Source organism: Rhinolophus sinicus, chromosome 1, assembly GCF_057876585.1.
Source record: "Rhinolophus sinicus isolate RSI-liver-muscle chromosome 1, RSI-T2T, whole genome shotgun sequence".
NCBI classification, from domain to species: Eukaryota; Metazoa; Chordata; class Mammalia; order Chiroptera; family Rhinolophidae; genus Rhinolophus; species Rhinolophus sinicus.
The window spans coordinates 43592105-43736283 of record NC_142501.1 but is presented as its reverse complement, the minus strand read 5'-3'; the positions used below and the strand labels follow the sequence as shown (position 1 = coordinate 43736283).

General features: G+C 37.2%; 1 protein-coding gene and 1 long non-coding RNA gene across 5 annotated transcripts; one reads left to right on the top strand and one right to left on the bottom strand.

The window, feature by feature from the left end:
• Nucleotides 1-26194: 26194 nt before the first annotated feature.
• LOC109449695 (uncharacterized) lies at nucleotides 26195-51349 on the bottom strand. 4 transcript variants are annotated; one of them, XR_012494019.2, is made up of 4 exons: nucleotides 50774-51207; nucleotides 44821-44856; nucleotides 43967-44058; nucleotides 27069-27360 (listed from the first exon to the last, which is right to left on the bottom strand). It is a non-coding gene; the product is annotated as an uncharacterized LOC109449695 (long non-coding RNA). The 4 variants fall into 4 exon arrangements; XR_012494020.2 differs by lacking the exons at nucleotides 43967-44058; nucleotides 44821-44856 and adding an exon at nucleotides 26195-26477 and having other exon boundaries at nucleotides 27100-27360; nucleotides 50774-51314; XR_016021397.1 differs by lacking the exon at nucleotides 44821-44856 and having other exon boundaries at nucleotides 50774-51349.
• PKP2 (plakophilin 2) lies at nucleotides 51325-129274 on the top strand. The gene is made up of 13 exons (XM_019736575.3): nucleotides 51325-51687; nucleotides 64637-64749; nucleotides 65117-65814; nucleotides 72340-72475; nucleotides 86507-86714; nucleotides 94796-94973; nucleotides 109340-109457; nucleotides 110343-110507; nucleotides 111428-111601; nucleotides 117922-118075; nucleotides 122975-123164; nucleotides 126575-126662; nucleotides 126810-129274. Exons 1-13 carry the CDS (start codon nucleotides 51465-51467, stop codon nucleotides 126876-126878), a joined length of 2514 nt encoding a protein of 837 aa, XP_019592134.2. The 5' UTR covers nucleotides 51325-51464; the 3' UTR covers nucleotides 126879-129274.
• The last annotated feature ends 14905 nt before the right edge of the window (nucleotides 129275-144179 follow it).

The following is a 144179-nucleotide window of genomic DNA, read 5'->3' as shown; positions in this document are numbered from 1 at the left end:
ATTTCATCACACAGAATATCAAAAAGATGTGTACTCAAAGGTTGAGATTTAGTCATATTAATAATTTATAAACAAAACATACATGAAAATTAATTTTCTAATTATTCTTATCTTCCACAACATTGCCTTGATCCAAAAGTCTGTTTTCACAATGACCTATTTTTCTCCAAAAAAAATTTTTATTTAATTATGAATCAGAAAGCAGAGAGATTCCCTTTTCAACAAAAAATAATTTGCTATGTTTTTATTTTATCTTCAAAGACTCCATCTGTGTCTGATCATTAGTGATAACCAAATATCACCAAATAGCCTGACATTTTTAATATCTTTTCCACTTCATGTAACATTAATCTTTGGAAGCTTGAAGTTGTTTCATCATACTTTATGATGGTTAACCTATCCAAAGAATTCCTCTGTTTTACAAAAAATATATTGCATATCTACTGGAAAGATCATTAACCTAACCACAGCTGAAATACAGTATTTTATGTATAGTATTGTGTGTACCTTTAAAGTGACGATTTGTTAAATACATGATTTACTATAAGTTACAAAACCCAAGAAGGTAACTAAATAACTACAAACCCAAAATATACTCAGTATATACTCAGTACTTACAAAATTTTGGTTATGTCCCATTATTTAACAGAAATAGGCCATAAATAGAAATTGCCTGCCACTCTCCTCTTCCCCACTAATCTCTAACCGCAATGGCCATCCTTTTTGCCATTTCTCAAACATGCCAAGCTTGTTCCTGTCCAAAAGATTTTGTACTAATTTCCTTTTGTACTAGTTACATATTTCTGCATAACAAAATACCTCAAAATTTTAGTACTTAGAACAATAAGCATTTATTATCCTATGGTTTCTAGGGGTCAGAATTTCAAAAGAGGCTTAGCTAGGACCTCTTGTTCAAGGTCTCTCATGAGTTTGCAGTAAGATACCATCATCTGAAGCTTGAGTCGGGGCTGCATTGTCCACTTCCAAGTAGACATGTGGCTGACAACTTGGTAGTGGCTGTTGGCAGGAGAACTTAGTCCTTCATCGTGTGGCCGCTGTCCTTAGAGTTGCTTGAGCATTCTCATGGTATGGCAGCTGGCTTTCCCCAGAAAATGTTGCAGGAGATCAAGGTGAGACGGCAATGTCTTTTATGTGCTAACCTCAGAAGTTGCACACCATAATTTCCACTGTATTCTACTGGTCACATAGACCAATCCTGATACAGTGTGAGAGAGAACAACACAAGGGCATAAATACCAGGAAGCAAGGGTCTTTGGGAGTCATCTTGGAAACTGGCTACCACACTCTTTCAGATCTTTTTACTTTTTCTTAGCTCATGTATCTCAGGTCTCTGCTGAATGTGATCTCCTCAAAAAGATCTTTCTACCTGTCTAAAATAGATTCCCCTTTGTCCTATGGCCTTCTGTTCCCTTATTGTGACATTACTATGACCTACATTGCTTTTATGAGTATAGCACTTACCAATCCCTGAAATTACATTATTTATTCACTTACATGATTAATTTCTTTTATCATCTATCCCCCAAGCTTCATGATGGGAGAAACTTTATCTCGTTCACAATGTAGGCCAATCACCAGCATAGCGCCTGGCACACAGTAGCTATTCAGTAAATATTTTTTGAACGAATGAATGGTTTTTGAAGCAGTGGTAATGAATTTACACTCAGCTCTTCATTCTCTTTCACACAGTTTTGCAACCCCACACAGAGAGAAATATTAACCCAGAGGATGACAAATCATGAGACTAGACTAGAGCTCCATAATATTACCTTTAAGTGAATTACAGTGTTTGTTCGTAATTAGGTTTTTATTATTTAAAATGAATGGTTTTTACCTTTCTAAGGGAAATGTCCAGGATTTATGAAATATTTTATTGTATGTTTTCTAAGAAAAAGTAAATGGTTTTAAATACTCAAATATCATAAGAAAGAAAGCTATCAGGAGAGAGTACTTGGAAATAAATGTAGATGAATGAGGATGTTAATTTTGGATGGAGTTTAATCTCATTAAATACCATTACTTAAGTATTTAATACTTCTGGTTCTTGTAGCTTTTTATTATTCAGCACTTGATGTACATGTATATCATCTATCACTTTGTCACTGAACTGAGTGAAGAAAGAAGTATGCTTGTATGAATAGACAAAAGATGGTTCTCTCTACTGATCTTGTTTTCCTACCCACAATTCTCTAGGAGGTAAAATTGCAACTTGCCCCCCTCCCCCCGGTAATAAGAATATAATCAAAGTTAAAACCTAATACTGAAATTTCATCTAAGATGCTGTAGTCTATATTCTGCACACAAAACAAAAAAAAAAGAAGAAAGGATGATCAGCAATGTTCTGTCAAATACTCATTTCTGCAAAGTCACTTGCACCTATGCAATTAGATTATAATGTAGATAATCTGCTCAGACTAATAGCTCTCATTGCAAATGTAATTAATTCAGGTTTAATCCATCTTAATTGAGTAGGAGAGCAGAAATAGGTAGGTCAGTCAGTAAATGAACCTCTAACTCTAAGATCAAAGTAAGCAGAGGATGTTAACTCTAAAGTGGATTGCTAAATAATTTTTTGGCACAGGGTAATAGAATTATTAAAATGGATAAAATACTGGAAACTATCAAATTGATACTCCTAGCGAAAGCAAAGGTTCCTTCACGACACCCAACCTCTATTTGAACTATAACTGTAATGGAGGTCTCCTCCTCTCAAGATATTTTCAGAAAACAAGAGTTCAAGTATGCTTTTTATGTTGAGCCAAAGTATGTCTCTGTGAAGCTTGCATATTCGGAGCCTAGGTCTATTCTATGAAACATGACAAAATAAGGCTCTTTCTACCACTTGTCCTTTAAATTTGTGGTTCTCACATTGGGGTGCTCATTGAGTTGTCTGGGGAGCTTAACTACTGATGGCTAAATCTCACGAAAAAAATTTTGATTCATCTTGTCTGGGTGTGACTTGGGCAGCTGAAAAGCCCCCATGTAATTCTCACATGCAGGCAGGGTTGAGAACCACTGTGTTTGAAAAGAGCTATCTTGTTCCCAGCACTTTTAATCTTCTATTCCCAAAACTAATTCTTCCTTTTTCCTTCTACTATCCTTCAGATGACATCATTTCCAGATTCCCTCGTCATCTTAGTCCCCTGCAAATGCTCTACTTAATTAAAGTCGATCTTTAAATGCACAATCTAGCAGTTCTCCAGTGGTGTGACCAATGCAGAATACACTTGTCGTTCTGATTTCTTATTCTTTGCAGATAGAATTGCATTGGTGTCTGAATAACTGTGTGACACTGGTAGCACAGGGTGATGAGCCTACAGTCAACCAAAGCTCTTTATTCCTTTTTACATAAACTGATGCTAAACCCTGAATCCCCAATCCTGAATATAAAAAGTTGATTTTGTGAATTTCCTGATTACCTTTTATCCCAAATAAATTTCACCTTGTTAGTTTACTTTAATTTGTTCTGTTTTATTTAGTTTTAAATGTATCATTATTCAGTTATTTAATACATTAGCCCAGGGTCAGGATTAGGGTGGTGCCTCAAAGACAGAATTTAAGAGGCACCAAAACTCTCAGAAATCAAGACAAATAAATGTCTTCATCTTTGTTGAGGTATAACTGACAAATAAAATTATAATACATTTAAAGTGTGCAACAGGATGATTTCATAGGTGTATACACTGTGAGGACTCCTACAATTGGGTTAATTAACACATCCACCTCACATATTTACATTTTTTCTTTTTTTCTCTTGGTGAGAACACTTGGGTTCTATGCTCAACAAATTTTAATTACAATATTGTAATTAAAATACAATGCAATATACAATACTGTATTACCAACTATAGCCACCATGGTACACATTAGATTCTAAGACCTTATTCATCATATAAGTGAAAGTTTGTACCCTTTTATCAGTCTCTCCCTATTTCCCTGACCCTCAGCACTTGGCAACCACCATTTTCTGCTTCTATGAGTTCAATTATTGTTTTTTCAGATTCCATATATAAATGATACCATGCAGTATTTGTCATAGATAAACACACACACACACACACACACACACACACACACACACACACACTGCCGGTGCCAAAAAACTGTGTACACATTTTAAGAAAGGAAAACTGTATTAATTGTAATACTCAATATATACCGATGAATACAAGTCAGGTTTGACTTCTGCAATTACAAGAGGTGCTCAAAGTGGTTACCATTAGCATCCAGACATTTCTGATTATGGCAAACTGCTGCTGGAGCATAGATAACATCTCTTAAAATGTGTATACATTTTTTTGGCACCCCAGTTATATACAAATATATGTGTGTGTGTGTGTGTGTGTGTGTGTGTGTGTGGTGTGTGTGTATATAGATATATATAGATAGATATAGATAGATAGATGATACAGATAGATATAGATATAGATATAGATATAGATATAGATATAGATATAGATATAGATATAGATATAGATATAGATATAGATGATATAGGTATAGGTATAGATATAGATATAGATATATCTCACATTTTCTTTATCCATTCATCTATTAATGGACACTTAAATTATTTCCATACCTTGGCTATTCCATACTATGAATAATACTGCAGTGAACATGGAAGTACAAATGCCTCTTCAAAATAGCATAATATTTTATGCAATATTTTTAAAAACAAAAACCTATGCAGAAAAAAATCCATGATATACAAAATATCAAAATTTTAAGTAAAGATGGAATATTTTTGTTTCACCTTGCATTATTATGCAATGGGAACAGTCACTTCCAAGCATCCTACAGTTGCTAGGCCAGGGTGGCCCATCCCACCACATCCCTCATCTGGTGGGTTTATGAGGGCTGATGATGACATGTGAACAGACTAGCCAAGTTCAAGCTTTATATATACAGTTGTGTTGTTGACTATAGAGTTGTTATTACCTTTTCCATTTGGTTCACAATATGGGAGGCTATGTTGATAAGTGCATAGGGCATACATGTTTCTTTTCATCTCAGGCTCCAACAAGGTGTCCCCCAGCACTGCTATAACCATTTGTCCCCATCCCCAGATTTATGTTATCTGTAAACCTGCTTTTTGAACCTGTGTCTAAGGCACTGATAACTATTTTGATCAGGGGAAATTCAAGTATAAATGTTAGTTCTCTAAGTGAGATTGTTCCAACTTGAAAATTGTTCAAGCAACTAAAAATTCACTTACCTGTAGTCATTTGTTTCATATTTCTCCACCTTCGTATTTTTATACCTAAGAGCCACTCATTATTTACTAAATTGAATTATACTCTTATTAACTTTAATATCTAATAAACTAGAATATCTCATTTCTCATAAAGGCAAAATACCAGAAAACGTACAGTATTTTATTGAAAACATGTCATTTTTATTGCCTTTATACTTTTCATCTACCCAGAAAAAAATCACTAATTCTTTTATTTTATTTACTTGGAACAATTACCTCTACAAATGATTATTTTCCTTCAGAGAGCCACAAAGAATAAAGGGGTGGAAATTGTAAAGCATTACAGTTTTATGAAGTATAAGAAAGACTTTTCTAACAACTGGAGATACTCAAACTTAAATGTGAGCTAGTGATTTCCTTGTCACTAGAAGTGTTTAAGCAAAAGAGGTACACCACTTTCTGTGAATGTGATAGCAGGGATTCAAATGTGTAAGAGGAGCTTCTGTTTAATTATTCTGGAGATCCTGTTCAACACTAGAACACCATGATAAGATCCCCATAAGATTATCAAGTTGCATCTGAGTAAAATTAGTGGTTCTTTCAGCTTAGTGTTACATGTGACTATGAATCAGAAAGACATTTAGAAAAGAAAAATATAATTATTGTCATGATTTCAAACCTCAGGGCTAAACGGGCATTCTGAATAGCCCCAATCTCCTTCTAAAGAATCTATCACACATCATTTTTTCTACGCCCTGTGGAACCTATTCTATTTTCTGCCTGCATTGCCATTCTGAACAGCACATTTTGTGGATTTACTACTTACTTGTAAAGTAAAACATCATGTTATTCTATTTGTGCTAAAATTGCCTCGTTTTCACCTCTGAGGGAAAATTAAAAGTCATTTTTATTGTCTCCATACTTCTTTGAACAAACTGAATTTAAAGGTACTAATAAAATCTTGATGATATATCTTACAAAAGTATGTTTACAATGGCCCAAGGAAAGAATAAACTTCTTTTTCCATTAGAGATGAAATATATATATATATTTGGCTTCTCTACAAGAGTGGTCCTCAATCTGGCTATTCATTAGAATCACCTAGAAAGTCTTTAACATGCTGATGGCCAGGCCCCCCACCTCAGGCCAATTAAATTAGAATCTCCTAAGGGAAAAGAAGCCAGGGTAAGAGTATTTGTTACAGTTTTCAATTGTTTCCAAAGTGCACCAAGATTTGAGAACTGCTATTTGTGTATTGTACTCTCTTTCTCTTGCACAGGTGGTACTTAAAAACCGTCAGGGGTTCTCTGCATGTGACTGACTCCACAGCAGTAACTGAGACACAGATACAGTCAGAACATTTTAAGTGTCCCAAGAGGACAGAGTGGTAATCGCTGACTTCCAAAAGGAGTTTTCTCCCTGCATATGGAAAAGTGAAAGATAAGGAAATATTACTTTTTAAAAAACTAGATGGAAAACATCCTAATTCACAATTTGGGCTTCGTTTTATTTTGTTTTGCTTTTACTATAAGACAGTTGAGCAATAAGTAAACCATAATTTGGGCCACTCCTAGTGTGTCACAGTGCACTGCCTGACTGAGAGGAGGTCATATCATAGCACCAATACTGATTAGTTATAAAAAATATTAATAATAATACGTTTTACATCTCACATGATTTTAATTTTAAGAACTCAGTTATTGTTCAGTCATTCAGATCATTTATTTAAAAGTAAGCATGTGGTCTAATCTATCTATAGAAGAAACAATCTAAAAGCCTGACAGTAGGGGATTGGTTCAACACATCATGGATAAAGAAATAGAGATATATTAAAGTAGACTAATAATGTGTGTGGAAAAAATGAGGTTGAAAAGTAGTATGAATACTATAATTCCATTTTTATCAGTACAGAAAGTGCCAAAAAAAATGTATACACATTTTAAGAAAGGAAAAAAAACTCTATTAAAATTGTAATACTCAATACATACCAACAAAAGATGAATACAAGTCATGTGTATACATTTTTTGGCACCCCCAGTATACATACTTACAGACTAACTATATTATCTTTCATATATATAGAATCCATATGTCAAAAATTACATGTATAATTTTTCCATTTGTGTGCTATTTATCTCTGGGCTTAGAATTACTAGTGATTTTTAAATTTCTGTTTCAATTTTTCTTTTATTTTCATTTTATACTTTTGCATAATTAACAGTGAATTAATTATGTTATAAAGAAATAATAAAAGATTTTATGAATTCATATGACTTGAAATACCACCCATTTTTCTTATGCTGTTGTTAAGATACACAAACCTATTATAATACACTTCCTTTAAAGAAACACAAAATCAAACCTGTCTTAAATCAAATATCCAAGTTTCTCTCCTACCCTAACTATTTTTTCCGCCTTTTCCTCATTCTTTTTAGGAATGAGAGTATATGCCATTTTTCAGACAAAGCAAATATTTTGTTGAATTATAAAACATGAGAGTGACAATATGGAAATGTCTGGATTGTATTTAGGCGTACTCTGTAATTCTATAAATCATATCGCAAGTCATCACTAAGATAATTGAGGAAAGGAATGTTGGGGAAGAGAAGAGAAAAATTCTAAGTTCATAGTCCAACTCAACCTCTCAATATTTTAGTCTATCCTTCAAAACTAGCCCAAATCTCATATACTCTTGAAGCCATCCAAGGAGTCCATTCATCACTCCCTCCTCTGAATTCTTACAGACTTCTGTCTATACAACACATTGAGGTCAATTCAATATCAAGTTATACTGTTAGTTCACCTTTCATTTGTGTAAAGCTGCCCTTTCCTATGAGAACATAAGCAAAGGAAGGATAAGACTGTCCTACATGAGCCCAACACAATCATATACACACAACTCTTCAGTACCTACTTTTCACATTCATGAGGGGACAGTGTTTCCACAATGGAGCTTGCACGGTTGCACTCAAATTGTGAGAAATCCAGGTTTCTGACATCTGTTAGCACCTCCTGCTAAATCAGTAAATTCTTTCAATTATCTGTCATAAATTATTCCATAGCATGCTTGACAATTCCAATTTGTATATTCCACTGTTGTTTACAATACCTGTCTTCATCTGATCGTAAGCACATTTCTTAACTAAGCAAGAAATGCTTTATCTGTTATAGTCTATAGGGTAGTCAAAACTTTTTACACAGGATGAATTTAGGGCAGACCTTCCCAATGGTTGCTTTGGGGAACATGAATGAGTTTATTAACATACTCTTTTTTTAAACAAAAAAAGAATTGTATGGTGAAATAAGAATGAAAAATGCTGCATATGGGTACTTTATCCAACTCTTGGAAAGTCACCCTGTGCATTAATATACTGAGGGTCCTATGAATTCTTGCAGTGATTAAACCCCCTTAATTTGATTTAATCCAGCATTTCTCAGTGAAATCATTTGTTGCATAACATTCACTAACATCCTGCAGAACATACTTTGGGAAATGCTGATTTTGAGATTCAGAATTCCATTTCCTCTTTCTTAAAGAGGAAATATCACAATATCACACTGTATCATCGAGTTATCACCATAAAGATTGTTAGGATTAATTAAGAGGAATCTTAACATTGTAAACCTTTGTTGTGTCCAAACTTCTGCTTAAACAAATTGTCATGCAGAAGATCATCTTTCAGTGTCTGGAGAACCAAATAAACAATCCATATATTTTAAGGTTCTTAGAAACAAGGACAATTATTTCATTTACCTGTTAATCTCCCCAGTGCACAGGAAGGCTATCAACATTCTATTCGCTCGTATGTTTTCCCAGAGATTCATTCTTTTTCTCTGGTTCAACTATTAGATCACAAAGATAATACTTCAAAATATTTTACCTAGTAATGAATCTATTAACACCAATGGAAGCTTTGGATTATGCACAGTGAAACTGCTTGACAAAAATGAACGATGGAAGAGAACATCCACCCTGATAAAGAACAAAACCTCCTAGCTATGCTTAAAATATTAAAATCTGGATTGCAGCAGCTTCTGTTCCTCTGTGAAAACAGAAAGATGGTGAAAGCGTAGAGCTGGAATAGGGTTCTGGATGCCATAGTAACGGCATCTTCAGTGAAGACATTATGTACCACCCGGTGCTCTCCTGACTAAATTGCAATATTATGTCTCACTATTCACCAAGGTGGGACAAAGTCTAGACATAAAACAGAACAATCACATTAAAGCAACAGTTTACCTACAGGTTGGGGTAGGAAGTATCAATCTTTTTTATTTTCCTAATAATGTCCTTTGTGCTACCAGGTGTTAGCACCATAGCAAGACTTATGAGCAGAGAAAAAATTCAAAGTACTCTAAAAGTAAGACAGAGAACTATAAATTTGTAAATCACAAACCTGCATAGAAGACCCTACTAAAATCGGGTTATTTCAGTAAGAAACTCTTGGCAAACTTTTAGTCTATTTAATCCACAGAAGTGCTAAGGCAAAGGCTGAATAACCACTTCAGGCAACATGGAAGAGGGCTGGATAAGACCCTGGACTAGATGATATACCATGTTTCCCCAAAAATAAGACCTAGCTGGAACATCGGTTCTAATGCATCTTTTGGAGCAGAACTTAATATAAGACATGCTCTTATTTTACTATAGTATAAGACCCAGTCTTATACAATATAATATTAGACCAGGACTTATATTAACTTTTGCTCCAAAAGATGCATTAGAGCTGACGGTCTAGCTAGGTTTTATTTTCAAGGAAACAGTACTAGGACCTTCCCCACATTCAAATGCAAGGCTTCTGTGATATAGGCACAATGTTTCACAACATTAGAATGGAACAACCGACTTGAGTTGAGAAAACTCCGAGTTTTCCACCTGAGTAGGGAAAAACCCAGTTCTCCTCCAATGTGTCTCCTCAACTCTCACACTACTACCAGACTCACAGCACTTCTGACACGCACGGGCGGGGAGCTCCCCCACCAAGCAATTCTCTGTGATACCATCTGGGTAGCCTATAATTTAACTCAATTCTGATACTATCCACCTGGAGATAATGTCAGATCCCACAGGTTAAGGGCTCAGTCCCACAAGACTGTCCCCATCCAACTTCACATGCCAATCACAATTCCAGGTTGTCACCTGTGCTTCTGACCGACTGGCTATACATCAGAGGTTCCCAATAGCCCCTTCTCAGGTTTGATTAATTTGCTAGAGCAGTTCACAGAACTCAGAAAACGTACTTATGTTCACCGTTTATTAAAGTATATGATAAAGGATACAAATGAACAGCCAGATGAAGAGATACACAGGGCAAAGTTTGGGAGAGTCCCAAGTCTAATTATGGCTTGTTCTTTCTGGTGACCAGCAGCCCTCATCCAGGAGCTACCAGGATCCCACCCAGAGTCACCTCATTAGAACAAAAGACATTTCTATCACTCAGGAAATTACAAGGGTTACAGAACTCCTGTGTCAGAAACCAGGGTCAAAGACCAAAGAAAAGAAGTTTCAAGTCCTCTCATCACTTAGGAAATTATAAGGATTTTAAGAGCTCTGTGGCAGCAATCACAGGCAGAGACCAATATAGTTTTCTATTATCTCACACTACTAAATAAAGGTAATTGGAATTTGCCATCTTCCCATGAGAAAGACATCCTTTATGGTTTTGCAAACCTATTCCAATAGGAAAGGTTTTATCTAACCGTAAGCTCTAATTCATTCCTAGTCATGTCAATATTCATTCAACAAGCATCTATTAATTGAGAATTTGTTCCATGTGTAGCATTACAAGGGCTGTGAAGGATATGCTATCGTTATTCTTCATCAAATATTTCTGGCTTTCTGTTTTCAGAAATACATGGTGATTGTTCTTCCTGCCCTTCTATAAAGTTAAGAATGGACATGTAACTTGTTTTGGCCAATGGCATGCGAGTAGAAGGAACGTTTTACTTCCAAGCAAAAGTTTTAAGAACCAACGCATTTGCCATGTTCTCCCCCCACTGCTTCCACAATCCTAGAAGCACGTTTCCAATGAGTCTCCATAACCCTGGGTTAAGTCATTCCCTTGGGCAGAGCCTTCCTGCTGACCCAGGTTGGATATGAAATCCAAGATAGAGATAAACATCTATTTTATGTGACTGAGATTCCTTGTTACCACAGTATAATCTAACTTTTCCTATCTAGGAAGAAAAAAGATATTCGCTTTTTAGAGCATTCATTATGTACACAGCACATTACATATATCACATTTAGTCCTTACCACAATTACATGATAAAAGAATCTTTACTTTCTTTTAACAGAGAAGAAAATTATGTATCAGAGGGATTAATTAATTGCCCAAGATCAAATCGCTGGAAAATGGCAGAGACATAAATTAAACCAGGTTCTGAAACCATGCTTTCTACCACCCATGCAGCCTGCTCTTGCGGAAGTTAAATTCTAATCAGATTAAAATTTTTAAAAGATGAAACACAATAATTCTTAGACGAAATAAGTATGTAGTGTACAAACAGATAATGTAAACAAAAAAATTTTGCAGAAATCAAATTTTAAAAGATATATTAAGACCATATTTCATTAGTAATAGATAGATGAACCTTGAGCCAAATCTATAAGATTTAGCAGAATTTTGATGAGTAGAAAGAATGAGGATAGCAATAGAGGCTAAGGGCACTGTACAGGCAAACATGGACAGGAAGGAAACATTAGAAGACATGTGCAGTAGAGGATTCTTACAGAAAAGAGTGAAAAAGAGGCAATAAGTGGACCATGAATAGTCTTTTTATGGTTTTTTTTCCTATGGAACTAATTTTAAAATATAGTGGTAAACCATAAAATGTCATCAGCTCTAGAGGAACACATTGAGAAATACATTTAAGATGATTGTAAACTTATCTGAAAATGTTACAATGTATTCCAGAACCATCATGTTTTACCTTAGAATTGGAATTTACCGTTCTGTCACATCTTAAATTTGATTAATTTTCTTCAGTAAACACCACATTATCAAGGGACATGATCATAGACCAACAAGGTAGGAAAAGGTTACTATTCAGACAGCAAGATCCAAGGAATAACCCCCGTCCTCCAGTGGGAGCAGGCGGTCATGTTCAGAGCACCCTCTCAATCAACCCTAATCCCAAAGTTGAAATTTCACAATGTGTATTCAGGGTAAGTAGTATAACACTTAATTATTTGAAACGGAAGAAAAGTGAGTTAGAACATTTGAAGGAAAAAATTAAGTTTATAAGTATGCCTTAATGGATGGTAGGTATTGAATAAATCGACTTTGAGTTATGAGAAACTCCAAAGGCAGGGAGGCAGCAATGTAGAGAGCATGTTTAATTTGCAACAAAGATTACGGGAGGTAAGAGTAGAAGAGAAAGTAGAAAAGTACCTGGCAAATATGTTTGTGAAAAAAATCAGCCGAATAACCAACCAATAAATTGATGTTCAGAATTAGAATCTGATCACAAATGGTCTTCTGAGCGGAAGATGTCCCCCTGCTACTCGGGAGGCACCCGAGGAGTAATATAATTTAATTAATTCATTTTCATTTATTACATTTGAATAGTGATTTGTTTCTTTTTATATTCCCTAAAGTGCTAAAAATTGGTGAAAGTACTGAGAAACAATTGTTTGGGCATCTTTTATTTTTTAATTTAATGAATACTTTAGACAATGCCAAAATATTTTGAATGGAAATAGTTTTTTATTATACATATACAACAGCATTTCCTATTTTAAACTTAGAAAACGTAATTTTTAAAAAGGTCCTATTCATAATAGTAAATAATAATAATAATGATAATCACGGCTACAAAATACCTCTGATTAAATCTAACAAAAGATGTGTAAAATTGACACTGGTAGGTGAATTTTATCCCAAGGAAGCTTTCTAAAATTAAGTTTATTGGGGTAACATTGGTTAATAACATTATATAAATTTCAGATGTACAACTTTATAGAACGACATTTGTGTACTCTGGTGTGTGTTCACCACCTAAAGTCCAGTCTCCTTCTATCACCATGTGTTTAAACCACTTTACCCTCTTCATCCTCCCCCAACCCGCTTCCCATCTGATAACCACATACTGTTGTCTGTATCTATAAGTCTGTTTTTTAATTTGTGTATATGTTTATTTTTCTTGTTCATTTGTTGCTTTTTGTTTTATCCCACATATGAGTGTAATCATATGGTTCCTGTCCTTTTCAGTCTGACTTATTTCACTTAGCATAATACTCTTAATATCCATCCATGTTGTCCCAATTGGCAACATTTTAACTTTATTATGGTTGTGTAGTATTCCATGTATATAGGTACCACATCTTCTTCACCTAATCATCTGTTGAAGGATGCTTGGGTTTTTCCATGTCTTGGCTATTGTAAATAAGGCTGCAATGAACATAGGGGTAACATACATCTTTACAAATAAGTATTTTCCAATTTTTCAGGTAAATACTCAGAAGAGGGATTGCTGGGTCATATGGTAACTCTATTCTTAATTTTTTGAAAAACAGCCATACTGTTTTCCATAGTGGCTGTGCCAATTTATGTTTCCACCAGCAGCATGAGAGGGTTCCCTTTTCTCCACGTCCTCTCCAACATTTATTTCTCATTTTATTGGTAATAGTCATTCTAACAGGTATAACAAGTAAGATGTGGTATTTTATTGTGGTTTTGGTTTACATTTCCCTTATAGCTAGTGATATTAAGCATCTTTTCATATATCTGTTGGCTTTCTCTATGTCTTCCTTGGAAAATTGTCTATGCAGGTCCTCTCCCTATTTTTTAATCAGACTGTTTGGTTTTGTTGTTGTTGAGTTGAATGAGTTCTTCATATATTTCAGCTATTAGCCCCTTATTGGAGGTATCACTTGCAGATATCTTCTACCCCAAGATACAGAGATATAGAAATAATTAATATAGCATTTTGATATGTGTCCTTAAAAATGCTTTTAAATAAAATGGAATTATGCATACTATTATGAAATATGCTTTTTTGGTTTGACATGATTTTAAGGCTATTTTTCCAGGTCAATGAGCATTTAAAAATCATATTAATGGTTAAATGGTATTTCTTTATATGGATATACCATAACTTATAGAACCTATTTCTTAGCTTAATTATAACATTTTCAAGTATTTTTATGTCAAAAGCAATGATGTAAGAATATTGTCAGATTATTTCTGTTGGATACAATTCTAGAAGAAAAATTATGGATCAAAAAATATGTGTACATGTTTTAATGTATCTGCTACTAAAAAAGCTATTTAAATTCTGATAATTTCCCATTTTACACACCTTTATCTAAATTGAAAATCATCATTTTATATTTTTGCCAAGCGAAAATTGGTATATGTTAAGTGTCATGGTTATCTTAAATTGCATAGCCTTAATTTCTAATGCATTTCAACAATTTTATACACGTACTCACAATATGAATTTTTTAAATTGCTTATTTACATCCTTTACCCATTTTGCTATTGATATGTTTGAGTACTTTTGAAAGATAAATCTAGTTAGGATATGCTAAATAGATTGAGGCATGTGTGTTGCCTGAATGCAACTGAAGGGTGAGATTTCAGAACCATAAATCTTCATTTCATTTGTATTGCTATAAAGCTGTGACTTGTTTTGTTTGAGCCCAGAGTAATATTGTGGTCAAAAGAACAAGATAGCCAAAGTAATTTCAATTTTTAATCCAATGTAGTTGATAATTATGATCCAAGTAGCCAAAAGCAATTTCAATTTTTAACCAAAGTCCTTTATTTCTATTTCTTGAACACTGTGAAGGAATATGGATAATAGTGCTTAATAATATTTGTTGAAAATTCTCTTATTCCTCTCCCATCCATGCTCCCATTTTAGTGCCTTCTGAGCCTATTTCTCTCTTTGAAGCCATCTGAAAACCTGTCCTAGTCCAGGCAATTTTTGTTCCTGTTCCCTCCCTTTGTCTCACAGCTATTTATCATGTGTTGGGAAATAAAATTAAAAACAAAATTTCCTGTCAACTCAGATAACCTCTCCACAAAGGTAGAAGAGAAAGAAAACAGTTTTATCATCAAATAAGCATGAAACCAGAAAGTGACGGATATTACAGGCAATCCACTAAGAAATTGCAGACAGATATCTCAGCCTTTTATATAGCCAAGCAGATTCAACCCATTGCATAATGTTCTCAAAATAGAATTTAGTCCTCAAGTAAGGGGACTTGAGAACACCATTTGTCACACCTAGTCCATACTATATTCAATTGGTAATTGGGGCTGCCATCTGTGTTCAATCATTAGCTTTCAGAGGAGAAACAAACTTTTCATATCTTTATGGCAGGATGTAATTTTGGAGTGCGGCACCCATGGAAGCTAAGTTCCTACTGTCCCACAGAAACTGAGAGATAGGGACACTATTTTCTTTAATGATTACATTTCAAAGAGATGGCTCCCAGGTTCTTAAGAAACACATCTGGCAAAGAGGCTTATTTAGGTTTTTAAAAGGTTTATATATCTTCCAAGGGGACAATTTCAAGTTTGCTAAAGGAAATGCTCTTTAAGAAAAGATGTATGGGGGGGGACAAGGGGGAGAGTTTTCTGTTTCTTTTTGTACCAGGGAAAATAAAATATGTAATTTGTTTTTTCTTTTTTGTTGTGTATCTACACTTACATATGCAAATAGGCTTAACTTCACCCAGCCTGGTAGCACCAAACACTTCTACTGAGGGCAGGAAAGACTAGGCCACAATCCTCTAATGAGAGGGCAGAGCCTGGGGAATGAATGCTTCCCTGTCCCTGAGGAAATGTCCCTGAGGTGACTGAAACGTTTAGTCAGTACTCTCAAGTTCCAGTCCTACTTCTACACTTAATTTGCTGAGTGCTCTGGAAGCTAAGTAATTTAACTTTTGCAAATCTGTTTCCTCATCAAAAAACGGAGAGGGTTGTTATTTACGTAGCTCCTTCCGACTATGAAATTTTGGTTTTCGCAAGCTGGGCGTAAACAGAAAATAAATGGTAATGGACTACTCAAACAGATGCCCTAGTAAAAGCTGAACTCACAAATTTCCAGAAAATTGAAACATAATTTCAAATAATGCAGAAAAGCTGATGAGAAGGTAGAGAAGCAGAAGCGGCCAGGAGTCCTCATCAAGAACATTGTGTAGCAATTCACACAGAACAGGCCTGAAGCAAAGGGCGCAGGCATTCCTGTGAAATTATTACCAAATCTCTGTACACTGAGTTCTGCTAAATTACATCCCTGACCTTCAGCCATATCCTGAAATATCATCAATTCAATCACCTTGCATATGACAATAATAACATCTAAATTATAAAATTATTTTAAATGTCAAAATTTATGGTCAAATTATACAGATTAAGGGCTCTTCTGCTCTTTATTTCCTAATTTGTCAATAAATCTAAACAATGTATATGTTGAATAAATGTAAGTAGGTGTCTCATTTATCTATTGCACAATAATGCTGCGTAGCAAACAACCACAAAACCTCAGTTACAACAACAGATATTTATTTAGATCTCAAGTCTGTGGATTTCAGCTGATCTGGCTGAGTTTATGCATGGGCACCTATGCCACTAAGGATCAGATGATATAGGACTCCTCCACTGAGACAACTGGGAGGACACAGCTTTGCTCCAGCAGTCTCTCACCATCCAGAGGCTAAGCTGGGCATCTTCCTCAAGATGAGGCAAGAGCAACAAGTGAAGGTTCCTTTTCAGCCTCTGCTTGGTCACTTTGCCAAGTCTTTGGGTGACCGACTTGTCCTGGTTTGCCTGGTCTGTCCCACATCCAGGACACCCCTCAGTTCCAGGCAAACCAGGGCAATTGGTCACCCTACAACATCCCGTTGAATAAAGCAAGTAACATGGCCCAGAGTCAGAGTGGATGGCCCTACAAAGTTACATGGCAAAGCAGGTGGATAAAGGAAGTCATTAATACAATCAGTCTAACACACAAGGTTTCAATGTCTTACGACCTAAGTTTCCTATTCTTGGGTTTCCAACAAAACAATCCACAGGGATGGTTTAATGTCCCAGGCCTGTGATTCCACTTCAGTTCCTAGAAAATGTCCTTGACAAACAGCAACTCAGGCTTGACCTCTTAAATGACTAATGTGTGGCCTTTGAATTGCAAAATCAAGGAAGTACAAAACTCTTGATACTATAACTGTGTGACCCAGTAAAATGGTTTCTAACCTACAGGCCTCAAACCTACAGAGATAGAACCTTTGACAGTTCCTCCTACACAACACAGATCAAATGTGTCCTAGGTTAACCTATTAATAATTGTCTCATTAACAAGAGAAGTGTTAGAGCTCTGCAGACACCTCCAAATTAAAGAACTTCACATTTCATTGGTACAGCCTTTATGGAAAACAGTATGGAGGCTCCTCAAAAAATTAAGAATAGAATTACCATATGATCCAGCAATCCCTCTCCTGGGTATCTACCCAAAAAAATCTGAAAACATTTATCCATAAATATATATGTGCTCCGATGTTCAATGCAGCTCTATTTACGATGGCCGAGACATGGAAACAACCAAAGCTTCCTTCAATAGATGACTGGATAAAGAAGATGTGGTATATATACACAATGGAATACTACTCTGCCATAAGAAAAGATGAAATACTGCCACTTATGACAATGTAGATGGCTCTTGAGATTATTATGCTAAGTGAAATAACTCAGACAGAAAAAGTTGAGAACCATATGACTTCACTCATATGTGGGATATAAAACTTAAGGCAACAAAGGAACAAGACAAATAAAGAAACAAAAACTCATAAACACAGACAACAGTTTAGTGGTTACCAGAGGTAAGGAGGGAATGGGGATAGTAGAAGAAGGTAAAAGGGATCAAATATGTGGTGATGGAAGAACTGACTAGGTGGTGAACACATAATGCAATATATAGATGATACATTATAGAATTGTACACTTGAAACCTATCTTGTTTTTTGGCCATAGTCACCCCAATACATTTCAATTTAAAAAAATTGAGAATTTACATTTGACCTAGCCTACAGAACTAGCAAAGGTGTATAAGACCCTCCCTCCTCCAAAAGATAAGTTCCTCTACCCTTACCATCAAAGCACATGAATTTTCATGTGCAGTATGTAGCCTTAGGCAAATATTACTTGTCAGTATTGCAGAGAAAAAAGAACATTCTGTATTTCAAAAAATTTAATACTCATTTTTGATCCATCTAGTTATTATTTCATCAAATGGAAAGAAGACTAATCAGCTCTGTATTTGAGCAATTTTTTTTATTTTTCGTATTTTTGCTAAAGCCTCTATTGTCCACAAGGATCTCTAGAACTTCTTTTAGAGAAGATAGTATCATTAGTCATCTAATTTGGTCTGGGTAACATTTTGTTATTTAATTTTCATAATAACCTCATACAATGTACTATTATCTATCATTTATTTTTCTATTTCAGAAAGTTGGGAATGAGAAAATTGTGATCTTGCTCCTCAGGGTTATTCTGATCCTGCCTTCAAATGTCCTTAAGTATTTAGTGATTTCTCTAGGAAAGAAGATAATGTGTTCTATGGAATAATTCTCAATGACTATGTTTCTCAAACATAAGCAAGACCTACCTGAGACACCTGTAAGAGTAGATGAGAAAATGTGCAAACCTCTACTCAGCTCAGGGATTTTGTCACCTCAGATTCCATGGTCATCTCCCATAATCCTCAAGCTTCTATAGCAATAAAAACTAGCTCCTCATACATCTGACAATTCATATATTATTGGGACTGAGTATATTGTTCACTTAGTTAACCATCTCCATATTCAATACTGACAATATTTATTAAATATGCTATTCATTTGTTCCAAAGAAAAAAATATATTCTATCCTTTCCACAATAAAAAGTCAGAAAGAGAAATCAGTAAAATATAATAAAATTATAGAAATAGATTATTTATATATTATCTATATATTATATATAAAAATATGTACTTTACATATTTTCATTATGTAAAATATATGAAAATTACATATTTTACCATTCTCTATATAATTATGCATTGTATTATTATTATTTTATTATACAGAGGGTGCCAAAAAATGTATACACATTTTAAGAAAAAAACTCTATTAAAATTGTGATACTCAATATATACCAATAACAAAAGATAAATATAAGTCATATTTGACTTCTGCAATTACAAGAGGTGCTCAAAGTGGTTACCATCAGCATAATTTTAATACAGTATTTTCCTTGCTTAAAATGTGTATACATTTTTTTGGCACCCTCTGTATATATAATTATATATAAAACTTATGACAAGTATGACACCTCAAATCAGTGGGGAAAGGATAGATAAGTCAGTAAGGGGTATTAGAAAACTAAACTTAGGCAAAAAAGTTCTACAATGATTAAAGATTTAAATGTCAATATGAAAAATAAGCAGTACGAGGTAAAAATAGAGGAAAGTGTCTTCAAATATCAGTGTGGGGAAGGATTTAATCATATAAAATCATAACACAGAAACCATATGAGATAGGCAAAATAAAAGCAGCAATGTTGTTTCTAAAATGTTACTGTTAAAAACAGATGTTACCAAAAATGAAGGAGGACTCTGAAGTTTTTAATCACATTATCCGCCTTGCCTTGCCTGGCATAGCTGTCTGACTGCATTGGTGATGAGAGGATGTGTCAGCATAGAAGCATCCATACATAGGAAATGACTGATAATGTGCTAGGAACCATGCCAGGCCCTGGGGATGCTGAGACGTTTCCATTCTACAATGAAAGAACTTAAGCCTCTTGTGACTCAGATAGATTTCTGCTGATAATACGGGGAGCGTGGTAGCAACGAGTTCTGGACGGACAGGCAGACTCAAAAGGTTACCAGTCCTAAAATTGTGTTTTACTTCAGGGAGAAAGACATATATCAGTGGTCCTGGAAATAACAAGAGGCAGAATAATGACCGAAAGATAGATCTGCTTAGATTTCACTCTGCTCTTGTGTGTGCTAGAGATATTCCTGTGATCCTGACAAATGACTTGTTTTCCCTTAACCTCAGCTGCCTCATTTATAAAAAAAAAAAAAGGTCTCAAATGAGGTAATCTGTAAGGTCACTTTTGTTGCCACATTATACCAGCCTGGCAAGCAGCTTCCAAATCAGATGTCCAGGCCATAGATCACACTATGTATGAATCATATGGGCCAGAACTGCTTCAGTTCTGCTCCGAAAGTTTTTCCTGAGCTGAACCGTTTCTAGAATCGACCATATATATATATATATATATATATATATATATATATATATATATATATATATATATATGTCTCACCTTTTGGGGGTCTAGGAACTCATGAAAAATTCTCATAAAGTTTCATGGATCTTTTGTGCTGTCAGTTTTGCATTCTCATAAAGAGATTTGCTTTTTTGCATAAGTCCCTAGAAATGTTTCTTTCACAAATTTGTAAGTATACAGTTTCTTGAAGAATCTTGATAAAGAAGACGAGGCTGTTGCTTTCTTAAGTGCACATGCTGTGTAAAATGGAAAGAGCAACGGCCTCAGAGTGAAAAGGGCTTCATCTTTGTTTCAGCAAAGTCACTAGACAGTATAGCTTTAGTATCTTATGCAAAGCAAACACTCAGTAAATGCCTATAGAATGGAATCAGAGCTGCTAGACCATTATTGGAAGGATTTTGATGCTGTAATACTACCACCTAGTGGGAAGTCCGATCAGAAAAAAAATTCAAAGTATTCCTAAAAGCGTTCTTTTGAACACCTCTGAATGAAATATGAGGGTCCATTTTCAAACAGCAGCCGAATGATAAGGCAACATTCCTTGTCGTACAATCATTGGAGTCACAATATATGCTATGAGTAGGTGATACATAAAAAAACACATTTGTGGTCAAGTAATTTTGGATAACCCAGAGAAAAACAAAAATAAAAAGCTTTTTTTAATGTGCGGCTTCTCAAGGCATTTATTCATAATATGCTAATTTGCAACTTGACTCTCCAAGAAAAATAATTTTCAATATATTCTCAATTCTATGGTGCACTTTCATTCACCTTGTAATGTTTTTGGAGTTGAGGATTTGACTTATAATCGATGTGTCTATTTAATGTAGCTATAGACTTTTCTCCAAAAGTTATTAAATCAATGGCAAGACTTACAATTACACCTATATTTTATTGAGTATGTATATAGTAATATGCAGATTTCACATTGGAATGATTATCATGAGAAATTGGTCTTACCTTGGCACACTTACTACGCAATCACTTTCACCTTTGTGATCTTTTTAGTGGCTTGAAGCTTAGCAATTAGAGCAGCTAGAAAAAGTAAATCTGGCTAAAAATACTAAATTTAGTAGGAGCATAGAAATATGTCCTATAGAAGAATGTGAAGCTATAGGGACTCAATATAATTTTTTAAATCTCAAATAGTGCACCAAGGCACCCCAGGGCACTGCAGGAAACTTACAGGGCTACTGCAAGATATTTTAAATTATCAAGTGAAGTGTATCTTGACACCTGTCAGATACTGCATTAACTATTAGCCCAAAGTAGTTCAGTTTCACCATTAGTTCACACTATATTCCTTTCATTAATGTCATCTTTGTGAAGCTGAGTTTTCTATGGTAACTGCCAAAAAAAAACAAGTATTATTTGTAAATTAATGGAACAAGTTTCTTGTGTGTGTGTGTGTGTGTGTGGTTTTTTTTTTGCCTGTTGTGCCATGAAAAATTTTTGAGACACAAAGAGGACCATGACCTGAGAAAGTTTATGAATCTCTGAAGTAATCCATTTACCACTTAACAAATATTTGAGAATTTACTAGCTATAAGACATTGTTCTGTGTACTGGCAATAACAGCAATAAAACGAAATAAAGTCCCTACTCTTCTGGAACTTACATTTAAGAGAAGAAAGACATACAAAAACAAACAAATATGCATATCAATATGGTATGAAGAGCAATTTAATGCAGTCCAATTCTGCTTTGATTTCGTTAATCCCATCTAAAAACCTTTCATGGATTCCCACCATCTAGCAATTTAAAATCCTTAGTCTGGACTTCAAGTCCTTCGACACTATATCATCTTCCTATTAGTACAGAAACTAAAAGGAAGGAACTGAATCTCATTCAATTTTATATTCCTTTCAGGACCAACATAGTTCCTTGTCTATGGAAATCACTCAGTAAATAATTGTTGAATAAATGAAAGTCACTAGATAATAGCGTTGTACGACAAACAAGACCTCAATTCCCAACCTCACTTCAGGCAGCAGAAATGAACCCGTGGTTTTCAGCAGTCTTGTGTGAAAACAATGTGTAGGTCAGGTCCTCAACTCTCCACTCTTGCTCTTGTGGCCATGTCCTTTGTCACAGTGCTCAACACTGACTCACCTTGCGTGGCTCATCTCCATATCCCCATACCCAGAGAAGTGTCTTTGAAATGTTTGTTCCTGCTTAAACATTTTATACCAAAGTTAGCATTAGTTATAAATAGTCACTGTAAATAAATTGGAAAATAGATGAAGTGTGAGGCTAGACATAATAGTGAAATAACTATCAGAATTGACAGAAAAAAAAAAAAACCTTCAGAGTACTTTAAAACAATACCTCAGAGAGGAAGTAGCTCTTGGATTAGGGACATCTCCCCTGAAAGATGAACAAGCAACGGTTTGTAAGGACAAGTTAAAAGAAACAACTTTCTGTGAAATAGTCTAATTGACGCAGAATTTAAATAATTACTGGAAACGTTCAAGTGACCAACTGTCTTGGTTTGCCTGAGATTAAGGCTTTTCCCAAGATGTGGGACTTGCTTGCAGTACTAACACCGGAACTGTCCGGGGAAAACAGGATGGTTGGTCACCTAAAATAAATCCATAAAGCAGCTTGAGGAGGTAATGTGAGAAATGTCGTTAAGTAAATATTCTACATGAGAAAGATATTTACCCTCTCTGGGCCTCACTTCACTTGTCTGTAAATTAGGCTTCATAATAGTTCCTACCTCCTATGGTGGTTGCAAAGATTCAACAAACTGATACACACAAGTGCTTAGCACCTGGCAAATCACTCAATAAATTCCAGTTCTTGTCATTATTATTTTTGCTATGATTTTATGAGGCACTCATGAATGTATGACACAGGAAATGTAATGAGACAACTGTAACAAACTCTATGATTTTTGTCTATATATATAGATATATATATCTATATATATCATAATTTTAACTATTCAACACTTAGCTTTCCATCACTTTCCACTGGACATGGACATTCTTTGAAGAAAATCTCCCGATTCTGATTATTAAAGATAAAATAAAAATCTAACAATTGAAAAATTAAGTACCCTGGTATCTGTCTACTATCATTTAATATAGGCCCTTACTGGTCTCCACCGCCAGGCTAAAAAATTAAAGAATTAAAAGCCCCAATGATAGTTCATCTTAAGATTAAGATGAGTGGAAAATTAATTGTTCCCAGAAAGAGATTTTGAGCTAGAGAAAAATCACTTGCCTAATAACACATTGGAAACCATCATAAATAAGTCCAGCATTCTGCTTTTGTCTAAAAAAATGGCATTCCTTTTGGTGATTCCTACACAAGGATTCTGTGCATAGAAATCATGACAGATCATGTTTATGTACTGATTGATTATTATAGATCTCACTATCAACACTACCACTAGTATATAAGATGTAAGTCAGGGGCCTTGTCTCACTTACTCTCTGTGGTATTGTAGAGCCTATAATGACGACTAACCCACAGTCACTACTCAGGTAAAGAAGATACCAATGTAAACTTGGATTAACACCAGATTTTTTTTCCCAATGCTGAAATGCACATCAGAAAGAACATAGCCAGAAGTAAGACATTAAACAAACTTTTGTAACATTTCTACCACAGGAAGTGTCTGCCAGGTCTTGCCATGAATTTGTCCTTTTAATAAGCCATTTTAAAAATTAGTGCTTAAATTCCCTAAAGACAAGTTAAAAATAAGTAATTTTAAATCGTTTAAAAAATTACTTTTCAAAGTAATTTTAAGTTCAGAAGTACATGTTTGACTTTATTCAACAGATAAGATCTTCTTCCTTAATACTTATTACCCCTCCATGCTTATTTATTACCGCTCCACGCTTTTCCAGCATATAACTCCAGGTATAACTCCCCAGAAATGATAAAGATCAGTTTCCTAGACTCTCCCATTCTTTCTCAAAGCAGCCATGTGAGACCTTGTATTAGTTCAGTAGGGCTACCATAGTAAGTACCACAAATTGTCTGGCATAAACGATAGAAATTTATTTCCACACAGTTCTGAAGGCTGGAAGTTCAGGATCAAGGTCTTGACAGGGTTGTTTCTTCTGTCATCTCTCTCCTTGGCTTGCAGATGGCCGTCTTCTCCCTGTGTCTTCACATCATCTTCCCTCTGTGTATGTCTATATCCTAATCTCATCTTCTTATGAAGAAACCAGTCATATTGGATTAGGGTCCACCCTGATGACCTCATTTTACCTCTTTAAAAATCATATCTTCAAATACAGTCATATTCTGACATAACTGGGGGTAGGATTTCAACATATGAATTTTGGGGGACACAGTTCAGCTCATAGACCTATATTTAAGACTATATTTATGTTTCCCTATGATACACATTTATACATTAATTTTAGAATAGGAACTATAGTGCTTTATCAAATTTCTTCAGTAAGTAATATATGCAAGGTAACTACAACTTTGACTGAAGGTTCTAATTATTAGCAGGGATAGAGATGGTTTTGCTAATTAATTGATTACTTTTTCCATTTGGATTTGCTGCTTATCATGCTTTTATTTATCAGAATGGATACTTACTTGGAAATACACTAATTTTCCCTGTGAAATCATTATCAGAAAATAATGGCCACCAATAGCAGTGGAGGAGACAGGAACATCTGGCTTACTGCACTTGGTAAAAATGAAGTATTTAAAAGGCTTAATATAGTCACTTATCATTTTGTCATCTAGGCATTTCCATTTCCCAGTGAGATTCAACCCTCAATTGCATCTTAAATTTATGCAGTATCTATTACCTATGCCATTTGATGTGGCGCAACCTTTTCACAAAGTACCTGCTGGGGATTAATTTCTTCTTGCATAATTTCCACATTGATTTCCAAGACACCAATGGCCTGAATAAAAAATCAGAGTGCATATTAATCTCCTGCTCCCTTGAATTCTCTTCTTCAGGAATTATTTCCATGTGTTAACCTTGGTATGAACAATTTTCAACACCTAACCTACCAAAGGAAATCATGGAGACAGAGTTCACAGGCAGGTTTGAGCTGGCAGGAACCTCACTCACTTAATTGTCTCAATGGAGTCAATGAGCCACTTGTTTCAGCCTTTTATTGGGAAGTTTCTCGGTGAGATACAACAATCTAGTCTATGGTTGTGGTTTTTAATTTCCTGTGTGACTGTGTGATAAACATACCTTAGGCTTAGAGTATGGAATCTAGTGGGAGAAAAAGTCCAAGAAAATTTCTTTTCAATATCAGAAGCCGTGGCTGCACAAAGAATGTAACTAAAACCCTTATGTTGGTGTTTTGTACTCTAACTTCCATGATAATCAGTGGTCCCAAGATCACATTAAATTGGAGCCCCAGTTACCATGAAGGAGACAATTATAAACTGTCAGGTGACTTCAGTACTTCAGGTATATTAGCAGGTAAGAAAAAGGTTATTTTTAATGTCTCCATTCTGTTTAAATAACCAGAAAGTAACTACTGGGGAATAAAAGGTCATGAGCTAAAGACCATGACCTGAACTTTGCCACTATAAATAGCCGGTGCATATAAAAAGTTCTCCAGGACACACTCCACTCTGCAGCTATAGATATTTTCCAAGTACAAAGAGCAGAGTGGAATGCAACATCATACATATTTCAAGAATTAGTTTATTCATAAGCAAAGCACTTACATGCAGAAAAATACAATCTGTCATTGTGGGTAGGAAGAGGAGGGCAGAGATAGAATTGTATTTATTTTTTCAAAATTATATAAACCCCAAAACTTGTATTAAAATCTGAAAAAATACAAACTTAGATTACTGAGAAATGGCCTCTATTCAACACACACACACACATACACACACACTCACACACACACAGTTTTTGTGTTTACAGATCTTTGCCTTGACATTCCTGAAGCTTGTAGGGAGAGTCGAATCTCAGGCTCTATTTATTACATGATGACAGACTACCACCACCACTCCTCTCTTCCACACCTAGACAGACAAAGCAGCAGCTGTTAGGTGTGAAGTCCTCCTACTTCTCTCTCCCTCTAAACTAGGAGGGCCAGGCTTATGTCTTTCAGCCCAGCCATGGGTCACAGCTCACAGCAGATCATGTTTTACCTTTCTCCCTCCCTCCCTCCCTCCCTCCCTCCCTCCCTCCCTCCCTCCCTCCCTCCCTCCCTCTCTCTCTCTCTGCCTTTGTAAGTAAGCACCCTCAACACTTTGCCTGGAAATCCCCTGAACTGTATCTTGTGTTTCTTACATTACCTCAGATGACAGTGTTGCTAAACATTCTGCCATTACACAAGGATCTCCTACATCCAGTTTCCAAAAACATTTTTATCAATTCCCTTGAAGCCCTCACTGGCAACCTTCTGAAAGGCCATCAGGCTTCTACTAATAGTCTCTTCAGGACACATTAGACTCTCACTTACACTCTCCTCAGAATCCTTCCAGCTGCCACCCACTGCCACGTCCCAAAACCTCTCCCACATTTTTAAGTTTTGCTATGACAGCACTCTACTCCGAGGTACCAAAATATTTAATAGTTATCTAATGCTGCATAAGAAATGATTCCAAAACTTAAAACAACAATCAACATTTATTATCTTACACAATTTCCATGGGTCAGAACACTGGACTTGGATTAGCTAGGTGGTCCTGGCTCAGAGTCCAGATAGCAAACGGAGCTACAATCATCTGAAAGCTTGATGGTACTGGCAGATCTACTTCAAAGTAGACTCAATTACATTGCTGACAATTTGGGGATAGTTGTTGGCAAGTGGCCTCAGCTCTTCATCATGTTGGTCTTTTGATACATCTACTTGAGTGTCCTCATGTCCAGAGACTAGATTTACTCTCCTGTCTGAAACAACTGAAAAACAAGATAAAATATACGAAACAACAGTGTTTAGACACTGGACATCAAACAATGCAACACAGTTATCCCTGAGAGGAGGAAAGCAAACAAAGCAAACACTATAATTGCCCAGCTTCCTCCCTGAAGAGTTTCCAGGCATAACTCAGGGAAAAGGAATCCAGGAGAAGTCTGGGGATCTCCTAGAGTTGAAGAAACAGAGCTGGGAGCCCAGCGAGGCCAAGACTCCTAGCATTAATGGAGAGAGGGCCAGAAAAGAGGGACCAGTGGAGTTCAAAATATGCTACCCCAAAATATAACACCGCCGCATATTGGATATTTTAAGCTGAAAGAGTTGGAGAAAACAGCAAAACCAAAAGGTCACTCTGACCTTTCCCCTCTCATTCTCTCCTGAAATAAGCCATAAAACCCTTATGTGGGAGGTGCCTTGCTAGACCTGGAGGAAAGAAACATCCTTATCTCTGAAGACAAAGGGACATAGAAAAGAATCCTAATGAACAAGCCTTGCTAAGTTTCCCCGTTTACTACAATTACCTCATCTTCCTTAACCTATCTTATTCCTCTACGACTGTTCACCCTTCATCAAACCTAGCAAAAAAGTACATGGTGTTGCTGTGGGTCTTCTTTTCCTGATGAAGGCTCCTATGTCATGTAAAACTTACATTAAGTAAATGTGTGTACTTTTCTCCTGTTAATCTTTTTTTGTCAGTGTAGTTTCACACCCAGCCAGCGACCCTAAGAGAGTCAAGGAAAACTTTTTCCTCCCCTACTACAGCCACATAGAGAAAGAACTCCAGAGATCTTAAGAAGGACTTCCTCAAGTCTTCAGCTGAGTTCTGTTCAGCACATGCATATGAGAAAACTACTTGAGGTCAGGGAACAAACAACCAGAAAAGATCAGAGGGAATAATCTTCAGAGCTCACACACGGCTGGAAAATGCTTATGTTTCCACCCAGAAGAGTGCTCAAAACGCCTCAGTGTGGGGCAAATGAGCTCTAGACTAAGGGGTACTCTCATCCTGCCCAACAAAGGCTGAAAATGAGCCTCAAAATTAAACTGTTCCAAATAACTGTATCCAAGAATAATGTTCAGGAAAATTAATAGAAAATACAAAGTACCCAGTACTCAACAGTAAAATTCACAATCTCTGGCATCCAATAAAAATTACTAGATATGCAAAGAAGAAGGCAAATAGCACCAATAATACCAATAATAAGGAAATCAATCAGTAGAAAGACTCAGAAAGATACAGGTGATAAAAATAGTAGACGAGGACATCAAAATATACATTCTCTATAATATATTCCTTATGTACAAGGACATAGAGAAAATATTGAGCACATTAAGTACAGAAATAAAAGGTATAAAAAAATTTTGTAAGAGATGAAATATAATGTCTTAAGTAAAAACTATATTGGTTAGGATTTATAGCTGATTAGACACTGTCAAAAAAACCATTAGTAAACTTGAGGCATATCAATAGTAAACTTGAGGCATATCAATAGAAACTATCCAAAATGAATCACTGAGAAAAATGACTGAAAAAAGAAAAACACTGGAACAGCATATCAATGAGCTGCAGGACAACTTCAAACAACCTAATTTACATGTAATTTAAGTTTCTAAAGAAGGGGGGAGACAAAAAAATTATTTAAATAATGGTAAGATTTTTCCAAATATGGTGAAATCTTAAGCTTATACATCCAAGAAGCTCAACAAATCCCAAGAACAAGAAACATGAAGAAAGGGCCGGCCTGGTGGCTCAGGCGGTTACAGCTCCATGCTCCTAACTCCCAAGGCTGCCGGTTCGATTCCCACATGGGCCAGTGGGCTCTCAACCACAAGGTTGCCAGTTCGATTCCTTGAGTCCCACAAGGGATGTGGGCTCCGCCCCCTGCAACTAAGATTGAACATGGCACCTTGACCTGAGCTGCCGCTGAGCTCCCGGATGGCTCAGTTGGTTGGAGTGCATCCTCTCAACCACAGGGTTGCTGGTTCGACTCCCGCAAGGGATGGTGGCTGTGCCCCCTGCAACTAGAAAACGGCAAGTGGACCTGGAGCTGAGCTGCACCCTCCACAACTAAGACTGAAAGGACAACAACTTGAAGCTGAATGGCACCCTCCACAACTAAGATTGAAAGGACAACAACTTGACTTGGAAAAAAGTCCTGGAAGTACACACTGTTCTGCAATAAAAGTCCTGTTCCCCTTCCCCAATAAAATCTTTAAACAAACAAACAAAAAAACAGAAAAACAAAAAACATTAGCATTCTTATGTAGACAGTCATGAATAAATCACGTTAGTGGTCTTTAAAAAAAAAAGAAAGAAAGAAACATGAAGAAAATTATACCAAGGCACTCCATAATGCTTAAAATAAATAAATAAGCAATCCTAGGACACAGCTCTTACCACTACTTAACACCACATTTCACTTATTTATACAATTAATGGTTTACTATCTCTTTCACCCCACTTGAAAGATGAGCTTTATGACAAAAAGAAATGTATCATTTTTATGTATATATTTCAATATATAAAACATCTAGAACCGTGCCTAACATATATTAGACAATAAATATGTGTATGTACATGTGAGTTTAATTACTTTTTACTTTATCATGCCTAAGGAAACAAAGTTTAGACTGCTTCATCAGCTGTACTATTATGCTGTTACTCAGGAGCACATGCATGATACGGGCCACTGGGCTAGCTTTACAGGTGTTCTACACCAATTCTGTGAAGCCCAGCAACATGACTCAACAGAATTTAACCATTAACACTAAGCATTTTAAAAAGGACAGGAGACAACAACAACAACAAAATTAAAAATGGGCAAAGGACTTGAATAGACACTTCTCTAAAGCAGATGTACAAATGGTCAACAAACAAACACATGAAAAGATGTTCAACATCACTAATCATTAGAGAAATGCTTTCAAAACCGCAATGAAAGTCCACCTCACACCGATTAGGATGACTATTGTAAAAAAATAAAGCAGAAAATGACAAGTGTTGACAAGAATGTAAAAAAATTGGAACTCTTGTGCATTGTTTGTGGGAATATAAAATGGTGCAGCCACTATATAAAGCAGCATGTCTGTTCTTCAAAAAATTAAAAATAGAATAACTGTATTATCCAGCAATTCTACTTCTGGGTATAAATACAAAAGAATTGAAAGCAGGGTCTTAAAAAGGTATTTGTACATCCATGTTCATAGCAGCATTATTCACAATCGCCAAAAGGTGAAAGCAAGCCTAGTATCCATCATTAGGTGAATGGATAAGCAAAATGTGGAATATATACACAATGGAATGTTATTCGGTCTTAAAAAGGAAGGAAAGTCTGACACATGCTACAACATGGATGAACCTTGAGGACATTATGCTAAGTGAAATAAGCCAATCACAAAAAAGACAAATATTTTTGTATGATTCCACTTATGTGAAGTACCCAGAGTAGTCAAAGACAGAAAGTAAAATGGTGACTGCCAAGGGCTGAGGCGGTGGGGGGTAATGGGAAGTTGTTGTTTAATGGGTATAGAGTTTTGGTTTTGCAAGATGAAAAGTGTTCTGGAGATTGGTTATACAATAATGTGAATATACTTAATGCCATTGAACAGTTCACTTTAAAAAGATGGTAAATTTTATGTTTTTTGTATTTTACCACAATTAAAAAATAAAAAATGAAATTAAAATAACCTAAACATTTGAAAAAATAAAATTAGATTATTCTGAGTGAATGCACAAAAAGGAAAGGAGAGAAATGGCACTGTATCACCAATCCACCACATTCTTCACCCCTGACTCCATGGCTTTGCTCCTCTTGTCACTGCCTGACCCTACCGCTATCTTCGCATGTCAAATTCTGTCTTTCAAAATCTATCTCAAACATCATTACCTCACGATTTACTGATTTGTCTAAATAAAAATCCTTCCCACTTCTGAATTTCTACAGTCATTTATCTGTACTTTATTGATCTTCTACAGTGCATTTTCCTTATACTCATGTTTCATCTCCCCCCAAAATTTAGAAATTCTTTAAGTGTATAGGGATTCTGTTTTCCCCCATTTTTAATTACATTTATTAGGATAACATTGCTTAATAACAGTATATAAGTTTCAGGTGTACAACTTTATAACACAACATTTGTATATTCTATTGTGTGCTCACCACCCAAAGTCTAGTCTTCTTCTGTCACTTACATTTGACCTCCTTTACCCTCTTTATCCTCCCTTTACCTCCCTCCACCTCTAATGACCACCATTATGTTGTCTGTATCTATGAATTTGTTAGTTTTATTGTTCGTTTGTTGCTTGTTGTTTTATATCCCATATATGAAAGGAATCATATGGTTCTCATCCTTTTCCATCTGACTTATTTCACTTAGCATGAAGCTCTCAAGATCTATCCATGTTGCCACAAATGGCAATATTTCATCCTTTTTATGCATGAGTAATATTCCATTGTATACATGTACAACATCTTTATCCAATCATCTGTCAAAGGACATCTGGGTTGTTTCCACATCTTGGCTATTGTGAAAAATGCTGCAATGAACAAAGGGTACATATATCTTCACAAATAAGTGTTTTAAAATTTTTCAGATGGATACCCAGAAGAGGGATTTCTGGATGATATGGTAGGTCTAGTCTTAGTTTTTTTAGGAATCTCCACATTGTTTCCCACAGAGGCCGTACCAACTTACATTCCCACCAGCAGTGTACAAGGGTTCTCTTTTTTCCACATCCTCTTCAACACTTGTTATTTCTTGTCTTATTGGTAATAGTAATTCTAACCAGTGTGAGGTTTGATTTGCTATTTCCTTCTTTGCAACTACTTTGAAATTTTACTTATCTTAGGAAGTTTTTCCTAAAATAATTATCATATCATATGCTACTGTATATTCCATACATGACTTTTAACTCATTATGGTTTTGATTTGTATCTCCATTATAGCTAGTGAAGCTGAGGATCTTTTCACATATCTGTTGGTCATTTGTATGTCTTTTTGGGAGAAGTGTCCACTCAGGTCCTCCACCCATTTTTCTAATTGTATTGTTTGTTTTTCATTGTTGATTTGTATGAGTTCTTTACATATTTTGTATATCAGTCCCTTATGAGAGGTATAATTTGCAACTATCTTCTCCCATTCCTGACCTATTTCTTAAAATGAATTTTATCTCTTTATCCTCCCGGCCTTTGACTTCCCTTATTCTTATCATATATGCTAAATTTGACAGTCAGCATTGTCCTTTATCCAACATTTAATAAGTGTTTATTGTAATCTTGGATGGCAGGCATTTGCTAGACTTTGGGGACCTTCTCCATGTCTCTTTACTCTTAGCCCCCAATAATTATTCTTCCTCCAGCTGCACTATTTCAAATATTCCTTAATAAACAACTCCCCTGAATTAACTGCTTTGGATCTCACCTTTCTCCTACCTAGCAACCCTGCCCTCATAGACAGGCCTTCTATCAGGGGTTCTGTTAGGATGCTTTCAGATGCAAGTAATCAAAAAAGGAAGGGAAAACTGACTAATGGAGACTTAAACCACAAAGATATGATTTATGGTTAACAAAAATCTAGAGGCAGGTAGTTCCGAGCAGTTTAGACGCTCAAAGTGCCAGGGCTCCAGGTTAGAGTATCTAAGATTCTCTTGGCCTTTACAGCAAGGACACAAGACAGCTCTCGTAGTTCCAGACAGTACTTCCTCCCAACGGTGTACTTAGCAAAGAAGTCAAAGGACTTTCAGAAAGTAGCTTCCCACCAAGTGTTCTCTCTATGATCGATGTTTGTCCCATAGTCTCCGGCGATGTCCCTTATATTCCATTGCCACAATGAGAACCAAGACCACCCTCTCCTCACTGGCAAAGAAGAATGAGATTAATGTGACTGGCTCAGTCAGTTATGGTTTTCCTCTTGCACAAGGAGGAGGGTGGTTAACTTTCCTGAGCCCATTGCTGCTGCCTGTCCAAAATCTCAACAAAGGAAGTTTCAGTTAGCATGGAGGAAGAGAGGCAATCACTGTTGGGTAAATAAATAGCTGTAAGGGCTACAAAGCCACCCAGTCCTCCAGGAGCAGAAAACAGCAGCAAGGCAGCCAGAGTTATATCTGCCTCACTTTTTATCCATAACTTCATAACTTCATCACACAGGGTGCTCAGTAATATTTCAAGATAGAATAAAAGGCTTAAAGATGACTTGAAGAGGATGGCAAAAATAAGAACAATATTTTAGTGCATGCGTGTGTGTGCGTGTGTGTGTGTGTGTGTGTGTGTGTGTGTGTGTGTAGAAATATTAGGGTTGGATATAGGAAATCTGATCCCTGAAATACTGAATTTTAAAAAATTGAGCAAAAGCACATAACACATACAAAGGTATCTAATAATTACTACATATAACTCTAAAAGTCGTGTATAGAATATACAGTAGCATATGATGTGATAATTATTTTGAGAAAGACTTCCTACGGAAAGTTAATTTTCAAAGTAGTCTGAAAGAAGGAACTAACAAATAAGGAAATGGGTTAGAAGAGCACCCAGGAATGGGACTGAATCAGAATTGAAAATATCCGATAAAGACTGTATTTTTATCTCTTCCTATTTCTTTTCCTTAATGTCATTATCTTCCTCTCCTAGCCACTTCTTATCATTCTCTGCCAAACTTATTTCATAAACAGTCACCCCACACTGCCTCCATCTCATCTCTTAGTAATTGCTCAACCCTGGGCAATGTAGCTTTTCCCCTCATCATTCTGCTAGACAAGTGTAGAAAAGGAAATGCTTTTGGATGTTACCTAGTCTAAAACCCATCTCTTCTTCTCCTCATCTACCCCAAAACATGGAGCCTTATTCCAGCGATGAGATGCACAGAAGAGCCTTCCTCTGGAAGAAAGAAGATACTGGAAGAAATTCTGAGTTATTCCTCTAAAAAATATAGATGGCCCTTGGTACATCCCAGGCTGTCAGCGATGTTCTTCTCCTTCATCTCCAGTATTAATTTTGCTTATCAGGATTTAGCCCATTAGGCTTTCACATACCCTAAGTAAAAGTGATTAGTAAAGCATATTAGCTCAGAAGATCTTTATGGAAAACAATACTAAAGATAGAAGAATATGAGACACAAGCCCGAGACCAAAAGAAATGTAGAGTATTAGATCGTGCTCCTAGAGACTGCGCAAATCCCTTAAATTCTTGGGTCTCACTTTTTCCACATTTAAAAATGGAAGGAAAAGGGGGAAGTTAAAAGATAGCTCAAGAATTTTTCAGCCAAAAGATTTATAATTTTATGAAATTCTTTTCTCAAAAAAAAAAAATCTCCAATGACCCTTTTAATTGTTACACATAGTATTCGTTTGTCTTTTCTCATTTTCCTTTGCCTCTGCAGCATTTGGCACTCTTGACCATGTATTCTTCTTTCCCTTGATTTATATGAAAGGTTGTGATTTCCTTAAAAGCAACACTTAAAATAACTGCATATGGTTGTGTAGGATGAGCATTGCCGAAACCACCACATCCAAAGGGCACCATTTCAATCAAACACATCATAACTATGTCCTTGTTATAAAACTTTTCTACTGATGACAGTAAACTATCTTGTCCAAAAAATATCACTATGACAGTTGTTGTTGTTTTTTTTAAGATAACTGTTTGTGATTCACAGAAAGGATCTCCTAGGCTGGCAGTAGCACAGTAGTCAATGCCAGTGTAGATAGGGACAGAACGGGTTCAGTCTTAACCCAGCTACTAGGACTTGAAATTTTACTGTCATCTTGGACTATTTCCTTTCCTCAACAAATGACTAGATGTATTCAACTGGCTTTATTTTTTGAGCATTCAATCTTTTTAAATTAAGAGACACAGAGACAGACAGAGAGACAGAGAGAGAGAGACAGAGAGAGAGAGAGAGAGAGAGAGAGAGAGAGAGAGAGAGAGCCACAGTAGATCACACAAGCCAACCCTCCTTTTCTCCAGCCACAGTAGTTGCCAGTCTCCCTACCTCCACCAATATGTCTTATAGACCACTACCAATTATATGATATGATCATCTCTTTTGTTTTCTTGACAGCATTTTCTTTATTGCTGAAGAAAATGTAAGAGTCATCATGTTCTGGTCCAGTCTACTCTTCTGGCTTTATCACCTACTTACTCAGTGTTACATACCCCTGCGTTGGAGGGAAATATAGAAAGATTTGCCTGCAATATAAATGTTTATGCTATTTCTGTGTCCAATTTTGTTCAATCCATTTTTAACATCTGATTGGGTAAAATAAAAGTGAAAACTCTATCTTCTTATTTGGGGCCTTTAGATAATTTCATAGGGATTTATAAAGTTCCCAATATTTCAATCCAGGCACATTCTGAGTTTAAGGCAAAGCAAAGTATTCTTTCTCATCTTAGAATGATTTATTATTACTCAGAAGCTAAAGAAAAATACTAATTAATCCCTCCCTATTATTCGCATAAGAATGTGACATGCAGAGGGGTGCCTCATCACTTAGTCATTCACAAATTTTAGGACATTTAGCTCAAAAATAGATGATAACTCAGACAAGTCTAAATTTGTCTCTCTGTTTTAGTGTTTCTCCCTGTTTTAGTGTTTCTGGTCATTAAATTGTCTACAGCAGCAAGTCCATGACCCACCATATCAGCTTCCTGCTGGTTTTAGTTTTTACATAAATTATCCTTCTGTCTAATTTCTAAATGTATCAGCCTTCTACTTGTGACTTAAAATGAGTGAGCTTCAAGGAGTTGAAACGAAGGACCCATTCTTTTCCCCACTTAGAAGACGGCTAAATCTAGAGTTCTAAAATGAAACATATTTCCATTTAGTTTCAGATGTTAGAAGCGTACGATAGACATAATGAATAAAAGAAAAAATAAGAAAGATGACATTTGAAAAACACAGGAAGGAAAATAAAGAGCTCCTCCTGTGAACTGGTGACTTCGTTTCCCAGTTCTCGCACTAGCATAGGTAGGCTGGCATTAGTGGCTAATCTAGCTTCATTGGCATGGCTTTAACCAAATCTTTGGTTCCACATACAGACTCATGATCCCCGGCACCAAGAGTAATCCCGTTTCCTCTGTTTTTTTTTCTTTATAATTGAATGTTCTTCCACTGCCAGTGTGTTGAAGCACCACAGTCCAGAACAACTAAATGTCTACATGCCAATTAATTGCCTAACTTCCTCTTCTCTCTTTTGTTTGTTATTCGGGTGTGTCTCTGTTTAGCAATTGTATTTTTAAACGGTGTATATCAAATTTTTATAAACTTAGTCATAATATAAATACTGTGAGGTCACTGTTTAAAGGAAATCTATGGTGAATGCTAATAGAAGGTAAAAATCCTGACCGCCACCTCTCAATTTCTAACCTATAAAATTCTGGTTTCCACTTACTAAGTTGCATCAGGTGGGATGCATAAATAACCATTTTTGGTCTTTGAAGTAAAAAAGTGTTCCAAATCTACTTTTACTTTGTTGTTGTTGTTGTGTTGTTTAATCAAGACATTTTGAGTGTTGTTATTCTTTGGATACCTAAGTCTTAGTTCACTATGGATGGTTATGAAAGGAGCTTTGACCGTCGTCATAGACTCATTGAGTTTTCGTGGCATCGGCCTGATGGATTCTCACTTTAGTCAAGTTCACAGTGCTCTCTCATTTATGAGTCAATTGTTTTAAAACCGCTGCCAGTCTCATCAACTGTATCATCGTTTTTGCATGTAGAGTTTAGTTTAGGCTTTCCTGCACTTCACTAAAACCACCTGGCTCTGTAAACTAAACAAAGATGTTTACATTGGATAGCACTCAAAGCATCACATGTCAGGGTCAAATTTTGTTGTTTTGTCATTCTCTTAGCATTTCTGGTGAGTGAGGTATGCAGGAACTAAAGAATACATTCTCAAACTGAGGTGTGGGCAGGGAGGTGGGGAACAACACCCGGTTTAAGTTAATTCATTTAAATATCCAAGTCAAAGTCCCAAATGAAAAAGAAAATGCCCTATACCAACCACTTGATGTCACTGCAGTAGCTCATCCCCAGCTTTGGAGAAGGATAGAAATTGGCTCCATAAGTCACCAGAAAAGAAAAATGAGACAAATATAGTTTTAATATTTCTTCACGGACATTTTTCAAAAGGTAATCAGTGTTCCTGTTTTAAATTGAGTTATTCCACAATGTTGTGTTTTGTTTTTTTTTTGCTCTGCAAAGAGAAGGGAATTACAGGAAGGGGCTAGGCAGATACTACTGTACTGGACAAAGGTAAATATTTCATTCCCATGTCTGCAGTTCTCAAACGTAGCTGTGTATCAAAATTTATCTGGGGATCTTTTTAAAACACAGATCACTGGATTCTACCCAAGAACTACAGAATCAGAATCTCTGGGGTGGGGCATAGACATTTATGTTTTTATAAGTTTCTCAAAGTGATTCTGAATATCAGTAAGGTTTGGAAATTTCTGTTCCACTTTGTCCTACACCTCTCGTGATTTATAATATTAGAGAATGTACGCTGACCTGATAGTCTATGTAACTGAATAATTTTACATTTTCACAACCTCAAATGCCACTCAAAATGAACTTTTTGGATGCACTTGATCTCTCGCTCAACCCTTCTTTCTTTCATCTCCTTTCCTTTGTAGCGCTTCTGTATTTTTCTCTTCTTTAAATGTTATACAGTATACATTCCCTTAATAGCAATGATTATATATTTTGCTTTATTTATATATCTATTTTCAACTGAAGGAAAGCTGAGCTTATTCCATCTCCTTTTGCTTAGTCTTCCCTTTTATGAAAAGCACTATCTTAGTTCCAGAATTATGCCTAATAATAAAAACAAACTCCCTTACTAAATTTACACATTATATGTAAAATATGTATTTTTTTAAATAACTCCCTTTACTGGCCAATTACTCTCCTAATCCGGTATAAAATAGTTCATATACATATGTACATTCTCTCACAAAATCCTATGTAAATAGTAACCTTAATGTGTCTTTACAACGAAAAAAGTGAAGCCAAAATATTGCCTCCTCCTCCCCCACACCCTAATCTTCAAGTCAGAAATCTGAACACAAATACCTCTTTAGGTTTTTGCTCTTTCCTTTAGATGCTGATTTGTCTTATCAGAAATATGATCACCTTGCTACTGACCAATTTATTAAGTGTCCAGTGTGTGGACTTCAAGGAAAATTAGACTACAAGTTCAATATAAAAAGCCCCACATAATGATATAATATGCAGTCTTCTTGATGAGTCATTATCATTTCTGGTTACCAGGGAAGAGAGAACAATGGCAAACCCCGGAACTGAGAGCCAACTGCTCTGTCACAATCCTACACACTTAGAATAGTTCCCAAAATTCTGCTGAGTGAGGCACAGAAGAATCTATACCCTGGAAAAAGCACCCAATGAGTGGCACTACCTTTGGCTGATACATTCAAAATTATAATGTCTTCTTGTGTTCTTTCAATAACACTCAGTGCATTTCAGCTCTTCTGTAGGAAATGTCAATAATCTCAAGTTTCTTGCTTGCTTTTAGACTTCAAAGGAAATTTGTGACCAAACACAGACTCATCCAACCAATCATTTATGTAAGACATACTGATTTAATTTTAGTATACTGCCTCATTCTGCCTTCCTACTGACACAACAACTGGGAAGAATATCAAAGCAAAAATTGCATAGCTAAGTCTGATAACAGCCAAAATAATGATTATACTAGCACCAGATACTTCAAACACTGCCAACAGAAAGAAAACAGATACCACTCATTTTGCTTTCTTGGGTAAAATTGAAAAAGAAATTCTGAATCCACGTTGAGTGCCAAGTCCTGTGTCTAGTGACCACCCAGCTCTGATTTTTTTAATTTTTTAAGGTGAAGTTCACATAACATAAAAGTAATCAATTTAAAGTGAACAATTCAGTGATATATATCATCTATTATGTCACGGTTATATAACCACCACCTCTATCTACTTTCAAAACATTTCTATCACCCCAAAAGGAAACCTGGTACCCACAAAGCAGCTGCTTCCCATTCCCCTTTCCCCCAACTCCTGGTAACCACCAATTTGCTTTCTGTTTCTGTGAATTTATCTATTCCGGATATTTCATATAGAAGTAATCATACAATATGTGACCTTTTGTGTCTGGCTTATTTCACTTAATGTTTTCAAGGTTCATCCATGTTGTAGTATGTGTCAGTACTTCATTCCTCTTTATGACTAATATTTCTTCACGTGGATATATCATGATTTGTTTAATCTCTTCATTTGTTGATGGACATTTGGGTTATTTTTCTCATTTGAATAGTGTTGCTATGAGCATGTGTATATATATCTGTTTGAGTACCAGTTTTTAATTCTTTCTGGTGTATACCTAAGAGTGGAATCGCTCAGTAATACAGTAATTTTATGTTGAACTATTTGAGAAACAGCTGTGATACTTTATGTAGCACATCTCTTGTCATCAGCCTCCAATGAGATTAGAGGAAAAAAAAATTATAGGAGTAGGTAGAACAACTTCAATTAAACCAGCAGTTCTCAAACATTTTGGTCTCTGTAACTCTTTACACTCTCAAACATTTTTAAAGAATCCAAAGAGTTTGAATTGTGTAGGGCATGTCTATTAATATTTATTGAACTAGAAATTAAAATAGAATTTTTAAAAACAATGGAGCCATTATATATTAACATAAATATTTCTTGGAAAGGTAACTGTATTTTCCAAAATTAAAATATTTAATAACAATTAGGGTGGAATTTTTATATATTTGCAACTAACGTAAGACAGCTGGATTCTCATTCCTACTTCTGCATTCAAACTGTTGTGATAAGTTATTTTACTGAAGTACAGGAAGAAACGCCAGCCTCACACAAATCTGTAGTTGGGAAAGGGTGGAGTGATTCAACAGCCTTTTCAGATATTTATGAGCATTTTCTTTGATACTACATGAAAACTTAAGGAACGATAGAATCTTAAAGGTTAGTTGTGATGTGGAATCTGACATGATATTAATGAATTTGTCTTCCTTGGTTACATTAAAATCCATCTGTTTATTAAGCACTTTGAATAGCTCTTTCATCCATGCATGATTGTAGCATTATAAATGTTGGCTCACCGAGTTCTGTAGCTCCTCCAAATGTTGATACACATCTCATTATACAATAACAAAAATGATCATGTTTATTAGCATCACCATCAAGCTCATCAGAAAAGCGTGAGAAGCTTTCAAGGTCAGGATTGTGACAGATATATGTTTTCCAAAATTCTAATTTTTATTTAGCTTTTTGAGTCTTGTCATTTGCAACAAATACCATGTTTCCCCGAAAAAAGACCGTGTCTTATATTAATTTTTGCTCCAAAAGACGCATTAGGGCTTATGTTCAGGGGATGTCATCCTGAAAAATCATGCTAGGGCTTATTTTCCGGTTAGGTCTTATTTGGAGGGAAACACAGTACTTGTAGTTTGTGTCCTTGAACTGACAGGCTTAGTTCACTCATTTTAAAAACAAACAAACAAAAAAAGCTTGCCAATTACCCGAGTCTGAATAATGATATTTTGTCAGTCCTTACAAGTGAAAAATATCTCATGAAAAAAGGGACTAGTTTCACTCACAATTCAAACAGCCGCGCAAATGCTTTCCCTCAAAACAACTCTGATTCTTCTGTATGCAGCAGAAGTTCTTTATGTGTGTTTCCAAATGAGTCATACAGAAATTTTGAAAGACACATACTCAAAGATCAAGCTTTAATAAAATTAATCATTGTAACTGCTCCATCAAGGACATTCCTAAGTGAAAGTGGATTTTCTTTGTTATGCAAGTGTGTGGCAGTAAAGATAAAGAGCTGCTAGTGCAATGCTGGACCACAGCCTGGCCAACAGTTTCTCCTACCACACCACTGGTTTCCACCCTCAGTGTAAATGTCAACACAGTGGAAAGGGCAGGTAAAGTTTCAATAGTATTATTATGAAAACAGTTTTACTTTCCAGAACTCTCCGAAAGGGTCTCCGGGAACCCTAAGGGCCTGCAGAGTATGCTTTAAAAAACACTGCTGTAAATTAAGAAGCTGACCAGAGAAAATTTATACAGGAATCGCTTTTTAAGGACAGGAATATAAATTTGGGCTTCCCAAACAAATCAGTTAAAAAGTGTCCCAAGGGTTGCTTGTGTTAAGAGCCAAAGGCGACAGAGAAAAGAAAAGCAGCAGTCTTAACCTCCTAGGCAACCAGACTTCTTAGGGGTCTTTTTAAACCTCCTATATAACAAATGCTTCTGCTACCATTTCTTCCTCTGCCTGAGAAAACACTTGCTCGAGAGCCCTGAATTCGGCTATGATCCCTATTACTCCTGAACCACCACTGTGGGATCTTAGTTTATCAACTCATCTCCCTGTTCCCTTCCATTGCAGAGACTGTAAGTAAGTAGATCAGTAGCTGAGATGCATACCTCAGGGCACTGTCACTCCCCCAAAACTTTCTGTGACTCTCCACTGACTAACTGCAGTTTTCTCATAGGGTCCCCAGAGACATTTTTGCCTCTAAAAATTATCCATATATTACTAAAATTTGATACGTGCTGTTGTATAAAGTACAAAATCAACTGTTAACATTCAAAGCCTTAGAATTTGGTCCTCAACTGAATTTCTTGCACTATGGCCCATTGATCCTTTTTCCCTATGGTTCTCAAACCTGGCTGTTCATCAGAATCACAGTGAAAGCATTTTTCAAGCTACAGATTCCAGACAAGATCCATGAGATCCTGATTTAATTGCTCTGCAATGGAGCCCCAAGAATCTGTGTAATTTTTAAACTTGCTTCTTTGATTCTGATATTCAACTGGGTCTATAGACAGGAGCCGGAATTATTCTAATCTGACTAGTTTCTTATTAGCCTTCGAACTATCACACTTTTCTTCTACCTCCACATTTCTGCTGCCTACCTTCTTATACCCTCTACCCACTTTCCACCTAATCAAATTCTACCCACCCTAAAGACTGAACTCCATTAATACCCAACCACAGTCTCTACAAATACCCTCCCTGACTGCACCACCAGGAAAGTGATCTCTTATTCCTAGGACTTCGGGAATACTGTTCATCTTTCCAATTAATTTGGCACATCATCCATACCGCCTACATTACTCTTGCTTTGAATAATTTTTGACATGCTATTGTCATTTAACTTTGACATATTTTTGTTCTACCCCCCTGTCTACATTCTGCAATGGAAAGGCCTTCAGAGCAAAAATGTGCCTTCATCTTTTGGATACCAAGCTCCTAGCTACTGTCTTGCATATTGCTGGCTTTAAAAACAATATGTTACTTTGATGATACATATCTAAAACATGAAAGATAGTATTTAACAGTCACATAGCACTTCATGATTTATGTATGAAGAATTTTCATATGTTATTTTACTTGTCGTATTAATCCTATTAAATGTGGTACTATTTGTTATCCCCATCTTAAGGCAGAACTAAGGCTTAGGGAAGTCAGACAACCTGACCAAGGTTAAATAACTATTCAGTGACAGAGTAGGGAAAATCATTCAGGTGCATCTAATTCTAGAGGCTGACCTCTTAATCATTATGCTATATCTCTTTACATATCATGCATTTAGTATTCATTTTTTTATATCCTAATTTTTAAGTGCCTTATATATGCAAGCAAACATAAAACAGGCATCTATATTCAGGATATTCGGCTAAGCTCCTAAAAAATGTCATCTCATTTAATTATCACAAGCAAAAGCAAATGATTCTAAGGAGTCTGAGGGGTGGGACAAGGAGAAAACCACGAGGACAGATGAAGTCAACTTTGCAAAGGAGAGGAAGTATGAATTGGACCTTAAAAGACGGGTAGAAATAAAGTAGGCCGCCACTGAAAATAAGAGGAAATAAGCACCAACAATTTAGGGGCTGATAAAAATTTTAGCCTGGCTACTTCTAAATGTTTGTGCTGGAGAGTTCCATACAGTGAGATAAAGTCAGCTTGGTAGGGTAAGGCTGATGGGGAAGATGTTAGAAGCCAGGATAATTAATGCTGTCTTGATCCCTTAGACACTGATTGTTACCAAGGTCATTTCCTCACTTAAGTACTTTCCTGAATAGCATATTTGAAATCTGATTTATTGAGTCAGTAATTGCCTTGTTATTCATGGCCCGAAAGCTAAATATTTCTGCTCAAATCTAGAACATCTAAATATTAGTAGGGTCAATGAAAATACCCCGCAAATTATTCTGAGCCATTTTCTTAGAAGCTGTTGCCACAGTCACAACTTCAGAGAGACTTCTTTCTTACCTCCTCTACTTTATCAAAGAGCCATCACTAGGATTCCTATTTGACTTTGGTTCTATGGCCAGAACAGTTCTTCAAAAGGATTCCTGCTATTTGAGTTATAAGACTTTAAGCTCAAAAAGCGCAAACCTGAACATGTTCTAAATTTGAAATTGTTTAGTTCAATGCAATAGTGATATTCAGGAATTTCAGTTACTGCAAGAAAACTTGGGTTATAAAGATAATACAGGTGGGCTCAGGGATGCAGAAGTATGTGTCCTGTCTAGACCTGTCCCTGAAACCATGAAAATCCAGGGCTTACCAAATGGCCTTTGCTGATTGGAGGATTTAGAGGGTGGTTCTGGGATATTTGCCAGAACTCAGCAATAAGCTCTGGGTTTGAGGTTCCAGGATCTACAACAAATTTTGAAAACAGGCAATTGTTTAACCTTACCTTCAATTAGCATATTGTTACTCAGAGCATTAAGTTTAAAAATAATAATGAAACAAAATAAGTAAATCAGCCTCAGAATCCCATCTTTTATTATAAACCACGTACTTGTAAATAAACACTAAAGATTTGTCCCCACATTTAAACTCTATTAAAGAAGAGAGAACTAAAATTAAAATATATTTCTATCACACATTTATTTAACAAGCTCTGTGAGCTTACTATATGTATGGATTCTAAGAACTACAGATGAATTGGTGAACAAGTTTCTGCTTGCATGTATCTTACATTCTAGCAGAGAAGTAACACATATGACATATATACCTCTATAAATAAGAAAACTATCAGGTTACAGTAAGTACTTTGCAGAAAGTGACAGGTTTGCTACTTCAGACTGGCTAGCCAGGGAAATTCTTTCTGATGAAAAGATATTTAAACAAGTCTGAGGGGCAGCCGGTTAGCCTCGTTGGTTAGAGTGCGGTGCTCTTAACAACAAGGATCCCCACACGGGTTGATGTGAGCTGCACCCTCCGCACCTAGATTGAAACAACTACTTGACTTGGAGCTGATGGGTCCTGGAAAAACACACTTAAGCAAATCTGAATGACAGGAAAATGCCAGTCCCATGAAGGTGTGGGAAAACCATCTTCCAGAAGAGAAAAGAATGAATGCATAGGTATATTTCATTAAAAATAATAATAATAAAAGACACCACCCAACCTCACCTGGACAATTTTTAAATTGGGGTCCATGCTGCAAACCTAATAAAAGAGAACAGAACGTAATTGCTATGGTCTGAATGTTTGTATCCCCTCCAAATTCACATGTTGAAACCTAATGTCCATGTGATGGTATTAGGAGGTGGGGGCCTTTGGGAGGTGCTTAGGTCATGGGAGGGGAGCCCTCATGAATGGGTACAGCAGTGGTTTATAAAAGACACTCCAGAGAGATCCCTCCCCATCTGCCTTGTGGGGACACAGCAGAAAGATGCCTTCTGTGACCCAGGAAGTAGGTCCTCACCAGACAATGCATCTGCTGATTTCGGTCTCCAGAACTTATCAAAATAAATGTTTGTTGTTATTAAGCCACCCAGTTGGTGGTGTTTTGTATAGCAGCCTGAACAGACTAAAACAAAAGTGGAATAACAATGTAAAATAATGGGGTTGGACTAACAATTGTCTACCCTTCCTGATTCATGTCGTTTCTTGGCAATTGATTTTCTTTTGGACTATAGCAACTATATTCCAAGTGAATAGCATACTTTCATTTTTACTATTGTAAAGGTATCATGTGTTTTTCCCTTATAATAAGTAGGAATGCCACAATAATAAATTTTACTTTTAATCCCTTTTAAGGTTTAATTGTACATTTTTATTAATTTTTTAAATTATTAATGAGTATACTCTGAATAAAATCCAAGATGATAATTGTTTAAGCACCAGTGACCTCACCGAGCTGAACAAACTGGAACTCCAGGAAAGGACCGACAGGGAATCCTTCACATCCAGTGAAACAGGTCTGAGTTAACTGCACTTAATTTCTAAAGATATCCAAGGTTCCTCTGAATAGAGTTCAAACTTCACTGGTATAACAGGCAAAGAGCTACAAGTATCCACTAATTCTGGGTAAATCAAGATTGCTTTCCTTTGGCTTAGTTCCTCTAGCCATCAAAAGGTAGAAACAATCCTGCCAACATCCGAGAGAAATGTAAATTCTGGATGATAATAATAATAATAATGATGATGATGATAGCAGCTACCATTGATTGAGCATTAAGGATGTCAGAGAGTTTGCAAAGATGGTCACAGCATCTCCTCCCATTCCTCCATGCATACTGCTTGTAATAAAATTTTATGGTCTCTCCTTTAAGAAGTTGCATCTCTTGCCCCACCCTTTGAATCTGGGCTGGTTTTGTGACTGGCTTTAACCAATGGAATGTGATCAAAGTGACATTGAGCAAATGTCAGACCCTAGGCCCACTGCTTCTGCTCTTGCTCTCTTAGAACACTGCTCCAGATCACCCTGTAAAGAAGCCCCAACTAGATGAGGGCACAGGAAAGAGAGGCTTCTCCATCCTAGCTGTTCCAGCCAGCCATACCACCGAAAGCCTCCGACAGATGAGATGGCTGTCTATCTCAGACCATCCAGTCCCAGCCAAGCCACCAGTTGACCTCAGTCATATAAGTGAACCCAAGCCAGACCCATAGAAGAACTATGGATTCAACGATTACATCATGAGAAAGAAATCATTGTTGTTTTAAGCCCTTAAATGTTGGGATGGGGTTTTTCTGCAATTACAGATAATTGATACAAAGTTCTTTATATTTAGGATCTAAATGAATCTTCTTAACAATCCTGTGAGGGCAGTGCTATTGATGACACCACATTACATTACAAATAAAGAACTTGAAGCTCGGGGAATGTAAGTAACTTGCCCAAGGTCACATAGTAAAGCAATAAATCAAACCCAGCTCTGGACTCAAGCACACATTTATATCACTCTACCATTCTATGATGATGTTTGTGAAGGAAATAAAGGGGTGGATGGGGGCTTTTAAAATCCAAGTCAGATTATTATTATTTTTCTATATGGAATGTAATAGTTCCATTTCGAGAATTTCAAGGAAATGATAGCGTGCATAAAAAAAGGAGATAAATTAAAAATTTAGATAATTTATTTGTGAAGGAATATACACATGTATCAATCAATATCTTGTATTCAAATAATGTTCAAACAACTTAAAAAGTATATAGTGCAATAAGTTAAATAACTCAAACAATACGTGACACTGAAGTGCAAGATCCTCTACAAAGTTATAAAAAGAATTCTACTGAATTTCTCTACTACCTTCATAACTAAAAATCACTAAACATTATGCTCCCCTAGAGACTCAAGTCACTTCAGAGATTTTGTTTCAGGCCAGGCCACCTCCTTCCAGATCCTTTTGTTCAACTGCACCTGGGCCCACTCAGAGGCAAACAAATTATTCAAAACGCAGATAGGTGAGAGGTTATACTCAATTAACTATTTATTGAGCACCTGCTAGTTATCTCATTGCTAGGTTCTTGGCAGAGACAAAGAAGAGAGGACCATGGTCTCTAATGAAGGTAGGAATGCATGATGGAAATTCACCAAGTTGTCCCCTCCCTTCAGAAGCCTCTCTGGCCATCAGATGATGAAAGATCTGACAACCATTAATGTAGCAGCTGTGATCATCCATCCACTAGGTAACGATTTTAACTGATGTACCCAGCTCACACATGCCCATGAACTATGCCTATTGCCTTGAAAGCCTCAGCAACCATGAACAGATTGCTCACTGCCAGCCCTCATGGTCGCTCACCTGGTTTCCACTTCCTACACCATATTTGGGATCTTTTAAAAAGAAGAATTTTCAGACCTACAGACTCACAATATATCCAAAATGGCAGACACAAAGAACGTCTGCATTCAAGGTAAACACATTAACCCGCACTGCTGTTGAAAGTCACCGTTGGAGAGTGGTGTTCAGTCCCTCCGTATTCAGAGCTTCCTTTGCAGTACTGATTCACTTTCGTTATATGTGGCTAATGATAAAACTGCTACCCATTGCCTTGGCAACACATCCATTTGCTTAAAAAGGAAATAAAACCTGAGGTTTATTTTAAAGTTTCTATCTGTCAGGTCTCTTACACTAATTTAGGAAATACTTTTTTTTTTTTTAACAGCAATAGACAATAGCGTACAAATAGTAACAGGAAATATTTCATGAGAGAAGACACTCATGAAAATGGTAGAGTTTACTTTTTAAATATAAATCAAAGAGTTTTGGTGCCACTAATGTTCTTTACTGTTCTCCATTAAAATATTATATCTGCCCTAAAATTTATACTATATTTAATCTTCTAGTACCTTCCTCAATTGTTTGCATGTTGAAATTTCCCATACTGGAATTTATATATGGTCAGAGGAAATAAAATTAGTCTCAGGAAGCCCTAACCTTAGATTTGAAAACTATAAAAGGTTAGTGTTTTAGAGCTATAGTGTGTAAGTCAGATAAAAATGCAAGCATAACACTCAAGAATTTCTGAATCCTTATTGTGAGTTCCCAGCAGAAGGAACTGGAGCCTCGTAATTTGGTTATCTGTTATTTACATTCTACTTCTACATTCCTGTGGTTCTACTATTTTTTTTCTTTTATCAGATTCTGTTGGTAAATTAAAACAAAAGGAAGAGATTTTCAAAACTGGGCCTAAACATTTAAAAGTAGCAGATTGTAGTACAGCCAAACACCACAAAAGTATTCATAGCATTTTATTTCTTCAATTTGTTGGCTAGAAGCTACCTTTATCAGTTCTCTCAGGGCTTGCTCACCATTTAGGAAGTCGACTAGGCAGCTTTCCCAGGAAACATGGCAGGGCCTGCACTCTGTTGGAATAGAAGCACATCTAGACTATGTTTTGGGGCACAATGCCAAAATCTGCATACTTCTTCACCCTGTAATTAACTAATACTATTACAACAGGATTCTCACCTCCAAGGGTACCCTTTTAATGAGTTTATGTTGATCTTACTTTCAAAGGAATTGTTCTCCTGAATCATTGAATTCTGCAAGTACTCAAAAATTATCTCAGTTTAGTTTGTTTTTATATTTATAGGGAAAATTACATAGCTAATTTGTAGAATATCTAGAATATATAATGATATCTACCTGACTTTTTAAAAGATGGTAAGTTACCAAAAGTGTGAAAACCTAAATAATTATTATTCACAGTGGTTGAGCACTCATTATATACTGTGGACTATTTTAAGTGCCTTTATGCATCATTCATTCATTCAACATATACGTATTTTCTACTATGTGTACTATTTTAGAACCTGGAGAACAGCAATAAATAAAACAGAATCCCTCCTTTTATGGAGCTTATGCTCCAGTAGGGAAACAATCAACAATTAAATAAGTAAAGCATAAAGTATGTGTAATGAAAATAAGTGCTGTGGAGAAAAATTAAGCAGAGACAGGAGATAGTGACTGTGTGTGTCCATAAGTATCTATTGAAATACGCTGAGATGAGCAGAGACCTGCAGGAGGTGAGAAAATCCAAAATTGGATCTCAGGGGAAAGTTTGTTAAAGAGCACTGAACAATTATTTTGTTGAGTGTTTCTCATAACCACTTACCATTTAATCCTCACAGCAGCACCTCATGGTAGGTACTTGTGTTGCTCCCATTTTACAGGTAAGAGAATTGAGGCTTAAAAATGTAAAGAAACTTGCTTAAAGCCACACTACTTATAAAGGGCAAGTTAAGATTTAACCCTGATCTGCCTCACTCACAAACTATGCTTTTACCATCTACCTCCTGTCAAATCACCCAACTACCCAATAACAAGATTTCTACATGCTCAATATTGGTACCTACCTAATAGGATAATCAATTAAAACATCACACTTAAAAAGAAAAAAAAAAATCAATTTCAGAGTAAAAAAGTAAATGAAATTTGACTCAATCCAATAAACAAATGAGAAAAATGCCTCTCCACTCCCCTAAAGAGGGATCTAGATGGAGGCAGAGCCCTTGTAAGTTATGGCTCTCCAGGCACAAAAAAACAAAGGGTGCCCTAGCTGACCCAGTGGGGGCCGGTACGGAAATCATCTTTCAAAGGAGCACTCTCAGAGCTGCCCAAAGAGGAGACGGAGAGAGGAAGAAGGAGGAAACAGGAACAGAGTTTGTTGTTGGACATCTCTATCATTACTTCCCCTTCTGTTCACCCCTCTCTTTTCAATTGAATCTCAGCATCAGGGTTGGATGTTTTCACCTGGCTACCTAATCGAGCTCTTCACAAAGTATGATCTACCTCAAACTGGTCCTGCTGGAATGGGAAGAATTGCTTCCAAGACTGACCATCCGCTATATTAAGTACTATATTCCATAAGGACTTGGCCATGTGGCTGGCTGAGAAAGGGTGGCTTCTTCCTTGTCCAGGGGTGGGGCCCCTTGATTTCCTCTTTGTTCCCTGGAAGCTCATTGACCTGTACATTAAGTGTGTGCATAAAGAAAGAAGGGTGTGCCTAGGAAAATGGGGTAGCAGAAAGCTGTGTTCTCCAACCACTCCAGACCTGAATAAGTGGAGTTTTGCAGTAATTGAATGATTGAAGGAAAGAGAACATACAAACCAAAGCAATCAAAAGGAAGATTATCTTCCTTAATACCAGGGACAGATGTTTTTCTTTCTGCCTCTCAAGACGAGGAAAATCAGGACAAGTGGCTTATGTTGTAAATTTGAAGGTTAAGGATCCTTTCTATTGAGCGTAGCTCTCAAGGTCTCAGTAGTCAATTACAAGTGAAACATAATTGACAGCGCGATAAATATAAGTTGTGGAAGATGGATTGAAAGTTAGAGGCCCTTTCCTGGCCCCCTACAGCCTGTCATAACGAGGACTTAGTCAAACCCCTTAGCAGGACTATTAAAAAGTATCACCTATTAACAGTGCTCTTCCCTAGCACCTCTTACTGGAGTTTCTCTACGTGGGTGTGTTTGTAAGAGAGGTGTCGGTGAGCATACAGAGTACTGGGTACAAAGTGTGTTTGTAAGAGAAAACAAGCTCTCAATGAGGAAGAACATATGTTTCTGAGACTACATCTGTGCAAAATACATAGTCCCTGAAGTTGTACCAAGAAGAAGAAAAAAAACCTACCGTATTTTAAAAAGTCTTATTTCACACATGTCATCTTCTTGGCATATTTCCCTTTACTGCTTTTTCCGCCTGACCAATTAGTCCCTTCTCAGCCTCAGGTCCAGGAAAATCACGAAATGTTTCGAACAGTCTGACAGAGCCTGACTAACCAGATATATTACTCACTCGGGGATCCCAGAGGCAAACCTCAGTCTAGGAAGATAAGTTGACTCTTCAGGGCGCACCTGCCCGGAGGGCGGCCCCTCCGCAATCAAACGGAAATCACACCGTTTCCGAGGGCTGGGCAGACGCCGAGCAAGGCAACTAAAGTTGGGCGCCGCCCTGGCAGGCAGTATCCTGGATGACTCCAGAGGGTGCTCGACCCGGGCGGACCGCGCCTTCCCCACCTACCCGGGGGCGGGTCCAACTGGCCAGGTATCTGCGCTAGCGGCGGCCTGCTCCGCCCCCGCTCCCAGGCATAGTGCGCCTGCCTGGCTGGAGCCGCGCCTCCTCCCCGGGGGAGGCTGGACTCAGGGGCTCCGTTGGCCGCGCTCCCCCGGGCTCAAGCCTCTCACCCGCGCGGGGGGCGGGGCCGCAGGCGGGGCCGGGACGGCGGGGCGGGGCGGGGATCGCACCAGTGCCCCCGGCTCCGCCGCAGCTTTTCCTGCAGGTCTCGCGGCTGGCAAGCGGCTCGGTCGCCTTCTCCGGTCCCATGGCAGCCCCCGGCTCCCCCGCTGAGTGCGGCTACATCCGGACGGTCCTGGGCCAGCAGATTCTGGGGCAGCTGGACAGCTCCAGCCTGGCTCTGCCCTCCGAGGCCAAGCTGAAGCTGGCGGGGAGCAGCGGCCGCAGCGGCCAGGCGGCCAAGAGCCTGCGGATCCAAGAGCAGGTGCAACAGACCCTGGCCCGGAAGGGCCGCAGTTTCTTGGCCAACGGTGAGTGGAGCCCCGCCGCCCCCCTGCACCACCTCGATCCTACCCTTTACTCCTTCGCCACCCCTCCCTCACCCGGAGAGCCCCGTGGCTTCGATTCGCTGCTTCCCGTGGGTGCAGGACCTGGTGTTCAGCCCACCTGTTGCTCGTCGTCCCTTTGTATGAGCCGCCGCGCCTCCAGACTCAGACCCGCTTACTTGGGGAAAGCACTTTTCTAAAATAACCTCTTACTCAGCTCTGTCATATATGTATCCGTGTATATTAAATGTACGTATATATCTAAGTGAAAGAATTCAGTCCAAGATTTTCACCCGTTCCTAAACTTGCTCTCTTCGGCCCCCTTGTCGCAACCCCCCCTGGCCCCCCTTACAGGGGTCTTAATCTGGAGACCCCGGGAATGTTATAAACACTTTGAAATTTTCTGTAGAAATTCGGTATGATCATTTTTCTAGATGAAAATACCCCTACCTTTTATTAGATTTTTTAGAGTCTGTGACCCCAATAAATATTTTGGGGGAAAAAAAAAAAACCCTGAAAGTACTGGCCTCCTACGAACTGTATATTGGGATTGCGATGCCTCGCCCAGGTACTTCGGGGCGTTCCACACCGTGTACCGAGCGAGCGGTTGATCTAGGAAGTGAAAAAATTGGGTAGGAGGCTTTGGGCCTGGGAACAGTCACACCACCCCGCCGAGGAAGAGGGGAAGCAGGAAGGGTGTTTTGGCCCCGCCGGCTGCAACATCCCCTCGGCGAAGCTGCGCCCGCGGTCGCACTCGTGGACACAGCGCTGGTCTCTCCAAAAAATTAAACTTGGAGGTGAAAGAGGTTTTAAGGAAAAGGGGGTTTAAAAACACACTATATCAGTAATCGATAGCTAGGGGAGCTGGAAGGGGAAGATGGGAAATCAGTGCTGAAAATTAGAGAACATGATATGTCATTTTCTCCCCTGCTAAGTCAGATGATCAGAGCCACACCGTGCCTCTTATTAATTTATTTTTTCATTACAAAAGTATGATAGGCTTATTACAGAAAAGAGAAGAGGAAAGAAATTGAACAATTAATTTAGTTGGGATATCAGTTTGTTGAACTGTTTCTCTAGGAAGTTGAACTGTTTCTCTAGGAAGTAATTGGACAACAGCATATGGAGAACCCATGACGAAAAAGAAAAAAAGACCAGATTAGAGATTGAAAAGAGCAGACCTGGGAGGGAGGTTTTATTGTTTTCAACTTGTGTAAAAGAATCCTAAAGGATCAGGCAGTCAATGTTTATATACTTGAAAAGTAAAGAGATGTTTAATGATTATAGTTAAATAATGTAATTGAGTGCCTACTATGTGCCAAGAACTGTGGTTTGCCTTCATTATGTTATTTATGTATCCAAAAACACTTGTGAGGTAAGTCTTTTTTTTATCCCCATTTTACAGATGAGGAAACTAAGCAGTTATGTAACATTCAAGTTCCCACGTATAATAAGGAGCAGAACTGATATTTAAAGTCCCAAGCCTGAATTTTTAAACCACCCATTAGTTATTATATATTGTTAAGCTTCTTGGTTATTAGTACAAAGTAGGATTTTTATTGGACCCTAAGCCTCTTTATGGCCCCATCCTATTTTCCTCTAAATAAAATTGAGGTGGTTCTGAGCGAGTGGGAGGTCTAGATAACACAGAACTACCACAATGCATGGAAAAAAAGGGATCCACATTTACTGTTTAGGAGTCTGATGACTCCAGAACAAGTGTGGCCACTTTTTCACCAGTGGAGTCATTCCACCTCTTTACTCTGTGCAGGCTGGTGCTAAACTGAAACCAAACTAGATTCTTCTGCTTGGGGGATGCAAGGAATGCACATTAGATATTCTTTCTTAACCCCTAAGAATGGCTAGCTAGAAACAGCAACCAGCCATTCATTCAACAGCAACTTGAATGAACCAGTTCATTCAACAGCAACTTGAATGAACAGAAGGAAAGGGAGTATTGCTGAGCATTTATTATGCACCTAACACTGTTCAAGAATACGTTTGCATTTCGTTATATCCTTAAAACAATTACATGAGATAGATACAAAGATCCATTTCACATATGAAGAATGTGTTGGTCTCTCAACATTTACTGGACACTTAGTCCAAAACCCACACGTGATTTAGCCTCTCTATAATATGGTGAATTCATGTTGCTTGGTGAATTCAAGGACTATCAAATGAGTCGGTGTGTGCAGGGCACTGCAGGTGCTGAATTAAACATAGACTGCTTGCTTTAAAGCAAGAAGTTTTAAGTCTGAAGAAGGAAGCCTCCCTCTAAAAGACGCATTATCAAACACAAACTGCTAAGCGACCCAAAAGAACAGCTAATACATTGTGGCGTTTAGGAGGATGAGTTAGACCACTAGCTGAAGAGAATTTTGAAAAGCTTCTTGGAGGAATAGGGATTTTAGACCCGCCAAGTCTAACAGGATTGGACATAGGGAAGTGGTTGGCGAAGACCGTTCTAGGAGGGAATAACAGGAATATTTCATAGTTCACAGAATTGATATGGTAGAGCACAGGGCATTGTCATGGTGCTTCTGCTCAAATGTTTAGGGCAACTGGTTGAGTGGCTCTTCCAACTAAAGAACAAAGTGCTTGAAATATTTTGATTACAACAGTAGCTTCCCAGCAAGCTGAAATGCATTCAGCAGCCTACACAGAAGTGCAAGTCAGGCAGAGAGATAAGGCAGCAAACAACACCTACTTACTTTAAAGCCTCAGATTTCTGAGACTCAAAAAACTAATCTGCTTCAAAGGAATTTAACATTAACACTCCATGGAACAATTACCAGGGGCAGTTGGTTTATGCTGTTTAATTAAAGTTCTTTGAAAAGGTCTAGGGGCTCTTGATGGCTGTGAGCATTGTTTTTACTATTTCTGTATTACTATCATGTCTCTAAAGTTGAAACAGACAATTGTTGAAACAGTGCTGGCCTGGAAAGAATCCTGTATCAACACAAGAAATTGTGGGAAGAAACGACCCTGGTGTTAACTGCTGTTAGCTCCAGGGCCCTGGAGAATTCTGAATTGTTGACATACCTGTAAGATTAAGACAGCAGATAGTCTGCTGAAAACAGAAATGAGATAAATGGCATTGATTTGTTGAGAAATACTCTGCAAGGATCTTTAACCTGTCAATTTCTTTCTAATGCCTTAATATAGGTCGGTGGTTTTTATTGTAAATCACTCTTTTATTTTAAACTGTGCTGAACGTTTTAAAGTTGGCTGTAACTCTTGGGTGTGGGGGCAGGGAGTCAGAAGTGGATAGCAGCATCCTACAGAAATGAGACTGTATTGTAGGGAATTTAAAAAATTCTTTCATAAAAGTCACAGAGAACACATCTAAAAATTAGCAAGTACTAGCAAAGGGAAAATTTTGAGTGTCCACATCCTCGTTATTACAGTTCCTTTGAAAGTACTACTGCTTGCTACACTGTTCTCCAACCCCAGGTGCCTGCGTAGGAAGAAAGTCATGTTGTAAATTGTTGTATGTAATACTTGTAAAACACAATGAACAATATCCTAATAAAATTTTCCAACTTCCTTGAAAAGCCACCATAAAAACTTGAGGCATGCCATTTACTTAGATGATTTCCCTGGCCAAGATGTTTTGAATTCTGTGATCAGAGGGGAATCTAGAGAAAAGACTGAAAAGGCAGCAAAAAAGGGCAATTAATAAGTGTTACGGGGGGAGGGGAGGGGAGTTAGATGTTCAAATCCTGTATGAGATCTGTTTGTCAAAGAGGAATTCCGGGAATGAAGCAATTCTGGAAGCTAGGTGACTAGTCGTTCAGAAAGTACAGAAACTAGGAGGGATCAAGAGACGAGGGAGAAAAGAGTTCCCTGGTGGGGTGGCAGGGACATGGTCATGTTGGTCTGAATGTAATGTGTCAGTAGTGCCACCTAATTTAATGTACCTCCATGTGCGCCTAATATAGTCCATAGACCATTTTTTGTCCAGTGTCTAGCAGATTGATTGCAGTGAGTACAAAAAATGTGTCTTTTTTAAAGAAATTCTTCTGATTATAATTAGTCAAAGGAAATAGAATTTTAACACAATGGTGATTACAAACAATAAACTCCCAAGCCTTAGAAATGGTGAGAATACATAATTTATGGATAAGGTCTTGAGGGAGGGCATGGTAGGTATGCATCAGAATCAGTGAACAGTAACAGTGTGTGATTATGAAAGTTCTTTGCTCTATGTGTCACAGATAAGATACAGGAAATTACCTTAAAGAGAAGAAGTCTGTTCACTTAGGCTTTTTAAAGGGCTCCATTAATGTTATCTATGCCCTGTGCTGGTGGTCCCAATCACGGGAACAGGGTAGCTCAGTTGAATTAGATATTCTAGGTATTTGTCGTTCACATTGGCTCATTCTCCTACAATGTTTCTTTGGATATCAGCTTTAAATTGTTTCCCATGTATTAAAATAAGGCGATAGATATTTACATTATTTTATCTTCAAGTACTTAACATTGATTTTATATTCAAATTAAACTTCTGGTCTGATCAATAAAAATTATTAAAAGCTTTGCTTTTTATTTTATGAGAAAACAAACATATTATTGGCAACCTATCTATGATAGTAATGAAATATAATAACAAATATGTTGCTGAAACCTCTGGAATTTAAAAATCAGACTTGATTAATATGGCCTATGATAAGATCATTTGGTTCCATCTCAAATGACAGTGAAGAATTTTAAATTATAGAATTCTGAGATAAATGTTTTCCCAGCTATTTTATACATGTCCACAAATGTCTGAGGACATAACACTATACTTCTCCTGGGGAAGTAAATGGCAAAAGGCGGTGTTGCAAGTAGGAATAGACAAAATTAGGAGAAAATGTAATCTTTGTGTTAGAGGGAGCCTTCTTACTCCCCTGACTTATTAGGGTAAGAATCATAACAGAATTTCAGGTCCTCTTACAATAGAAATATTAAGGAATCTATTGTGTATCTTTGTAATACTGTTAGTGATGATTGAATATTGGACATAAAAACACTTGTTATGTTCTTAAGTTCTTAAAGATGAACTAGGGAACCCAATATGTAGACTTAGATGAAAATGTGTATTTCGAAAAAAGAAAAGACAATTGTCATTACCATTGAAAGAATCCACATATTTATATTCTTGGAATAATGAGCTTTAGGCGTAACAATATTAATTGGCCAAATCGTCATAACCAAATTTCTGCAATTCCTTGATTTCTAAAAAAGAATGTTGCTCATTAGAAGCTTAATAAATTATTCCCACTAAATCTTAAATCTCACAATACAAGGATCACATCAGAGTTATTGTGTCTTGATTACCTTTGTTTCTTTGAAGGAGGAAAATGGGAACTTTTCTTCACAGATAATCAGAACTTAGTATAGGCCACCGAAATATTACAGATACATACACAAGCCATACAGATAAGAGAATGACAGTCAATATACATTATCCAGATGTAGAATCAACCTTGCAAAATGAACATAGTCAGCTGTTCTAATCACTCAGAAAGGAAGCCTACCTACGTTTGGGGGAGGGAAATTTCCTTCCTCTCTTTACTCCCGGAATGACAGAGAAGCAGTAGGAAAGATTTGAGTATCTTCCATTCCAAGACAACTGCCGCCAGTTCCACACATGCAACTGCCGCCCTCACATTTTGGCTCCACTGTGGCGACTACAGGATAGACGTTGGCCGGAAGGATTAAGTGCAAACTGAATTTGTGTAACTAGGATATTTTGAATATACAAGGAAATATGACTAATCAACAATTAACTTGTCAAGTGCTGATGCATGACTGTGCTAGACATGGTAGTAAAGGATGTGATTCTTTATGTCAAGGAGGTGAAATTTTACCTGGAAGACAAGACAGCCTCTTCCTGCTTTAATCTGGCCTCGCTCCAGTCCATTCTCCACGTAACTACGAGAGTTAACTTGCTAAAATCTCATCAAATCATTTTCCAATTTATATTCCTTCGGTTTCTTGCTGTTAGCTACAGGAATAAAATCCTCATTCCAAATGGCATTCCAAGTTCTTTGTGATCTAATGCCTGCAACTTCTCAGACTTCATCCTATCACCACTGCTCCCACGTCCCATCAAACGTGTGTGATTTATCTTGTTTGGTATTCTTACTGCTACCCCTACTGCTGGCACGTCTCCCTCCCTTCTGTTGACCTGGTTAACTCTTACAAGTCTCTCAAAACTCAGTTCAGTTGTGCCCTCAAATAGGCAGCCTTCCCTCACCCTTCCTCCACCTTATATTGTAGAGGGAGATCTTAAGTGCAAGTTAAAGATTTGATCATTGTGAGTCACGGAATATGTTTCAGCAGGGAGAAACATTAAAAATGCAGGGGTTTTCTGAAACTACATTTAGCAGATGTGGTGGATTTAAAGGAGAAGGGACAGCAGTTATGAATCAGTTGGGAGGGAAGAGGTTAGTCCTGGCAAGTGAGGCTGTGAAAATACAAAAGACCCATTACAAAAACCTGTCGCGAGTTTTTTAAGGAAAAAAAAATGAAATTAAATTTCTGAGTTCCATTTGATTTCTTTGCCTGTTAGTTGCATCATTGTGGGTATAATGTGATATTAGTCATTGCAGTTGTAAAGTAATCATTATGGAATATGTGAGCAAATGAATTGGGAGGAGTGCCAAAGGACACAAATTACAGGAATTAAGAGATTTAGAAACTTCCAGAATGTATCAATTTAGTACTTCGCCAATGTGCAGAGTTACTGGTTATAATCACAAATTCTGTAATCACATATTCTGCCAACTCAAAATATCTGATATAGACACCAGCAGTATGAAAGGGCCTTTTAAATATGTATTTTTGTGGTTATCCAAAGCAGTAATTCGAAGATTGCCCCCAAAATGCCATAAACTGATGTATCAGAGCATAACATCAAACTGCTTAGGGAGCTCCTGAAAAATAAGGACTTCTGGTTGCTGGTTGGTATATTCATTGACTAGTCACACAGTGGCACCTGGAGCATGTGGCCCATTCTCAGAGGAGAGCTGGTCTGTCCCTGGAATATTCAACTTTATTGGACGGCAGCTATACTCACCACTGTACCACCGACACCTGCCCCCGGCATGTTCAACTTTGTAGGAACTCGTAGCCAGCACTGCCCAGCCGTACACTAGATCCACCGAGTTGTTTCTTAGGGTTGATTGAGCTGTGTTAACTGGTCACAACAAACATTACTGCATTTGTTCACCATAGTTTTTTTAAACCAACACATTCTCCTCCTTTTCCAGCCTTAGCAAGTGCTTATCTGAGTTGAATGGGTATGCAAGGTGTGAAATTGTGGTTTCCATAAATATCTGGTCATTTTTCTTAGAAAATACAAATAGAAGATGTTGTTCTTTTTTCATGGAAGTCCAGGCAAATGAAGCAATCCTATGTTGTATGCCTGTACAGACAATCAAAAACGCCGCACCAACTCAGAGTCCTGATGTGTGGTTCTGGATGTGTCCTGACGTATTTTGTGTTTTCTTTTAAGTTCCTACTTTTGTTAAATGACTTTAAAGATCCATTTAAATATGAATTGCTATACAGATTCCTTCTAATAACTTTTAAGATGCCACGTCTCACCTGTAATAGCATGCCCCCAATTTTACTCTAATAGAAGAAGTTAAATCTTTTAAGGTAGGTGGAGAAAAAGGTGGTGTTATCTAGAGGTTGCTGTAGAAAGACCAAATACCAGAAGGTTATAGCTTTTAGACTTTCAAGCTTTCTTTCCACCAAAAAGACCATTGTGAATCCACACTGTGAAGACAACTGCTTGTGAGCACAATTAAATTAAGTGGAGCATTTAGAGCAATACCAGCAGTGAATGCCTACTGATTTCTGTGCATACATTTAACTATACCTGTTTTCATGGGAATTTCTTATACCTCACTCTCTGCAAATTCTCCTTTTGGAGCTGAGTGTTAACCAAATCAGTTTTTTTTAACCATGCTCAGAGAGTGCTAGAAACTTGAAAGAAAAGATGCTTTGCTGAATGAGAATACCACTCTTCTCTCCAATAGAGGCAGGTTATGTAGAGGTTGTTTCTTTGTTTAACAATTCTCATACTTACATAAGGGAAGTTGTAGTTGATTTTCCAGATGTGCCCAGATATAAGTAATCATGTCAAAATAGAGGCATGTCGATTCGATTTCATAAATATATTAAATTTAACAAATTAGGTAATAAAGCTGCCCACAAAAACCTACAAAGAAAACACTGATTATGGAAATCAACTTATTGTTTTTAACCCTAATATCCATTATTTTTGGATAATATTTGCATAGATGACCAGAAACCATGAGATTTCCCCCCCTAACTGCTGCTTAGGGATCCTATAGTTCAGATTAACTAATTCAGACCAGGAAAGAGAAAATTACATTATCCTGTGAGGTCTACACCTTTGCCATCTTCTGAGCAATTTGGAATCCTGTCATCAAAACCAACCCCCCTTGCCTTCACCCCACCAGCCCCACCCCACCCCGACAATTGCTTTGACCCGAATTGCTTCTTATTTGAGGAGGGTGAGGTTTAAAGTTTTTCTGTAACTACTTCCTTCATTTCCCTTAAAGCGGGCTCCATAAAATGTCCATGGTGTTCTTAGAAGAAAAGATTTGGATAATGTTGCCTGAGTTAACATTCATTTGAAATATTCCCTATAAATCATCACCTTCTTTAGGAAACACCAAAAGCACACAATGCATAGTGCAAGTGAAATGAATGGCCAAAAATAAATAAATAAATAAATCACAATAATGTCATTATAATTCCCAGTGGCTGGGTCAGTCAAAAATAACCAGAAAAAGTCAAATTCAATACCACTGGTAAATTTGCCAGAATAAAAACTCTGAGATACAACACAGTGTAAATTAAAGCTTGCACACTAGTTTATCTTTCCTTCTAGAATAGATTAATTGAAGAAAAGGTGTGATCCAAATTCTGTTTTAAAAACTATACCTCATTTTTGCATGTTGCTTTACAAATTTAAAAGCATTTGAACGTATGCATTCTCAGGTAAACCTCTCTCTCAGCAACTCTATTAGTAGCTGGAATTAAGGGAAACTGAGGAATCTAAGTGATTTATCCAGACACCCAGAAACAGTAAAATGGAGGCTCCAGACCAACTCCACAAATTTCTTCAGTTTAAGGAAGGTACCTAACTCCTTTTGTGAAGTAAACAAATTCTTTGAAATAAACCCCACCTTCATTTTCCATGTTAGAAAATGTGGATTTTCATGTTCCATTTATTTAAAGCAGGATGTATGTATATGTTTTTCTTTCCTTTTTTCTGTTTTTGGAGAAGACTAATTCATGGCTGAACTATTTTATATGTTCAATAGTCATTATTATGTATACATATAATATTTTATTCTCTGAACAGAAGATAATGACTTGCCTTAAAGAGATGTTTCCATTCTGATTAATATTTACCTTTTAAGAAAAAACCCCCTAGTTCAAAATTTCTTTGAATACAGCTGCTAATTCACTTTTTTTTTTTTAAAGATTTTATTGGGGAAGGGGAACAGGACTTTATTGGGGAACAGTGTGTACTTCCAGGACTTTTTTTTTCCAAGTCAAGTTGTTGTCCTTTCAGTCTTAGTTGTGGAGGGCGCAGCTCAGCTCAAGGTGCCGTGTTCATTTTAGTTGCAGGGGGTGCTGCCCACCATCCCTTGTGGGACTCGAGGAATTGAACTGGCAACCCTGTGGTCATCAGGGACGCAGCTCAGCTCAAGGTACCATGTTCAATCTTAGTTGCAAGGGGCAGAGCCCACCATCCCTTGCGGGACTCGAGGAATTAAACTGGCAACCTTGTGGTTGAGAGCCCACTGGCCAATGTGGGAATTGAACCGGCAGCCTTCGGAGTTAGGAGCATGGAGCTCTAACCGCCTGATCCACCAGGGCGGCCCTGCTAATTCACTTTTAATCCACTATACTTATCTCAAACATGATGGCCCAGACAAATTAATCTGCATTATTTATTATTTATTTTCATTTATTTGGCCTTTGAACCAGAGAAACTATCTGTTGTGCCAGCCTGCCGGTTGAATATCAAGAGTCACAACCTTACTTGCAAAGGAAGAGAGTCCAAGGTTTAAAGATCTAATCTTATTTTATTCTCTGTTAACAACCACTTTGTAGCTATTTTGGGAACCAGTAAACTGGTCTCAGTTCATTCATCTAAAAACTGAAGGAGAAGCTTCCTTTTAAGGACTTAATGTCAGCAGGTAAAGAACTAGTATTTATAGAGTATTTGGAGTTGCCCGGGCAAAGGTTCTAGAGGAAAGAGAATGATTGTTTTGGGTCCTCGTATCAAAAACTATGATGACAATCCCTCTAGGGCATTGATAAATGGCAATTTCAGAAAAGCCACCATTACAGTCAACAGCAGAGACCAGTAGTACTAAAGGAGGAACCCAGATTTCAAATCTGATATTAAATCTCTTTGCAATTTAAAGCAAGTAATTTAACTTTACCTATTTATAAAGAAAGATGATAATAGCTGGCTCTGCATTACAGAATATTGAAAAGAAACATAAAATAACTTGAGCTCCTGAAAGAAAATATTGAAATGTAAGCAGTTCGTGTAAGAAACCTTAAAAAGCCTTACAACCCCCAGCAACAATGTGAGGTGAACATTTTACTTCATTCAACAGGCCTGATTACAAAACTCAACGATTAGCTATTTTGATAGGATACACTTTTTTGGGGTCCTATCCAAAGATTCTTACACATTTTTAAAATCCTTGCAGAAATCTCAGCTTCAAGATGGCAGTATTAACTGTTCTTCATTGTCTACCTGTTCCTGGAAGTAGGGTTAGGGTAGTAGTGCAGGGGATGATGGACTGGAGGGGCCCATTGAAACAAGTTTCTTGGATTCCTAAAATTGCACCCTTTCATCACCTGCCATTTTATTATAGAGTAACAGGAATTAATACATATGCCATATATGTTTTTTTTTTTTTCCTGTTCTAGATTGCCCCTGACTTTCATATATTCGGTTACAATCTAAACTTTCGAACATGGATACCCTTAAACTACTTTTTTTAAAGATAATACATTTTGTTTCTTACATATGAACTAACCAATAATTTTCTGCCTGGCCTCTCTACCTTGGTAGAAAAGTCTTCTGTTTATTGGAGAAGGGCACAGTTTAAGCATTCCCCTGCCTCTCACCCTACGTCCCCAGTGCTGAGGGCACCCTGGTCCCTAGACCCTTCCTGATTAGAGTGAGGGTGTTCCCTGGACTTGCCCAGCTAGCCTACTTTCCCACACCAGCAGGACCCTTGCATCCCTGCCTCTCTGAGAGCCTGAGCTGGGTGGGGGATGGGGACAAGAGAAGGAACAGTGAGGGTGGAGTTTGGGGCTGTGTACTGTGTGTGGGCAGGATTCTCATGTAGGCATTCAGGGTTGAGAGCTTCAGGCCACTCACAGCCTTCACCCTAGGGTCCTACAGAAGATTCCTTTCCCTCATTCGGTGTCCAGGCTCCAGGAATTCTCTGTCACTGAAGTTAAAAATTAAGGGGCTGCCTGACCTTTGCCATCCCTTGTAGAGAAATCAAGCCCCTAGAAACAGGAGAGGCCTGGCCTCCCTCAACTTCCCTGGTCTTTAGAGTGACACAAACCTGCAGCTGCCTCCCCCACGACCCCTTGAGGTCTGAAATTTGTTTATCAGCCAGATTGTTTGGCTCCAGGAAATAAGACACATGTACAAACATATTTGGGGATGGATTCATACTTTTTAGCTCTCTGGCAACAACAATCTCCATTTCCCTCTCCATCTCAAAATAACTTGTAAATCTATTGATAGTGTTTGAAATGTTGACTTTATAGCAATTTAATGGAAAAGTGTGTTCCAATTATATTGGAAAGAGACTGACTGTTGTTTTATTCTCGGTATCTTTCACAAGTCTCTGAAGCCTAGAAGAGTTAATTGATTTCTAAAATAATGCTACATGACAGCAAAAAGTTGGCTAAAATTAGGGAACTAGAAATTACCTAGGTTTTAGAGATCTTTGATTATTCTGGTAAGGTTTTTTTGGGGATTTTTTTTTTTGGTAAGGCAGTGGGAGATTACACAAAAAGAACAAATGAAAAGCTGGGAGAATGACAAAGTAGTGTCTTCTACCACCCCCTCTTCAGAGGAGTGTTTTAAGAGACATGTGCATCAGTTAAGAGTCCCTGTAGGCCCCACAGAGCAAAGCAGGAAGGCCTGTGTCCTCCTCAGTGTGTGCAGGAGAGTGTGCTGGCTGTTAGACGACCAAACTAAGAACAAGCCAACCTGGGTGACTGCACAGATGCACTCATTTGTAGGGCAGAGGTTAATTTCTCTCCTGCCTCATTCTCATGAGGCCAAAAACCTCAATCCCCGGCTTGGTCTTTTTAAGCTGGTCCCTGTTTTCTTTGACCATACTGAGCCACCCTGTTTATCCAGGCTATCTAATCTAGTAGTGTTGAGTCACTCTTACATTCATTACCTACACCTACAGACCTCTCAGGAAGCTTCCAAGTTCCTGCACTAGGAATAGAGTTCTCGTCTGACTAAACAAACGGAACTTTTATAGTACGGACCACCTAAGCCAATAAGTGATTTCCAAATTCCTCAGCATTATAACAAACATTTTTGGATTTTTGTGAAAAAAAATCTCTTCTCCCCTTTCTTTCCTAAAAAATTAATGAAATATGTATACATATTTTATTTTTAACTCAACTTTTATTTTGAAAAGCTTGTAGAGGATATTGTGATCACCTTTAGTCATTTGCCACATCCAAGGGTGATGTTAAACCAGCACTTAAAAACACCAATATGAATCTAATACTTGATGAAGACCTCAATTGCTTAAGTTTACAATATACTGTTGTTATACAATCTTCAACTACTGATTGGGCCACTTATATTATTTCAATATATGCTTGATTGCAGGAACTCTTCACCGAACTAGCAGCGTTCCTGAGTATGTCTACAACCTACACTTGGTTGAAAATGATTTTGCTGGCGGGCGTTCCCCTGCTACTAAAACCTATGACGTGCTAAAGGTAGGATACCAAAGAATATAACCCAGTTATTGGACTACCATGGAAACATTTTTAAACGTCCATAGATTATTTTTTAAGGTTACATTTCCCAAATACTATTATTTCCTAAATGAATTATGAGAAGAGTGATGTTGTATGGACACCATAGCAAACTGGGGGCTTTAAACAGTATCAACTCCTTGTGCAAATAACTAGTCAACCAAGTTAACCCAGTTAATCTGTTTAAAAACAGATTTTACCCAGAAAGGGGCCAAATTCTCCATGTGGTTCAGAGAAATGGACACCTTTTGTAAGAGTGCTGGAATAGTCTTCACCAAAGATGAAAACTGATTTATGCCTCATTTAACTTGATTTCTCTTTCATGCAGTCTGGCATAACCACCGCTTATGAAGGTCATTGGGGGAGAGGAACTGCGCAGTACAGCTCACAGAAGTCAGTGGAGGAAAGATCCTTGAGGCAGCCTCTGAGGAGACTTGAGATTTCTCCAGACAGCAGCCCTGAGAGGGTTCATTACTCACACAGCGATCACCAGTACAGCCAGAGAAGTCAAGCCAGGCACGCTTTGCGGCACCAAGAGAGCAGGAGGGGTGGCACCCTCCTTATGCCCCCAAGATATGCTCGCTCAGAAATTGTTGGCTTCACCTCCGGGCCCGTGAGCAGACAGCGCTACTATAACACTTACCACAGACAGTTCCAGTACGGGTCTGTTAATGACAGTGTTTTTGACGGTGCCCCTGTCAATCCAGTGGTGCTCACGTACCCCAGGCCTGGGACCAGCCACAGCATGGGCAACCTCTTGGAGAAAGAGAACTATCTGACTTCAGGGCCTGCCCCAGGGCAGGGCAGGCCGCTGGTGCCCCTGCAGGCCGTTACTCAGAACAGGGCCGCTCGGTCCTCCTGGCATCAGAGCTCCTTCCACAGCACCCGCACGATGAGGGAAGCCGGGCCCAGTGTCACTGTGGATTCAGGCGGGAGGAGGACGCACATGACCATTGGCCAAGTGGCAGCAGGAGGAAGTGGGAACATGCTCACGGAGAGAACCACTTTCACCGACTCCCAGCTTGGGTGAGTCCCCTTCTCAATCTGCAGGGCTGTCAATGCCAGCACATTCTGTTCCCACAGCCCTTACAGCGTGAGCTGGCACTTCTTGGGCTGCAGAGAAAGGTTTCCAGAGATAAGTGATTAAAATAATGACTTTTCAGGCAGCTGCCTAATTGACAGATTAACCTATTTACCTCAGGGACCAAGGCCAGGTTACCTGCTCATATGGCAGCTTTGCAAGGAAATCTAACGATTAGTCCATCTGTTATTCCAAATTAGATGCTGACTGAAGGGATGGTTACCTCTTGGCTGTGTGAAAATATGCTCTGAAGGAGAGTTAATTCCAAAGCAGACCAAAAAATGGATAATTGCATGCATTTTCTTGAAATAAAGGAAGGAAAAAGACAAAAATGCTTATTTCTGGCTTATTCCAAGTGGACCTCAAAGGTTATATTGATAGTCACTACCATAAAAAGACAGAACTAAGCAAAGGCAGCTAATTTTTAGATGTCTCTTTCCTTCCTTTTATACCTGATACTTTTACTTTTTGATTCTAGTATCAGTGATTTGCGGGTACTTTTTGGCAATACTGAATAATTTAAAAAATTAAATTTTTAAAGTCATTCCTTTGCCTCCTGTTTACTTCATGGCTTGTCTAATCTGGTCTTTGGAATATAACCCTTATTCAAGTTGAATGCTAGAACACAAATTTCATAAACTGGGGAGAAAGTTAGAAAGTGAAAGGTTGAGAAATGGATGGATAATTAAATCGCTAACTCTTGAAATAATGTAGTACCATTATGGTAAAAGATTAAATACGTGATTTTTGTTTGATTTCTAATGTTGCTTAATGGAAGTTTTTACTTTTAATCATCGCTTTAAGTGAAATTTTGCAGTATACTCATTGCCTGTGCGGGTACTGCTGATAAAACATGTTAGGGCTAATCTAAACTTGAAGCAGGAAATATGTTTTATAAAGCAAAATTGTGCATGAGACTTCAAACATTTCTGTAGAAATCAGATCTTTGTCAATGTGGACACACTAATAAAGAAGGTAAATGCATGAGGTAATTATTTGTTGAGGAAAAATCTGATCTTGGCTTTTAAATGGATAATTCAAAATGTATTCAATGCCTGCTGTATTCTAGGATTTGTGCTGGGCACAATTTTAACAGAATGATTTTAACAATAACAAAACTATCATGCCAACAACTGGCATTCTTCTCTTCCTTCGTCTCTGCCCCCATGCTTCTTAAAACACCCTGTCACTTCCCAGTCTCTCATCAGCCCACTGCAATATGGTGTTAGTCCCCACCATTTGACTGAAACAATCTCCCCGTAATGTACCAGTGCCTATTGTGTTGCTCATCTGAAGCAGACACATATTCAGTCCTTATAATCCTCAACCTATGGGCAGTATTTGACACTACTGTTTGTGAAACTCTCTCTTCCTTCATTTTTCAGGGCACCAATCTCTCCTGGTTTTCCAGTTGTCTATCCAGACATTTCTTCTTAGTCTTCTCTGAAAAGACTTTTCTGCACACCCAAAGAAGTCATCTTTGCTAATCTTTCTCTTTCAAGTATTGGTGCTCTTTCAGGGTGTCCCTATGTACTACACTTGTATCGTGTGATTCCCAGAATTTTATCTTCAGCTCTGTCCTCTATCCTGAACTCTAAATGTGTATGTATTTCTAACAATCTCCTGGGCATTCCATACTCAGTATATCCAAAACTAAATTTATCAGCTCCTGCCTGCCTTCTACTCCTAACCATCTCCTCATACTAAATTCCTACCGTTTACAAACATGGAAGTCATTCTTTTCTTCTCCCGCCACAGTCACATATCACCAAGCCATATTTCTTTAATGGTTTTTACGCTTTTACTCTTCTTTCCAACTCCATTGCATGAGTCTCTCTGTCTCTGGTCCCGTTCACTCAGAACCCTTCTCTAGGACTCTTAGTGACCTTCCCAGATCTGTTGATTTCTCTCCCCAGTTTATAACCTTTCTGTAATTGCACCAAGTTTGCCTGCTTTTTAGCATGGCACACCAGACCCATGTTTATCACCCCTATTTATCACTCTAGTCGCATCACTTTCTAATCTCCTCCCTTCATCACCACCATCCCCAAACACACCCCTGCATAAACACTCAAACCTCTTTTATGTCCCTTAATGGAAGATACTCATATATTTCCTTCTTCCCATCCATCCATCCATCCATCTCTTTTCCCCTAATAGCTCTGGTTTTGCCTGGTTTAGTTCAGATACTACCATTTCCTGGACCACTCCCTTCTCAATCTAGTTTGGGTGCCCCAGTTAGCTGTACTGTGTGGGTGTACCAGAATAATATGTTGTAGTTATTCATTTACTTATCTGCTCTCCCTCTAGACTTTGTGCTTCTTTTAAGAGTGTCTTATCATCTTTATAGTCTCGGCAACCTAAACAGAGGTAGGTCCATAAAAGTCACTATATAAATGTGTGGTAAAAGCATGAAGGAATTAAAGAAGGAGGAAATGAAATATAAACTCTTTATGTTTTACCATCTAGGTTCTTTTGTTGCTCAAATTCTAGAAGTATTAACTGTACTATTTCAGGTTATTGTTTTAATGGACAGGGTAAATTTTATTAGAATAATTATATTCTAATTATATTCTATAGAAAGGACACTCAGGGTCAAGAAATTTAAAATAAATGGCAAGAAACCTATTCTTGATAACTCCTAAAGTTGCCATCCTAGAGATCAAAAATCATAGAAATGAACTCTTCCTGAAAATTTTGCTATGAAAAGGAAAGGCAGAGGTGTTTCCTACAATAAGGAAAATAAATGATCAAGGTGGCATCTGTGCCTGACTTCCTTCCTTTGCTGTGCCCTGTGGCTCATTTCATTCCCTCAGGCTGTCCCCTGGGAGCCCTGCACCTGAGACTGCTCTCTTTCCCTACCGTTGTCTCACATTTCAGATCTATCCAGCCCCTGTTTTTGGAATGTATTTTTTTATGCCTAGTGAAAGTCCCACCTGTAAAGTGTTCTTTCACATTTGTGGAACATTCCTATAGAGTAGCTAGATACAACTATAAACCTATGTAATGACATAAGGTTTTAAACAATGGATCTTTCTTTTCCAAAGAAGAATGGCTGATCAGACAATAATGCAGCAGAAAACCAAGACATGGGAGTAAAAGAGATACAGTTAACACCTGTTCTCCATCAGACTGATGAAAAGGGGAATTTCTTGAAATCACTAAATACAAAAATTCCAGATCAGTTTTTCTGAAAATATGATTTCCGTGCCTATGGGGGGAATGGGAACTGGTGGTTAGATTCCTCCAGTGTACCCAGCACTGCAGTGAGCAACATAAGAGAGAAAAATTGAGTGGCATCTATGAAGGTCTAGAGAGGATCAGTGGAAAAAAAAAGTAAGACACATCATCAAGTGCTAGGTTGTGCAGTACATACTCTAGTGTATGTAGGAATTCAGAGAACAAGAAATCCATGTGCTGAGACTAAGGAGAGAGACTGGATCTCCGAGGGATCACCAGTTAAGTTTGTAACATAGAGCAGCACAGAGTAGACAAAATGTCATAGTACCTTCCCTGCACATCCTCTTAATTGCCAACTTCTTTAATTCCTTGATTCTTTAAGTCTCTTTCAACTATATCTTTCCATTTTCATTTTTAGCAGCCCAGTTCACGGCTTTATTGCTTCTAAGACTTATGGTGCCCTCAAAACTGTTTCTAGAAACACATATCCACTCCAAAGTCATCTTTCCAAAGCAGTGCTCTCATCATACTTAAAATCTTTGTGAGGCAGAGGAATTTACATTTCCTACACATCTGTGACAACATGCAGGAGCTTTCCATTCATCATCTCGCCTTCCGTTGGCCTTGGAAGGTGTGGCTCTATTCTAATAATCCGGGAACCAGCCTGCCTGCGGCAAGGCTGTGTTGTTAGCTGGCAGCAGTGCTCGTTGAGGGATCGCACACATAAAGCACCGTTTGTTATTTATTGCTATAATATCTCATTCTGACCAAGGCTGTTTTACCCTGCTTCCTCTTATGTTTTTTCATTTATATGAGCATCATTTTAACATATTAAGTAAAGTTGTTGAAAAGACTCACTTCTGGAGAGTATGTTCAGGGGATAATGGGGCCTAGGAACAACTGCTCTTCCTGATGTCCCCCCCGCCCCCAACCCTCTTCCCAAGCCACATTTTGGCAGGCTTCAAGAAGCATTTTATGAGTGAGTGGGAAGGAGGGGAAAAGAGAGAGAGACGGATGGAGAGGAGGAGTGTTGTAGGAGAATAGAGAAGGAAAGGAATAGCTCTAGCTGGGGGTGGGGCACAGGAAAGATGTTACAGAAGTGAAGATATTTGAATTGAGTCTTGACAAACACGTAAGAATTAGGTAGAAGGATGGGCTTTCTAGAAAACTCCAAGAGAGTGGCTTGCGAAGAGACACACAGTGTTTAGAGAAGAATTAAAAGCCCGGGTGACTAGAGGATGGGGTAGTCATCAGAGGTGGGGCAAGGAGATTGATGATGGCCGGAGATGGAGCCAGACGGCGATGAGAATATACATTGTGTTGGAGAGTTGGATCTCACAGACAGAAGCAAAACAGAAAAATCGGTGCCCTGAATAGCTGTAGCAAACTTTCTGTTGAGGAAGTTTTCGTTCAGCTTGAGAATTGTTTTTAATAATAAAGTAAAATGGCATTGGATTGGCTAGCAGTGAATGCAGGGCTTCTTTGTGAATCATGTTCAGGAAAATAAAGGATTCAAGTAATGGAATTATTTGGGGGTGTTAGAGACTTGGAAAATTCAGACTTCCATAAGCCATTTATGACTTACGAAGTGGATTAATGACTGAATATTTAAAAATAATATAAAAAGCTGCATTAAACAGAAGGCTCTTCTTATGAGTGATCTTCCATCAGTGAAAAACCTGCAGTGGTGGATGGTAAAGACTTAAAACTGCCATTGAAATCGAGACTGTTAAGAGTTTTGATTTCTCTGTAAAGACATTGAAGTCCCTTCATGTAAACTATTTCCATCTCTTCTAAAAGGTGTGTTTCTATTAAAAATTACTCAGATTCTGGTTTTAATAGAAGTAGCCTGCTTTTTTCACCAATTAAATTGACTCCTGAGGCACAACATTTTAAAATATAAGGGCATTATATATTTCTTGGTATCAATGCCAGATTGTTTTCTGCTTCATTTGTAATACCTTTATACTCATGAGGTAGCACTTCTGTGTTTGGACATGTGTTTCAGATGCAGTGGATATTAGCTTTTAGTCATGAGGCTAATTTATCCCCTCACTTGTGCCACACTCACCCGTATACAGACACACAATTCACAGTACTAGACACACATCTGTACACATGTGCATGTATTGAGAGTTAGCCTGATATAAGAGAGCATGTACTCACTGTGCTTGCCAACAGATACTGGAAAACACACTCCTAGGATGTCTTTGGAGTCTCTGTTACCTGGAATGAATCAATCATAACCCTCTCTGAAGCCAAAAAAGGGTCCTAGGTTACCTTCAAGGCATGTCTTTAGCCACAATTCTGAGATGTTAGCATCCTGAGTAGAGTTTCTCTGAGGCAATGCTTAAGGAAGCACAAACTACACTGATAATAGACTTCCTAACCTAGTCACCCTCCTGACAGAGATAAAAGGGGAGAAAACAATATGGTTCTTTGAGGCATTTGGGAGTTATCTTTTTTTTACAAGTGACAATTTTAGTTGACTTCTGGAAATTATCCTCTCTGCATCAAACTGCATAAGACTTCATCACCACTATAAATGCCTGCAATTAGTAAAGGACAAAAGTATGCTATGAGCTAGACATAAACTCAATGTCATTACACTGGCAAAGTAAATAATAATAGAATATGTATACTTTTTTTAAAGAAAAAGCATATTTATAATTGCATGTAATAATCATTACCTTTCCTGATGGATTTTGTCACATCAGTATGACTTACTTTAACAAAACAAACTCATATTTCCTGGCTTTTACTGTATGCATACTATTATGTTCATTAAATAAGAACATTTTTAGAATGCTTTTTTTTTTTTTTTTTTAACTAAGTTTTAGGAGAAATAACAGATTCTGAGTAGCTTTGAGAAAAATCTGATGATTTTTGAGGGAGGGTATTTTTTCTACAGGTGTGATAACAATAATTTTTTTTCAATTTCTGTGGCCAAATTTCTTTTAAATTCCATGTAAAGTCTTACCATGCCTTTAAAGTCTCTTTTTAAGATGTAATTATCTTAAACAGAGTTCACTTTCTTTCTTTGGTACGTGTTCTGATTCTGCTCAGTTCAATGACATCTGATGCTAACCTGACCAGAGCTGGAGTATTTCTGCCACTGGCTTCCTATACCTTCTGATCTAGGTGCTGATTTTTCTCTTGGCTGAAGAAGAGCCAAGGCTCAGATGGTCTAGGTGCCTCCTGACTCTAGCTGAGTCATCTCTGGAGGATCAGGTTGGTAGGCAGGAGGGAGCAGGTTTGGAATTTTGCTGAATCCGTGACTGTTTGTCTAGGAATGCCGACGTGGAGATGACTCTGGAGCGGGCAGTGAGCATGCTTGATGCAGACCACACGCCGCCAGCCAGGATTTCTGCTGCAGCTACTTTCATACAGCACGAGTGCTTCCAGAAATCTGAAGCGCGGAAAAGGGTGAGTAGCATCTTAAGTCTGGTGCAAACCAGTACACTCTCAACATCAAGTATGGTGGTAGCCCTGCAAACCAAAACCAATAATTTACTTAAATTTTTAAACATCTTCCTTGAGTTACATGTCAGTTATTAGCTCAATAAAATAGAAATACATATCTTCATTGAGACTTTTTAATTTAAAAGGAAATACACACTCATTGCCAAAAAAATTTCTTGCAATTCAGAAACTTAGAACGTAAGTCAGTGTACACACCTCGCCCTTCTTTGTTTGTCTCCCTAACCTCCCCCTTTACAACTATCTTGAGACAATTGTTGTCAACAGTCTGTGTACTTTCAGATTTTTCTGAGAGAGGGCATGTGTGGGGGGGGGAGAGGGGTGGTGGTGGGCAGAGAGGGAGGGAGGGAAGAGAGGGAGAATGAGAATCAATGTGCATTTTAGGCTATTGTTTTCTATATTAAAAAATATATTAAATATAGGCAATGTTTTCCAACTTTTGTTTGCATTAAACAATTTCATTAACATACCAATGGTTCAGTGGACACCTTTGAACATAGATCTTTTGGCATTTCCACAAGTGTTCCTGTAGGACGGATCCCCCCAAATGGAGTCAATTTTATGATTGTTTTTAAAAGTGGTACATTTGTGGGGGAAAAAATCATATTTTGAAAAAGTTATGCAGTGAAAAGTGAGTTTCTCTCCCACTCCAAACCCCAGCCAACCCCCATCTCTTTTTCTCTCACTCTTGCATTTTCTCTCTTCCTCCCTCCCTCGTTTCTTCTCTCTTTCTCTGCCTCTGTCTCTCTCTTATCAATTTTTGGGTATCTTTGCAGATACTCTCTGCATGTAGAAACAATTATTGGATGGGTTGGTTTAGTATTCTTTTTTTGTTTAAAAAAAAATCACAAATGGTAGCAGATTACTTGCAGTATTCTGTATTTTGTTTTCATTTAATATAATATCTTGGAAATCTTCAATATATATTAGCCCTACTTCATTCTTTAAACTGCTGCATAGATTTCTGTTGTATAAATGTACCAGTTTTGTTTGTTTATTTTGGTAACAGCTTTATTAAGTAAGGTACAATTTGATAAAGTTTTGACATATATTTTGACACCGTGAAACCATCAGCACAATCAAGATAATGAGCATCTCAATTAACCTCCAAAGTTTCCTTGTGCCCCTTTGTAATCCATACTTCCCACCCCTCCCAACCCAGTTCCAGACCCAAGGCAATCAATGATCTGTTTTCTGTTACTATAGATTATTTTGGATTATCAAGAATTTTATATAAATGGAATCATAGAGCACATAATACTATTTTGTCTGGATTCTTTTATTCGCCATAAATCTTTTTAAATTTATCCATATTGTATGTATCAAAAGTGTGTGTGTGTGTGTGTGTGTGTGTGTGTGTGTAACTGAGTAGTACTTCATTATATGGATACACCATAATTTGTTTATCCATCTACCTGTTGATGCACATTTGAGTTTTGGCTAATACTCGTACAAATAAAGCTGCTATGAACATGTGCAAAGACATGTTTTCATTTTTCTTAGGTAAATACCTAGAAATGGAATGCGTGGATGATATGGTAGATGTATGTTTGACTTTTTAAGAAATTGTCAAACTGTTTTACACAGTAGCTGTGCCATTTTACGTTTCCATGGGCAACGTTTGAGAGTTCTAGTTCCTCCACATCCTAACAGTTGATAACGGTCAGACTTAATTTTACCCTGTAAGTTTGTAGTGGTGACTCATTTTGGTTTTAATTTGCATTTCCCTGATGACTAATGATGTTGAACATCATTTTAACGTGCTTATTTGCCATTGTATATCTTCTTTGGTGAAATGTATGTTCAAATCCTTCCCCATTTTTAATTTGAGTTTTTCTTTACTTATTGAATTTTGATAGTTTTTTATATATTCTGGATATGCCATTTTTAAGATATGTGGTATGGAAATATTTTCTCCAGTTGTGTTTTGTCTTGTCATTCTCTTAACAGTTTGTAATTTTGATTGATTTCAGTTTACCACTTTTTTCCTTTATGGATCATGCTTTTCATGGTGTATCCAAGAAATCTTTCTGTAGTCCAAGGTCACAAAGATAATCTATATTTTCTTCTATAAGTTTTATAAATGTTAGATTTTATAGTTGGTCTATGGTATATTTACGGTTAATTTTTGTATATATTGCGAGATGTGGATTGAAGTTCCTTTTAAAACAATGTATATACCTGCAATTGTTTAGGCACCATTTGCTGAAAAGACTATCCTTTCAGTAGGAATTGTTCTTGCACCTTTGTTGAAAAGAAATTGATCACATATGTGTGAGTCTATTTCTGGAATATATATTCTATCCCATTGATCGTTTTGTCTGTCTTTATGCAAATACCACCCTGTCTTGATTACTATAGTTTTATATTGCCTACAGTCATTAAATTCACTGTTTTCATTTGCAGATGGCATGATCTTCAATGTAGAAAATCTGATGAATCTGCAAATAAAGATAGTCTTCTTTCTTCCTTTCCAATCTGGAAGGCTTACATTTCATTTTTCCTTTTTTCTTTTTGTACTGGGTAGACCCTCCAGTACAATGTTAAAAAGAAGTGAGAGTGGACGTGTCCTATTCCTGATCTTAAGGGAATAGCATTCAGTCTTTCTTTCACTATTAAGTATGATGCTACCTCTAGGTTTGTTTATATATTTGTTTATTTTTGAGGGATTTAACCTAAAAGAATTTTGTGGGGAGCTTTTTTTTGAAGAAAGGAAATTTTTTATATTTTAGTATCTTTTAACACCATTTTTTCCTTCTTTTTTGTTTTTTGTTCTTTAATTGAGATATAATCGAAATATAACATTAGTTTCGAGTATAAAGCATAATAATATTGTATATGTATATATATCATATATACATATGATATGATATCATTGCAGTGAGTTTACTTACCACCCGTCACCATGCATAGTTACAAATTTTTTTCACTGTGATGAAAACTTTTAAAATCTACTCTTAGCAACTTTCAAATATACAATGCAGTGTTATTAACTGTAGTCGCCATACTGTACATTACATCCCCATGGCTTACTATTTTATAACTGGAAGTGACTACCTTCACCCATTTCACTCAACCCTCAACCCCACCTCTGGCAATCACCAATCCCTTCTCTGTATCTAGGATTTTGGTTTTGTTTGTTTGGTTTGGTTTGTTTTTTAGGTTCCACATAAGTGAGATCATACAGTATTTGTCTTTGTCTGGTAGACTTATTTCACTTAGCATAATGCCCCTAGGGTCCATCCATTTTGTCACAAATGGCAGGATTTTCTTCTTTTTCAATTGCTAAATAATATTCCATTGTGCATATGCAACATTTTCTTTCTTTATTCATCAGTGAACATTTAGGTTATTTCTATGTCTTGACTATTGTAAATAATGCTGCAATGAAATAGGGGTGCAGCTATCTTCTCAAGTTAGTGTTTTTGTTTTCTTCAGGTAAATACTCAGAAGTATAATTGGTGGATCATATGCTAGTTCTATGTTTTATTTTTAAAGAACCTCCATACTGTTTTCCATAGTGGCTGCACCAATTTACATTCCCACCAACAGTGCATGAGGGTTTTTGGTGGTGTTTTGTTTGTTTTTTTGTCACATTCTCAACAACACTGGTAATTGCTTGTCTTTTTGGAAATAGCCATCTTAGCAGGTATGAGGTGATATCTCATTGTGGTTTTGATTTGCATTTCCCTGATGATTAGTGATGTTGAACATCTTTTCATATGTCTGTTGTCCATTTACATACATATTTTCTTTGGAATAATATTTATTCAGATCTTCTGTCCATTTTTTATCATTTGTTTGATTTTTTACTTATATGAGTTTTTTTATATATCTTGTATATTAACCCGTTATCAGAAATATAATTTGTAAATATTTTTCCCGTTCCATAGGTTGCCTTTTCCTCTTGTGATTGTTTCCTTTGCTGCACAGAGGGTTTTCATTTGGTGTCTTCCCACCTGTTTAAAATTTTTGCTTCTATTTCCCTTTCTCTTGGTTTCAAATCCAAAAAAATCATCGTCAAGACCAATGTCCAAGAGCTTACCTCCCATATTTTCTTCTAGGAGTTTGATAATTTCAGGTCTATGTTCAAGTCTTTAATCCAATTTTCAATTGATTTTTTTGAATGGTGTAAAATAATGGTCCACTTTCACTATTTTGCATGTGGCTCTCCAGTTTTCCCAGCATCATTTATTGAAGAGACTTTCCTTTCAGCATTGTATATTCTTCTGTTGTAAATTAATTGACCATATATGTGTAGGTTTATTTCTTGGTGCCCTATTCCATTCCATTGATCTATGTGTCTGTTTTCATGCAAATACGATACTGTTGATTACTATAGCTTTTTAATATAGTTTGAAATCAGGAAGCATGACGCAATAGCTTTGGCCTTCTTTCTCAAGATTTCTCTGGCTATACAGGGTCTTTGTGGTTCCATACAAATTTTAGGATTGTTCTATTTCTGTGAAAAATGCATTGGAATTTTAGTAGGGGTTACATTGACTCTATAGATTGCTTTAGGTAGTATGGACATTTTAACAATAATAAGTCTATCCATGAGCATGGAATATCTTTCCATTTATTTTCGTTTTCCTCAACTTCTTTCGTCAATGTCTTATTAATTTCAGTGTACAGGTTTTTCACCTCCTTGGCAAATTTATTCTTATGTACTTGATGCTTTTTGATGCAATTGCAAATGGGATTGTTTTCTTAATTTCTGATCATTCATTTATGTTAGTGAATGAATTTAATTCATTCATTCATTTAGAAACAATGGATCTTTGTACATTGATTTTTTTTAATCCTATAACTTTACTGAATTCATTAATTAATTCTATCTGTTTTTTGGAGGAATCTCTAGGGTTTTCATGTTATCTGCAAACAATGATAGTTTTACTTATTCCTTTCCAATTTGGATTCCTCTTTTTTTTTTTTCTAGACTTGTTGTCTGGCTTAGGTAACTGACTTCCAGTATTCTGTTGAATAAAAGTGGCAAGATTAGGCATCCTTGTCCTGTTTCTAATCTTAGAGGAAAAACTAAAAGCTTTTCACCATTGAGTGTGATGTTTTTTGTGGGCATAAGTGTTTCATAAATCCCCATTTCGAGTTAAAGAACTTCCCTTTTATCCCTAATTTAATAGAGTTTTTTTGTTTGTTTTTTGTTTTGTTTTGTTTTTACTCAGGAATCACTATTGGATTTTTACCAGATCCTTTTTATATATCTGTTGAAATATTTCCATGGTTCTTATTTTAATTTTGCTAATATGGTAAATTACTTTCATCGATTTTTAAATGTTATCCCATTTCTGGGATTAACCCCACTTGGTTTCGATGTTCTGTCACTTTTTATTTTTTTAATTAGATTTGCTAAAATTTTGTTAAGAAATTATACAGCATTATTTATAGAGAATATTGATCAGTAATTTTCTTTTCTTGTAATGTCTTTGTCCAGTTTTGGATTGAGGATAATACCAGCCTCATAGGGTAAATTAAGAAGTGGTCTCTTCAATTTTCTGAAAGAGTTTGATTGGAGCTGGTATTGTTTCTTCCCTAAATGTTTGGTAGAATTTACCAGTGAAGCTATTTGGTCCTGAAATTTTCTTTGTGAGAAGTTTTTTAACTACAAATTCTGTTTCTTGAATTGATAAGGGACTCTTTGGGCTGTGCCTAGTGAGCTTGGGTAGTTTGTGTCTTTCAAAGACTGTCTATTTCATCTAAGTTGTTCTAGTGCTCTTCATTTCTTTGTATAGATGTCATCTGTTATCATTTCCCCTTTGCCTGAAGAATTTTCTTTAACATTTATTTTAGTGCAGGTCTCCTGGTGATTAATTATTTCAGCATCTGAATTTCAGAAAGAGTTTCATCTTTGCTTTTGAGAAGTAGTTTCATTACCAGTAGATTCCTAGGTTGACAGTATTTTAATTACAGTACTTGAAGGTTGTTGTTCCACTGCCTTCTTACTTAACAGTGTTTCAGATAAGAAACCTCCTGTCGTCCTTATTGTTCTTCTGTACATACTGTGTCTACCCCCCACTCACCCAAGCTGCTTTTAAGGTTTTCTGTTTACATCACTGGTGTTGAGCAATTTGGTCACAATATGCCTTGGTGTAGTTCCCTTAGGATTCTTGTGCTTGGGAGTTTTTGAGCTTTTAAATACGTGGATTTCTACTTTTCATCAAATTTTGGTGTTTTGTTTGGAAATTTTCAACCATTAGTTCTTTATATATGTTTTCTTTTCCTCCTTTGGAACTCTGGTTACATGCATATCAGGCTGCTTGAAATTGCCATACATCTCATCCATATGCTGTTCTTTTTCTTCAGTTTTTTTCCCCCCATGTGTTTCCTTTTGAATAAGTTCAGTTGTACTTTAAATTCACAAGTCTTTTCTCCTGTAGTGTTTAATATGCTGTTAATCTCATTCAGTATGATAATTTTTGTTTTATAAATTGTAGTTTTTATCTCAAGAGGTAAAAAGTGAGTCTTTTTTATACCTTCTGTGTCCCTATCTAACATGTCCCTTTGCTCACGATTTCTGATCATATGGAAGACGGTTAAAACAACTGCTTGAGTGACCTTGTCTGCTAATTCTAACATGTGTGTCCATTTTTGGTGGGTTTCAGTTGATTGATTTTTCTCCTCAATATGGGTCATATTTTTCTTCTTTGAATGCCTGAAAAGTTTTTATTGAATGCCAGGTATTAAGAATTTTATCTTGTTGGATGCTGGATATTTTTATTTTTCTGTAAATATTCTTGAGCTTTATTCTAGAATGCAGTTAATTTACTTGGAAACAATTTGATCCTTTCAAACCCTGCTTTTAAGATTTGTTAGGTGGGACCAGAGCAGCATGTTTTTCTAGAATTAATTAGTCCCCATTTCTTAAGGCAAGATACTTCTGAGAACTCTACCTAATGCACCATGAATCATGAAGTTTTCTGGTTGGCTAGTGAAAATAGGCAGGGTTCATGGGCCTGTGTGAGCATGAGGAGCTATTCCTTTAAATCCTTTCAGGTGGTTATTTCCCTGGCTTCAGGCAATTTCCTTACACACAGGCACTAATTAATACTCTACTGAATACTAGAGGGGGACCCTCTGCAGATCTCAAGGGTTCTGATTCTGTGCAGCCCTTTTCTTGCTGCTACTCTTCCCTGCAGACACTAGCCTGCTTGTTCTTCTCCGATTCTGCACTCAGTGTCCTCAGCTCTGCTTATTGAATTCCACTAAGGTTTTCCCTCACTGAACCCACAGCCTGGGAACGCTTGCTTGTTTTCCACCTCTTAGGGATCACGATCCATTATTGCTTCATGTCCAGTCATTGAAATCATTGTGTGTTTTGCCTGCTGTTTAAAATTGTTTCAGGAAGTAAATTCAGTCCTTTTTATTATGGAGTCATTTTAAATGTTGGTAAATAACTCCCTAAAAATCCTTCCCCAGATTGTACAAATTTACACTCCAGTCAACATTGTATCAAAGTACCCATTTACATGCACCATGACTTCCACAGATATTATTCTTTGTTGGCTTTTTTAATCTACTAAACACAAAAAATCACTTTATAGTAGAAAATTTTCTCTTTTGTGAAATCTAGACTAATAGTTGGTCAGTTAATCAAAGAGTTACAGAGAAATCTTTTTAAAAAATATATACACACACACACACATACTTATAAAGTGTCATCATCATTCATACATAATCTATGCCCATTATGTATCATATGCCATTTTTAGTTTCTTTAAAGTGAAATGAAAACTTAATGGTACTAATTCATCTAAGTTCAAATCCTTTCAGATTTTTACATTTTCTCTAATCTTTTACATTAATTTTGTCCACAAATAATTAGAGGTTTTTTTAAGCTCTTAACCTTTATCTAGTCTTTCCAAAGCATTTAGATTAATTATCAGGGAGACAGAACTCTTTTCATATATATATTTCATTCATTTTTAGAATAGGTAAATAAATTACATAATATAAGAACAAGTACTGTTGACAAATACACTGGGAAACAAACCTAAGTTATTCTTGGTAAACATGTAACTCAACTGGTAGAAACAGGAATGCAAAGCCCAACACAGAGTACCAGCTTTCAATAGTACTTGGGGATTCAGCAGATTTCACAGAGGGGAAAAAAAGAATGAGTTAATCCTACAGATCAGGTAAGCAGAGTCAGACTAAAGAGCTTCTAATTTTTTCACTTGCATTTCTTTCATCATAAAGTTGAGCACTTTTTTTATTTTTTGTTTTTATTGGCGAATATCGGGGAACACTGTGTTTTTCCAGGACCCATCAGCTGCAAGTCAACTCGTGTTTTTTTTCAATCTAGTTGTGGTGGGCGCAGCTCAGCTCCAAGTCAAGCTGTTGTTTCCACTCTGGTTGTGGAGGGTGCAGCTCACTGGCCTGTGTGGGAATCGAACAGGCTACGTTGATGTTACGAGCACTGTGCTCTAACCACTGAGTATCCGGCCGCCCCACGTTGAGCACCTTTTGATGTATTTTTTTGACCTTGTATTTCTTCAGTTGATTGTCAGTTTTTTATCAATTTTTCTACTAAGATATGTATCTCCTTAATGATTTGTAGGTTTTCTTTACCTGTGATACATAATCCAGTGTTACGTGCCTTATGGTATATTTCATCACGCAGGATTTAAAAATTCTTATGATATCAAATTTGTCGATATTTATTCATGGCATCTGCAGTTTAGATATTGCTTTAAAAAACCTATCCCCACATCTAGATTATTTTTAGTTTTAAAAATTATTTAATTATTGGGTATTTCTCGTTGACCTTTGTCTATGTGTTTGTTCCATAGAAAAAATAGTAAGGATTTTTAAAAATAACATATTTAGCTAGTAATGAACCTGCTGTGTAAGTGAAGAGATTTGGGCTAAAATTAGTCCTTTTACAGCTAAGTCACATAAATGTTTAAATCTTTTATTCCCTATATTTAAAACCTGGGCATTCTTATGCATGCTTTCATTTTATATTACGGAATTACTTGAATTTTTCTTTTGTTACCCAGGTTGGGCTAGATTTCCATTACCTTTTAAATCACTAATTTTATTACAATTATCATTTTGCTTACATATAAAATTTAGGCTGTACTTGCCTTCTTAATTCTTATTCAGTGATAAAGCTAGAACAAAGACTGGTTTTGAGAATACTGAAACATGAGAACTATATTGAAAACTAAAAGCATATATGCATTGTAGAAAAATCTAAGTATTGTGATGTTATATAACCCAAGAACATTAACAAAATCCTTCTACTATTAAGCATGACACTATAGTTCTTAATTTATGTATAAAAGACAATTACAGTTTGGACATAAAGATCAAAATTTTAAGTCATATCTTTTAAAACCAGTGGCAATTTTTCAATTCTTATTTTATGTGATTGGGACTCTCAGCATTTAACACCGTCCATCCATCTGTCCTTTCTCAAACTTTCTTCTTTTGGCCCAGAGTCTCCTGGTTCTCTTTCCATCTCTCTGGCTCCTCCAGGTTTCCTCTGTGAAAAATTTATCCGTGACCTATCCTTTAAATATTCCTTAGATGCTTTCCTGGGACTTTTCTTATTCAACACCGTCTCCTGACCTGCCTCGTGGACTTTTATGGTTTCCAATAATGCGTGACCCAGATGCGATGACCCATAGCATCTCCACCCCATACCTCTCTCCTCGTTTCCAAATCACATGTCCATCTATTTCCTAGACTTACCACTAAACTCAGCATCGACTTACCAAGAAATGAATACATTATCTTCTTTTGCTATTCTTCTCCACTAGCCAACCCTCCTTCTAAACTTGTTCTTCCTGGTGGGTTGGGAGGTGTAAGCATTACCTCTCAGGTGTCACTCAGAGATGGGTTTGAGTCCCAGCACCCTAATTACCTGAGTGATCATGAGCAAGGTATTTTGCCTCTCTAAGCCTCAGCTTTCCTACCTATAAAGTGGAAATAATAGTCGCACTACACAGAGATGTTGTGAGAATGCAATCGGTTAATGGTACAAGACCTGCCCCAAAATAATAACTCAGAGAATATTATTTCCACTGTAAGTGAGTAGTACCTCCCCCTGGTTAGTATGACAGTTGATCCCTGTCACCATCATCGCTGTTAATCCAGCTGCCTCCTAATTAGTCTCCATTCCTCCATCCTTATCCATTCCTAAGCCAGTCTCCTCACAGCACCCAGGGAGACCTTCCAATAGCTGCCCCAGTTGCCTGCAGGATGAAGGACAGATTCGTAATTTGCAAGACCCTTCTTAAACAGGTTTTATTTTTATGCCTGCTTCAGATCTCATCACCAAAGCAGTGACTGCCATAACTGTCTTGTAAAATCTTATTATATTATACATAATAAAACTCATACAAATTCCTTATAAGAAATTTGAGAACTTAAGAAAAAATATATATACCCACGGTCCCTCTAGTGTTATCATTTTGGTTTTCTCTGATTTTTTTTTAACACATATATGTACATAGCTGGAATCAAATATGTAGCTTTGTTGATAGGGATCTTTTTGTTTTGATTTTTAAAAGCAAGCACAAATATGTTTGTTTGTTTGTTTAACTACAAAGCAGCAAGCCTCATTCACAACTTAACATCCCCACCATTTCTCCCAAACCCCCTAATCTCATTCCCTTCTTTATGTTTATGTTTATGAGTAGAAATGCATATTTTACTCAGCTTTTCTATTATCATAAGCATTTTCTCATAACATTGATAGTTTGTAAACATTTTATGGTGGCGTAGTAGTAGCTATCATGTGCTGAGTAATTACTACGTGTCTAGCACACGATTGCCAATCTTACACAATCCCCATTTGACTGATAAGGGAACTGTATGACTCATAAAATACCTGTCAGTTCAAACATTGCTCTACCTGTCCCCGGGATATCTCAACATGTGGGTATGTGACAATTAATCATTAGCCAGTCTTCCCCCATTATTGGACATGTATGGTTTCTTATTTTTCACTATTATAAAAAATGTAGTTACCATTATCCTGTGTTAGAGTGTCTGCATTTCAAATTATATCCCAACGAAGGTTTCTGGAAGTGAATATTTTTAGTTTTTGACACATTGCCAGTTGCCTTCCTGAAAGTTTATATCAATTTACAGGGAGTGATTAATTCAATGGGAGTCAAAGGAGAGAAAGGGAGTGACAGTTCAAGGAGGAGGTGGCGTTTGAGCTGGTTCATGCAGGGTGAGTAGGGCTTTACCAGAAGAGAGGCAGAGTGGGGAGAACAGCCCCAACAGAAAAGGAAGTGAGCGCAAAGGAACTGCACGGGCATGAGAGAACCCTTAACCTCAACAGTCAGTCTGTTCCCTCTGCTTATTTGCCAGCAGAAATCCTCATCATTTCATAATTTCAGAGTTGGAAGAAGAGAGTCAAAGAGAAAATTAAAATTCTAATATGCGACTCTGCCTTTTCATATATTTAGAAATCATCTCAAATGAAAGCTCTTTTGAAGTTCTGAAACATTCATATTAGTCTGTTTCTTTTTTCCTTTTTCCAAAGAGAGAACAAATCCCCCGAGGATTTAGTATAACTGGGAAACACATGTAACCTATGGTGTAACACATGTGGTGCCAGCTGCTGCCCCGAATTTAAAAAGGCAAGAACAGCACATGTGACATTGGTCCTAATGTATACAGGATTTATCACCAGTGCACTTCTAGTTATATGCAATGAGGAGAATCACATCAGCTTCCTGCATTTGATATGATTTGTATCCATTTGCTTGATATAATGGGTAAAAGTATATCTATTTTTAAATGTGGGGTAAGTGCCACACACCAGGGAGTCAAATTCTGTAGTAAGTAGAGCTTTCGTCGGATTTCAGCGTTTATCTGAGTACGGTGTGTCTGCAGTTTCCTTCTTTCCGGGCTGGAGCCAGCGCTGAAAGCCAAGGGGATAAAGGTGGCTGGGTGAGAGAACGGGTCAGAGGGCCAGTAAACAAAACTCTGTCATCCACACTCCCTGCTCAGGACAAAGGAGGCTTCCACATGTCTCTTCTCACTAATGCTGTCATCATACCTGGAAATGCAATGTGGCCAGTAAGCTTCTTCGCATTAGATTTTGAAGAAGGCAAACTAATAAATTATAAATTAAGTAATACAATATTTCTGAGGCTGCCAGAGTACCTTCAGGCCAAACAGGATTTTCTTTTTGCAACTGATGTTTATGCTGCTACTGTGAAGATTTAATTGAGCTGGCATTTGAAGTTTATAGAATGGATTTAACCACCTTAAAACCCAGCTATGAAATAGAAATTGACGGAATTAGGGAAACATGTGAGTTATAGGCTGTTTTAAAATACATTGTGTGTTTCTGCTTTTAAGGAAATGTAATGGAATAGATGAAATGATCAAATCGATGATCTGTTGGACCAGATTTAATTGGTAGCTAAGAAATCTTTATCATTAGCTGTGTCCTGCAGATATATTAGAATGGCTCTAGACATAGCCCATAAAAATTGCTGTGGCCTGTCTCCCAATTGTCTCCTGTTCTGCAAATGTCTCCTCTCAAGGGAGCCATTAAGTGGAATTATTATGCCTCATTACCAGCAGTGAACCCTTAAAGGAACCGAAAGAGTGCTTTCTTCTCAAGGTTCTTGGCAAGCTATTAATTAGATTATATATACATAAAACTCTTAACACTATGCCGCCACTTCCTAATGATAGAAGTGGGAGGAGGGGTTGTTATTTTTATTTTATTGTTATTATTGTGGTTATTATTTTTATTGTTTCGATTATTTTACAACCTTGACTTTCATTCCTGCTTTGCTGGTCTTCTCCCCTGTCCTAACAAAGGAAGATGTAACATTGGAAGACTGGGTCTTAAGTGCTATTTATTTGTCTATGAAAGGGAAGCTAAAAGTATGAAAATGTGCCACTGGTGCAACTCTTCCCTGCGTATAAACTGTGTAATTAGAGCATCATTCATAAGTGTTGAACTTCATCTAAAAGGGGGACTCACATCCATTCACAACAACTTAATTTCCTAAAAATGTCTGCATTAAGATGGTGAAAATGACTGAGATCTTTACCAAAGTTCTTAGCAACTTAAAAATATTTTAATCAGATATGAATGGAAACCTATGAGAAAGAAATCCTTCAGTCTCCAACTTAACGTTTCTCTCCAGCCACCTTGTGTCCAGCTTTAGATTTCTTTAGATAATATTTGCAGCCTAAAACACAAAATCACCTTGCTCAGACTGCCATGACTTGGCGTCTTCTCAAACCGGCATAGGTTTCAGTATCTAAACCATCTACTATTGTTCTTTTCATTCCTAGTTCTGGTCCTTTTTCTTATAGACAGCATGCTCTTTCTTGCATATTTGGATAGAAGAAATATTTTTTTAATCGCACATTAAAAAGTGTAAAGTGCTATTTACTTAAAGTGCTTGACTAATAAATCTTTTAAATACTCAAAGCAATTGATTGTAAAAATAGCTTACGTTTAAGGTTAGTTTGCATTGTTACTATGGTTGTCATGTTAAAAAAGGAATTTTTAATTCTACCATTGATGAAGATAATTTCTGTTCAGTTTATATAGACTGTAAAGTTCTGTCCTAGAAAAAAAAACGCTCGTGTAATATGGTATTCTTTCACAAAACATTCCTTATTCCTCTAATTCTCTGTTCTTGATTATGCTTAAGACTTTTATCACGTAACTCTTTCTGTCCACTTCACTATCATTTATCCACCCTTTATCACTTAACTTTCCTTCAGTTTTTTCACAGGGTTTTGGTTTAACGTCCCAAACTTACTGTAAACTCCTCGGTGAAAGATACCTTGTAGCAGGAGTATATTGTACACCGTGAGTCTCAGGTTATGCCACACGTACTTGCTGATTGCTGGCAGTTATACTCAACATCAGTAACCTTTATCTGTTCATTCATATCACACCGAATGTCTTTAACGCCACATTGGAATTAATAAACACCTGAAATAATGTATCCACTTCTTCCGCAGGTTAATCAGCTTCACGGCATCCCCAAGCTTCTGCAGCTCCTAAAAGTTCAGAATGAAGATGTTCAGCGAGCTGTGTGCGGGGCTTTGAGAAACTTGGTGTTTGAAGACAACGACAACAAGTTGGAGGTGGCTGAACTCAACGGGGTCCCTCGGCTGCTCCAGGTGCTGAAGCAAACCAGAGACTTGGAGACTAAAAAGCAAATAACAGGTAAGGCTTACTGAATATTAAGGGGTATATGCAGTGCACCCCAGCCAGCTGGCTTATGTCATCTGTTTTTCTCCTTCCCTGGAACAAATGATCGATGGGGTCATTATTTGAGAGATGCTTTCAAGGAACATTGCCACCTGCTGGTGTAGACCCCAGATTCAAAGCAAATTTTAATTCCTCTTTTTCTGAAGGGCAAATTGTTCTGAGCCTTTGGCTTACTTAATATTTTTTATTAGAAGCTCTATGCACCTTTGACTACAACTTTAAAACAACTTCTTGACAAGACTCCCTGCATGAAAAATTTTGCATAAATTCACTGAGAGCCAACTGTGTAGTTTGAGAATGTGGGTTTTCCGTATTGTCCGAGGTGTCTAAAACATTCTGAAGAGACCCAACAACAACTCCCACTTCTTTTTATTATTCACTCAACAATCTACTTCCTAAATCGATACAAAGAAAGTGAATTGGGGAGGCAAATAGCATCCTAATAAAGAAGATCAATTTAATCAAACTAGTCAAAAATACCAGAAACTATATTTTCCAATCCTTCCATCACCTGAACCCCTCAAAATACCAGTTCCCTAGACCACCAACCCCCCACGCCAAAAAAGAGAAAAAGAAAAGATGTCTGGATGTGTTTTTTCGTTCTCTACTTCATATTTCTGTTCAAATACTGATTTGAACAAATAAATATCTCCTTTCTGCCCAGTGGATTAGACAGATGAACTAATCAGATAGAATTAAAGCAACAGTTTTAGTAATCCTTGAAGCATGGAGAAGCATAGTTTCATTTAAATGCAAAGTGCATGTGGTGGAGGAGGAAGTGGTTCATTGGCGCCCCTGCCCTCCCTCTTGCCATCACTGTCAGCTCTCTGCTGATGCTCCCTACACACCTTACGGAGAGTGCAAAAGCATTACTGAGTGCAGTCCATCATCAGTAGTACGTACGGCCTTCGGGACACTTTAATTATCTTCAATGTCTCAGGTGATACACATACATTTTAAAATGTAATTGTAACAAAACCTTAGGTTTTTGAGGTATTTTTAGGTATTATTGGATATTGAATCTCAATTTAACAGATGAGGAAGCTAAGGCCCAAAGAAGTTAACACGTTTTAGTACATCATATAAAAGTGTTTTTAATGGTAACAGTTGACAATGTTTACATATTTAAAAAGGAGGTACTTCACAGATATTGTTTTGAATTGAATATATTTTGCAGTTCTGCCATCCTCCCTTTATTATACAACCGTTTTCCTTTTTCTATAAAAATATTATTATATCTCTCTACCCAGTTGTATCTTAAAATATCACATTTTTTTTCTGTCTCGATACGTTTTAATTTTATACAACTATATGAAGGATTGTACCATGCTACTTTTCTGCTTGCATGCTATCATATCCCATGGGAGAGTTCCTTTCATATTTGAGTTATATTAAAATACCTATAGAAATCAAATGATCTCATTCATTCATTTAGCCAAAATTTACAGGGTAGCCTTCAAGTGACAGGCAGTGAAAATCACAGTCTAGAGAGGTTGCGGATTTTATCTTCCAGCCACTAAAACATGAACAAGTATGTAATGGTTGGCATTAAAAAAAAAAAAAAAAAGGCAAAGAACCCTCACATTTAGAACCTAACATTTTCTTCATTAAAATATCGTAATGAACCACAGCAAGAATCAGTCTATCCTGCTTTACAGTCAAAAAAAGACTTCACGAAGGAAGTCTATTTCACTGTGGATTTTAAAAGAAGGATAGGCTTTGGACTGGTGTTTTGAGGGAGAATGCAAGTTATTCCCAGCGAAGTGGACATCACTAGCAAAGCAAAAATGCAGGAAGAAGCTGCTAGTCATTTAGAGGGAACTTGGGTAATAGAGTAATTGAGGTTAGGGTGCATGGTAGCTAGAAAGCTTGGGAGGATGTGGGTATGTGTCAAGGAAGTAATCCATTGAACCATCCTTCCTCTTCTTTTGTATAGGCAATAGGAAACAAAGGTCAGAGAACATGCTGTGATATTGATGCCAAAGAAACCATTCAGTCCTCTTTAGATAATCCACAGAGCTGATAAAGGGAGGTTGATCATACCAGTCCCAGGATTTCTAGTACAAGCCAAACGTCGGTACCAGAGAGTGTTCATTACCTGTTAATTGAATTGAGTGGATACTTGAATGTTTGATACAAATCCTTCTAAATAACTTCCTTAGCTCTATTAATGGAAGAACTAAATAAGTGCTTTCTGGGCCTCAGAAATAAATTGTTGACTTAAGTAGACATGTTTATATCTTTGTTTTACAACACAAAGCAGGCAACCATATATGTGGATTTCTTCTTGTCTATTCCGTAGACATCTTCCTGTGCCCCCATTCTAAGCTAGTCACTCAGCTCGGGCTTTTCATTTTTCATCTCTGTTCCTCCTGACACCTCCGTAAGGGCTTTATTGACAATTTACATGTGATCACTGTAAGGTTCAGGGTAGTTAGTTGTCTAAGGTTATACAGCTAGTAGAGAACAAAGCCCGGATTTGAACCCAGTTTCATTTGGGTGTTTTCCTATCTCAGGATGGCTCCCACCTACTGCTTAGGGACAGATCGTGACTCGGTTTTACACATTTTTGAGAAGGCGCTGGTCTTTGAGAATCTCAGATCAGAGAACTCTTCCCTCACTCCTCTTTGACCCTTCCTCTCTCCTCTTGCTCTTGTTATTGCCTGGGTACAAGCCCTCTTCCTCTCTCTGTGGTGCTCTTTCAGCAGCCTTGTACCTCGCCCTCTGATTCACTATTGCACATTCCCAATCTATCTACTACTACAATGCTAACGATTTCTTTCTAAAACGAAAATATTATTCCATTATGCTCCCCATTACCTATGAGATAAAGTCTGTACTCTGTCCATGGCACACAAAGATTTTATGATGTGAGCCTGGTGACCCTTGACAGCAGTGTTTCCTCATACCCTTCCATCCCAAGTTCTGAAATCCTAAAGTTATCTACCTGCTGGTCGGTTCCATGTCTCCGTTCTGTCTCGATGTCTTTGCACTGTTGTCTTGGACTGGAGTCCTTTTTCACACCTAGAGGCCCTCTTATTCTTCAGTAGCTGTCTCAAATATCACTTCTCTGAAACAAATGCCGTCCTTCTGTTCTTTAGTTTCAGCATCCCCTCTCTGAGTTTTGAAGGAAGGGGCTTCTCTGAACTACCTTTGCCTCCTTTAATACTGGGTTGCCACTTATTTCATGTCTGTGTATTTATTGCAATAACCACTGTGGTGCTTGTGTAAGTTCCTCAGCAACTGTGGATGTCTGACCAAATATTAAAAAAAGAGACTTGTGGCCTGGGAATGTCTAGATTACACAGATATAAGAGAATCAAGTGTGTTTTCAGATAAGACCTTGATTTTTCTGACCAAGATAATAAAAAATGAACCATCTGGTTCTCTACATGCCTAAGTTCAGCATCAGAGCTTTGTTCCCTGGGAGAGAATGTCAACTCACTGACCTTTCTGGCATTTTCTGTACCAGCCTAGGAGAGAAACTCTTCCCTCTTCCAACGAAAAGACTGCAGGATCAAAGATTTCCCCCCAATGAGATTGTCCCCCTCCCTTACCAAGTGAGTGTGGAAGCATTCTTTGATTGAAATGAGAACAGTACCTACTAGTCTCAGAGGTTCATTTTCAAGGTCACTGAGTAGTAAGCACTGACTGCAGTGTGTAGGGCTCAGCCTTGGGTTAACACACAGGTGATGATAAGAATGAAGCATGGGATTCTTGATCCTCTTCTGCATGTTGCGTAAGGAAGAGGCAGGATGACTGTCAGTGAAATTTGTTGAAAATTCATATTTGACCTCTGCATCTTTTATGGAAATATTTCATTGGATTGCTTTATTTTCATAAAATATCAAAAACACTGCTATAAAATACTCAGTATGCACTTTCTTTAAATAATTGTATATTATTTTAGTCTTCATTTGTAATGTTCAACAACGCAAGGCACCTTGGGTTTGTTTATAACTTGGAATAAATGCCCTTTGTGATAATGTGATATTCTGGATAAATTTCACAAAATTTAGGTGAAAAGAGTATATCCATGCAAAGAAAATTGTAAAAAAAATAAATAAATAAAAGTCTTCCTGCTCTGTGATCACTTTGAAAAACAAAGTTAAAAAAAAACAGTGCTTCTCCTTCTCTTCTGTACTGAAGATATGGATTCATTTAATCATAAAATTTGTACTTTTTATTAACCTAAGGGTCATGCAGACTTAGTTAAATAACTATACTTCCAGTCCAAGAGGGCAATATTAATAAAACATGGGTTTTAATATCTTACTTAATTAGCTATTTTTTGCAAATATCACAGTTGGCATTACATTTTTGGATAATGCAGTTACATTATTGTTAATTATTCAAAGTATATCCCTTCCTAGAATCCAGTTCCCTTTCTTTTTGGCTAGCATGGGAGCTTAGTGATAGAAAATTACAGGCAGGTCAGCTGCAACAAGTAACTATAATGATTGAAATTTAAGCACTGTGAATAAATTGACCCAGAAGTTAAAGGTGAGACAAAGGAAAATCTAAACCCTAAGTACTATATTAGGGAATCTAGAATCGGATCATTGAAAGAGACATCTATCTATTCAGGATCACCTAGTTCATTAGTTTCCCAATGCCAGAAATGGGAATCATTTTTAAAATATAAATTCCTGGAATTCATCTTGAGATTGTGGCTCAGTAGATTTGGGGTGTGGCCCAGGAATATGTGATTCTGATTTGCCACTAGGCTCATTTGAAAATGGCTAGTCTAGTCTAAAACTCTGGTTTTGGGAGAAAACTTTTTTGTCATTACTTAGGTAAAGGATGAGCTCATTTTTATCTGCACCGGGTGATACAGCTGGATCTTACAAGCAGATCTGTTTTCTTCAAAGCTGTCTTAGAAGTATATACTTTCAGTGAGCCAAAATCTCCTTCCACAAGAATTTCCACTCATTGGTTCTGGTTTCGCCTCCTGTGGTCACAGAAAATGATATCGAGCTGTTAAATTTGCATTTCTTTAGTTACCACCGTGTTTCCCCGAAAATAAGACCTAACCGGAAAATAAGCCCTAGCGTGATTTTTCAGGAGGACATCCCCTGAACATAGACCCTAATGCATATTTTGGAGCAAAACTTAATATAAGACCTGGTCTTATTTTCGGGGAAACAGGACAGAGAGCATGCATTCCTGTGTATATTAGACTCTAATATCTTTTAGCTTTGGGTTAATTTTTCTGTTAGTCATTGAATTTTTAATGGCTTAAAAATTTAAAGAACTGTATATTAAGGGTATTAACTCTTTGTCTCATATTGTCCTACCTATTTCCCCAATTTGTAATTGGTCATTTATTGATTTTGTGTCTATATGTGTGAGGGTGTGTGTGTATAAGTATGTATAATTTGAAATCTCTAGTGAATATTTAAGTTCCTTCTTAACTTCGTGCCATAGAGAAATTGGGAAGGCATGACATTTCTATACAATATCCTATAGTAAAAATTCAAAAATACTCAAACGCCCAAACCATATATTTGTGTAGAAATAATATTGCCTACCAAGCTATAAAAGACACGTACTGTTAAAGGAAAATTCCACTCCCTTTGTTCAAATTAATCCTGTCTGGTTTTTATTGTCAGGTGTGCTTTTCCTTTGAGTGCCCTGTGTGGTCCGTTTTAAAAAGAGGAAATGTCCTTAGGCTTCACACTTTTAAGTCTCTGGCAGGCAGAGACTCTTAATTTGTTTGCTTATTTAGAACAGGAAGCATTTTTTTTTCCCTTTTCTCTCTTTTCTTTTTAACTTTCTTTAGTAGCTTAGTAACCAACACAGCCTCAGACCTGCCATTAATTGTCTTCCACCACCTTCGGAGTTTTATTCTGTCTCTCCCCCAGTCCAGGGCCTCTTAAGATGAAGTGGGAGGAATGAAGTCATTGTGTTGCAAAATCTGTGGCTGAGGGACACTGCTGATGACTAACCCCAAATGCCGGTTTGATCAGGAAAAGACCTTGTCTGCCAAAATTCTAGTTCTTACAAGGCACAAGAACCAGTGTCGCTGTGCCTACAGGAAGCTGAGTGTAGGCTGCAGTGGATATTTGGTTATTGTTTTAGGAATCGGTTACTTGTGCACAGCCAAAATAAACTGTTTAAACACAAAAGACTGCATTGGCCTAGAGTGTTCTAATTGATGGGCCAAATACAAGTATGGTTGAATAATTACCAAGCTTTAATTGTACAGGCTATTATTTCAGTCATTAAAATTAGGGGAGATGATATCACCACATAAGCCAGCCAAGGTTGCCATGTTTGCTTTTCCCATAAAGTAGATGGCCCTGTGTACCTGTGCTTCCTCTTTCCTTTGTACTGACAAAGCAGTAAATTTAACAAGTAGGAGTTATAAACTGGGCAGTAGGGGCGTGGATATAAGGAAGCAAATGAAAATCCCTTCTCTTACTGTCCCCTCTCTCTGTCCTTTGACACTAGTGAGTTAGAGTAACTTAACTGAGGTGTGGGAGATTGTAAGGCAACTTTATACGTGCTGAGAGTCTTGGGAATAGAGAACAATATGTGTAATAGTTCTTCCACTGAATCAGAAGTATTTGAGCACTGAATTTGTAAGAAAAACAAGTCCTAAATGTATACACCATTTTGTATTCTTTCTCAGCACCCAGCTTCAGTCTCTGTCTCACAAATGCCCTGGAAAGTACAGTATCCTATTATCTTAATTTCCGCTGAGTTGGCCTTTCTCTTGGATGGGAGTAGGGTGTAGGGGAAATTCAAGAGGAAAGAGAAAGTTAAATGAGTAAATGTGGTACCAGTCTTAGACCAATGCTTAGACCATACAAGTTGGCAAATAGATAAAATATTCTGGTCTCGCCTTTACTGCCAAACTTTAATTTAAGAAATATGTCAGGTAGCCAGCTTAAATTCCAGGAGGACATAAAATCCATTATTGGGTAAGAGTCAAAAAATACTAATTGGTGATGTTGATCAGCCTACTGTTGACAGCCATGAGCAGCTGGTCAAAGGCTTTCTGCAGGCCCGTCCTGCTGTTGGGAGGCAAATGTCAGGTGGAAGTTGCAGGTAGTGGGGAGCAGGAGGCAGAGGGAGGTACCGTATTTTGCTGTGTGCGATGCGCTCCCGTGTATAATGCACACCAACGTTTTTTGGCCCAAACTTTCAGGGGAAAAAAATCTTTGGTTTCGATTTTTAATTCAAATTTTTATTTGTTTACATTTAGATAACTTGTATTTTTGTGTATTATAAAGGAATTTTAGCATTTGTTATTTAACATATTATGGTACAAGAAATTTTGTGTAACAAATAATTACAAAACACAAGACTAGATACAAGGTACGAGAAATTTTATATATTGGTAATAAATTTCTGATGTCTACACATCATAGAAGGCCGAGAACTCTTCGTCATCATTGCAAGTTCGTCAGAAATTCAACAAAACCAATGATCATATTCTAGGGTATTATTTTGCATACGGATATCGTTATTGACAACTAGAGTTATACTTTTAAGTCATAAACATAAATAGAAGAATTAAAAACATCTGTATAGATATGGAATTAATACTACCCATGTATAATGTGCATCCTTATTTTTTCTTCACAAATTTGGACAAAACTGTGTGAATTATACTAGCAAAATATGGCATTCTCTTTATGCATCTAAGAGAGAAAAAATATGACCCTTTAAAAATGTTGAAGTCTTAGTTACAATAGGATCATTTCAAGCCTCCCTTTTGTTGAGCCCTGAATTTATCATCTCAGTGAATTCAGCTTTATGGTAGAGTCTTTTAAGAGAAACAGCAGTAAATATTTAAAGATTTCTGGCTTTCATTCACATTCCTAATTAAACCTGCATATATTTTTAATTGTTCTTATGCATCACCTTCCATTGCCATCTAATGAGCTCTAAACAGATTCTTTCAATGGGCAAGGGGCTCTGTCCCCCACTTCTTATTCTTTATAACTAACCGTAGCCCTAGAGGTAGTGGCCTTAACTGACATTTCTGGCAGTCATTTTGACCCAATCCTGCACTGTTTTGATTCTAGGTTTGCTGTGGAATTTGTCCTCTAATGACAAACTCAAGAATCTCATGATAACAGAAGCCTTGCTTATCCTGACTGAGACTATCATCATCCCATTTTCGGGGTGGCCAGAGGGAGACTACCCCAAAGCGAATGGTTTGCTCGATTTTGATATATTCTACAACGTCACAGGATGCCTAAGGTAATACCACTTTGCACACACCCCCCCCACTTTTATCTCTATGCACCTTAAATACCACATTCAAGTCTGTCTAAAACTCTACCTCATTACCTAGAGATGCTGTAAGAATTGTAAAGATCACTCTAATTCCTAGAACTACAATGTAGAAACAATGAGAAAGGTTCAAGTATCAACAGAATATTGTTTCCAGACATGTTTGATTCCATAAACTACCCACAGTTGCTCATAAGAGAGAGACTGTCAGTTCCACTAGAGAAACTAGAGGTCTGATCTGAATACCTGGAAGTCCATGCAGACTGGCCTTCCCTGTCTCACAGGGTTTAAGTCAGGCTTCATGCTACTTTTAATTCATGAAAATCTAATTTAATGGCGTGATTAAAAAAATAATTTTGAATCTAGTGTTTTTATTTTATTTTTTATTGAGATATAATTGGCGTACAACATTAGTTTCAGGTATATAACATAATGATTTGTTATGGTCTAGATTGTGAAATGATCACCACAATAAGTGTAGTTAACGTTATCACCGCACATAGTTACAGAATATTTTTTCTCGTGATGAGAACTTTTAAGATTCACTGTCTTAACAACTTTCAAATATGCAATGCAGTGCTATTAACTATAGTCACTATTCTGTACATTACATCCTCAGGACTTCTTTTATAACTGAAAGTTTGTATTTGTACCTTTTGATTCCCTTCAATTATTTTGCAAACCCTGTTCCTCCACCCCCCTACCCCTGCTCTGCCACTGGCAACTACCAAACTGTTCTCTGTATCTTTGATTTTGGTTTTGTTTGTGTGTTTTTTTAGATTCCACATATAAGCGAGATCCTACAGTATTTGTCTTTCTCTGCTTATTTCACTTAGCATAGTGCCCTCAAGGTCCATCCATGTTGTCATAAAAAAGCAGAATTTCCTTTTTTTTATCCATTTATCACTTAGGTTGTTTCCATATCTTGGCTATTGTGAATAATGTTACAGTAAACATTGGATTCATATATCTTTTTTAATAAGTGTTTTCGTTTTCTTCAGCTAAATACCCAGAAGTGAAATTCTGGATCATATGGTAGTTCTATTTATAATTTTCTGTGGAACCTCCATACTGTTTTCCATAGTGGCTGCGCCAATTTGCATTCCCACTAGCAGGGCACAAGGGTTGCCTTTTCTCCACATCCTTGCAACACTTGTTATCTCTTGTCTTTTTAATAATAGCCATTCTAACAGATGTGAGGTGGTATCTGGTGGTTTTGATTTGCATTTCCCTGATGATGAGTGATATTGAGCATCTTTTCCTGTACCTGTTGGCCATCTATATGTCTTCTTTAGAAAAATGTTTATTCAGATCTTCTGCCCATTTTTTAATTGGATTGTTTGTTTTTTTGCTATTAAGTTGTATGAGTTCTTTCCCATTCAGTACATTGCCTTTTCATTTTGTTGATGGTTTGCTGTGCAGAAGCTTTTTAGTTGGATGTAGCCCCATCTTTTAAATTTTTCTTTTGTTGCCCTTTCTTTTGGTGTCAAATCCAAAAAATCACCATTAAGACAAATGTCAGAGCCTACCACCTATGTTTTCCCTTAGGAGTGTTACGGTTTCAAGTCTTTAATTCATTTTGAGTTAATTGTTGTGTATGGTGTAAAATAGTGGTCTATTTTCATTCTTTTGCGTGTGGTTGTTCAGTTTTCCCAGCACTACCTATTGAAGAGACTTTCTTTTCCCTATTGTGTATTCTTGACTCCTTGTTGTAAATGAATTGACCATATATGCGTGAGTTTATTTCTGGGCTCTCTATTCTGTTCCATTGATCTATGTGTCTGTTTTTATGCCAGTAATCATAATGTTGTTTTTTTCCAATGCCATCCTGTTGATTAATACAGCTTTATTATTTTATATAATTTGAAATCAGGAAGCGTCATGCCTCCAGCTTTGTTCTTATTTTTTAAGATTGCTTTGGCTCTTGGGGGTCTTTTGTGGTTCCATACAAATTGTAAAATTGTTTCTCTTATTTTTGTGAAACATGCCATTGGTATTTTGGTAGGGATTGCACTGAACCTGTATAGATTGCTTTGGGTAATATGGACATTTTAACAATATTAATTGTCCCAATCCACAAGCATGGAATATCTCTCCATTTATTTGTGTCTTCCATGTCTTATAGTTTTCAGAGCACAGCTCTTTCACCTCCTTGTTTAAATTTGTTCTTATGTGTTTTTTAATAGCTATAAGGCAACAAAGTCTAAAAGGACAGAATATCTTGCCATAAGAATAGCTACAAAGAAGTTAAATATTAGGATGAAAAATGTTTCAAATGTTTTCTCCCCTGGGCTGTCAGATGCCAACTAAATCAAGAGGAAATAGAAACACATGCAGGAGGAAGAAAAATGCTAGGCTTAACTTCTCTAGGATCATGCGCATCAGGCTTTCTTATATTTGAAAATAATCATTGTCCTGTATGCCCAAGGATTAAAAGAAATCTGTTAAAAGATATAATCAAAATTAGATAGCCCAAAGTAGCCAGGATATATTATGCCTTTCAATCTTTTATCTAGTTGCATAGTTCATTTCTTGAGGGAATTTATTATGGGAAAATGTTTGTCTACTCTCCACAGTTATTTGATAGTGCATATCAAATACCAATTTTGTATAAAGCATTATGTTAGTTTCTGAGAGTTTTACAAAGATGAATAAGAAAATCCTTCAGGAATTTTTAATCTGGTAGGGGACGCTGATGAGCAAACAATCTAGACTACGGCTACCATGGAATGTGTTGGAGCAGTGGTTCTCAAAATGTGGCTCCGGGAGCAGGAGCATCTGCACCACCTGGAACTTTCTGACTTCTTGGGTCCCACCCCACAACTACTGAATCAGAAACTCCCAGGGTGGGACCCAGTCATGTAGTTTCAACAAGCCCTCCAGGTGATGCTGATGCACTGCTGGTGTCGGAGGCACAGGGGATGCTGCAGGAATGCAGAACAAAGGACCATTCGTGCCGCTAAGTGAGATCAGAAAGACACTAAATGAGCTGGGCTTTTAGCGGACTGTGTCCATAGTCAGAAATTCTGTAAGGATGAAGGACTAACTTATTGAACAGCATAAGAGGTGCCTAAATGGTCTCCCTTGAATCCGTCTCACATAGAGTCCACTGGAACTGCTTTTTGAATGGACTTTCGATCCATTAAAACATTTTGGTCCATTTAAAAACACTTTGCATCTTAAAACTTCTCTGGTGCTCCTATAGCTTTACCATGTGCATCAGAGTTCTTAATGTGGTAGATGTGTCAGTCAGGACTCTTTCAATTGAAAATGGCAGATGCCCAACTCAATCCTGCCAACGCCAAGTAGGGATTCATTGGCTCAGGTGCCTGAGGTGTTGACAGTCACTTTAGGTGAAGGAAGTGCACCGGGAACCATGGCCTCGAGGACTGGCATAGAAATTCATCATCCCTGGGACTCACTCTTTTTAAAATTTGTATCTCATCTCTGCTTGCTCTTTTGCATGTTGGGCTCATTCTCTGCACATGCAAACAAGCCTGTGCATTTTAAAAAATCTTTAATCCCTAACACTTAGCAAAGTTTCTGGCGTATAGTAAGCAAGTATAAAGTATATGAATGAAAAGAATAAATGAATGAGTGAACATATGCAAATGCATATGTGAATAATCAAGTCTGACAAAATCATGTTAAGGAGTTCATTATTTTCTTCCATAAGCAACATTAGCTAGTGTGGGGAGGATAGGAATATGGTAAGTTCTGTGTGAAGAAAAATAGTTATATCAACAGGAAAAGTGTTTTGAGAAGGTAAAAAATCTAAAGAGAAAGATGTTAGTTCAAAATATCTTCCTATGAATGAGGAATAAAAGAGTTGCATGGTTTGGGTGAAGCAGCGCCCTGGTCAGCCTGCATTTTCCAGATGTAATAGCTGAATACACTCCCATCAGAATGACACCATTTTACACAGTGTTTGCAAAATCAATCCAAACTACTGAGTTGCACTACTTTCAGAAGCAGAATGTAGCAAAACAAATCTGGGCAATCGAGCATCATATAAGCTTACCAAAATGTCTGTTCTTATTTCATCTGTATAGCTACTTCATAATAATAATAATAGCTTATATTTATTGTGATTATGTCCTAGAACTTGTCCCAAATGCTTGATGAGGATTTTCTCGGTTTATTCTCACAGCAGCCCTTGTAAAGTAGTTTTTCCCCATTTTATAGATGAGGAAACGGGGGCTCAGAGAATTTAAGTGATTTTTCCCAATGCCGTACAGCTAGTAAGAGACAAAGCTGGAATTTAAAACCAAAGCTTGTGGTTAGTATGCTGAATACTTTAATGTTAATCACATGTCTACAGACTGATGGTGTGGATAAAACCCTCTGCCCTTCAGTCTTGCGACCTCACAGGGTCAGGTAGGCCAATCACGGTCATTTATCAGGTCTCATGATGGACATGTATCTGTGTTTCAGTGTTTTTGTTGTAGAAGTTCCATGCAGGTGAAACTCGGTACTACTTGCCTTTCATATAAACAGAGAAGATACAAAGCATGAAGCATATGAAGGACATCTTTGCAAGAGAAGAGGTGATGGCCCTGGAGAAAACTTCAGAGTAGATGTTGCCACAATGAGTGTAAAAGCCACTAGGAGATAGGAGTCAGAACATAAGAAAAGACCTATAGGGGAATCTGCAAATATTCTGCTTCCATGACAACAGAGGCGTCTACTGAATAGTTGCTTATTTATGGCCTCAGCTTACTTTAAAAAGATTTTAAAACAAGTCTTGACTGGTTCTAGGAAGAGTGAATCTTAGCTGCATAAAAAGGTCATAAATGTTAGTTAGCAAATCTCTGAATTGCTACAAGTTCACTCGAGGTATTCTCCCCCGCAATGGGTGTAGAGCCAACAATGAATTGGCAACATGAAAAGTGTTTTTGGCATTATGGTTGGCTTAGGTCAGCGTCGCTAAATCCCTTCAATCTACTTGGGAGAAAAACTGCTGCGTACATAGTGACTTTCTTTAGTGACTGAGATCATTCTGAGAGGGACTTCCCAGATCTGCGTATAACAGTGGTGCAGAAGGAATGTGCTCTGCAGGTACAATGTGTGCTTTGTTAATGAACTTGTGACAGTGACTCTGATTCTGCCCACTTGGAGTTGCTGCGGTGAGATTGCATCCAGATAGGAGAGCATGCACAGTTTTTCCTTCAAAAAAGCTACACTACCTTTGTCAGGTATCAAATCATTTGTTGACCGGATTAGCATCTGCCTGCAGCAGCATTTACCATGGGCCTTGGTGCTTTCTTTCAGTCCGTTTGGAATTACATACTTTTCCTGACTGAAGTTACTCACTGAAAGATGACACAGGTTTTGCAATAGGGAAAATAATGTTCATTCAAGTTTCTGTTTTCCTTCTTAAACAATGTTACACTAGCATGAGTAGTAAAATCCAAGTTAGAGGGAAAATAAATCGGTACACTCACATTTGTGCTGGTGCCAGCAAGAGTGATTGTCAGCATCTCGTCATAACTCCACACTGTGACATCATGTCAGGAGCTTGAAATCAGCCATGGTGGGAGTATTTATACCACAGAAATTGGCAAACGCTACACATCAGAGATTTCCCTGCTCCCAGAAAGGTGTTTGTTAAATATTTACCAACACACTACTAGCATGGAATTTCCTTAGTTGATTACTTTAACATCAAAATATGGATAATTAGAGTATAGGCATATTTCTCTTTGTTTTCTTGGAAAGTATTACAATAAAGTTTCAGCATTTCTTTTTTTTTTTTTTTTTTTTGAGAGGAGAAAAAAATGCCTCTTTTTCAAAATTATTTTCATGTACTTAAGGCAAGAAGTGTAACAGTTAAAATATTTAATAATTTATTGCAATTAGTAGGGTACTCTTCCAGACATTTCAAATTCCAAAAGACTAAGTGACAATCATAGATTATAAATTACCAAAAAGCATTAGCCGCCTTCTTTGATTGTACATCCCTCTTGTACAAACACTAATTATGAGCCCCTACTTTTCTATTTCTTATGGGTAATCCCATGGGAATTGGTGTGACATGGCTGTCAAATCTTGGTGTTCCACCTCACTGATTGTCACACTTGGAAAACCTTTGGATGTGACAATAACCAATGGTTATTATCAGGGGTAAGTTCAGAATGTCTTTCAAACATTTATTATTTCTGCATTCCTTCATATCATTCTCGTCGCTTCTTTTCTCCCATCTTTACTTCCTTCTTTCCTTTCTTACCTAAGTCTTTGTTCTCTTAAAAGAGAAGAGGTAGAAACCATTTAGAGGTCAGAAAATAATATGCCTCCAGGGGTCAGGCAGGCACTTAAGTGGAGAGTTGTAAGACCATGGGAAATGGTGGGCACCTTCAGACTAAAGAATGGGAAAAAATGCTTACCTCAAAGAGCAGAGAGATGGAACATTCTGAAAAACACGTCAGGCCAAACACAAACATCTAAGCAGCCTGTGATTGTTAGTCTCCTTCCTCAGTTGAAGAAATTGAGTTACAAAATAGTCATGGGTATGTAAAGTACAGCATAGAGAATACAGGCAACAATGTTGCAACTATATATATATATATATATATATTGCCACAGGGATACTAGACGAATGTGGGGGATCACTGTATAAATTATATAAGTGTCTAACCACTGTGCTGTACACTTGAAACTAATAATATTGAATGGCAAATGTAACTGAAAAAAATATATTTTTTCAAAAGAAAGAGTGAGGTTGACCAGATCATTATATTATAGAAATAAATCATATTTTCTATTTAAAAAAATAAAGTAAGTGCCACTGACTCTTCCACATTATAAAAATTTGAGAAAGGCAACTAGTCCTACCTTCCTGGGATGGTTCCCATGTGGTCTGTCTTTTTCCTTTTGCTCTTATCCAAACCTGTCATTATTCCTTGAGTGCCTGCTGTGTCCAAATTGTGTCCTGCTTTGTAAATTTCTGAAATTTGAAAGGGGAACGGAACCTACCTTTGCTTTGGAGGTTACTCCAGGGTTAGTGGAAGAGATAGACACCTGAAGACATAATCATAATACATTTGAAAAGATGTGTAAAAGAGGTATGAAAAGACTGTTTCAGAGGCTTTGAGTTGCTTAACTAAAGGTGCCTGAGGGCTGGGAAAAACTGTTGACTGGAGAGTCATATTTAAGGAGCGATTAAAGACTGAGTATGTGATTGAAAGTCCTCAATCTTTAGCTCATCCTTCTATCACTAATTCATCTCTGTCGTTTTTCACATTGAGAAAGGATTATAAAATTGCTGCCTTAGTCTTATCTCCATAATCTAACTGTTTCTGCATTGTAATAGCCACCCCAGAATTTACCATTTTCTTTAGGATGCTAGTACAAAATGACAAAATATTACTGTAGCACATTATAAATTGCTTTTTCTTAATTATATTTTGTGCCTCGATATACGAGTTAAAGAGGAAAAACAGTTGGTAATGCATTTCTCCTACAAGTGACGTAAACTTCACGTTCCCCACAAGTCATGGTGTAGTAAAGCTGTTTTGATGAATGTATAATATGTCTGTACTACAACTTTTAACTGTCTTAAACTTCCATTGTCACTTAACACTGTAAATCTAGCTGACGTGGGGAGTGGTCAGAAGAAGCAAACCGCCTTTAGAAAGAAAAGCTATAACTATCAGTCTAGTTCCTAATTAGCCACAAGGTTAAGGGGAAGATTTTTTTGAAATCAATACTAGCCACTCCGGAAGAAGAATGTCTCTTTGTAAAATTTGAATATATTCAATTATATCTATCTTCTCCAGCATAAAAAATCATATCATTGTGTTACTGAATTTCGTTTTTTACACTTCTCTGGATATCAAAACTTCAGAACTTTACTGAATCTGCATTTCCTTAATTATCTATTTCCATTCTGTTCACCTTATTCTGCTTATTCATCCCTTATTCTCAGTACTCATGACAGAAAAAGATTTATTTGGTCAAACCCTGTACATAAACCCAAATGATTATTTAGATAATTAAGAGGATACTTAAATGAGGGTCTAATTTCCCTGATTTTCAAATAATTATTTTTCTTTTGTGTAAGAATATAGCTCTAAAAGCAGGCCAGAATTTACTCTTTAAAGCAATCTAGTTGTGGTTATTTACTTCCAGAAAATAATATTAAACTAGAAGAATGTTAGCTGAGGCAGTGTACACCTAATAGAAGTAGCCAGATAGTTCAATCTGAAGAGTGACTTTTCCAGAAATATGAAGACAATTGAATCATCCCCTTCATCCCCAGTTATGGTTAATTATTTAAACTCTCCACATTTGATGTATAAACATAAGCAGTATGAAGTCCGTGAATAATGGAATTGGCAGTAATGTTCCATTGTCCATCATAATCACATTTTATAAGTTAAGTATTTTAGATATAGACACAAACATGGTTTAATGAATTAAATTATTTTATAAATTCTTTAAGTAAATTTAAGAGGTGGAAGTGGTATTGACATGGGAAAATAAAATCTTGGTTTTAAAAAAATGACTGTTTTTTAAGCTAAATCTCAAAGGTTTTAGGTCATTATTTTGAACGCTCTTAGCAAGAGTAAAGTTAGTAAAGCAAACAAAACAAATGTGGCCATGCTCACCTGGTCACCCCCTCTGGTCTTCCTGAACCCATTGTTTCTAAGAGTATGTGTCGGATTTATCACGCAGCATTCAGACTAAATTTTCCTGTTCATGTCCTTAGCAGATGGGCTCAAATTTAAAGGTGTACTTCACAGAAAATATGTGACATTTCCATTTGCCAAAGAAACTCTTTATTCTTACCAATTAGTCTGTAAATATCAACTGCCTAGTGTGGACCCAGCCCTAGGATAATTATTAAAGAAAATACATGAATAGGGATAATATGGAGGAAGAAGAACCAGCAAAGGAAACAGAAGAACAATTTTTATTATATCAAGACGACTATCTTGGCTTGTTTTTCTTCATCAGTTAGTTGGAGTTGAATGTTGAACAGAAAAAGAAATTCCCAAGAATGTCTTTGTCAGAGACTTTTAAAAGCTTCCTCATGCTTTTTTCTTTTAAGTCTGTATATAACTTAAATTAGAGGTAGTATTTTATTTACTATATCTTATGACACTGAAAGTCTTTAAAAAAAAAACCAACCTGAAGCTATCATCATAGTCAAAACTACTGGTAAATTTTGTATTTTATTGGGGAAGGGGAACAGGACTTTATTGGGGAACAGTGTGTACTTCCAGGTCTTTTTCCAAGTCAAGTTATTGTCCTTTCAATCTTAGTTGTGGAGGGCACAGCTCAGTTCCAGGTCCAGCCACCATTGTTAGTTGCACGGGGCACAACCCACCATCCCTTGTGGGAGTTAAACCGGCCACCTTGTGGTTGGGAGCCCACTGGCCCATGTGGGAATCGAACTGGCAGCCTTCGCGTCATTAGCAGCACGGAGCTCCATCCACCTGAGCCACTGAGCTGGCCCTAAATTTGTTTTTTAATTCATCATTATTTAAAAAAATGAGTGAGTTGATATGTTTGCGTAAAAACTTTCTTTTTCTCCTATGGTTAAAATCTGCCCCCATCTTGGAGGTACAAGCTGTCTGAGAATTATGTTATTCTACTCTAGGTCTTCAGCATCTTTATCAATTCGAGTCTGGCATCCTAGACTTCTCCTTTGGATGTCAAGTATGTCTACTCAAGTTCCAGGGTCTCTTGGTCGTATTTTAGAAATTTGTTTGCTGTTTATAATTGATTTTCAATGGAATTTGGCACTCTACCTTGAACAGCCTGGTAAATCAAGAGGAAATGACTGTTGCCTACCAACCAGATGATTACTGGCTACATCAACTATTCAGAATATTTTTGGAAGACCCCAAAAATGCAGCAAAGCAGAATTAAAGGATTTTAAGGATAGATTTTTCTCCTCCTCCACCTTCTGGTTTCTTGATGTGTAATAGATGCTGACATATCTTTGTTCAGTTAACGTACCTTGTTCTGGAAGGAAAAGGACATATAGGTTGTAGAGCTTTGTTCTATCTCCCAATGTTGCTTCTGTTTGCAGATAAAACAATTGACTTTGGCTGATGTTTGCGGATACCTTCAGGATCTAATGCTGACTTCAGAGTAACAGACAAACTCTTCTTTAGGCAGCAATTCTATAATACTGCCAGTTCACGTGAGGCTTCCCTTTTGTTCTGTGCACCTACAAACTGCCTCTGCTGCTTTCTCTGGGTTAATCACAGACAAGGCCCAACTGTTTGATATGTATCAGCTGAGGGTTAAACAAAAGCCCAGACCTAAATCTCAAATAACAAGAGGAAGAAGGATGCTTCCTAATCAGCCAGTGTCTTACCAACCATTTGGGTCTTAGAATGGACTCAATTGGTACCACTTAGGGCCTTACTGCACAATTTACGACACACGGTATTAGGAAGCCTGTAGCTGTTGGTGGACACAATTATTTAAAAAACATTGAGGTGATCACTGTCTCAGAGTGCTGGTTAGAACTTTAGTCTTAAGACTGGTCCCAGAGGCAGCAGGTCTTGCATAGGACGCATGCGTAAACTGGGTGGTTGTAGGCAACCGTGCCTGTTATCAGTGGAAATAGCCCCACTTAAAAAAAAAAAATCTGTCTCTTAGAATTTCTTATTTTGCTGGCAAAGTTTTCTTGAAAAGATTCATTCCAATTCTATTATTGTTTGTCCTAGAAATAATTATACTCTTTTACTTTAAACATGTCTTGTCAGTACATCTTTTCCCCAAGTCAGTTGACCATTCACCAAGCTTGGACATTCTGTGTTGTAACAAACTTCCTTTCAGTGCTGGCGCACGAGCTATTTGACAGCACACCTGCACATGGACACACACACACACACACACACACACACACACACACACAGCCCCTTTATGGCAGGGCCAGTAGAAATCCTGTCAGAAGAATTTTAAACTCTGATTTTAAACAAAGAGTCACAGGTCACGATTCTGAATGAGATTTTAGCGAAACTTAATTTCAGGAATTTTGTGAAAATTACAGATCATGATATTTGTAAAGTACCTGCTATAATGTCTAGCACACACTAAATTGCAGCTGCTTTTATCATTTAACATTGTCCATTGTTTGGTTTGCTATGTGAATTTAAAGTTTAGTCACACTGTCGTTAATCTTAACAAAGACATACCATTCTTCCTTTTAATTCTAGCAAGACCCAGGGTGTTTGATTTTCTTTTCTCTTTTTCATTGTGACACTCAGGAATGTGTCAGATTAGTGGTCCTGAAGAGAGTCATGAATCACTGATTTGCTTTCAGATAAAACACCTGAATCCTCCTAAATATGTGAAGTTTTGTTTACAGACATACGGAGTTCAGATTCTTTTTTTCCCACCCCTTATAAATCATTACCAGAAAAATTCTTCTTAATATCAAACACAAGCTACAGTTCAGGCTGGTATCCTCCCATTCAGGCCCAGTGGAGGTGAAGCACTCCTAAACAATCCTACGTATCTCCTCCCTGAGGCCCCCCTCCTGAGGCCCTTGCCTCCAGCCCCCAGTCTAAGGACCTGGTTTTTAAATTTCAGTATAACGGTAGTACACAGTTTTAGTTTCCTAAAATGTACTCACGCAGGTATTTACTCAGACTTCTCTTAGATTATACCAGGTTGGGGGTGGGGGAAGCCTCATTGTTTAATCAAATTCTAACAAGACACTAACATTTCCAATATATTCATTGACAACTCTGATAATCGGGTTTTATTAACTACTGTGTTTGTATGCATATTCTCTTTTACTTTTCAACAAGATAATTGTTTTGATACATTTTATTTATAGTTTTGAGATGTTTTTCCATCTTAAACTTCTATTGGGCTACATATAGGAAACAGTTATAGGTAAATAGTTCTCAGGATTCAGGAGCTACATTGTAAAAGGATCGATTCTGCCTAAGCTTAGTCATGTTAATTCTCTGATTCCCACAAACTGATTATTAGCTGTTGAAAAAATACTTTAAGGTAGATTTATTATTTTCTAATAATTATTGGGTGTTACAATAACAAATCCCTTTCTGACTAGAGACTTCTATTCCTGGATGTAGTGCTGTAAAATCATGCACCCTTATCATTTATATTTCTGGGTAGTTGAGTAAGGTAAGAACTATTTTTGATATGCAGGAGCAAATACGGAAGCAGTGGGGTTCCATGCGCTTTCTGTCAGCAAAGGGATCAACTGCCAGAAGCCCCTGATAAGCCCCATTTCAAGCAAGCAAGAGTCTGGATAATACCAAACTACAGGACAACCATTAGTACATGTGAACTGGCAGTACTGCCAGACTGGATTACCATTCTTACCCAAAATAAACACCCCCAAAGTTAAACAAAGTCATCCATCTGAAAGCTATGTAATAGGTTTAGCTAGTGAAAAAGATAGACCTTTTGATTTGCCAAAGCAATTTTAAACGACTGCCATTTTCCTAAGCCAGAGGTCGAAAAGGTCAAAAGGAAGCTTTAAAACATGATAATGTTGTCTTGGAGTTGGGGACATATGGTATTTTCTAAACAAATGACAGACTGCATGAGTGTTAGATGAGCTTTGCGCCCACTCTGGAACCGCCCTGAGCATAAGGCATGCCTCTCCTACCCTGACTTTACCACTCATTTGCTGTCACCAGGAAAAGTAGCTTAAACTCTCTGAACATCAGTTTCTCCATGTGTAAAATAATGAGACTGGCTCAGAGAGCAGATAGAGGATCTTGGTTCAAATGATCATTTCTCGAGGGGGAAAAAAAACTATAGTAAAAATTTTATTAACAGTTTATGAGCCCACTCATTATCTTTTCTTACTGGACAAAGTGTCAAATTTTTCAGCTACAGTCAAAATTAGATAAGGAAGTGAATCTTTAATAAGAAATGTCAAATGAGAACCAAAGTCACAGAAGGGATTTTGTTAAAATGAAAAGTTCGTTGTATCAATTCAGCAGCCATTAAATCGTTATTATATCCTTAGAGTTTTAGGTGTGTTGGTCGTATCTCTTCAACTCTTAGGTTGAATCCTGAAATTGCATTTTTGTGGGTTAGAAACAGTCAAGTATCATCAGTTTCAGCCTGTAGAGAAGCTCTCCATAGGAGCAGCGTACAGTGCTCTGTGCCCCTCCCTCATTCCCTTTAGCGCTGGGCACATTTGTTCTTTGATAATGTGTATTGAGAGTATTTTGAAGCAGAAAGTCTTTTTTTGAAATCACTGAGTGCAATGTATTATTTTAAAAATGAAGAAACTAAGACACAAAGTTCTCGGAATTGTTATTTTGATGTTAAGAATGACGCTAGGGAGAAATTATAAACAGCATGTCTTTAATATGCTTTGAATATTCTGCCTACTGGTAAAAGGAACTGGAGTAGTTCTTAACAATTGAAGTTAGTGAAAGGAAATAAGGGTGGTTCTCAAAATTCGTAAAACCTAAAGGCATTGTTTTTTTGCCATTCTTGTTGACAAAGATGTTAACATTTTGGGGGGGAAAATCTTTTTAAAGGATTAATGCTAACAAGAAAAACTTAATCCAAAGGGACCTGGCAACAATAATACCGGAATTGAAACATGATCCCCAAATGTATTACTTTGCTGTATTTGATAAGCTTCAGTCCTCTAAAAGGAAGCAACCTCCACTTGTAGATTTAGTTACTGTTTATAGAAAGGTGTCGTGGCTTAGCAAAATTAGAAATAGACTAAGTGCAAAGATATTTATAGGTCATGCTTTTGACGTAGGTCTTAAACACTGTGAAACCCTCCATTTTTCGTGACATCTCTGCCATTTTAATGACAGACTCATCACATTTTTGACCATCTGGTTTAACATTTGTCAATAACAGCTTATATTGAAACCTACAAAACCCCCAGTAATACAGTACAGCACCCTGTCTTTATAAATGATGAAACTGAGGCCCAATGAATTTAAGCCCAATGAATTTAACTTATATGTCACGGAACAAGTTGGGACTTGGCTGTCTAGTGCACTACTCTGCCTATTTTTATCATTTGTTCTCCTTTTAATTGCAAAATCTTTGCCTCGTGTGTATACCTTTTCAAAAATGGGGTGAAGATTAAGTAAATAATGCTATGACCTTGGTGCTTGGAATGAAGTAGAAGATTTTTATTGACATGATGACATGTTATGTGAATATATTTAGAAGTTGTGTCCAGATTTGATGACCGTTGAGCAATTGATACAGATCCCAGGACAAGTCTGTCACACTTTTATAAATTTGCCAGTTTTCCAATTGGAAAGAATATCAAGAAAAGCTTCAAAACAAAGGCATGTTGGATAAATAACCTGAGTCTTATGGTTTGTTTGTTTGTTTGTTTTTCCTGATAGAAACATGAGTTCAGCTGGCCCTGATGGGAGGAAATTGATGAGAAGGTGTGATGGACTGATTGACTCCCTGGTCCATTATGTCAGAGGGACCATTGCAGATTACCAGCCAGATGACAAGGTGATTCAAGAGTTAAATATCTTACATATTGAATTACTTATTTTGTCTAAGATTCTTCAGAGTATTCTTAACTTATTTAATATAATTGGTAATACAACAGAGTATTCTTGAAGTAACGGCTTGAGTTTAGCTTTATTCAACTCATTTGCTAAGCTTAAGATTCCCACACATGCTTAGATATATTGAAATCTGTCTAGCCCCATTTTTCTTCCTACTTTCCAGACCCAAATTTCCAGCTGTTCCTTTAACAACTTTGTGGATATTCAAAAGGAGCCCAAATGCTACATGTTCAGCAATGAGCTTAAATTCGTCTCTTTCCTCATTCCTAAACTTGCTCCTTCTCTGTATAATCCTTCTTAATAATTATCACCTCCACCAAATAAAAATAGAAACCTGAGTAATCGCAAACTGCCTCCTTTCCCTCACATCCCACATCCACTGAGCAACTGATCATGTCCATTCTACCCCTGAAATGCCCTTTGGTTTATCCACTCCTCTCGAGTGCTACTTCTGCTGTCCTAGTTTGTGCAACTTTCATACTGACTGGTCCCTACAAACATCTCCTCCTGTTTTCCAACTCCACATGGCTACTAAGTTATGTATCTAAAATACAGAATCTGTGTGAACATACTCTTTAAAAAGTAAACTAGAAAGGCTCTCCAGTGTTTTAAAACATTCAGCCTTTCTTCTTAGCATTGTGCTCATAACCATTCATGCTCTAGCCTTAGGCTTCCTAGCCAGACTCATTCCACTCCCCCAGGCTCCCAGATGTCCAAACATCCAGTAAACCTTGTAAAATCTAGAGGCGAATGAGTCCTGTGATATCACACCTGCAAAAGGCATGCCGATATGTATATGATCAATATTTATGTTTTGTTGTCCCAGGCCACAGAGAATTGTGTGTGCATTCTTCATAACCTCTCCTACCAGCTGGAGGCAGAGCTCCCAGAGAAATATTCCCAGAGTATCTATATTCAAAACCGGAATATCCAGACGGACAACAACAAAAGTATTGGGTGTTTTGGCAGTCGAAGCAGGAAAGTAAAAGAGGTATATTGGGAGCACTTTGAAAAATAAGTGTGGATGTGTGTATATTTCTGAGTACTTAGTATATGTCAGGCACCATTTTATGTTCTTTTAATCCTTACACCACACCTGCAAGGGTGTGTATTATTTACTCTCATTTACTGATGAGGAAACAGGTACAGGAAGGTGAATCAGTTTTCCCAGACCAAATATTCAGCAGATTAGCGGAGGGAATGGAATTCAATTTCAGGCAATCTGGCCCCAGCTTTACATGGTTAGTCTTTAATTCATGCTGCTTTGTGCCCTATAGGTTAGGAAATAGGCGCCATGCAACATGGCCAATGGTATGTAAATGTTTAACATTAAAAGCAGCCCTGATGTTTGGATTTGGACATTCTGAAAACAAACTTTGGACATCCTAAAGGCAAACCCATAAGAAGGAGTGCTGTCCATGCTGGCATTTCATGAAAACTGAAAGAATGTGACCTCTCCTACTCCCCAGAGTACAATGGTGTTTGTGAACTTGGAGAACAACTGGTAAATTTAGAATCCTGATGTGATCCCAGACCACTTCAGTAGACTCTGAGAGAAGAGGCTTGTTTTGCTTATCTTCAGAGTGGTTGTGACTAATTTAGCTTTTAGTTTAACAGCAGCCTGAAAACTATTCTAGAACAGCCTATGCTTAATTCTCTGAGTTCTTTCTCACTGTGAAATGTAAAGTTGGGGCGTACGGGATGTTGCTAGGGAGAAATCATCATGGGCTAAAAGTTAAGTGATTGGAAATCATACATATTTGCTTTTCCAGTTCCATTTCAAGGGCTTCTTCTTATGCAAATTATTACTCTCTCTAGACTAGATAGTATTTCTGGTCTCTTGGTTTGGGTGTGGAATTGTAGAAAACACTTACAGGCGTTAATTCTGGATTTCATCACACGTGTGGTTAGCAATACCAGGACATGCCTATGCCAGAGGAAAAAAGCAACCCCAAAGGCGTGGAGTGGCTGTGGCACTCCATCGTGATACGGATGTATCTGTCCTTGATCGCCAAGAGTGTCCGAAACTACACCCAGGAAGCATCTTTAGGAGCGCTCCAGAATCTCACGGCAGGAAGTGGACCAGTGAGTATCATGCCTGTTTTTCTACTTTTTAAAAATAATGACATTGTAGACACACCTACATTAGGTTCAGAGATGACACAGTGAGCTAAGAGCAAAAGTTTTCAGTCAAGACAGTTGATAGAAATTGCCAGAGAGTTGGAGCTTTCCAGGACTTTCAGCCTCAACTACTGTCAAGCCAAGTAACTTCAAGTAAAAGACTCATAAAAACTGATACCAGTCAGAGCTCTTTCAGTTGCAAGTCTCAGAATACTACCTAAACGGGCTTAGGCAAAAAAAGAGGAATTTCTTGGCACATATAACTGAAAAGCCCAGGATGGGTCTTCTTTCTGTCATGGCGCAACGTAAGTGCCCCAGGAATTGTAATTGTGTCTCTCTATCTCGGGTCTCTGTTTTCCTCTGTTGGTTTCATTCTCAAAGGCTCTCCTCACATTGTAGCAAAGATAGCCATGAGTGATTTCAGGCTTACATTTTATCCAGCCCAATGTCCCCCAAGAGAAGAAGCGACTCTTTTCCCAATAGCTCCATTAAGAGCTCAGAGAATGAGTCTCACTTACCCATTTCTGAACCAGTACCTGTGCTTGGAGCCTGTGATGTTCTGATTGGCTGGGTCTGGGTAACATGCCCACATGTGACTTTCAGGGGCATGGGTTTGAGTGGGCAAGGGTCACTTCCACTTGTACCACTGAAATGGTGAAGGAGTAGATCCCTAATGGAAAATCAAAATTTTATTACCAAAAGGAAGAATGAATGCTGGGCAGGCGAAGACAACAGATGTTCACTGCAGTATGGAGTTGGAAAGGACATCTGTGCTTTTGGGTCCCAGAAATTCAACTACAAAATACAGAGCTGATTCTCTTTACAGATGTACTTACTTTAAACTAGCAAAGTCAAAATACATCAAACAGTAAAAGCTTATTCCCTTCCTCATGTATTTTACACCTTGCTACATAGTTAGCGATTCTGTAAATACTTAATTATTTGAACTTATATTCAAATTGAACTTATATTCAATTTGAACTTATATTCAAAGCTTATATTCCTTGCCTTGATCATAAAATGATTAGAATAAACTCCCCCCAAATAGTTCGTTATATGGCCAGTCTCCAAGTATCCATCCTCATAGGGAAAAGCACTCCTGTACATAACAAAAATATTATTTATTCTTTATTTGAGAAACCATATTCATTCTTTCACGTGTTTACACAGAGGCTTGCTCTGTTTTGCATAAAATTGTGAAATACTAAAACCAGCATTTCTCTTATCTTAGCACTGTGGTTAAGAATACGACCAAACTTTTAATCTCTTTGATTTTCTGCAAAATGTACCTGTGCACAAAGAGAAAGAAACGAGGAACTACCAGGGAGCTCTGAATGACACAGGGACATCATCATTTTACCTTCCATTTCCTTTGCTAAGTTTCCCAAAACCATTTCTTTCACTTTCCCAGACTACAGAAGCCCTCTTACTAGCTACCAGCCAACTTACAAGAAAATGCCAGAAATTAAATTGCTGTGTGTTTATATTTAAGCTTGCTGTGCTCTGAGTCTGGTTCAGTATGAGTGACCCCTTTAAGCTTGGATTTTAGTCTCTTCCATTCCAAGATCTCATGGAATCCAAACAGTCCAGAGATGTAATTTATTCCCTAGATCCAAAGTTTCTTCAATCATGTATTAAACATTTTTTAGCACCTACTACGTAACAAGAGCTAACCTACTGCTAAGTATACAGTGGTGAATAAGACAAAATCTCTGTGTTTCGTAATAACCTAGCTTGGACAAACAGATAAACAGAAATCTAAGGTACTGGGAAATTCCACGTTTTAAAAGGGATCCAAGCAATGGAGATATCTTCATAACTGTCCTAATTGTGTCAAGGCATTGAAAATCATCACTAACCTTAGACCAGTCCAGTCCCCTGAAGGGAGGCCTACACTAAACTGGTATTAATCTCAAGGTTGTTAGAGTTGAACTTTATAGGAGAAATCATCAGCAACATGGGACAAAGATATAAGGAACCTTTGTTCTTATAAGTCATGAGATGTTTATTATTAAAATTTTGACTTCTATGTATATCTTTTCTAATTATGACTTTTCCTAATTTTGTTGTGCTTAGGTGGTGTGATAAAAAAATATTTGGTTTTATAATTTCTAAAAGGAGTCATTGAATAGAAAAACATGATAAGCAGGCCATTACACATAATTCCAGAAAATATCCAGTCCATAAACCTTGTGTTCATAACTGAGCAGTTGATGCTGAGCAGTTGATGGCCATGTGCCTTCAGTGACAAAGAACATAAACTGAAGTGAATAGCTTCCTAAAAGATAATTTAAGTGTCAAATTATGACATAACTTCTAGCCAATAAAACTACATTAATATACACTTTTAATAGTTTGGCTATAATGGTCATTTTAATAATAAGTAAGGAAAGGGGATGGATCAATAAAATTTACCCATTTAGCAAACTAAGTACAGTGTAGGATATAAATTTACAAGTACAGTATAAATTAAATGTGTAATATAAATTAAAAGATTAAGGTACAAACTTTCAGTTGTAAGATAAATAAGTCCCGGCAATAAAATGTACAGCATGATGACTGTAGTTAACAATACTGTATTCTATATTTGAAAGTTGTTAAGGGAGTAGATCTTAAAAGGTCTCATCACAAAAAGGAAAAAGAAAATATGTTAACTGTGTGTGGTGATAGATGTTCATTAGACTTGTGGTAATCATTTCATAATATATACATATATCAAATCATTATATTGTATACCTAAAACTAATACACTGTTATATGTCAGTTATATCTCAATAAAATAAATAAATACGTAGATTAAACATCACATAGTAAAAATTAAAAGTCATTGAAATAAACAGTTTTCAAGTTTCTAAAACATTTTAAAAGCACTTAATTTCATACCTGTTGGGGAAAAAAAACCTATTCCCTACCTCACAACTTACTGAAAATCAGTTCCAACAGCAATGAGAATTCAATGTGAAAGGCAGAACAATAAAGCTTCTAAGTGGTAACATAGAAGAATATCTTCATGATCTGGAATAGGGAAAGATTTCCTAAAAGTGGACACAAAAAGCACTAACCATAAAGTAAATATTTTATAAATTGACTACATTAAAAGTAATAGTTTATGTTATTATGCTATCAAAAGACAATGTTAAGAAAGAAAAAAGGCAAATCACAGAGTAAGAAAAGATTTTTGCAACATACATAAGTAACAAATGTTGGTATCTAGAAAAAAGGAAAACTTCAAGTTAACAATGAAAAGATAGACAATCCAATACAAAAATGGACAAGAGACCTGAACAGGTATTTCAGAAAGGCCAATACTCACTTGAAAAGGTGTTCAACCTCATTAGTCATCAGGACAGTATGAACTGGAAGTGCTATTTGCGAACAGTTTACCAACTAATTAGCCGTCATTCTCACATATCCTTTAAAACTGGAATATAAAATCTCTATTTGGCAATTCTGATGGTTTATTTTCCTTATTGAGCAAATTCTAAAGAATTTACTTCATTCTTCTGCAGACTTACTTATTTCCCTCAATGAATCAATTAATAAGACTGCTATACGTTTCCTTAGTTGGGCAAACATTTGAGGATCCAGACTTCATCTAGACTTGCATGTTTCCAGTGGTTATTTTTATGTACAGTCATCAAAGGTCTTTATTTTATATAAGAATATAGCATTAAATGGTATAGTATGCTCGAGCTACATAGAACACAACAGTTTAATTTTAAAAGGAAACATTTTAAGAAATAAGTGTCTTGTGACTTTTTAATCTGTCTTGATTCTCATCAAGCACCTTCTGAGGTGATAGTAAAAATTCAGAAAAACTTGATGGCACATTTATTCATAGAGTTCACATCAATAAATGTTTATATAGTACCTATCATGTTCTAGGCACCATGGAAGGCACTGAGGGGGAGAAAAGACAGATAAGATATATTACTTCCTTTCAAGAAGCTTATGTTCTAATAGGAGAGATACACAGTTTTGTATAGTGGTAACCTAAAGAACTAGGGAGTAATGGTAAGGAAAGAGAGGAAAGAAGATGGCAGGCTATGAAGGACTGTATGTGCCATGCTAACATTTCAACATTATTCTGAAGGCAATCGGGAATCATTACAGGGTTTAAACGTGAGGTGGAACGTAATCAGATTATATTTTAGAAGGATCATTCTGGTATAAAGCTTAGAAATCCCCACCGGTGTTGAAGAAACAGCAAGTTGACTAGCAACATTTGATTCCTAGTGGAGATTAATAAAGACCACATATTTACAGAAGTAGCAACCTGCAAATGCACTATTTAGCAATATATGGTGACCAAGTATAAAATAAGTTTTACAGTTTTAGTGGGTGGATGGACAATAAGCTATGATGATAAGGGGATTGAAAAGGTAGTATTTGATGTGATGGTTCATGTACCCTAATCTAACTAAGAAAGAAAGTTAAGGCAAGAGAGAATTGATAACTTGAGGTGTGGGGAGTTAAGCTTGAGATAAGGGGACTGGAGTTCTTGCTGAAGCTAAAGAAGATATATGGTAGGAGTAAGGGGGAGAGAGCCAGGCGAACAGGAAGTTGTGTTCAGAGTCAACGCTGGAGTTTATGTTTTCAAAGTCATGGTATTTTTGAGTGAATACAGGTTCTGTGTGATCACGGAAGTGAATGGCTGATGTACGAAAGAGATGGAGGCAGTGACTTTTAGGAAGTCTGAGAAATGTGAAGTAATTAATATGGTCATCCACAACAGAATCAAGGCAGAGAAGACTCTGAACCTCCAGTGGATGTTGGGAACGGACCAATGATAGGCCTTGAAATGACAGAAAGTGGGATGGAAGTGATAGAGCTGCATGGCAGTGACTCAGAAGAGCAGAGTTTTGCATAGGAAGGCAGACATAAATACCTAGACGGGCCCTTGGGAAGAGAGAGGAATGCTAAACTACATCGCTGCCCAAGACACAGGACTTGTGCAGAATAAATAGCCGTTTCTCTGGATGGCGTACAGGGTATCGATTCCTCTCAGAAGAGAGCAAATAGTCGAGTGGTATGTTTTGCAAATTCGTGAAAGCAAAGTGTAACTGTTTACAATAAAACAAACATTCTAAAATAGTGATTATTGACTAAAAGTTATGGGCCCTATCTCTGAGAAAGTTTATTATAAACACAGAAACGTAGTTTTACAGACCTCCTGTCCCCTCCGTGAAACCTATCCTAGACCATATAATGAGAGCCCCTGCTCTGAAAGGTTCAGTGGAGAATGGAAGAAGGGGAACATCCTGCAGGAGGGAGGAGGAAACAAGCAGTGTTTCAATAAGATAAACACAGGAGATAAGCACCCTGAAGAATGGTCGTGAATTACAGGATTTTCTGGCATGGTGGCCTCAAATTAGCTTCAAATAGAAATCTATAAAGTTACCAACACAAGCTAAGGCCCCCCAGTATTGTTGGAGGTTTGTTGATGCTAGGAAGAGTCTAGTTGGAACGCAGATCCTCCCCCCCCCCCCCCCGAAAGTAGGTGACCAGCCTAATTCCAATAAGCTTTGCGTCTAGCGAACCTGGGCCTAGACGTAGACCAGCAGCTTGTGCATGCAGCGTCTGATAACAGAGCACAGAATTACAAATAACCTAACTAGCCTTACAGTCTTTTCTTTAAAAGCCCAGTATTTCTGTCAGAATAAACAGGCTTTTTGGAAATGAATAAATAAGTTTATGAAAACATGTAAAATGCCAAAATTTGAACAAGAAGAAACAGAAAAAAATGAATAAGTCATTGAAATAATAATCAAAGACATCTCAGTTTAGAGTTTTTCTCAGCTCAGTTGGCTTTCCAGTGAAATTCTACCAGAAGCACAAAGTTGAGATTATTCTTGTATTATACAAATAGTTCAGGAAAATAGCAAAAGGGAAAACATTATCCAACTCATTTTATGACTTTAGTGTAACTGATTCTAAAACATTTTTCTTATATTCTTTACACAGTGATGAATTGAAGATGTGAATGAAGAGCAGACTGATCAATAGAAAGGAAAGGAAAAGACAGGCTCATTTTATCTATAAACAGATGCAAAAAATACAGTAGCTAACCAGATCCAGTGTTGTATTTAAAAATATTGCATAAACTGTTTGTATCCAGTAATTAAATCGAAAACCTAATAAGAACTTGAGGAAAACACCTTTAGACTGATTTCATCATTCTGTTCGTTTTTAAAACTTCTTGCTCAATCTCTAGTAATCTTACAGAAACGATATAACCCTGAAGTCAATGCGAATGTATTTATAGGATGTGTCTCACAAAACAGATGCCCATGTCAGTAGCCCAGACAGTTGTCCAGAAGGAAAATGGCCTTCAGCACACCCGGAACATGCTGCATATTGGAGACCCAAGTGTGAAAAAGACGGCCGTCTCCCTGCTGAGGAATTTGTCTCGTAATCTTTCTCTGCGCAGTGACATTGGTGAGTCCATACAGGTGTCTAGCTGTCATGTGTACATATTGAAAATACAAATGCAACAAAACATTGTCCTTATCACATTCTTTTTACAATGATAAACTGGAAATGTGAATAAAGAGCAAAATGTGATAATAAACCTGGCTTATGTGCATCCACCCAAACATCAAGGGTAGGCTTTCTCACTGTGTCTCAAACAGGATTTTTTCAGTATCCAGCATTTTGTTTTGTTTTCACTACTGCAGAAGAGAAATTCTAGACCATCCTAATAATTATCAAGTAACATTCTAGTAAGTAAAATTCTAGACCATCCTAATAATTAGCAGGCCCCCAGCTGTGCCTGCCACCCAGTGAAGTCTTGAATCCATGTAGCTGTCTCTCAGAAGGTTCTCTGCCTGGCCTGCTTAAGCACCACTCTTCTAAAACATTAAACGCACACACACACAGTACCGTGTTTCCCCGAAAATAAGACCGAGTCTTATATTAATTTTTGTTCCAAAAGATGGATTAGGGTTTATGTTCAGAGGATGTCATCCTGAAAAATCGTGCTAGGGCATATTTTCCGGTTAGGTCTTATTTTCGGGGAAACATGGTAGTTGTTTACTTTAGAAGTGTGGCCATTGTGAACTAGAAACATGTGGACAGACACATAATCATTTAAAAAAAAGAAAGAAGCAGTCACTGAATATAGCGGACTCGGCATAGATCATTTTAGAATAAATGCGATGAAACACATTTACTCCTTTTTTGGAGAGAGTATTATTACTCTATCACATAACAATTTTCATTTATTTACTTTATACCTAGAAATGTCTGATGTTTGTGGATCGAGTCAAAAACTGTAAAATGAGACAATAGGAAGATGATGCTAACATTAATCATGCTTCCTAACGCTCCGTAGTCATTTCTGACAACTTGAAATTCAGTTTTTCACAAAATTTCACTGAAATTATACACCGATTTTTGTTTCTTTGTGTTTTTTTAATGGATTGGATTATTCTGAAATTACACACAGCAGCCGCAGCAGACCTATTGAAGCCTGTGGTTATGTTTTAATAATGTCATTTCTAAAGACAGCCAACCGCACAACACTGGACAGGTGGTTTCATGCCTATTATAAGCATCAAGACCTGGAAATTTTTCGGTGACTCTGAAAGAAACCTTGCCGTAGGCACTGTCATAATTATGAAAGTGTTTCTCCCCATTGTTTTCTGTGCACTTTAGTGCTGCGCTTCCATCAGGTGAATTATCCTTTGACTTTTTTTTATCTTTTCCCAAATGAAATGTTGACTCCATCTTTTAAAATAGTGACGATGAAAATAACTGCACTCTACACATTCTGCATGTGCCTTCAGGGCAGAAATGCTGTCGGTCTCAGGGTCTACAGCCCTCTCACTGTTGGGAAGATAAAGCTAGAGCTGCACAGGTTATGTAAGAAGATTTCACTGATTAACCTCCTCCCCTCCTTTGAAGGACAATAGTGAGAAGAGGCTTCAGCAAAATAAATGCAGTTTTTATATTCCAAACTGGCTTTATGTCAAAAATATAATTTGAGTATAATGACCCATCTTGATTTAGCATATTAATAACCAGGAATAAGTGAAAATCGCTGTGAAGTATATGCTTTGTGTTTCTCTTGAGATTTCTAGGCCAAAACTTCCCACATGATGACCTGGAATGAAGTTAACATGTTTTACTTAGATTTACAGTAATAAATTTAAAACTTACATTTTCTTAAAAATTTGAGGATAGGCAACTGAATATGATGACAGAATAATGGATCTCATACAGAACACGTGGGTCTGCATCCTACAATGCTACTTGGCCACCCATGTCACTTTGGTGAGCCATTTAACTGCTCTAAACAGAACGAGATTAATAATCACTACCTAACAGTGTTTGCCCCAGGATCAAATGACATAATGTACAGTATTTGCAGGTAGCATGAAGTATTTGGATACATCTCTAGAATCTCAATTCACATTTATTCATTGGTACAGATGTTTTCAGACATCCACCTAATATCTTGGCATTTTAAGGCATTGAGTTTAGGCATTAAATAAAATCTCCCTCAACAATATGACATTGAGCTATAATGCTCCAATATCATAATAAGGCCTTTAATTTTATATTTCACTATAAAGATTCAATTTTAATTGTCCCAAAGTGAATGTATTTATGAAGGCCCACTGTGTGTGTGTGTGTGTGTGCGCACATACACACACACACACACACACACACACACACACAGTGCCAGAAAAATGTATACACATATTAAGAAAGGAAAAATCTATATTAAAATTCCGAAATACCGAAATTCCGAAATACTCAGTAATACCGAAAACAAAATATGAGTACAGGGCACGTTTGACTTCTGCAACCACAAGAGGTACTCAGAGTGGTTACCATCAGCGTAATTTTAATTTCCTTTCTTAAAATGTGTATACATTTTTTTTGCACCCTCTCTGTAAATGTGTGTGTGTTTGTGTATATATGTATATATATATGTATATATATATATGTTTTATATATATATGTATGTTATATATATAATATATGTCTTATATATATAATATATATACACAGACAGAGAAAAGAAAGAGAAGCTATATTCTAGTATTAAGCTTTGTCGATGTAAACAGTTATACTACTTTTCTAAGAAAAACAAACATGATACAAATTGTTAAAGACTCTACATGACCCTACGTTTCCACCTTAATATTGATCTACAGAATGGACATTCCTCCTGGTTGTGAGCAGGAGAGGTGGGGCTCTTTCATCAGAAGTCATTCTCAGTGTGGGTGCCCTCGGTCTCCACCGCCATTACCACACCCTGCAGACAGAGATTGATTGGACATTTTCTGTTGTGATTGTCCCAGACTTATTTCTGTGTCGCTGACCTAAATTGAGGGGAAGGGAAACTCATGTTCTCAAGGCCTTTAATTCTGTGGTTTAACTTATTAAAAGGAGGAATCAGCCTTCCAATAATAGCTCATATCTATTGAGAGCTTATTAGTGCAGGGTCTATGATACAGTTAACATGTATTAACCTATTTAATCCCTGAAAACAACCCTTTGAGGTAGATACTTTTATTACCCCATTTTACAAATTAGGAAAATGCAGCATAGAGAGGTTACATAGGTTGGCCAGATCGCACAGCCATTAAGTGGCAAAGACAGGACTGAAACTAAAGAAATGTGGCTTCAGAAGTTGGGATCTGAGCTCTTAACACTATGCCGTGAGGCTTAAACAACAGTGAAAAGAAAGTGCTCTGGCCTCTGAGCAAAAGGTATGTCTTTCCTGTCAGTTGCAAGGATTATCACAGGATGACATACTGTTGAGTGTCCTTTAAAGAGTACATCTGTTTTAGACATAGTGGTCAATGCTGGAAATCCAGAAATGCATTCACTAAGTGTCCTCAAAGGACCCCATTGGAATACAGACAGGCACATAACTAATTACAATCAGTATTACAGAGAGAGAAGTGCAATTCCAGGTGCCACATAAACTCATATGAAGAAATTAAATTAAGCTGAAATATTTTACGACAAGAACCACAACACTGTATTAAAGAGCAGTGAGGAGCAACAAAAGCAAGAGAAGGGGCCAGCCCGGTGGTTCAGGAGGTTAGAGCTCCATGCTCCTAACTCCAAAGGCTGCCGGTTCGATTCCCACATGGGCCAGTGGGCTCTCAACCACAAGGTTGCCAGTTCAATTCCTCGAGTCCCACAAGGGATGGTGGGCTGCGCCCCCTGCAACTAGCAACAGCAACTGGACCTGGAGCTGAGCTGCGCCCTCCACAACTAAGATTGAAAGGACAACAACTTGACTTGGAAAAAGACCTGGAAGTCTGTTCCCCAGTAAAGTCCTGTTCCCCTTCCCCAGTAAAATCTTTAAAAAAAAAAAAAGGGCAAGAGAAGAGCGAAGCATGCTCCCTGTCTTTTAAGGAGAGTTCGAGGAAAAGTAGTTTGAGGAAAAGAAGAAAATGTGTGTGAAAAGAATTATTGCAAAGAATCAAGTACAAATTCATATTGCCCAAAATATATACCATAGGACAAGTTATAATGAAATTGTCAGTTATTAATACTGCTCTTGTTACTACAAAAGAAAACCAAACTAAAACCGTATTACCAAGAACTTAACATACATAGTAAAAAATATAAATTTAAAGTAGTCTCTTTCTCTTTTTTTGATAATGGTATTCGTGCATTAAAAAAACTTTGGACAGTACAGATAACTTTTTAAAAATATTTTTAAGTCACCATCAATACTGTTGTAGAAAAATAACTTCTATTAATATTTTAGTGTATTTCTTCTAATGGATCTTACGTATTTTCTTCCCTAATGTTACTTTATGTATTTTCTTCCCTAATTGTATATTCTTTGTATAAATAAGTATACAGGTTTTACATATAGAATAATAACAAATATTTTTTATTTATATGCTTCGTAGATATGTTTTAGGATGCATAATATTCTTTGCAGATGTATTTTAGTTAATTATATTCTATTATTGGGATAGTTAGGCTTTTTGTAAATGTAATTTTTCATTTATATGTAATACTATAATAAAGATATCTGTATAAAGCTTTTTCCATTTTTAAAGTGATGTCTTTAGGATGAATTCCGACAAGTAGAATTACTGAATCAAATGTGAATGTTTTTAATATTCTTGACATTTCTGTCAAATTGCTTTCTGAAAAGACTTCCAATGTACTGAGCACAGGGTATCATCTTTTAAAAATTCCTTTTAGATTTTGAGTATTAGAGAGGTTACATCTTTCCGTATACTTGTTAACCAGTTGCAGGTCCTTTCTAAGATGTTCTTTACCCAAAATGTATAGGGATCTTGAGATTAAGAAACAATCTTTTTAATCAAGTGTTTTTTTTGTTTCATTTTGTAGCCAAAGAAACTCTACCTGATTTGGTTTCCATAATTCCCAACACCGTTCCAAGTACTGACCTTCTCATTGAAACTACAGCCTCTGCCTGTTACACGTTGAACAATATAATCCAAAACAGTTACCAGAATGCCCGGGATCTTCTAAACACTGGGGGCCTGCCGAAAATTATGAGCATCAGCACAGGCGATGCGTGAGTCCTTTAGTATCTGCCCATCAGCTGTCTCCCCTTTCCCCACCACCACCTCCATATGTAAATCTAGTTGTGACTATTCAGTCGTTGGGCAACAGGGCTAAAAGCAAGGTTGTAAAGCTGGGCCAGATCATCTGCTCCAGTCCTTGGTGTTCAAGCACGTTTGAAAAACTGAATCCTCCAAGCCAAATAGTTGCCCATTCTCTTCTAAAATATTCAGAGATAGTCGAACTCCATAGCTTCTCTGGGTAGTGCATTCCAGCATTTTACTGACCTGATGAATTAATTTGTTTCCCAGAACTATAGCTGTGATTTAAGAACAGCAGAATGTAGAAAGAGTGGGAGTCCTATGGACAGGAATGCCCTTTTCCTCACTTGGATTGGTGGAGCCAATGTCACCCACGGTGGCTTAGAAGAAGCAGTGAATACACAGGAAGTGTTATCACTTGCTTTCTTAATTTCCTCTATCACATCTCTTATTGTTCCCTTTTGAGAATAGAAGGTTTCGTGCGTATGCGTCATCCTAAATCCCTGTATTTGTCTTTAAATTTTTCCCATTAAAAAAGAAAAACAGGTGAGGAAGAGAATGAAAAACTTTGTGTAATCAAATTACTATTAGTTAATTTATAGAGTGATGGGATCCAAAAGGGGCATAAAAATTATTATTTTTTCCTCTTTAAGCAATTCTGAATTGTTTAACTTGTTAAATACAAGTTACTTTTGTAAATAACCGAAAAAGAAAAGAAATGTTATAGCCCAGTTCTAATGAGTTACAAAGCAAACGGACTTCGCCTGTAGTAGATAGACCCGGGTTTGGGCACACAGGTGAGATTAGGAGTCTGTAGTATCCTGGAATGAACACACATGCCCTCTACCTCTGCTCCACCTGGTATAGACCCCTTGTGTTCTGCAGCCTTCCATCTGGCAAAGCCCACGGGAAGGGAAGATCACATTCAGAGTCAAATGATTAAAAGGAGCATGGTTAGAATGTCAGTTCTCCAAGAACAGGTAATATTCCCTATCCCAAAGCATGGCAGATAGCAGTTCCTCAGTCTTTGTGGAAAGAAAGAATTATTGCTGTACAACAGAAATGACTATTCCAAGTAGTTATCTAACCTTCTAAACAATTCTCCATAAGACCATAGGATTTTAATTATTAGAGTATTCAGGCGTAACAGGAACATGGGAATACACCATCACTTTTGGAAACTTCTTACAGCTTAGCAACGTACAGGATGGGCTGCTCGGTTACTTCTTTGTTGCCCTGACTGTCCATTTGTGAGCCAGTCTTCCCACTCCCTGTCTAAAAAAAACGTAAAAAAAAGTTAACAAGGAGCTCCTACCAGTTCTGTGCGCTGCTTTTTCCTTTCTAGAATGTTATATAGCTGACCTGTAATTTATGGTGTCAACCTAAAGAGAGAGAGAAACTGAGACAAGCTCAAATTATCAAAATTTGAGTTCATTCTGGACTAGCAGAGGAATTGCAATTTGGAAACACATGCCGTAACAAGTTACTGGGGAATCTGCTGAAGGTTTGGGGTGGGCTGTATTTATGGGCAAAGAGTGCAAAGAGGGAGAAGCCCGTCCAGAGTCCAAGCAGTAACTTCATTGGCTTGGGGATATGGAGGGATTCTTGGAGGATGTTCATTGGTCAGGAGGAGATAAGTCTAGGTCTTCTATAAATCGGGCATTTACAGGAAATCTGTCTCTCAGTTCTGAAGGTCCATTCTTTTCAGGGGGCATGCATGGCATTCTCCATTTCATATCCTCCGGTTCCATTTTAGATTGAAATCCTTTCATATGGGATGGCCTGGCAACCAATTATCATTTACAACATTTTTTCTGTGAATAAATGAGTTCCCAGTGTCAAAAAAACCTACTTATAAGTAAACTTTATGAAAATGACACTCTTATGAGGGGGAGGAAAAATAATTTTCTTTCTACCCATCTAGGTTCATGGCTGAGACACCCCTGTTATAAAAAAGACAGATTAACAGGAGAAACTCCAGTTTAATAGCATGTATACCTCCTGTATACATATGAGAGACCCAGGAAAACGGAGCTCCTCAAAATGACCCAAGCCTCCACCTTAAATAACTCCATCTAAAGACCAAAGATGTTGGGGTTAGGGAAGTAGCCAGTTATGGGATGTTACCAGGAAAAACAGAGTGAACTAGGGAATGGTTGTTATGCACATTTAAGTCCTTACCTTCTCCCTTGATTAGAGTTTCTAAAAATTTCGAATCATCCTTCACTTCCTGCTACAGAGGGGGAGATGCTTTTTACAAATGGAGATTTCCCTCATAAGTGTAAATGTTTCTTACCAAAGGGTAACTTTTTGGGTTTTCAGAGCTTTTCCTATGTCTGCTGCTTCTTTAAAATAGTCAGCCTAAAATAATTTTTATGCCAAAGAGGCATATTTTGGGTTGGTACATTCTGCTGCCCTTCTGCTGGGCCATTTAAGAACTTATTGCAATTTTAAATATTAGAGACCCATAAATGTATTAATACTTCGGTTATAAGCCAGCTACTCTGACAAGTCCTTGAGGTACTAAAAAAAAAAAAAATCTAGAAAGTGCCGATTTGACTTACCCTCCCTGCAAGGGTGGTTATGGAAGAGAAAGAACCCAGCATGAGCTTCTCCATACAGTTTTTCATTCTCTGTTCTTGGTTACATGTTTAAAAACTCCTACGATAGGAAAAATAGAAGACTTGTTTCTTTATTAAATTCAGCCATGTGGTAGTTCAGGTGATAGAAGAGAAAAAGATCAAAGAAAACATTTTCTCCTCAGCCAGAAACGGGAAATTTAGGACAAATTTAAAAGCAGAACATCAGAAACTAAATTCAGTGGTAACTTGGATATATTCTCCATTTGCTCTATACAAAAAAATATTTGAAACTATTTTAATAAATGCTCCAATAAGAATTTATTGAATTAACTTGAAAAAATTACTCCTACCTTCGTAGATTCACTAAGTGTAAGAGGTGTATACATATTTTCAGTCATACTTTCCTGCATTTGCATTCTATATATATTATAAACATACAAATATATTTCTATTCTATAATAGGCGATGTAAATATACAAATGTAAATTGTATTCTATAAATAAATTCAAGGATTAGTAACATGTCTAAGGATATATTCCTTGTAAATATCAGGAATTTGCTCTATTAACTGTTAGCACTATGCTCGTGATGTAAAAAGATTTTTTTAAATAATTTTTTTAAACAGTGGTCCCTGGCCTCTTTAAGGTCCCATTTTATTCTCTTGTCATTGTGAGTGGCCAGACTTAATGGATGGCTACTGAGCAACAGCAATTAAAGAAGATTGAGGGGACATGCAAAGGCCACATCCAGAAGGCTCACACGTTCTCACTGATCTCAGAATGTCCTTTTCTTCGTTTCAGCTATGCCTCCAACAAAGCAAGTAAAGCTGCTTCTGTTCTCCTATATTCTCTGTGGATGCACACGGAACTCCATAATGCCTACAAGAAGGTAAGAGGGCTTAAAAGGCATGTGTCATGGTTAGCAGAGCCAGATCATATGCCCCTCTGACCAACCCTGATGAGAAGTCACTAAGAACTGTATTTGTGTGTGTGAAAATGTTGAGACCTTTCACATCTTTGTTTGCTTATTCCAAAGGCTCAGTTTAAGAAGACAGATTTTGTCAACAGCCGGACTGCCAAAGCCTACCACTCTCTTAAAGACTGAGGAAAGTGACAGAGTACTCTTCAGAAATGCCAACCTCATCATTCTCAACCACAAAAGAAGTCCCAAAGGAAAACGCCTATTTTTCTACTTCCCAGTCCAAGAAACTTTTTAAAAAGGGCATGCCTTGTTTTTATCCTTTTTTATTTCTGTGGCTCCAAGAATCCAGGACACAAATAATCAGAATATAATTTTATTAGTCTTCCAGAAGATTTTTACAAGTTTGCCACCTGTAGATACTAGCAACAGGCTCGACTTTACCCTCTGCAAATAGTAGCAATCAGAGCTCATAATGTATGGCCTCCTGGAACCAAAATGTGAACTCATGTGGAATGGACTCAACAGAATAAATGAGGAAATACTACTGTTGTAGTATTGCTAGGATTTTAAAAGTTTGATTTACATTTATATTTTCTGGTTTCCATGTTTTGTCACTCATGCACATTGCTTCACCATGAGTATATTGTTCTGCAGTGTTGAAACAGAATGGAAATGAGAAATGTTTGTTTGTTTTTTACTTTATGCTTATTTTTAGCCTCTTGAATTGTTTTCTCTGATTTTAAATGAACTTAAGAAATTTAGATCACAGAGCATGCATGACTGTAAGAAGAAGAAAACGAAAGGTAGTGATCATAGCAGATTTAAAATCTTTTCCCCAGAGAAAGGCAACTGTGGTTATAAAGTTCAGTGTTTCCTCTAAACACTGCATAAATGAAATTTTTTTGCTCAAGGAAATACCTTACCTATAACAACAGCATTAAATGCAAATCTCTCCTGTATAGTAGCATTCAATGTAATCTATTTCCTGGACTTTTTCAGCCACTACAATGGGCTGGCGGAAGAATGGACTCTACATTTAGCTACAAAAGGAACCAAGGCCTCTCAAACCGTTGGGCCAGCCCAGGGCTCTGAAAACACAGATCATTCTATGAATTACATTATCAACCATCCCAACTTTGTTTAACATTTAAAAACTAGCACAGAGCCACTAAACCTCATGTGATCTTTCTGAAGCCATTATGTTAAGTCAAGGAAACTCTAGAGAAGAAGTAACATTATGTAGGCCACTCAGAAGTGCTATGAGAAATACTAATTTTTAAAAGTTGACATCATCAATTGAAGCAAATCTATATTAAGTGTTATTTTAACTGGATTGTGGTTATTACCATTCATATAGAATTAGTCTTCTCAACTGCACTTCTGTTATATTTCGCTTTAAAAAAAACACCTGACATTTGTTATAAGAAGGAAAAAGATGTTCATCTCCTTGGCCAGAAAAGTGTAATAGAAAATAAATCCCCATTTTCAATTTGAATGTGTATGTAAGTCTTTATTGTATTTAGAACTTGAAATTTTTTCAATTTTAGAAGCTCAATGAAGAAGACTTAAGTTACTAACATAGTTCAAACTGAAATTCTTTAGCTACCAATTTTTAAAATACTGAAAAGAAAATTTTTTTCCAGAGTTCTGACAATAAACATTTGGAGTATATTTATTTCTCCAGATAAATGATGTAAAAAAAGTTTCTGTGTTTTTCAAGGCTTTAGTAGAGCCTTCAATAATATTAAATACAAAATGAGGCAAAAATAACGTTGCCTGCACTGGTATCTGTGTATATCTGATTTATTTGTGTATCTTGGTATATGTGGTATGATTGACCTGACATTTGAGGATTCAAACCATATAAACTTCATCTTTAATTACTGAGCTGGGCCTTTCCGTTTATTTGTGCTAAGAATTCCAAAGGCCTGCTGCTGCCATGTCAAGAATTCTTAAAAGTCTTCTGGAACATAGGATATTGCTGCCCTGAATTTCTATAACTGGAAACATTTGTTTATATCTGATGGAAATAACTAAAGGCTTATCTAACACAATAGAGAGGAGATTAACATATCAAAAGGGGAAAATAAGCGTGAATAGATAAGCCCTTTTAAAACAATGTAATCACCCTCTAAAGAAGCAATCCCCTAGAAGAAAAGGGAAATGGGAAATATATATTTATAATTTATATATACTATAATAATAAATGAAATTTGCTTTAACATGTATAGTAAACTTCCTGTATTGGAATGAGAAGGACTTCAGTATGTATATACTTTGAGCAAAATTGCAGAAGCCTTGAATCACAGAATCTGAGGATCAGAAGGGAATTTAGAGGGCATGTGTTCAAGTCCTCCACAAAGGATCTTCTTGCATCAGACAAGACTCCATTCTTATTTAAGTGACAGAGAAGAAAAATATACAATCATTCATTCAACTAATTCCCAGTGTGATCGTCTAACCGCTGGCCCATCTTAAGACTCAGTAGCTGTTGCATTAACGTATTTGTTGGGCGAAGGAAAATAAATTTTTTAAAAAGGAAACAAACTTTTTAAAATAAAATTCTGCTTTAGGTTTAACATGTTAGTTTATAGTGGTACTGATTATATGTACATCTCTTATGAAATAAACTTCTACCTTTTAAGGACTATAAGAAAAAGGAAAACTTGCTTTTTTTATGACATATTCATAGGAAAGAGAGATCAAAATGCCACACATTGGCATAAGATCTGTTTAAAATATGAGCAGAAGGGACAGCATTCTGAAAGCCATTGTGTGGGAGACACCGTTAAAGAATCTGGCAGCATTTAGCCTGGAGAAGGGTGCTGTATTACCTGTAAGTGTGTGTATGTGTGCATGCGTATGCGTATTTTTTACATTTTATACATGAAAATAACTGAAAGCAGAGAGAGGTTAAGTCACATTCCAGAATCAATAGCTAGATAGTGCCTAGGGGCCATATGACCCCAGGTTGGGTGGCACCTCACCGGAGGTTTTGTGGAAACTCAGAGTGACAGACTCATGTCTCCATGGTAGGAAAATGTGGGGATCTCAGGTTTGCCTCTCTTTGGAGAATTAAGAGGGGTGTCTAACAAGGGTTAAGAAGACTGGTTCTAGAACCAGCCAGCCTGAGCTCAAATTGTGACTCTTCTACTTACAAGCTGGGGTAAGTTTCTTACTTTCGCTGAGCCTCAGCTTTCCTTATCTGTTGTTATATGTAAATTATAGCAGTAGTTACCTCACTGGGTGGTTTTGAGAATTAAATGTTATTATAATTATAAAGCACTTAAAATAGTGCCTGATAGTGTGTAAATACTAACTAAATTTTTTGGAGTTCCCTGGGTTGGGGGGGATCTTTGCTTTTCTTTTTAAATCCATCTCTTAAATTTCTGTTTTCAGTATGGTTGGTTAAGTTAAAAGCTCCATCCTTCTCCTCACCCTCCCATTTTACACACACACACACACACACACACACACACACCTTGGAAGGCCAGGCAGAAATGAGAAAAATAAATGTGGCCCAGACAAGTGATTCTGAATGTCTCTTCCTCAGAACACAAGTCCTTTGGGGTATTTATAAGTGACGTGTGAAAAGGAACATCTCATTCTGAAGTACATTTGGGAAGGGCTGAGTTATACAAAGATCAAAAAGATCTTGCCTGTTAGAGCATTTGGGATCCTGCTCCCCAGCATATGTTGTCAGTATCGCTCAATTAAATTCTTCTAAAAATTTAAAAAAAGAAAAGAGAAGAGAAGAGAAGGTAAGGTATTCACTGTTAAGACTTCTCCTGAAGTCTGTTTCATCTGACATCAGTATGGCTACACCCTATTTTCTCCGGATACCATTTGCTTGGAGTATCGATTTCCACCCTTTCACTTTCATTCTATATTGGTCCTTGTAGCTGAGATGCCTCTCTTGGAGGCAACATATGGTTGGGTTTTGTTTTTTGATCCAGTCTGCTACTCTGTGCCTTTTTATTGGTGAATTCAGTCTATTTACATTTAGGGTGATTATTGGTATATGAGGATTTCCTATATCCATTTTGTCTTTTGTGGTATCTTGGTGTCTACATTGTTGTTTTTTGGGTTTTTTTGCTGTTATTTTAGTGTGGTGGTAGTCTATGATTTTTCCCTCTGTTCTTTTTTTATGTTATATATCTCAGTTCTGGAATTTTTTTGAGTGGTTACCATTAAGTTTATGTTAAAGAAAATTTCATATATCCAGTAGTCCTTTTTCTTCAGCATGTTTCTTATCTCCATTCCCCTTTGCAGATTCAGACCTTTACTCTCTCCCCTTTTATGTCTTTGTTGTCACAAGTTATCCCTGCTTATGCTGTGAGTTGATTTCTGAGTTGCAGTAGCAAGTTGTCTTTTTCTTCTCTTTTTCCTTTTTCTTAATGTTTTTATCTTCTTTACCCTTTATGTTTTATTTAAGTGTATAGTGCCCTATTTTGTGTAGAGATTGCCATTTCCTGCTTCTGTCTGTCTGGTCATAATATCACTCATGGTTTTGTATTCTTTTGGTTTTTTGTTTCAGGTCGAATAGCCTCCTGCAGTATTTCCTATAATGCAGGTCATGTGTTAGAAAATTCCCTCAGCTTCCGTATGTCTGGAAAGATCTTTATTCCTCCTTCATATCTAAAGGCTATTTTTGCTGGATATATTACTCTTGGCTCATAATTTCTCTCTTTCACTGTTAAGACTTCTCAGAGTCCCTAATACATGATGTGCTTTGTGAAATCTCCAAGAAGGGATAGAGTATGCTACATGTCTCAATCCTTTTGTTTGAATCAATAAACCCTTTTTTTCTTAAATGACTCTTGAAGAAGCTAGGTTTCTGTGTTACACATCTTGACCCAACAGTGATCAGAGCCATGGACAAGAGGACAAAAGCTGTTTATCTGGTTCACAGTCTAGTCCAGTTCATCTTGCTAAATCCTGGGGGGTAGTCACAAACAGTCTTTAGGTAAAACCTAAAAATCAGTGATTTCAGTAGATTGAGGACTAGTTCCTGAACATTTTGTTTCATTCCCACCTGGAGTGCTACTAATCTACAGACAGGAAGATAAGGCAGACAGTTGTCATTAGCCCAGGAAAGCAGGTTGAGACAGTGAAAATCATCCCTACATTCGGCTGATCAGTCGACCTTATAAATCTCACATCAAGAAGAAGTTAAATCTCTAAGAAGCCTGGATTTCGCCTGTAAGACAATACATCTGGCAAGGAATGAAAAACAAGTACAAACTGTTGCAGATTTTTAAAACCATAATAGGATGTTCTTCCCAGTAACAACTAATCCTTTGGGTGTTTTCTTGTTCTAGAAAAGGGGTTTCCATTTTTACATACATGTACTGAGCTCTTATTGCTGGAGCTGAGAACCGGTGAGAGGCACCTTCATGTGGAAGTGCCCCCGGATCCCAGTGAAACTGGCGTCATTATGACAGATATCGTCACAGTTTAAAGTATTCGTTGCTTTACCTGGGAGATGGAAAGTCATCAGCTGTGCGGTGAGGGTTAAGAAGCTCTAGACTCATAAAGATCTTCTGGAATAGGTGTCTCATAAAATAAATGGTTAGAACGAGAAGCAGAGAATTATTGAGAAGGAAGATACCTTCATTTTTAGCCAGGAGTTGTAAGAATTGACGATTTGTAATAAGAGTGCCTGAAAATTCTAATATTTAGAAAATTGACAAACATTTTTTTCCCTCAGGGATTTGTTTCTTTTACCCATTGCTCTAGTTGGATTTTTTTTTCAGTCCCTAATATAGAAAATAGAAGTAATCTGTTTTTGTAGTGTTGCCTAAAGAGCTTTTATAAGAATTATGTGTGAACATGCTAAGTATCACGTTCCCACTTTTGGTGGCTCGTACCTAACGTGACCCAATTCCTCACCTCATGTTCTATTTCCCCTCCTTTTAGTTTATCACTTAGCATGCTTCATTTGCATTTGAAAATCAAAAAAGTTTAACTCAGAATGGTTTAATCAATAAATGTTTTTACTTTAACATTAGACATAAAGGTCTTGCAACAGAAAGACCAAGTGTAGACCCAGGAGTGGCTATTTCAGCAGCTCATTGAAGTCATAAGAACCCAGATTCCTTCCATCTTTCTGCTCTGCCATCCTCAACATGTTAGTTTTTGACAACTGGTTGATGATTTCGTGTTGACAAAATTGTTGCAGCAGCTCCAAACATCCCATCTTCACAGAGCCATGTCCAGAGGCCAGAAGAGTAAACATTTCCCTTATATCCTTTTTTTAATAAGTAAAGAAAATTTTCCCAGAAGCCTCCATTAGACATCTCTCACCCTCTTATAGATCTGGCTGCTGCCCACACGTCCACAAGCTTCAACTGCCGCCTCCAGTTTTATGGCCCTGCTCATACATACAGTGTCTCAGGAATCACCTTATACCAGAAATCAAACTCCATAAAACAGTGGTGATAATAGAAATGAGGGAAAACTTACTTGCTGAATCTTCTTGCCCCTCTAGCCCCTCTTCATGCCTCCAGGTTTCATTAACTTTTCTTCTGCTGCCCTGTAATTCACAACCCCACAGTCCCTTATCCTGCCCATTTTCACACCAAACTCTATCCTCCTGAAGAACTTGAATCAGGGCACTTTCCAAGGGCACCAAGTGAAAGGATTCCCCTTCTTGCTGCTAGGTTACAGCAGGAGACAATGTGTTCTTGTTAACCAATGGTGAAAATACTGAGTATGTTTTTCTGTTTAAAAAAATAAGGGTAAATAATGTCAGGTCAGCCATACACTAAAGATTAGTTTCTTTCTGAAAACAGAGTAATTTTTACAGTGTATTCTGAACCAGTAAATATTTTATGTATGTATGAAAGTTGGGTGTGGCATGGGCTACACATCCCCCAACTATACCCTTTCTCAATTCTTTCCAACATAATAGAATTTTTAACAGGATGTGTCCAGAATAAAAACTACATTTCCCAGCCTTACTTGCAGCTAAGTGAAGACCTATGATCAAATGGTGACCAGAGGGGTGTAAGTGATGTGTGATACAAAGCTTCTCAAAAATCTTCCTTAGACAGTGGACATGTGCCGTTTGCCCTTTTTGTCCTTTCTATCCATTCTGCCCGGAATGCTGATGCTACCTACCTGGACCACAAAAATGAAGGCCACACTCTAGTGTGGCAGGACAGTCCTGGGCACACTAGCTCTGGACCACTTACCTTCCAACATTGCACTCATGAGAGAGAAATACAATTTAATTGGGTTTAAGCTATTACTATTTTGGTTTTTATAACTCACAGTCAAACTTAATTATCTTACTTCTTGACACCATTATCTAGAGCAAAATCAAATTAAAAGAAGACATTTCCAAACTAGAAAATACAATGTCTCTGTCCTAGATAAAAATGCCACCTACAAGAGTAAAGTGCTAGCAAGAATACAAAGAAAGAGAAGAGAATTCAGAGAGTTGATTTTGGACTTCAGATCCCTTTATCCTATTGATAAAGCTCTTCACAAAGCAGTCGTCAGCCATATTGTGAAATTAATTCTACTCAATAGAAAAATAAGTACAACTCCAACAGGGAAGAGAAGGCACAGGCTGACATAATAGTGTCAGATTTCCTCTGAGAAGCATGCTCTGGGGCATGTTGCCTAGGGGGAAAAATGTAGTATCTGAAATACAATCCACACAACTATGTCACCAGCAAAGCCTGTTTTGGGCAATGTATTTGCAGATAAATGTCGGGAGGAAATAGTTTCTACACAATGGAAAGAGCCATTAAGTAATAGTTTCTACACAATGGAAAGAGCCATTAAGTAGATACGTAACTTAGGTCACCAACATTTTTAAAAGGTCTACTGGAAAACTATCTATAGTTGCCTAATACACTGTCTCTGCAGGGGCTCAGTTTGACAAAAGGCATCCACATTCTGAGTTGCATATTGTTGTGTTTAATAAATATTACCAAGTCATAACAATTAGACCTATAAAGATTTATAGAACTTTTGCTTTACGTACCTTGTCTTTGGTTACTCAGTACTCAGTCCCACCTCTTCAAAATTCCCTCCTGTTGTATCATAGGGACCAGAAGGTAAAATAACTACATTTTTCATACTCTTACAGCTGGGGGTTTGGATGCAGCTTTGGGTCTGCCAGTATGATGTAGTTGGGTAAGAATGTGCAGGCTATTTTCCAGCTCCTGTTGCGGTTGGAAAGCGAATCCCAACAGATGCAAGGGTACCAGTGTCCAGTCACCGGCCTTGTGACTGTTAGCAGCCATGACAGTGGCAGATGTGATGGCAGCAACAACAGCACCTGGCCTCTGACTTCTGCTCCACCAACTCTTCCACAAGTATGTAAGACCCAAATTCTTATAACATGTCCTTTCTACTCAAATCTCTACAGTGAATTCTGTTTTCTGCACTGAAACCCGAAACAGTATTCCAAATATTTTTATTTTCTAGGAATGGGGGAAATTAGCTTCCCAGAAGAGCCTAATTTTATTTGTTAACTTTTTAATGTTAGAAAGGGATCTTTGGTATATCATATGATTTGTATGTATTTCTTAAACATTAAGTTCAACTGAACTATCTGGTCATTTCAATATATATCTAGTAGTTCTATAAAACTTGATCTTTGATTAACATTCTAAGAACTGACAAGTTTAACAGAATAATTTATTCCAAATAATGAGCACCTTCATTAATTATATTCAGTTAAGCATGTTAAACTGTAATCACAAAATGTCAGTGTATCTCAAGGCTTTCATACACCCAACAGGGTAGATGCAGACATTTAACAAACTAAACTTTCCTAAGCAGTTAAACGGTGCTGAGAAACCTGAACCGAGATTTAAAATACAAGCATCTGATTCCTCTGAACATTCCAATACTGTTGACAAACTAAATAAGTCAAATACTTTTCTCATAAAAATCACAAGACTAGTATTAATGAAACATTTCAAATTAAAATTACAAGTACAAAATGTCAAATTCTCTTAAATGTGTTACATAACAAATATAGGCAGATTATAATGATAATTTTTAAAACTTACCTCTAGGTGTACATAGGAGTATTAAAATTATTGTTTTGATTTACGTCATTATTTCTATGGCAGTTTCTCAGTCTTTGCAGGGTTCCAAAGTCATTTATGCAACTAAGGAAAGCAGATTTACCATCTCAAGACAGCCGAGTCCATTTGGTACGAAGTCCAGCAACAAATGTTGTTTCAGATCTTGGCACAGACTCCAGACCTGGGCATCAGGTTTGGGTGGTGGTTCCATTTGATTTTTTTACCCAAGCTACCCAAACCACAGATGACCTCTCTATGCCCTTTCTCACAGATCATTCTTAAAGTAATAGAACTTTTGAAGAACATGCTTTTCCTTGATCCCTAGTCCTCTTACCCAACCTCTAGCAACAATTTTTTACTTATACGGGGTGAATTTCTTACTCATACACATACACACACAATCAGACGTGCCAAGCAAAATTGTAACTAATCTCTTCTCTGTCTGATTAGAGTTCACTGAATTCTGCAAGCACATATATATGGTAGTTAATGTTTTGATGCTTTGCTTTATTACCTAGCTCATCAGCTATCATTTTTTAAAATTTTAGGTTTTTTTTCAACCATCATTTTTAACATTAATTTTTTGTTTCAGTTACAGTTGACATTCATTATTATTTTATATTAATTTCAGGTGTACAACATAGTGGTTAGACATTTATATAATTTATGCGGTGATCTCTCCAATTAGTCTAGTACCCACCTGGTAGTATACATAGTTGTTGCAGCATTATTGACTATATTCCCTATGCTGTACTTTACATCCCTGTGACTATTTTGTATCTACCAATTTGTACTTCTTATTTTCTTCACTTTTTTCAATCAGCTCCCCAGCCATCATTTTTTAAATAAACATTATGGATATTGCTGACTTTGGGCCCTGATACAAAAGATCCAGAATAATTAAAAATTATAAAAATCATAAAAAACAGTAATCCTTTAAAAACAAAGAGAAAAAACTTTTTTCCATTTTTCTTCTTGGGGGAAAAACTATTGTGCCAGAGAGTTTAATAGATTTGAGTTTATGGGAAATGAAAGATACTTCCAGGTCTTGAATTTATATCCTATTTCAAATAAATTTTCTTGGATCAAGAATACTTAACACTGGAATTTTTGGATGATGTAATACAGAATTGTACACCTGAAATCTATGTAACTTTACTAACAATTGTCACCCCAATAAATTTTAATTTAAAAAAAAAAAAACTTAACACTTATAGATGGTTTTGTTGTTGTTATTGTTTTTTAAAGATTTTTTTTTATTGGGGAATGGGTACAGGACTTTATTGGGGAACAGTGTGTACTTGCAGGACTTTTTTCCAAGTCAAGTTGTTGTCCTTTCAATCTTAGTTGTGGAGGGTGCCGTTCAGCTTCAAGTTTTTGTCCTTTCAGTCGTAGTTGTGGAGGGTGTAGCTCAGCTCCAGGTCCAGTTGCCGTTGCTAGTTGCAGGGGGCACAGCCCACCATCCCTTGCGGGAGTCAAACCGGCAACCTTGTGGTTGAGAGGATGCACTCTAACCAACTGAGCCATCCGGGAGCTCAGCTGCAGCTCAGCTCAAGGTACCGTGTTCAATCTTAGTTGCAGAGTGCGCTGCCCACCTTCCCTTGTGGGACTTGAGGAATTGAACTGGCAACCTTGTGGTTGAGAGCCCACTGGCCCATGTGGGAATCGAACCAGCAGCCTTCGGAGTTAGGAGCATGGAGCTCTAACCGCCTGAGCCACCGGGCCGGCCCACTTATAGATGTTTTGAAATCATTTTTTAACAAGCCCCTACTGGGGCTTTTGCTTTCAAGAGTTTTGGTTAAATTTTGGTGAACAGATAGTTAAAGCCATTGATTTGTTCTGTTTAGCTACTGGAAATTATACTGAAGGTTGGAGTTTCTTGTAGGAATTTCTTCTGCATCAGGAAAACCATTAGAGAAAGACCATTTCCAGCAATCCTATGCTTGGCAAATTCATCTTTTTTGAAAGACTATTCACAACATTAGTATATTAAAAACCCAAGCAATTAGTCAAATTCCTCATTCTTAGAGTTGTGGGCTAAAGTTCAACATTTCCTGCCTCACTGCCCAAGGTTCATTATTTTGAAAGGTGTGTTCTGGGCTGAGACCCCATGTTTGATAATCACAGAAATAAATCTCAGAAACGATGGTCATAGTTCTTCACGAGGTGCCCATGTACAGAATTTGTTTCTATATATCAGTTATTGATTCTTGCTTATCCTTTTGACCTCATGTTTTTAAAGATGGCATTTCTTATTTAGTCTTTCAACTATAGAGTCACAGTTTATCAAACAATTATAAAATGTTTATTTTTAAAATGTGAATTACGCTTTCACAAAAACCAACCATCCTTAGTGGGTCAGTGCAGTCTGATTAAGTAGTATAAGAAAGACATTTCTGTAAAAAAAAAAGTTCCTGCTCGAATAAGATATTTATATCTGGTTTGTCACAGTACCTGGAATTCAACAATTATAGATTGAGGATCTGATTAAATATAAAACCTCTTTTAAAATAAAAACTCTCCTAGACAAGTTAACACCAAAAGTCCAACCAACTGCAGAAGACCACGTCAAACAAATCAATGGCATTTCATAATAAATCCTCATACAATGGAGTAACAGTAAAGAAAAAGAATGAGCTATAGCCACAAGCATCAATGAAAGTAAAATTAGATCTTGTTAAGCAGAAAAAGACTATATAAAGACAATATAAAGTGGGGTCATCCATTTACTTAAAGTTCAAAAACTAAACAACTAAAAATATATTGATTGGGAATAGATACTTACGTTCCTTTAACAAACTATAAAAATGCGTGAAGAGAAGTGTTTAAGAACCCATGTAAAAAAAGATGTTTGTAAGAGTGTAGCTTCTATGTTGAGAACAGTGCTGTATCAGTAAATGGATGTCACAGACATCCTGTAATGCATGTAGAGAAGTATTTAGGAACACTTGTAATAAAGATGTTTCTAAGGGAAAAAAATCTTATTCGAAGCTGAATTGTATCCCCTAACCTAATCTGACTGGTGTCCTTATTTTTAAAAAAAGCTATGAAGACTAGTCAGTAAATGATTATCACCTAACAGGTCAGCAGTTACCTCTGGAAAGAAGGATACAATTAAGGGAGATTTGTGTAGGTGCTGCCAAAGTTTTGGAAATGGTATATTGTTATACATACATTATGAGTTCTCTAGTGTGGTATATGTCATGATTTAAAAATTTGAAACTAATTTTAAAATTAAAGATCAGCTGCTATGATTAAAAAGTGAAGAGGGCCAGAGCTCTGGGAATTCATATTTGTTCCACCCCCACCTCTAGTACAGGCCATGGTGCACCCCCAGGTCCCCAACCCCAGGTCTGAAGCACACAGCCCAGCTCCTGGGAGTGTTGGCAATCACTGTCTCAGCCCAGTCCCTCTGTGGGAGTTGCCTTTGGCTGAAAACAGCCTTGAACTCAAGGTCACACCCTCTTCCCAGAGAAAGCCCATATCTACAGACTGGTTTAATTGAGGTTTATTATCTACAGACTGGTTAATTGAGGTCTATTACCTCTGCCCCACATAGGATTTAAATGTGATGACATAAACATGCTCTAAATCATTATGCAAAATATTAAATTTGAGGTTCATTGAGAAAAAAATGCCAATTATGTATCACTGAAAACAGATAACACTCTATAAAATGACATTATCAAAATCGCATACTGGCCAAACCTCTTCCACTTGTGGAGGTGTTTTTCATCGTAGACCTCTTAGAGTAACAAAGGTGCTATAACATGGAATTTTCAGTTTTATTTGTTTAAGTGGATGTGAGGCATTCTTTCTCAAATGTAATGAAAGCAAAATATAAAAGCCTAAATTTTGCCTTCTGAAGAAATATTACCAACGCAAATAATCCCACGTCAGTTATCACCAGCCTGCTGTTTAAGGGCTGCTATTTACAGGCAAGGATTTAAAAAGTCAAAGGGACAAAACATGATACCAGCATTTGCCTTTTAGTCTTGTTTGAGAATCAATTGGTAACTTCCAAGCTCTGCCTTAAATAGAAAACATCACCCTTTGGTCAGTTCTGCTTAACAAAAGGCAAGCTCTGAGAAAGCCTCCTAAGTTATGCAACAAATGGGAAATTTTGAGAGAGGCAGAAAGAATCTATTTTAGCTGAAAAGGGAAAAGAGTACAGAAATTATCTGAAGGCTCCTGGGTTTCATGGTAAAAGAGGAATGTAAAACCTCACCATCATTTTGATTCCTTCCTTCAATCTTTTTGTATAACAATGTCCATTTAGAGGGGAATTCTAAAAACCTACCCACCTGGAATTTCTAAAAACTTCCTCTGCTCAGATATTCAGCCAGTGAAATTATCTCTGATACAAAGAAATATTTAGTGGGATAGTGTGACAGTTGTTACATCAGTGTCAACATAAAGAAGCCAATGTCTCCCCAAAACACTAGTCAACTTTCCCTTGGATTTAGTTAAGACTCTGTCATCTTGGACCATATCTACACCCTTTCAATTTTCAAAATCATTCCTTCCTCCCTTCACTCATTCAACAGACTTCCTTGGTGCCTGTTACCAAGTTTCCCCAAAAATAAGACCTAGCTGGACCATCAGCTCTAATGTGTCTTTTGGAGCAAAAATTAATATAAGACTCTGTCTTATATTAATTATTATATTATATTATATTATATTATATTATATTATATTATATTATATTATATTATCTGGTCTTATATAAGAACCGGTCTTATATTAAAATAAGATCGGGTCTCATATTAATTTTTGCCCCAAAAGACGCATTAGAGCTGATGGTCCAGCTAGGTCTTATTTTCAGGGAAACACAGTATGTGTCAGGTACAGTGCTCAGCACTAGTGATATGATAAACAAGATAAAGATGACCCTGCCCTTACGGAGCTTCTGTTTTATAGGGTCTGTGGCTTCACTGCAAATTAGCAGTCTCTATATAACATTGACCAGTAGAAAGCTTCATATAGTTATCATTCACCTGTTGTATAAAGTAGAATTTCCCTTTCTTTGTTCTCAAATTATTTTAATGAAAAATTCTCTTTTAAACCTTTAAAATGGGCACAGCACTCTTCTTAGTTTCTACCTGAGGAAACTGGCATCATAGCTGGGGAAGCAGAATGCACACATATGGGCCAGCTCAAGAAATCTATAAAGCCACTTATTTTCCATTTGACCTAGAGTGCTACAAAAATTAAAAGAGGGAAAGTCTCCTTTCAAACATAGTCTAAAAGAAGGATTTGAATTGACAGAGTTAGTTCCAGGTGATGCAAATATCACCCCCAAGAGTGAAGTACAAAAATACTTGCAGAGGATTTAGAGCGAAGCATTAATCAACACTGAAATCAGATTCTCAACAGATATATTTATCCCAAGTTCATTCACAGTTGCTCATTTATCCACAGACGTACACCCATCAAATACAACCCTCCCACACAGATAGTTCATGGCAAGCATAGCATATTCGAAAGAGTTTTGAGTTGTTTTGAAGAAGGAAACGACTTTAGTTATATGTTCAAAGTAATACCCCTGAGATCACAGCAACTGTCATGATGGGAGTTCACAGTGGGTGCCAAGCATGGTGCTGGGTATTTCACTCTATCATTTATGCAGGGCATCCCTCACAGCTCCATATTCCCCAGGAAGTAGTTGAGGCTTCTGGAAGTTGTCCACAGCCACGTAGCTAGTAAATGAGCTGAGTCTCGTAGCTGAGCCAGAATTCAAACCCCCAGACTTTCAGACTCCAAATGCCATACTGTTTCCTACACGTGTTTTTTTTTAAAAAAAAGAAAATCCTAGAGGATAGCACGGATTTTTCTGTTTATTCTACGATGTTTATTTCCAGTTTCTCCAAGTTTTATCTGGTCTTTAAGAAAGCACTTAACCACTGCTGTCTCAGTGGTAAATGATCCATTTGGCTCTCTCTTTGTTGTAGAGACTTCTTTAAACTCTGGCAGTTATAAGCTTGGTTATATTATCCATCATTCTGATATGAGGCTTATCATTCTCTTATCTTTAATAACCTTTATCATATGCAGAAACTCCCTCTCACTCTCATAAACCCAGCCTTTCTCAACCTGCATTCCAGTCTGGCATTAGGATACATGGAGCTACCTTGTTATAAAGATTATTAACAATTTTATTATAACTAGCTACTATAATAGCCACCACCCTCACTTCTCTAAATACAGACACATTAATACAGACACGTCTCCCAGTTTTTCAGACCTTCCATACGTGTCCTTTCACAATTCCATGTCTTTGCTTATGCAATACCCTTCACCTGAAATAACTTCTCCCCATTTCCTCACCTGGCAAACTTCCTTTCATGCTTCAGGCTGCAACTCAAATGAAACTTGTGATGATAATCCCAGCTACCCCAAGCTGAGTTACTTGTTCAACTTGTTGTATTAAAGTTCTGTGGTCCTGTTCTTTACTTGCCCATTATATTGCAATGTTTGCTTAATTGTCTATCTCCTGCTGAGAAGTAAGTTGATTGAGGTCGGGATTGGTGTCTTAATCATCTATGGATATGTAGCATCTCATTTAAGACTTGGCACAGAGTAGGTGCTCAATAAATTTTAATTATTGAATAGATAAAGTGGTGAAGATTTAACACATTTTGAAATAAATATGTCCTCTGCAGTATGTTTTATGTAGGACTGCCTACTTTCCTTTCTCTTCTTGCCTACTTATCCTGTAAAAATTCATGAAATGTTTAAAATTTCAAGCCAGGCCTTGGGAAAAAGAGCAAATCCTTTTTTATTTCATAGTAGCATCCTTTTGACTCAGCCTTTCAATTCAACTTACCTACTTTACCAACATTATTTTCCAATTTTAAAGTATAAGTAGTAGTGTTTTCAGTATCTTGACTTACTAGAAGTCATTGTTCCCACACCTTACCTTAAATTTTTTTGTAGGCCCCTCAGCTTGGCCTTCCTATGCCCTTCCCTGACTCTCAGACCCTTTTTCCTCTGCCATTTCTATTTACTGGGATGCACAGGAAATTTTAAAATTCTCCTAAAGGGAAAAGCACAAGCATTAATTCAAGTCTTTTAAACATAAGGGAGTGTCTCTTCCTTAAACTAAAACTGCTTAACTCCTTTCGGAAATATGAGCAAACCACAATGGAGTAAATACAGCCACTCATTATGAACCAATATAACTGAACTAATGATAGAAAAAACCTCATAGAGGCATGTGTATAGATAGCACAGAGGCTAAAAACTAGGCCCTGAAGCCAACCAAATCTAGGTCCAAATTTCTAGCTCCACCACTTTCTATCATCTCAATTTCATCATCCATAAAATTGGTATAAAAATTATACCTGTGTCATAGAGCTGTTGTACCTGCCAATTTCTAGCGTCATGGCTTTGGATCATTGCCTTTTGAGCAAAACATTTAGGTCAAAAGATCAGCAAGTTTCTTCCAATTCTAAAATATCCTGTGATTTTTATCCATGTTCCTCTATTTCTTCTCTTGGCTCCTTCCTCCTTAAAAGAGCTGACTATCATTGTTTATCAGCAGCTTTGTAGGTTTGCCACTGATTGACATTTCCCCCTCTCCCTAAACTCCAGTCCCTACAGACATATACACAAGACCTAGTTATAGCCCTCTAGCAACTCTCAAAGCAGATAGTGCTTTCTTTTGGATAGAGGTATTCCTGGATTGAAGATTTTTTTTCAGTATAGCAGAAATATTGGTTTCTAGTCTCCCAGGTAATAAAGCATCAGATAAAATAATTGCGGCTCTACTCAACAATAGTTTAAATCTCAGTAGAAAACTATGATCACTTGTAGATTATTCTACTTAAAAATAAGATTTTTAAGGAGAATTCAAAGTGGAATCAAACAATTGAAAAACAGAATATCTAAAAACTTTTTAAAAATTCGAATCGTTTAGTTTGGTGGGGAGTGGCCGAAGGCAAACTTATAATAGTCTTCAGACTTAAAAGGTTTTTGCAAAAGAACAGTAACAAATAATTTTGAATCTCTCTTGGGCGTAGAACAAGGAAACTCCTCGTTTAAGTGCTTTGTATTTGCAGGTGCACCTGTTACTTTTCCTTATGACCTGTTGTACAAAGTAGTCTGATTTCCTTATCTATGGTTTTCTTGGAAGGTATCTGTACATTATCTAACGTTTATTGGCCTTCTCAATGTAAGGATATTCATGATGAAAGAGTAATTTCGAATCTGCTTACCTTTTATGCTATTATGAAATACAAAGATAATTATAAGGAATGTGGGGATGTGAACACTAAGCCGAGCTCTATATTGAAAGCCTGCATTTTTACAGCCAGTAGGACGCTCATTAAAGACCATTTCTAACACTAAAAACAGCACTTGGGCCAGGGCCTCCCACTTGTCTTCTCAGCGGATTGACTGGGCTCCATCAGGGGCCTTAATAATCCTTCTGTCT

Bases quoted from the DNA above. Each gene is read 5' to 3' on its own strand.
- PKP2 (XM_019736575.3), top strand. From the start codon at position 51,465: ATGGCAGCCCCCGGCTCCCCCGCTGAGTGCGGCTACATCCGGACGGTC. The intron at 86,715-94,795 runs GTAAGGCTTACT...TTTTGATTCTAG, and splicing joins GACTAAAAAGCAAATAACAG to GTTTGCTGTGGAATTTGTCC. The intron at 94,974-109,339 runs GTAATACCACTT...TTTTCCTGATAG, and splicing joins AACGTCACAGGATGCCTAAG to AAACATGAGTTCAGCTGGCC.